The following is a 140419-nucleotide window of genomic DNA, read 5'->3' as shown; positions in this document are numbered from 1 at the left end:
ATCTCACGGGTGGACGGGCGGCGGAGGATAATAAAGACAAAACTTTCTAAGTGCCTTGGTGAATTAGAAAACAAAACGGACATAAATATTAGTTCATTTCACGTCTGAAAGTTAATGTAATAAATTAGACTTAATGTTTGGGGTACCAAGAACAGTCTAGACCGATTAACATACGTAAAGAGAGGAGATCCTTTCACTGATGTAACGCCATTAGAGACCGATTTTAAATACCCACAGTCTTTCCAGATGGCGCCAATAGTCGGAAACGTTGAAATTTTAAATTTTCCGTAAACCACTAAATTTAACTTTTGTATATGGTATAATACATATAAAACATGGTTTAAATACGAGTTCTGAAGTGGCATTTAAACAGTGGTAATTAACTTTATGGTATAAAATGGGGAAAATATATTGATAAATAATATTTTTCTATGAATTATTTACAGTATTTAAAACTTAAACCTACATTTAAGAAGATAAAAACCTTTAAGATTTAGAACAGACTTGTAGAGTTCATGAAAATAAAGTTAAAGATCTTCTAAAGCTGATTTATTCCGTTTTTTGGATGATTTTCTTGATTTTACATATTATCATACTATATAAACCATTATTTACCATTATTTAAAACTATTTATTACTATTTACCACTATTTACCACTATTTACCATTATTTACCATTATTTAAAACTATTTACTTCTATTTACCATTATTTAAAACTATTTACCACTATTTACCATTATTTACCACTATTAACCACTATTTACCATTATTTAAAACTATTTACCACTATTTACCATTATTTAAAACTATTTACCATTATTTACCACTATTTACTATTATTTAAAACTATTTACCACTATTTACCATTATTTACCACTATTTACCATTATCTACCACTATTAACCACTATTTACCATTATTTAAAACTATTTAAAACTATTTACCAATATTTACCATTATTTAACAATCATATGCATAATATTCGATAAAAGTGGTATCTTTTTAACAATGGCAGAAATAGCTTAAATTCTAATAAACCGGAAAGCAATTATTCCATTCCCGATAATAAATTCAAAATGGGCGCCATCTAGTATAAATAAAACCATTTAAATTTAACCTCTAATGGCTTCGCTATAAATAATGAGGACGATTTTTACTCAGTCTATGTTGCAGATGGCGCTACACAACACTAGGGGGCTTTCACACTTCTAATTAATAACGGAGAGCTCGCACGCTCGGTGTCACGTGTTAATTGTAACGTGTCGCCGAGCGTGCGTCGCGCGCCGATATGGGAAAGCCCCCTAGTGTTGGGTAGCGCCATCTGCAACATAGACGGAGTAAAAATCTTCCTCATTATTTATTTGAACCCCCACACTCCGGCACTTCTTGATTTTTTGAGGAGTTGACAGCGTGGACAGCTTGACGTCTCAGAATAGAGTGGTTAAGCCACCTCTCAAAAACGTGTACGGGAAACTGGTAGCACCTTCAAGTTCCCCCATTCTGATTTTTAAGGGGTGTATTAACCTGTATATTATTCTTGAGTAGAATATACAAATCAAACTTAGACGGAAGAGGTAACGTACAATAACCAGATTAGTCAAGCCACCCAACCTGTCAAAATATACAGGATAAGAGGGGTGTAAATTCACCTTCTCTTCGGCAATTTGTGAATTGAATGGTGGTCATATCGGATACATTGAACGGAATTCTTCCTAAATGGTGGTTAAATTTGAAGTAACAATGGAATCTGTTTTTCAGAATGACATATACGACTGGAGTCGTGACCACCGCGTTCACCACAAGTACTCGGAAACGGACGCCGACCCTTACAACGTCAACAGAGGATTTTTCTTCTCTCACGTCGGATGGTTGATGGTCAAAAAGCACCCGGAAGTAGTCAAGAGGGGCCAAGTCATCGACCTCACCGACTTGAAAGCCGATCCAGTCGTCATGTTTCAAAGAAGGTCCGTAAATAGAATAGTAGCAATTCGTACCCAAGCACGGGCGTCACTTACTTTTATATTTTCTTACCACAGATTCTATTATCCGTTAACCATATTAGTCGGTTTCATACTTCCAACCATGATACCGTACTACGCGTTTGGAGAACCTTTCTGGAATAGTTTCTTCGTCTGCAGCATGTTGAGGTACGCCTTCACGCTCAATATGACGTGGCTGGTCAACAGCGCCGCCCACATGTGGGGAAATAAACCCTACGACCAGTACTTAACGGCGAGACAAAACAGATTCGTGGCCTTGGGTGCTTTAGGAGAGGGATTCCACAATTACCACCATACATTCCCGTGGGATTACGCTACCAGCGAACTTGGTTGGACCTTGAACCCAACCACCATCTTCATAGACGCTATGGCTGCTATCGGCTGGGCCTACGACCGCAAAACCGTCTCCATGGAGCACATAAGACAACGTATGGAACGAACGGGTGACAAGACGGCAGACCATCACCATTCGCATTAGAATTACGAGACGCAAAAAGAAACTTTCCTAAAGCGAATATTGCAAAATTATCTGAGCAATTATAATACAAACAGTGACTGAGCTTATAACACCCGAGTTAATGGTTTCTGTACATAGTCTTTTAGCTTTGAACAATACTCTCTTTAACTAAAACAAAAGTGAAATCAGAAATTTCGATAATAGGTTACCCCAAAATTCAAAGCCACATTTATATAACGTGTTTATATTTCAAGCCAAAGCTCAAGAACTCTTTATTATTTCAATAAAAGCGTTTTTTTTATTATAGTTGTTAAATTTTAAAAATACGTATTGTTGTTTTTGATTGAATAGAATCAAAATTAGCGAGAAAGAGGCGAATACTTGAAACGTTCATTCCCCAGCCAAGGATTCATGTGTTTAAATTTATCGGTAGACGATAGTTAATTTTCAAACGGTAAAAAAAACGTTTGAAAATAGAGAATTATATAATTGAAATATTCGTTTGTAAGATAAAATTAATATGGGAGCTGTGATAGGCGAGTAAAAAATATCAATAACTAAAGAGGATTAACGCGTATTTATTTTTTTCGTCCTCGCGAAAGGTTTGATTATGATCTGTATCTGAATAAAAGTTTTCTATCGTATGTATGACAAACCAATGTATTTTCTGTAAATAAAATTCTTTTAAAAGAGAGCTGTGTCCTGATTATTGGAGGTTGTAAACCAAATACTTACAGGTAAACCAACTTTTAGAGTGAAGCCCCTAGAGGTTCCATTTTAATGCTTTTATTTATCCTAGATGGCGCCAATTTAAACTTTTTTCGAAATAAAACAAATTTTAATTATATTTTCGTGATGTTTTATGTAAGAACTATAAAACTAAAGTTCAACTCAGGAAACATTTGGCATAAAAAAACCAAGGAAGACATTAATATTTTTCGTTGTTCGTATCAGTGTTGGAAATAAGGCGGTGGCGTCGGTCAAAGACTAGTTTATTTTGGGCTATGACCAGTAAATTAAATGGAATCTGGGGGGTTCACTGGTCATAATGACCAGTTTATTTTTAATAAAAGTATAATTCTATCCCGATAAGAGAAAATGATAAAAGCATCGCGCTCTCAGCTTCTCACAGCCAATGAAATGGCGGATTTTGACTTATATGAAGTGGGGTGGCGGAGTGGTTAGCACTTTCGCCTCGCAGCAAGAGGAGCCGGGTTCGATCCCAGCTTGTGGCACTGGGTGAAAACTCGGAACAACTCCTTCCGCGTTGAGCTTGCAAGTTCTCTCCCCACTGGTTTAAGGGGTTTTCCCCCAAGTTCTTCGGTTTCCCCTTCCATAAAAACTTGTCTAGGTTAACGGTAATAGTTAGTGTAGGGAGCTGTTGGCTCGATTTCGTGGCATGCAGGGCTTGCCACCACCCTCCTACGCATTGTAACCCGGCCACCTGAATTAAGGGCTTCAAAAGTCGCATGATGACTTAGGCCTAAGGTGGTGCCTTGGGTATTAGCCTAGCTGATAAAAAAAAAATCTACTCCTAAATCGAACGTTTTTCCTGGCATCTGGCAGTAATGCAATTTGATGTTCTTCTGCTACAATCCGTCAGATTCGTCGAGCTAAATGCGAAACATCTAGATCAATCATTAAGAATATGATTAAGAAACATAAGCATAGAAGACATTGATGCCTATCCTGCAATTTCTTTATGGCTTTTAGAAACAGAAAACTATTTTTATTCGAAGGACTAGAAGATGATGTAAAACTGTAAATACGGATAAGTTTTTATTCGAAGAACAAGAAGATGATGAAATATTTTTTAAAGTTCCCTAAGAAATGTGATAAATATCAAAGCTCTTTGGTTTGTGATAAAAAATTATCATTATAGTTCCTAATCGCTATTAACAATTAACTTTCAAAAGTAAAATAAAAGAGGGAGGGAGATTAGTGGGGTAGAAAAGAGTGGTCATGACCAGTAAATTATTTTTTAAGTAGGGGGTATTGTGGTCATATTGACCAGTACTTATAAAAAGCTTATTTCCAACACTGGTTCGTATAAATTTTTTACGTTTCAGACTGTTGGCGCCATCTATCACAACGTCACGTATGTAAAAATCCGGCCTCTAATAGCGTTCCCCAAGAAAGGATCTTCTCCGAGGGGTCGGACACTTGCCATTATTTTGTACGGGATTTCGGGATTTCGTAGAGATTTTGGTGATTTTATCATTACTTTTTGAAGTGATTTTGGGATTTACCATAGAGAGAGTTAAAAGATTTTGCGATTTTAGACAAAGTGTACGGGATTTTGGTAAATGTCCGACCCCTCGATCTTCTCCCTCCACTTATGTTATCGATCTGTTAAGTCAAAGATGAAAAAAATTCTTTATTTATCAAGTATATTGCCTATTAGATACAATGTTTACAATAAATATTAAAAAATTAAGAATATTTAAACTATGTTTAAACATTCCCACAAATAGGTAACCATCTACAAAAGCCATAATGGTTCAAATTTGCCACGTCCATAGCCCTTTCGATGCCTAACGTTTTATTCCAATCATCCAATGATAATGCCATCGAAGAATTGCTCAAGAGTTGCAACATTGTTATTGTCAAAGATTTATTGGTGTTTTTCTCTTTCAGTACAAAAGGAATTCGTTTTTCAGGCCTAGAGATTTTATCTGCCCTTCTTAAAAGCTTTCAGGGTTTCCACTTTCTCTTTCTTTTGGGGTACGGCCGACTACAGCAACGCTGGTAAAGGCGGTGCTGTGTACTTCGTTGGGGCGTTCCTCATCCTTCATAAGCGATTGCAGGATCTCCTCCTTCATGACTTTCCTTTCTCGAAGAAAGGGTGTTATTTTGAGAGCCCTACCGGCATTCCTATGGCCATGTCCGGCGACCTGTTCGGTATAGTGGTATAAATAACCTTGAACTCTCCATTTTTACACACAATCCAGGGGATTTGTGTGTATTGGTTTCACGAACAGTGTAGTCGGTGCCACCGTGTCGTACATAACCCTTTTTTTCAGTTAGGGTGATAAATTTCAACAATATCTAGTTCGACCTCGTTATCCCAATATAATGTTTTTTAAATCTGAGCCCCCGATGTTAATCACGAGGCGCTGATCGATCCTGTAGCTTTGACTGTACTAAAGTGATTACGTAATCGATTACAGGCTTTGCACTACTCGCTGTAATCGGTGTACCGAATTTAAAAAAGTGGCTAGTCCCTCGGTTAATCATTTTTCCATTTAAGTGGTTTTTGTCAATTTCGCCTTAAAATCTACATAATTTTTTTTAATTAAGAGCGACTAGGTTGAATATTATAGTGCTGTTCATTTCTGAATTACGTTTTCGGTTGCATTAAGAAATTTTAATTTTAAGTGAGGGACCCCAAAACCCGTGTACGCACTATTTTCAATTTTTCATATTTGCATTTCGTTACTTTATTTCCCAAACCAGGTAACTCAAAAAATTCGTATTGTTTAAAAATTAATTTAAATTAAAGTGTTCACATTTCGCTACCACATTTCCAAAACCATGTTACTCGAAAAATTCCTTTCCCACTTTGTTTATTAAGTTAATGTACAAAATGATTGGACATTGTTTCAAATTAAAATTGAATATTTAAAATATATTTAGTACATCGGGGGTCCTTGAAGACTGGTAGTCTTGAGAGTTACGTTCCTCCGATTTCAACAGAGACCACGGATACGCAATTTGAACTACGCAACTTACAATTAGCGTCGCGACTGCGATATTTATCAACTTCATCTCTGAGTTTGGTCAAAAATAATGTCGGTATTGACATTGACAGTTGTAAGCCGTTTCAGGAGAGCGATTATGTCGCGCTACACATTGAAGATGTTGTCACCCAATAATGTCCACTTACCTCGCTTTAGGTCATTTGTTCTTTAATAACGGATAAAATTTAATATCGCAAAAGGTTTTTAAGCGGATAAAATTGCATGTCTACCATTTACTATTTTTATCTGTTTTAAAGCCGAAAAATTATTTTTATTATATTTAAATATTGAGTTGGCCATCATCGTTGTCAGACGTTTAGTTTAATAATCAGCTAGGCTAACACCCAAGGCACCACCTGAGACCTAAGTCCTCAAGCGACTTTTAATGCCATTAATTCCGTTGGCTCTTTATGCCACGCGAGCCAACAGCTCCCTACACTCACTATTACCTTTAACTTCAACAAGTTTTCATGAAAGGGGGAACTGAAGAGCTCGGGGTAAACCCCTTAAATCAGTGGGGAGATAACTCGCAAACTGAACGCCGAAGGAGTGGTTCCGAGTTTTCACCCAGTGCCACAAGCTTGGATCGAACCCGGCTCCTTTAGCTGCGATGCGAAAGTGCGAACCACTCCGCCACCCCACCTTGTTTCCAGAATATGATTGGTGCTTACAGGGAAACAAACGTTTTCTAGATGGCGCCAATTTAAACTTTTTACGAAATAAAATAAATTTTTATGTAAGAAATATAAAACAAAAGTTCAACTCACGAAATATTTGGCGGAAAAAAACCCAACGAAGAAATTAATATTTTCCGTGGTTCGTATAAAATTTTGACGATTCAGACTGTTGGCGCCATCTGTCTATTATAAGAGAGACTACTTCTTTCTTTCTCCAACCGGAGATCTCTCTCCATTTTTGGCGCAACAGCCTAGTTTTGTTCAAACTGTTTTTAATTGGGAATAGGTTGAACTTCAAACGATGGCTGGCGATTGGATCAATTCAAAGGTGAAAGATAGACTTGAAGAGGCGGAGCAGGCAGGGGCGTAGGAACCGGGAGCGGCAGGGGGGGGCAATGCCCCTCCCTAGAATTTTGCTGGGAGGGGCAACTAATGTTATTGCCCCCTCCAACCTTTGGTCAATTTAAATCTTCAAAAGACTCAAATTTTCATTTTAAAAGCATATACAGTTTATAGAACCTCAACTGTGTTTAAATTTCAATCTTTTCCCGCCAATTTACGTAGTAGTAACAAGTACACATGCATTCGGAGAAGCTACACTCCATTAAAAATTCAAAACCATTCTCCAGAGCCCTTTTCGTTTATCTTTGCCCCCTCCAACTTCTAGAACGTTCCTACGCCCCTGGGAGCAGGGTAGAGTTATTGGCTGTAGAATACTTGTAGAAGCGAAGCCGAAGAGATGAAAGTTGAAATACGGTAAGGAAACCAGGTAGTTGCCACATGTTCCCACGTGGTGACCATGCTTTGGCCCCAAGGCATTTTTAACGAAGTGATGAGATGAACGTCTTTTAATGGTCTTTGGCGCTTTCACACAAAAGGAATTGACGACCGAGGGGTATAGAGAAAGAGAATAGACCATTTCTTTGATTGAAGGCCAGTTCCTGGTCAGCTTCCCAAGCCCACCTGCTAACCCTATCCTTATGTAAAAGTCGACTCTGCCATTTTTGAAAAATTAGATATAATATTTCTATAATAGGACTACATTCCCAAAAATCTCCCAACTTGCTTTATATTTTTGGGGCGGGGGCGAGGGGTTAACCACTTCCTTAAAATATGTACACCGATTACAGCGAGTACAGCCTTTAGTAGTGCCCCTCCCCAGAATTTTGCTGGGAGGGACATCTAATGTTATTGCCCCTCCAAATTTTTGGTTAGTTGAAATCTTCAAAAGGCTCCAATTCACATTTTAAAAGCATATAAAGCTTATAGAACCTCAACTGTGTTAAAATTTCAGTCTTTTCTTGCCAATTTACATAGTAGTAAAATGTACACATGCATTCGAAGAAGCTACACTCCATTAAAAATTCAAAACCATTCTCCAGACCCCTTTTCATTTCTCTTTGCCCCCTCCAACTTCTAGAACGTTCCTACGCCCCTGTGAAGCCTTATCTCAAGAAAGAAGGATGAAATGGTTAAAATGCTTCAACGCACTCTCACCAGCTGAATTTTCTCACATAGGTAGCTTTTAATGGTTTTATGAAAAAGAGATGGCGATGGAGTCTATCGCGACGCAAGCTACGAGCTATTCCAATCTCACTTCAATCTTTATTGTGAAAGTCGAACCTTAGAGTAAAAGTATATGTGCGAAGGAATGAACTATATGCCCAAAAGAGTTAGAAATCAGTCACTAATAATTGCCGGAAACGAATAAGATGATACTCCCGAACCTTTTCTCCAGGGGCGTAGGAACGTTCTAGAAGTTGGAGGGGGCAAAGAGAAACGAAAAGGGGTATGGAGAATGGTTTTTAATTTTTAATGGAGTGTAGCTTCTCCGAATGCGTGTGTACTGTTTACTACTATGTAAATTGGCCGGAAAAGACTGAAATATAAACACACTTGAGGTTCTATAAACTGTTTATGCTTTTAAAACGATAATTTGAGCCTTTTGAAAATTTCAACTGACCAAAATGTTGGAGGGGGCAATAACATTAGTTGCCCCTCCCAGCAAAATTCTAGGGAGGGGCATTGCCCCCCCCCTGCCCCTCCCGGTTCTTACGCCCCTGCTTTTCTCAACCGATTTTTACACTTGAGAACCGAACACGACTTCATAGTTTAATTAATAATAAAATAAAACTTAAAAACTATTAAGCTTAACGAGCTTTCCAACAGAAAACCAGCCTAGAGTGAAAATTCGTCTACTAGGTTGCAACCAACAAGTACCCGGCAGTACTGTACGGGGAAGCGAATTGGGGATGAAATGCGGGATAAATGTGCCTACCCCTTTAGTGAAAACTATGTATATCTTCCTAAATATTCTAGTTGGGGTTTTAAAGAAAGGTTAATTAATGCGTTACAAGGAACACCACCAATAAATTGTTGAACGTTATTAATTTCCGCTATGGATTGGTGTCCTGACGGGGGGCGATTTTGATTATTTACTGGTAAGTACGACATTTCTCTGGTGGATAGGGTGAAAAGAGTTACCGGGTAGGCCCTATTTCGCAAACTTCTATTAAGCTGAGGGCATTCACTTTTAAAAATGCTGGGGGCTTCCACATTCCAAGCAACCATACTGAGGGGGAGCTGGAGTTCTGTACACGTTTCCGAAAACGTTACCCTTTTTGGGGGTATAATTGTCACGTGATAAAATACTTTTTTGACCACCCCCCTTCATTCCCACCCTTCCTTGATCTTTTTTAAAAATGCCTATTGTTATAGTGCTGAATCACGCCAGCATAGATTTGACTGCTTGTTGACTGGGCTCTTTTATCACCACGCGAAAAAGCGCCGCTATTTTCCCGCATTCTGCGGCCCTCCATGCAAAGTTATCTCCTACAAAAGAAGATTATAGCAGACACCGCTTGGGCAGAAAGTATTGTGCCTTCCGAAGCGGTAGGACTCCCCGTAGCTACGCCGCGCGAACATCCCACCAATCCAAGGCCACTCCCTTTAAAATATATGGGGACCAATTTCGAATAAAATATCGTCGGGACCAATCGCCTGGTCTTCGTGATAAAATCTTTTAGCGTTCCCGTATCAATGCCAGCGGAAATACCAGGGGAGTCTATTTAGGTAGCCATTCCTGGGGCATGATTATTGGGAAAGTTAGTGTTCAGTCTTTGAAGTTGGTTCACTAACGCCGCGATATGGTTAACTTCTTCGTTATCGATATTTAGATGGTTTTTCCCGTTAGCACAAGCGCCAGTGGGATTATATTTTCGTTAGGCATATAATGACTGTTAATTATGAATTTTAGATTCCTATTATTACCTTCGAGCAGAGGATGCCCCCCCTCACCCTCCAAATGAATACTTGAGCCAGTGGCGGCGTAGGGGGGGGCGCGAGGGGGGCGGTCCGCCCCGGGTACTAGGGTAGCCAGGGGTGCCATCGGAGAAGCTCGAGGGGGGGGTGTGTGCAAATCAGAACGATTAAACTTGAAGAATGTTTTGGGCTCGAGGGGGGGGTGCAAAACGAAGGACCCCTGCAAACTTCTGCACGGTCCTGGGGGGTGTCACAAAACATTGCCGCCCCGGGGACCCAGCCTTCTTATAACGCCACTGACTTTAGCATCCACAACCCGACCGACCCAATAAAAAAACGAATGCTCAACTACCAACTAATATCATATAACCAAGTTTTCAAGTCGAAATTCATTATCTAAAAATAGCGAGGGGCTGATCACTCCGCGTAATCAGAGCCGTTCCTTTGACTGTACTAATGGGATTACGCGTGATCTTTGAAGTCCCTGCCTTTGGCAGTGCTAATCTAAGCGTAATCCGGTGTACAGATTTTCTAAGAGTGGTTAGCCCCTCGAAAAATAGCAAAATAAAGCCAATTTCGGTATATTTACTAATTTCAGAAGTGGGAGTTAAAAAATACGATTTTTAGTATCAAGGCATTGGCGCCCCCCAAAAAATTAAGCGCCCCCGAGTTTTGGCGGTTGGCATGATAAGATTTTACGCAACTAGCATAACTATTCAATTTCCCTAAACTAGGGATGCACTAGCTACAGAACAGCGAGCTAGAGGACTCACCGTCAGAATCACCCATAAAGTGGAAAAAAAATGCAAGTTGGGGATAATAACGACTGCGACTATCGACAATGCATATTAAACAAGTTCGCTAAGGCGATAATATAATTTCGTTTACCTCTTGGTCTATTTTTATTAACTGGCAGTATAAACCCCTTGCTTAAACTAAATTTAGGATCAGCCATTTGGTGTACTCAGAGCATATATATACTTTGCTGTTATGGGGGATATCATTAACCATAGAGTTGTTAATTTTACGGAAAAATAAAATGCGGAAACTTTTCCGCAAATCGGAAAAATAAAAAATTGAAAAATAAATTACTTTTTAAGGGTTTTTAACTTTATATCGATATAAAATGTTTAATAACAGTAAACATACTACAAAACATTAAAATTGTTACATTGTTAATCAGTTTAAAGCTAGTCTAGAGGTTTAGTTTTACTTTTAGATTCGAAAAAATGAGGTGAAAATGCCGCTTTATTTAAATTGGCAAACAATGTAATAGACTAATCATGGAATTAATTTTTTTTTATTTTTTCGGAAAAATACGGAAAATTTTCCGGAAAAAGGCCTTGGTCATTTTCCGGAAAATTTTCTGAGCAGAAATGTTCCGACTTACAACACTAATTAACCAACGGCGCTGGACAAAAAAGGACCAATTCCGTTCGGGGTTATATTCCTTTTAAATGTTAAAGATTTACATTTGCCCGAGGGATCCGTCATTTGAAAATTTTACGTACGTGATTTTGAATCTCAAAGTTATTTCAGAAAGCAGAAAATTATTTTGAGATTTCAGGGCGCGATTTTCGTGTTGATTTCTGGTTTATAAGGCTGATTTGGAGATTTTGGAACTAACTTTCGCCTAGATTACAGGATTATGAAGTTGATTTCGAGATTACTAAAATCATTTTTCTCTAGAGTGTACGGGATTTGCATGACCCCTCAAATTTGCCCTGTAAAAGTATGCGTCAAAGAGTGTAAAATATTATAGCTAAACAAAAAGTGACCAACGCTGAAAAGAAAACGCGTACCAAACAAAGCCGCTAAGAGCGACAATATTACTTCATCCTGTTCCCCGGTTTTATTTGAACTCGGAAAACGTTTTCCCAAGAACGATATAAATGTTAATTCCCGAAATATATTTTAAGCTCAAAATTATCGCGTCAACCTCCAAGCAGCCAAATTACATAAATACTGGGAAAAATAGAAAATTTTTCCCAACGTTTTTCTGAGGCAACGGTGCCGAAAGAAGAGAGCTACTTGATAATAGAGACGTCATAAAACTTAATTTCTCAAAGTAAAAAAAACCCGCACTATTTGGGTAAGAGCGCTATGATTAGGGAAATACCACTATTACAATGAAATACGTAACATAAAAACATACCATGCACTTAAATAATCAAACTAAAGGAATACAAGTTGGCAAGCCAAAATATTGAGTTTTCCGGTGATATTTTTTATTTTAAACATAGCGACATGAAAGTCAATGGTTCAGCGGTAAAAAATCCACCTGTTTAAAATATGACCCGTGATCGATTCTTGGCCACAGCCGTATTTTATTTTCAAATAACTAATTAATTTAAATTTTAATTTATAAATATTATAGAATAAATTGACGTTAATACGTTTATAAAAGCGTAAAGGAAAACGGACTTTCGACCAAGCTGTTTTTCTAAATATCGTTACAGCGTAATATGTGTCGGTGATTCTTTGGAAAAACACTCGTCTGCCAAACAGGAGGGCTCGGGTTCATATCGCGGATTTGTTGTTATTCAATAGACAAACCGCAACATACCGCACCACACTACACGAACTCACAATACCCAATGGAAACAAGTCGGCCCAGGCCGTAATATTAGTTCCACATCAGTGTATTCGAATGGGCAAAGCCATACACCCTTAGTAGACACAGGTAGGCAAACTAATACAAAGCTTTTGAGGCTTTGTGATTTCTTATCGTTGGATATATAAATTGCCACCCTAAGTGAAAGGGTGGATGCCGCCCACCATCAGGAGACCCGGGTGGGCAAACTAATATAAAAACTGTTGAGCCCATGTGATTTCCTATAGTTAGATATACTATTTACCATCCTATGTTAAAGAGAGGCAACCGCCCACCCTCAGGATACACGGGTGGGCAAACCAATTCATAAGCTGTTGAGGTCATTTATTGACTTAACTTGCAAGGTAATTTGACAAAAAGCTATATTTTAAATTTCGATCTATTTGTGGTAGAGCTATAAACGGGTAGTCTTTACGTGAACTTGTAAGTTAATATACCTAAGTTTTGCGAATGGTATACGGCAAAGATTATCGAAATAAAAATTTACCTTCATAGATATAAAACTACATATGCCCGAATGCCCCTAGTTTTTGGATGAGTATGGGAGTCCAATAATTAATAATGGCGGTACGTAAGTGTGTGAAGGGAAATAGAGTCTTCAATGCTTTAACTTTTTAAGCGTACGCGTGTTCTTAATAATATTATATCTTCTCCCGATAGTGACTTCAATTTATAATTGTTTCTCTATGGTTCTATTGCTTTTATTACCCAAAAGGAAGTTCGTCAGTGTGGATTGAACTCGTAGTTTGTCTTGAACCTTTTGTTTGGTGTAACGAGTGATGAAGTTTTTTAATGTCTCTTGTTGATTTATTTAAATAAGAAAATAAGTATCTCATTGGGGGGCTTTTAGAGCATTTATAAGTACATATGGGCATTTAAAATTTTCGAGCTCGTTTATTCGAGTACTCACTTTCGAGCGAGGCATCTTAAGCGAGCGTGCCCACCTACCACTGCTCACCACCCGAACATTTAAAATTTTCGAGCTCGTTTATTCGAGTACTCACTTTCGAGCGAGGCATCTTAAGCGAGTGTGCCCACCTACCACTGCTCACCACCCGAACATTTAAAATTTTCGAGCTCGTTTATTCGAGTACTCACTTTCGAGCGAGGCATCTTAAGCGAGTGTGCCCACCACCCACCGCCCACCACCCACCACCCGACGCGAAGTTTGAGGTTCACTTGACCTTAAATTTCGGAAAATATACGTAAAATAAGGCGTAAAAACGGACGAGAATTTCGACAACTTAACTAGCCAGGTCCCCCCGCGCCGCTAAAACTAACGAGAATACAGTAGAAGTTCCGAACAGAATTTGGGAAGCTTCTAGTGGCCGAGAGCGTAAAGGCGTCATTGTTCGGAGTTTTTGACTATGAGTTCGAATCCCGGTTTCGCCAGTACTTCAAATTATTTTCGCAGCGCCATCTGCCGTGTCGTTGCTTTCCACACCAAACAAACAAACAAACACACAAACAAACACACAACACTTCCATAGCAATAGTCCCACTTCGATATATATATATCTCGATGTGGAACTAAAAAGAACGGTTTTGGGAAAACACCTTTTCCACAATTTCAAAAACTGCGAACGCGGTTTTTACCTCTCCGAGGGGACTATGTAACCTAGGAGGGGTATTACAATCACCGTGTCTGTGGGTGTGATTGTATGTGTGTCGCCGCGAACGCGTTTCCAGTACGGGGGGGGGCAAAGTGTAAGTACCGCGTTCGCAGTTTCTTCAATTTTGAAAAAAGGTCACTAGGGTAAAACCACCGTTACGGTGAGCATCAACGGATAAAGTCGGGGTGTTCTTATTGGTTAACGCTCACCGTAGCGACGGTTTTGACTTAGCACAAACCAGTCTTCTCAGAAATTTCGTTATTGTGCGTAAGACGGTTGTGTTTGTGTTTTGTATGTACGGGGTCTCTACTCTCCAACTTCAACGCTGAACGCACTTATTTTGGGACGAACCCAGTGCTGAGGGTTACGGTAAACGTCTCAACGTCCAAATGGCAGGGTTTCCACCAAATGTTCACGGTATTCGTCTTAGTATCAATTTGTGATCGCCTCGGGCGGGATTAGAACTCGAGTCCTCCTGTATGACAGGCGGACGTTCTTCCACAAAACCACCGACGCACGTTACGTTTCACTGAAAACGAGGAGAGGTATATTTCGGCTTTCTGTTGCTATATGCAACGCGTTTTGAAATTTTTAATGTTTAGGCTTAGTTTCTCTTTTAGATTTGACAGTCGCCAGCCAGATTTCCCGCACGGTACTGATGAGTTCCAAATAGAACGAAACCGGTCTACCGTTGGAATTTCTGGCAATTTTTTTTTTTAGTTTAGTTTAATACTCGAAGATCTATTTGATCCGAGTTATTATTAAGTTTTTTAATTTCTTCAAATTTGTTTAGGATTTTGCTATATTATCACTTTCAATTATGGACTAATCTACTTTTTCGCGTATTTTATCATATTTTGGCTTGCCAACTTGTTACACTTCGGCCCGATACTGCGAACGCATTTCCACAGTCAGACAGACACACACACAGACAGACAGACAGAGTTATCAGGAAATGAGATTACCTGGGCAAAGTGAAAATGAAAGTCGCGTCGGCCTCCCACGAAGCGCGAATGAAAGCCGGAAGACAGACACGCCAAACGAACTCAACCACCCTCTCCGCTTAACATCCCCGCCTCCAAAATGTCGCGTGCGCTCTCCCTCTGACGGCCTCTCGCTTCTAACGAAAGACAGACGTAGAACACGGCCCTATAGCCGCGAAGGATCTCGTTCGGTCAGACAGAAAGACAACGTCGCGGATAATAGCGAAAGTTCGCCCCTACGAGAAGCCCCCTCCGACCCTTACCCCGTTCTAAAACCGAGTCCTCGAAGCCCAAGCCCCCCCCCCCCACAACGTTGAATACCAGTGGGTTCCCCCGCCAAATACGGAAAGATATCTCCGGACCCTCTCGCTCGGGTTACACGCTTAACGTTTTCAATGCAATCTGTCAGCAAACCGATAGCTTATCTATTATTATCCAAGCTAGCGGCGCATGAGGTGGCGGCGGCAGAATGGCCCTATCCTAAAAATTTCCTTACCATAGAAACTACAAGAGGAATAGAAAGAGTCGATGAAAAGTGTTACGGGCTCGGTACGGGCAAAAGGTTCTCCATTCATTTCCGCTTGAGCCGTCATTTCCAAAGCTTTTTTGATTGGACCAGAGATAACCGGAAATGAAGGGATAACCTTTTGCCCGTGTCATCTTAGTAAAGCACGTACAAAGGCAGGGCCTTCTATTCCTGTGGTAGTTTCTATGCATAGGTAAACCAAGGATACTGTATTAAGTAATTATACAGTATCCTTGGGTAAACGAAATTAAAAAAGATATCAATATTTAAAAACAAAAATAATTTTTATCACGAGGCCCTATTAGTTTTGAGGAAACCATTTACTTAATAATCCCGGCTGAGCCCCCAGTTTACGACTTACTTATGTAAGCTTAAAATGTGTGGTAGGTTTCTCTAGCGGCAGCAAATAAAGAAGGATCCTCGTTACCAAAGAGGGGTTTATTACCTTTCATTCTAGGGTATGATTACTAATTAAATAAATGGCAAGTGTCGGGTGTCCAAGTAAAATATATTTCGAAAAACTTAAACATACAAAACGCTACTCATATATAAAATTAAATAATAAAAGATTAGCTTGCACAATTTCTAATCAACTAGCATGCACACTAAATAATAGCGATAATAATAATAATAATAAATTTGAAGGAGTTGTAGGGAGTGAGTTGAGAAGTAGGCCTGTTTTTTCCCTCATTTTCGTACGATGAGTTAAAAGAGAGCCAGAGAGCTTCAAAGTGTGACCTACTAGCCCCTCGAAGTAGGCTGCAACAAGCGCAAAACCAAGCAGCAGGGAAATGCGAACATTAATTTTTGGGTTCGTGTGATAGGTATAAAAGGACTTTGTAAACAAATCGAGGTAACCAGCGGAAAAAGGTTAACTTAAACAGTATTTAAAGTCCCTGCTGCTTGGTTTTGCGCTTGTTGCAGCCTACTTCCAGGGTCTAGTAGGCGCTAATGCCCCACTTTGAAGTTCTCTGCCGCTCTTAACTCACCGTAAGAAAATGAGGAGAAAACAGGCATACTTCTCTACGTAAAATATTATTTTACAAAAATTAATCAATTAAAATTTTGGAAAACAAATTGGATAAAATAAATTGATAAAATTGGGTAAAATCGATAAAAAGGGGTAAAATCAATAAAATTTCGGTCAAATCGTAAGGATTTACAATCCGTGATTGTGTCATGCTATTTTACGTAGAGGAAGTTTAAACTTGACTTGTGAAAAACATTTTTGGTTGTCATGGCAAAACGAATGGCCATTGAAAGTTTTCCCATTAGTTTCAAAGTATGGTCTACTTAACCCTCGAGTTTGAAAAAAATTTGGTCTAAACACCTCGGGATGTCTCCTTGTGAGTTAAATTTTAATAGATGTGAGAACGAACGTTCTGCAGAAAATTATGGTTTACGTATATGACCATACCTTAGAACTAGTAATATTATAATTTAATTTTAAAATTAAATACTTTGAATAAAAATTAAGCGTCACACTATCGAAGAATTGGTCAAGGGTTGCAAAATTTTGCAACATTGTTATTGTCGAATATTCGTTGGTGGCAGTACAAAAGGAATTCGTTTTTCAGGCCTAGATAATATCTGCCCTTCTTAAAAGCTTTCAGGGTTTCCACTTTCTCTTTCTTTTGGGGTTAAAGCAAAGAATATAAAGCTTTATATTCTTTGGTTAAAGGTCTGCATAGATGGGTACCCGACTAAAGCTGCGCTGGGTAGGACAGTCCGTTGGGGACGTAACCTTTCTGGCGTTCCTCATCCTTCATAAGCGACTCCAGTATCTTTATATTTTTTGAAGGAGTTATTTTGAGAGCCAGCAGGAAGAACTGATTTTTAAGCGGATAAAATTGCATGCCCACCATTTACTATTTTTAATTTTTTTAAACCGAAAATATTGAGTTGGCCATCATCGTTGTCAGACTTTAAGGGGCACAATTGTGATTGAATTTAACCAGTTTCTCAGGGTTGTTTTCAGAATATGATTGGTCGTATCTGCTACCACGTGGTAAATGCGGACCGAATTTTTTCAAACGCCGGTGTGGCCCTTTTAGACAATTATCTTTTAATATCATAAAATGTGTCATGCCGCGTGTAAAATTTTATTATGGAAAAAAATTCAAATTATATCTCTCTCAACCCGTCATGTAAACAACGGGCTGCCAACGCGAAAAGGTGGCGGATTTTTCGTTTGCCAAGTAGAAGATTTTCTATTACAATACAAAAACTTAATATCTTAATAATAATCAACAAGGCTAATACCTAATGCACCACCTTAGGCTTAAATCAGCTAGCGACGTTTAATGCCTTAGCAGACCAATATCCAGCAGATTGTGAACTTCTCACGTTAGCCGCTACGTGGCTCTGAAAAGTTCTTGGTGGATTTTAAAACAAAACGGACATAAATATTAGTGTATTTCACGTCTTAAAGTTTATGTAATAAACTAGATTTTTGAACACCTACAGTCTTTCCAGATGGCGCCAACAGTCGGAAACGTTGAAATTTTAAATTTTCCAAAAACCACTAAATTTAACTTTTGTATATGACATAATACATAAAACGTGGTTCTGAAGTGGCATTTAACCACTGGTAGATAATGGTAAATAACGTTATGGTATAAAATGGGAAAAGTGGTAAATAATATATTTCTATGAATTATTTACAGTATTTAAAACATAAACCTACCTTTAAGAAGATAAAAACCTTTAAGATTTAGAACAGACTTGTATAGAATTCATGAAAATAAAGCTGATTAATTCCGTTTATTAAATGTTTTTCTTGATTTTACATATTGTCATACTATATAAACCATTATTTACCACTATTTACCATTATTTAAAACTATTTACCACCATTTACCACTATTTACCATTATTTAAAACTATTTACCACAATTTACCATTATTTACCACTATTTACTATTATTTAAAACTAGTTACAACTATTTACCACTATTTACCATTATTTACCACTATTTACTATTATTTACAACTATTTAACACTATTTACCATTATTTAAAACTACTTACCACTATTTACCATTATTTACCATTATTTAAACATATTTACCACTATTTACCATTATTTACCAATGATATGCATAAAAGTGGTATTTTTTTAACAATGGCAGAAATAGCTCAAGTTCTAATAAACCGGAAAGGAATTATTCCATTCCCGATAATAAATTCAAAATGGGTGCCATCTAGTATAAATAAAAGCATTTAAATGGAACCTCTAATGGCTTCGCTATATATAATGAGGACGATTTTTACTCAGTCTATGTTGCAGATGGCGCTACCCAACACTAGGGGGCTTTCTCACTTCTATTTAATAACGGAGAGCGCGCACGCTCGGTGTCACTTGTTAATTGGAACGTGTCACCGAGCGTGCGTCGCCTGCCGTTACTGAGAACCGCGTTTGTGTATCAGATTTAAAGCCCGGTGTACCGCAAACAGAGTGCACACCACCGGAGGTCCTCAGCATAATGCCCTACGCCAGCGTCCACAGAACGGTCAGTTGACAGAACAGCCAAGGCAGCGAGATAACCCTACCGCTGACGGTCGCACCTTCGACGCAAGCCGCTCAACCCAGCAGAAGGTGCAACAATGGGACGACGAACCCCTCACTTCGCACACAGCAGTGGGAATAAGAGCGGATGCTATATAGCATCGGAAGCCGGCACCCTACCTACGTCGGTAAGGAGCCAAAGCCCGTTAGAAATGGCGCCTAAATGGGAACGACGGGCACACTGCGGCCCAGCGTAACCCGGCACAGGTGGCACTGGAGATACCGGTGGGCCCCACAAGGCCGGGAAACAGGACCACAGCGCCTCATACGGAGACTTGCCGTCCCACAGCAGGACACCAAATCCACCGAGGCGGCCAGTTTGCCCGGACCCTCTCCGTTAGCCTGAGCCGAAACTCAGTTTCCAGCCCATACCTGACCGAAGTCGGAGGTGGAGATAGGACCATTTGACCAGAGCTAACATCTCCCAGTGCTCCACCACCCTTATGGGTTACAAGAGAGCCAGACCCCTACTCCCCGGTAAAGCCACCACCCACCAGTTATTGCACACTGCGACCCTTGAAGGGCCCGTACTACGCGTTTGTAGAACCTTTCTGGAATAGTTCCTTCGTCCTCACGCTCAATATGACGTGGCTGGTCAACAGCGCCGCCCACATGCAGGGTTGGCAAAAAATCGGATTTTTTCGGAAAAAATCAAAAAATCCGATTTATACGATAATTATCGGATTTTTTGATAATTATCCGATCATTTGATAATAATCCGATTATTTGGATAATTATCGGATTATTTGGATAAATATCTGATTTTTTTGATAATTATGAATATTTGGAATTTAACGATGATTCCGATGAATTAACAACATTGCCTTTTCAAGTTTCAAAAAAATTTCAAATTTTAAAGTTTAAAATTTGATAAAATTCATTTTGGATAGTTGTAAACATTACATAAATGCGAGCATAAATGTCATAAATACTTAATACTGCTGTATATTGCTTTCAAAATTATTAAATTTAACTTTAAAAACTGTTTTCAGATATTTTAATTTAATTCGATAATTATCATGATTTTTTCATCGGATAAATATCGATAATTATCATGATAATTATCATTGATAATTATCCATCGATAATTATCGACCAACCCTGCCCACATGTGGGGAAATAAACCCTACGACCAGTACTTAACGGCGAGACAAAACAGATTCGTGGCCTTGGGTGCTTTAGGAGAAGGATTCCACAATTACCACCATACATTCCCGTGGGATTACGCTACCAGCGAACTTGGTTGGACCCTGAACCCAACCACCATCTTCTTAGACGTTATGGTTTTATTATTTCAATTCAACCGTTTTTCTTGTTCAATTTTAAAACTACGTTTTTTGTGGTTTTTGATTGAATAAAATAAAATTTAACGAGAAAGCGACGAATAAATAGAGATGGGCATTATTTGAATAACATTTTATTTAAATAAATTACTAAATAACAAAATATTCGATCATATTTATTCGTCGATTGACAGAGCCAAATATTTTAGATATATTTCTTTGCCAAATAATCAAATATTTTGTGGGGACGTTATTTAGTAAATACTTTTTTTTTAAATATTTCCGACTATTATCTGATAAATAATGGTTTACGAATATTTAATGTACATTCATTTGATAAATAGTTTTTAACAAAATATTTTCAGACGTTTATTTTGCCGAATAAAAAAATTCAAATAATTCAAATATTTTCTTTAATGCAAATAAGGAATAAACAGTTTTCTTCTTTTTGTTTGGTTAGTCCATAAGCAACGTAACAACAATAAGTATCACACTTCCTATTATTTAATACAAATTTCATAACGGAACCTTTTTTCGACACTGGCACTCTCGATCAACTTCGACTTGAGCTTGAACTGAACTCGGTTATATATTTTCATCCTTGGTTAATAATGTATTTTTGTTTGGGATCTCAATAGTCGCCATTTCACTTAATGCCATACTTATTGTTATTAAGTTACTTATGATTAGTCGAGTAAACTTTTGCGGGATTTTTTTTCTTTCTGTTCAAATAAAATTGTCGTCGTCAACCTTAAAAGTCTTTGACACTAGAATTAATCCCAGTTCACATTATTGAATTAATTGGGCCACTTAATTGTGTCCAACTAATTGTAAACAAGAAAATTGTATAATTGTATTATGTGAACTGTAACCATTGTTCCCACTTTTTCTATTCGCACTATACAATTTTCTCGCTCGCAATTAGTTCCATACAATTAAGTGGCGCAATAAAATCAATAGTGTGAACTGGGCTTACTTTCGGTATTTGAACAATTGATAAGATAATCTTGCCTAAGATAGAGAGCTCAAGTGGCGAACTTGAAGAATTATAGAGAAGAGGATTTTCTTAGTGACGGTAATGGTTTTTCATAGCGTTAAAGGAGTATAAACTAAATCAAAAACTCGTCTGCTAACAATCGCTACGACGTATTTTTAACACAACTAGCGACAATAATTCCTAGATTCGGTTAAACTTGGTGGTTGAAATGTGAAATTCATTGATGCACCATATGCGCGGCATTTTATACTCCCTTTAAGGCTTTTTAATCTAAATTTAAAAATTAATTTAAGCAGAAGTAAATAATGGAAGTGGCCCCTTGGTTGTGTTTGGAGAGGTGTCACCTTTGGGAGATTGAGAAGCGCTTGCGAATCACTTTCCTAGAAACAACAGACGTTTCTACAAAGGTTATGGATTTACAAAGGTTTTGGATTTTCGTTCAGTAAAACATCGGTATTTACAACGGTATCTTTGGACAAAGGTATTTATTTATTAAGGGATTTAATTATTAAAGTTTAGGCAGGTAAAGTTAGTTGTTAAGTTGTCAAGTTAGTTGTGAAATAGGCAGATAATTGTCAAGTTAGTTGTGAAATAGGCAGATAATTGTCAAGTTAGTTGTGAAATAGGCAGATAACTGTCAAGTTAGTTGTGAAATAGGCAGATAATTGTCAAGTTAGTTGTGAAATAGGCAGATAATTGTCAAGTTAGTTGTGAAATAGGCAGATAATTGTCAAGTTAGTTGTGAAATAGGCAGATAATTGTCAAGTTAGTTGTGAAATAGGCAGATAATTGTCAAGTTAGTGGTGAAATAGGCAGATAATTGTCAAGTTAGTTGTGAAATAGGCAGATAATTGTCAAGTTAGTTGTGAAATAGGCAGAAAGGAAACAACTGACGTATTTTAATTTCCGATGCTTACTGTATTACTGTTTAACATGAACATACGAAGTGCCTACACTCATTTCAGCCAAAGAGACAATTTCCATTATGCGGGTACAAATGGCTAGTATAGTTAATAAATTCAATTTAACAGCCATACTCTTCCTAAAATATTTGGAAAAAAAAGATATTACATGTATCATTTGGGGAGACGTAAACTACTAATTTTCACTCAAAATCTCTAGAAAATTGACTAAGTTTGCGTCGTTACGCGGAAAGTCGACCGACGTCCGACGGCGACGACGAAAGGCGCAAAAAACGGCCGAGGCCTATAAAACTTAGTATTTTTTCCGTGGTTTGAGTGAAAATGGATAGTTTACATGCCCCCAAATGATAATATTTTATTTTCCAAATTTTTCGAAACCGTAGAGCTATTATTTGAACCGAAAACTATGGATACGCCCTCTTTTGACAATCAAAGTCTTAAATAAAATATATTTTATCCCTTTGGAATTATTTGTTTTGCTATTATAATACAACACGGAACAGAATCGACTCCCAGATTTACGCAATTTCGATTATAGCAGACGCTACAAACACGAGAAATGGCGAGGGAACATCGGTGCCGCAGCGCCACCTAGAACAGTTTCTGTCGCGAATATTCAATTACCTTAAACTCGTTTTTAAATTTACACTAAGAAACCGTAACGCTATGAGAAACCATTACCGTCACTGAGAAAATACTCTTCTGTCAAACTTTCGAAATCTGCCAGTAGAGGTCTTAGGCAAGATTATCAAAAAGTCTCTCTATAAAGTAACGCGGCCTTCATGTTTGAATGTTGGTCTTACGTCACTGTCTTTAGCTTAAAAATATGGCAATACTTTCAGCGATTTTACTTGTGTCTAGCCCTCTCAAATAAAGTTATTTTCGACGATCTATTTGTTGATGACCAAATATTTAAGTCCTATTTTATTTTCAAAATATTTTTTTTGAAATGATTAGATAAAACTAGTGATGTGAACTTACCTGTAAAAATAAAAACGGTAAATTAACCGGTAAAATTACTGGTAAAATTACCGGTAAATTTACCATTAACTTTTTTATTTAATCAAAATAATGGTTTGATGTCACAATAATTATTAAAATAATATTTTAATTTTACCATAGCCTTAGGTTACATTAAACTTAGAGAAACCTCCTAGATATCCCCTTAGAAATACATTTAAATTTACGGAACGTAAAATCACAGTGTCTTTAACAGGAAAAGGATTTGGTTTTCTGGTCCAATGTAAAATGTAATTGTTTCTTCTTTTATTTGAAATTTAACAAAATATTTTTGGGTGTTTTTTGCTTTATGAAAGTAATTGGTAAATTTACCGGTAAAACCACTCGGTAAATTTACCGTAATTTTACCATTACCGGTAAATATACCGAGGTAAATTTAACGGCTCACATCTCTAGATAAAACAGATATTTTGAACTTTTTATTTATAAACTAACTGTTTTAAAAAATATTTTAGTATATTTATTTCAAATACTTTTATTCGATTAAATTATTTGCAACGTTATTTATAAACAACCACTAAAAAATATTCATTTTATTCGTTATTCAACAAATGATTTTTTGCCCATCTCTACGAATAATCTCCAGCCAAGGATTCGTATGTTTAAATTTATCGGTAGACAACAGTTAATTTTCAAACGGTAAAAAAACGTTTGAAAATAGAGAATTATATAATTGATATATTCGTTTGTAAGATAAAATTAATATGGGAGCTGTGATCGGCGAGTAAAAAATATCAGTAACTAAAGAGGATTAAAGCGTATTTATTTTTTTCGTCCTCGCGAAAAGTTTGATTATGATATGTATCTGAATAAAAGTTTTCTATCGTATGTATGAAAAACCAATGTCTTTTCTGTAAATAAAATTCTTTTAAAAGACATCTGTGTTCTGATTATTGGAGGTCGTAAACAAAATGCTTACGGGGAAACCAACTTTAGAGTGAAGCCCCTAGAGGTTCCATTTTAATGCTTTTATTTATCCTAGATGGCGCCAATTTAAACTTTTTTCGAAATAAAACAAATTTTAATTATATTACGAAAAAACTATCAAACAAAAGTGCAACTCAGGAAACATTTGGCATAAAAAAAACCAGGAAGAATTTAGTATTTTCGGTGGTTTTAAAGTCAATTAAATTTTTTACGTTTCAGACTATTGGCGCCATCTATCAAAACGTCACGTATTTAAAATTCCGGCCTCTAATGGCGTTTCCCAAGTAAGGATCTTCTCCCTTCACAAATATTATCGATATATTAAGTCAAAGATTAAAAAAAAATTACTTTATTTATCAAGTATATCGGCTATTAGATAAAACGTTTACAATAAATATTAAATAAAATTTTTAAACGATATTTAAACATTCCCACAAATAGGTAACCATCTACAAAAGCCATACTGGTTCCAATTTACAACCTGCATAGCCATTTCGATGCCTAACGTCCTATTCCGACCACCTGATGATAATGCCATCGAAGAATTGGTCAAGGGTTGCAACATTGTTATTGTCAAAGATTCGTTGGTGTTTTTCTCTGGCAGTACAGAAGGAATTCGTTTTCCAGGTCTAGAGATAATATCCGTCCTTCTTAAAAGCTTTTGGTGTTTCTTTTTTCTCTTTCTTTTGGGAATAATGGTCTGCATAGATGGGTAGCCGACTACAGCCACGCTGGGATAAAGCGGCGCTGGGTAGGACATTCCGTTGGGGACATAATCTTTCACGCGATCCTCATCCTTCATGAGCGACTCCAGTATCTCCTCCTTCATGACTTTCCTTTCGTACCTGAAGGCCGTGTAATCTTTCCACAGCTTGATCTTCCTCGAAAAGAGTGTTATTTTGAGAGCCAGCACCGCGAGAATCAAGAAGAACTGACTCAGTGGAAGCGCGAGCCACACCGGTATTCCGATGGCCATGTCCGGCGACATGTTCGGTATAAATAACCTTGAATTCTCCGTTTTCGTCCTTGAAGACTGGTAGTCTTGAGAGTTACCTTCCTCCGATTTGAACAGAGACCACGGATACGCAATTTGAATTGCGCAACTTACAATTAGCGTCGCGACTGCGATATTTATCAACTTCATCTCTGAGTTTGGTCAAAAATAATATCGGTATTGACATTGACTGTTGTAAGCCGTTTCAGGAGAGCGATTATGTCGCGCTACACATTGAAGATGTTGTCACCCAATAATGATCACTTACCTCGCTTTAGGTCATTTGTTCTTTAATAACGGATAAAATTTAATATCGCAAAAGGTTTTTAAGCGGATAAAATTGCATGTCTACCATTTACTATTTTTATCTTTTTAAAAGCAGAAAAATGGGATTTTTTTGTAAAATAAAAAAAATAAATATTGAGTTGACCCTCATCGTTGTCAGACTTAAAGGGACACAATGGCGTTTGAATTTAAGCAGTTTCTCGGGCTGGTTTTCAGAATCTGATTAGTCGGATTTTTTCAAACGCCGGTGTGGCCCTACACGTCGTTAAATTTGGAGCTTACGTTAATTTCAACGGCGTACTATTAGCGACAGAAACGATTCTAGGTGGCGTAACGGCGCCTAGCTTCTCTGAGGTAGTGCCTATGATCTAGCGTCTGCTACACATAAATTAAAAATCATAAAACTTTTTTCTAAATAATATTATCGAAAGTAAACGATGCAAAAATTATATTGAGATGCAAGTATCATTATTTATTATGTCAAATTTACAAATAACGATGAGGAAAAACTAATGGCCGTTACCAATCTAGGTTTCAGTGGCGAACCAAAGGGGGCGTAGCGATAGTTTTCGGTCGCGAATATCAAACGCTATTTTCCTTACTTCAACAATAAAAATTTTAAATTTTACCGGAAAACAGTAAAATCTGTAGCTTTTAATATTATTTTAGTTCAGATCTTAGGCGATAATTGAAATTTTGTGTTCTCATAAATATAACTTTGACCAAATATTCCAACAAAATTTTAATTTACCGCCAATTTTTAAAGGCATTTTTAAATATAAAATATATATATTTATATATTTATATATTATTTAACTATTGTGTATACTGTAACTTTTTATATATATCTTTTGCCTTTTCTCATCTTGTATATCTATATATTATATTATGTAGCTGCCATTTAATACCATTATCTTGTAATATAACTTGGTATATTCTTATGGGCAATCATAGTTGTTGTTTGCCTTAAAATTGTGTGAGATTGCTATATGTATTGTTGCCACATGTTAGGGTTGAATAGATCGATTTAAAATATTTAAGGGGCAAAGACGACTTTAAAGGGGTAATATTCATCCGAGGTAACGTGGTGATGGCGTTATTTGTTAGTAGATGGCGCTCTGATGGCAGCATGACGTCATAATTTTGATTTTCAACGATTGGTTGAAAGTTTTCAGTTTTTAGTGGAGAACGGTTTTGTCGATATTTAAAATACAAAATTATCTTCCCTGATTGGATAGTTTAAAATCGTATTATAGTGCCATCTATGGCGGAATGTTAACTTCGGTTAAAATTAATTGTAAATTTAAATTACAAAAATTATATATTTTTAATAAGAATTTAAAGTACTATAATTTAGTAATTAATTAATAACTTTTCAAAAAAGTTTATTTTTCATAAACTTTATAGTGTCGCCATCTACCTCAAACATTATAAAATAGGAAGGTACCTCGGGTGGATTTCGCCCCTTTTTGCATATTTCCCTGTAGGCAATATGTGAATGCGTCTATAGAGTAGTGTCAGTGCTACATCACGCAACGTCACCCATGCTTTTTCCTATAGAGAAAAAAAACGCGCCTAAAATGGCGGCCATGGCCAAAGCTAAGAGGTGATACTACTCTATACAAACTGATTGAAGTTTAACAATCCGTTTAACGAGCAAATAAATAAAAACTTACAAATCGTTGATTGACAGCGCAAGGCTAAAGGAAACGCGATTTTGTACTTGAAAATAAAAAAGATAAAATAACGGGTGACATCCATAGCCCAAACTTTCCATAAGACCAACTGCACAAAAAACCAACTACTCATAACTACAACTGCCATTAACACCAACTATTCACTGCCATTAACACCAACTACTCGGAACTACAACTGCCATTAACACCAACTACTCACACTTCTGTGTTACTTTGGGTCATATTAGAACGGCCTCCAATAAGTGTCACACTTATTTGTTACTTCAGGTCATACGTTGTAAGCATAGCGTATTTCTCCGATAAGTGTCACAGTCATTTGTTACTTCAGGTCATATTAGAACGGCCTTGGAAAATGCCAGAGAGGAATTCGCGTAAAGTCTCTATAACCACGCGTATTTCCAATGTTGGAAGTTGAGGGGGTACGTATACGCTGTCCAAAAAACCCTACTTAGAATTAAAAGTAAGCAACGTAATTGCAATTCTAGGTTATATGGAAACCACAGCTATTCAAAAATATAACTTTCATGAAAATCGGACTTAAATTAAGAAATGTTATGTCGACTTTCAGCTGGATATATAAAACCACGAACATTGGGGTCCCTTAAATTACCCCGAAATCATTACTTAAGATTAATATTTACTGATATAACAAAAGGGATAGTTCCGCTGAATCCTAACCTATCCAATAATTTTTTTTTTTAAGTTACCGGACTTAATTTTTAAGAAAATATCTAGGGCTTCGATTTAAAAAATTTATGAAAGGCTATCAATGGCGAGATATGTACACTCGAACGAGATATCATTGACTCTTCTAGCCCTAACCGTTGAAGAGATATGCGCGACATGGCGGCATCGGCATCGGCTACACTGTACGTGAGACTCACACAAATGGTTGTATACTATTAGACCGAATCCCGTTTGACCGAATCCCAATGAACCGAAAAGTATTTTCGTTTATAGCCCAACATGGCGGGATTCAGTTGAATGGGAAATTTAAATCTGGTTCGTTTTCACTTCGGGTAGGTTAGTTCAGGTTGGGTTAGCTTAGGTTAGGTTAGTTCAGGTTGGGTTAGGTTAGGTTAGGTTAGGTTAGGTTAGGTTAGGTTGGGTTGGGTTGGGTTAGGTTAGTTTAGGTTAGTTCAGGTTGGGTTGGGTTGGGTTGGGTTGGGTTAGGTATGATAGGCAACTATTTTACGTCGGGTCTTATCAAGGTTATTTTCCAAAATTAAACCCGGAAAATATCAAATTTCAAGGGAAAAAGGTCTAAAAATACACGTCGGTACGAAATAATAAATATTTAAGACATAGTTTAGTCCAAATTAGATATACTATCGTCACGTAACCTACGATATATAAATATGTATCACTAACGGTATATTGAATGAAAACCGCGCAAAACGCGGTTTTCGGTTGAATGGTACATTCGGACGAATGGGATTTCGGTCCAATGGTCTACAATCACACAAATCCTTAGGATTGTGTGTAAAAACAAACGTTTGCTGGATTTGGAGGCAAAAATTAAAAAATGCATTTTTGAGTGGATTTTGAAGTAAACCCCCCAAATTTTATCATTTCCGCAAATCGTCTACGCCTCTATACTCACAGAAATACGATGGTGCAATTAAAAATTGACTTATTATTTTACGGGTTTTGTTATGAATATTTGAATATTTTGCGGGGTCCGATACTAGGGTCCATAACATAATGTAGTCCAAAATTTAAAAATTATTTTTTGAGTGTTTTAGAATCCCCACATACAAATCTGTCATACGATAAACGTTTTGTTTCTGGTTGATTTAAATGGCATAAAAAAAGAAATTGCAATTTTTCGCCAAAAAATAGTTATATATTAAAAAGGGTATTTTATCAAAAGTCAAAATTTCAGCCAGAGATTCCAACAGTAGACCGGTTTCACCCTTTTGGGACTCATCAGTACTGTGTAGGAACTCTGGCTTTACTCGGAAATCGGCCGATATCAGTAAAACTAATATACATTATATAGGACACTCTGAATATAAATGAAGGGTATTTTAGTTATTTTATTGATATGAGTAGAAATGACCAACATCGTATTTTTACTACAGAGCTGTCTTTTTATTTAGTATACTTGATAAGAATTTTGATTGAAATCTTAATAGGTGTATTTAGAAAAATAATGAAAATGCTTTTTTATTGCTAGTTCATCCTACTTATTTAATTTATATTTGCCGCTTTCGCTCAATTTGGAGCACATTCACTATTTTAGCTTAAAAATTAATTTTTTAATATTTTTGCCTCCAAATCCAGCACACGTTGTTTGTAACATACAAAGAAGTGTGTAAAATTTCATAAAGATCGGCCAACCCATGGTAGCATGCCTCGGTGAATCCCCGCGCAGGCTCCTGAGGAAAAAAGTGGGTACACATTATTATATTCTGCCACTAGATGGCGTTCTGGTTTAAAATAGGGGATCCCCAATGAGCCGGAATGCTCGCCACGGTGCCATCATAGACTGGGATATATACTGTCTATGGTGCCATGGTTACAATGGCTCTTATTTAGTGTAAAGAAAGGAGTGGTATGATGGAGAGAAACGGGGCCCTGGACAGTCACAAACATTACTGGTCACTATAAAAAAAACTACGTACAAGCAACAAATAGGTGTAGAAGGGGGATCATTTCACACGGATATATAGCGGTTATTAGTATAGAATTCGTAAACCCAGGTGCGGGTGTAAACAGTTCAAACAAGGAACATTTTCCAACCCTTCGAAGAAATATCGAGAAGAAATCGGCTGACCTCTCTTACAGAGGCGGCTCTTACTGCAAAATTAAATGAAACAAATAATAGCTGAAAACTATTCGTGAGTTCTGAACCGTTCAACCAGTCCCCATGCGCACTATTCGGCAAAAAAAAATTCTAGAACTACCCAAATGCAAACTATTCGCAGAAAAGAACCTCTTGTTGAACCGTTCGGAACCGTTCTAAATGGTACCTGCTCAAGAGCAAGTACTGGCCGGAACTCAAGGTTGAAATCTCTAAAATTCGTCTGCACATCGGGCTGCGTACGTCAAATCGTACGAATCACAACTATTCGTCCAAAAGTTCTGAACTATCCAGAACTTTTGCGTGACGTCACAGCTTAGTCCTAAGCCGTTCTCTTAACGGTTCAGAACTCGTGAATAGTTTTCATCTATTGTGTGTCCCTCAGAACATTATTTTGTTTTTGTTTTGAAGTTCATTATTTATCAGAGCCGAACAATTGATAAAGTCCGTGCTTTGTTTTAAAGCGGGTAAAATGACTTATTTTCTTTACGAGAAATCAAAATCGAATATTATTATGAAATACATATTTCGTACAATTATGAGAGGAAGGAATTAAATTTCAGCTCTCATATCTTTACTAGGTTGATAATTTTAGTTTCAATAGTTTGGTAACTTTCGTTTTTCTCTTACTGTAGTTTATCTAAACGCGACTAAAATACTGTACTTCAGACTATGCAATAATAATGTATATAAATTAGTTTATATACTAGGAATCTCACTTTCTCTTTTGGGATTCCCATGTTTCTCTCCTTTGTTTGAGAAGTGTAGAACGGGTAGGGGGGGGGGGCGCAAAATTAAAATGAACGTTGCGCGTGCAGATTTAACTAAAGTTCCCCATATAGTAAAACTTTTATTCTCAAAGATATGGAAGTCGAAATTTAACTGTCATGACAGTTCCGAGTAAATAGAACCAAATTCGATATTTAATCTGCTTCTAAACAAATCACGCATTAAATCAATTATTTGGTTCTGATAAATAACAAACTTCAAAAACCAAAATAATAAAAAGTAATATGTAAAATATTTCTTTAATTTTAATGCGATTTTATTTCTATTGTGAAAGTGTGGAACAATATTCTAGTTTCAATTATTTACACCTGGTATTACGAATTCTATACTTATACTATTGGTACCTTGTTTGTAGCCCCATATCAACCAGATATATATCATTAGGAGGTGCCAGTTTATAATGCCTACCACTTGATAACGGGTGTGTGTTCGTAGCGCAAAAGGCCTAGACCTTTGCTTATGGGGAACTTATGATAGGCTTATGATAGTATGATAAATATATAATATAATATAATAAATATAATTCTAGATAAATATATAATATAATATAATAAATATAATTCTAGATAAATATATAATATAATATAATAAATATAATTCTAGATAAATATATAATATAATATAATAAATATAATTCTAGATAAATATATAATATAATATAATAAATATAATTCTAGATAAATATATAATATAATATAATAAATATATAATATAATATAATATAATATAATAAATATAATTCTAGATAAATATATAATATAATATAATATAATAAATATAATTCTAGATAAATATATAATATAATATAATAAATATAATTCTAGATAAATATATAATATAATAAATATAATTCTAGATAAATATATAATATAATAAATATAATTCTAGATAAATATATAATATAATAAATATAATTCTAGATAAATATATAATATAATAAATATAATTCTAGATAAATATATAATATAATAAATATAATTCTAGATAAATATATAATATAATAAATATAATTCTCGATAAATAAACAATATAATAAATATAATTCTAGATAAATAAACAATATAATAATTATAATTCTAGATAAATAAATAATAATATAATAAATATAATAAGAACATTCTAGAATACCCTTACTTGGTCCATGATAAGAAGTTGGGTATTGAAAACAGGAAGCGGGTCTCAACTCCTAGCGACGCCGAGATTGACACGATAATCTGTTTGGCAATGCCCCTTTTCAAAAGAGCCCAACTAGCTCCGTGCAGCTTGACCCCCACAGTCTCGAAATTCCCTTTCTGAGCGGGAAAGAAGCCTTTTCTCCGATTCGGGAGCACCATCTACCCCTAGCGGTTTTTTCTTCAAACTAGGACTCTGAGTTACTTCAATGGGAAAAATAGAAGGTTGTATTTCAACTTACAAATCTTTAGAACTAAATAAGCGTAATTTTCGAGTATTTCCTCGCTGTATGTCGTTCTATGATTGGAAATATTTCTCATGGTAATTAGAAAAAAAATTACAGGCAAATAAACTCACCTGAAATTTTTCCCGAAAACCAAATTTTAACTTTAAACATCATTTTTTTAAAAGTAATAAAGATATCCGAATCAAATTAATCTCAAATCATACATTGAATTGTTTTGAGCAAAATGCCATATTTCAAAACCCGATCGGTTTCATAGTTTTACAAATTTGTAAGTTGAAATAGAATCATGTGAGGTAAAAACTTAATTAACTTTGGATAATTATAAAGAATGATCCTATGTCCGAGATGGACGAATCTATCAGCAATATATAGAGTGCACATTTTTCTATCATATTTGTAAGGCCGGCATTTAATAAATAAGGAAATACATTGGAATAACCATGGAAGAAGTAGAGAAGGAACGGCGGCCAGAATAGGAAAGCCTGTACCGAAAATCTTGTTGTCTTCCCTCATTTCAACCCCCTTTTGGTCAGGGCACTCCGTCCTTAATGCGCTTATTCGACGCGCACTACGTCACGAGGCGGAGTCTAGTCAGCTGTAAACATTACAATATATCTTCCGCGTGTTTGTGTTGAGCTTCACAAGGCGCAAAGGCCTAATTTATTTACATTTTTTTAAATAGTTTTAAGTTTAGCTTATGAATAATTATATATATATATATATGTATATAATTAAGAGTTAAATCAGCAATTTAATTTGCCCTAACCTACCTAAGCCTTACACATGAAAAAAATATCCGTTAAAATTTTAAAAACAGTTACAGTAGATGACCAAACAAATAAGTTGTACTAAAGAGCATTGAATACGGACATTCAGACCAATAACATAAGGTAGGATGCGCGTGAGGGTTGCGCATACGAAACTTGATGCCGGGTAAAAGTATGGGGGGAATGAACAAACGGGGGAATTTCTAAAGCTTTTTGCGACAGGTTTTTTAACATGACGCCGCCGTTCCTTCTCTACTTCTTTCATGGAATTATTAAAATGAATAAATTCATGGTGATATCTAGGTCTTGCATCAGATATATCAATTTGGGCCATTGGGATCCTTCAAATTTGGGTATTAGCTGTACATCGATCCCTTATTGCGATCAATGTAAATGATGCATTAATCAATAAGTAACCTCGAGACCTCGATTGGGACCCTTTAAATTTGGGTATTAGCGGTGCATCGATCCCTTATTACGATCAATGTAAATGATGCATCAATCAATAAGTAACCTCGAGACCTCGATTGGGACCCTTTAAATTTGGGTATTAGCGGTGCATCGATCCCTTATTACGATCAATGTAAATGATGCATCAATCAATAAGTAACCTCGAGACCTCGATTGGGACCCTTTAAATTTGGGTATTAGCTGTGCATCGATCCGCTATCGCTATCAATGTAAATGATGCATTAATCAATAAGTAACCTCGAAACCTTGATTGGGACCCTTTAAATTTGGATATTAGCGGTGCATCGATCCGCTATCGCTATCAATGTAAATGATGCATTAATCAATAAGTAACCTCGAGACCTCGATTGGGACCCTTTAAATTTGGGTATTAGCTGTGCATCGATCCCTTATTGCGATCAATGTAAATGATGCATCAATCAATAAGTAACCTCGAGACCTCGATTGGTACCCTTTAAATTTGGGTATTAGCGGTGCATCGATCCCTTATTACGATCAATGTAAATGATGCATCAATCAATAAGTAACCTCGAGACCTCGATTGGGACCCTTTAAATTTGGGTATCAGCTGTGCATCGATCCCTTATTGCGATCAATGTAAATGATGCATCAATCAATAAGTAACCTCGAGACCTCGATTGGGACCCTTTAAATTTGGGTATTAGCTGTGCATCGATCCGCTATCGCTATCAATGTAAATGATGCATTAATCAATAAGTAACCTCGAGACCTCGATTGGGACCCTTTAAATTTGGGTATTAGCGGTGCATCGATCCCTTATTACGATCAATGTAAATGATGCATCAATCAATAAGTAACCTCGAGACCTCGATTGGGACCCTTTAAATTTGGGTATTAGCTGTGCATCGATCCCTTATTACGATCAATGTAAATGATGCATCAATCAATAAGTCACCCCGAGACCTCGATTGAGACCTTTTAAATTTGGGTATTAGCTGTGCATCGATCCCTTATTGCGATCAATGTAAATGATGCATCAATCAATAAGTAACCTCGAGACCTCGATTGGTACCCTTTAAATTTGGGTATTAGCTGTGCATCGATCCCTTATTACGATCAATGTAAATGATGCATCAATCAATAAGTAACCTCGAGACCTCGATTGGGACCCTTTAAATTTGGGTATCAGCTGTGCATCGATCCCTTATTGCGATCAATGTAAATGATGCATCAATCAATAAGTAACCTCGAGACCTCGATTGGGACCCTTTAAATTTGGGTATTAGCTGTGCATCGATCCCTTATTGCGATCAATGTAAATGATGCATCAATCAATAAGTAACCTCGAGAACTCGATTGGGACCCTTTAAATTTGGGTATTAGCTGTGCATCGATCCCTTATTACGATCAATGTAAATGATGCATCAATCAATAAGTAACCTCGAGAACTCGATTGGGACCCTTTAAATTTGGGTATTAGCTGTGCATCGATCCCTTATTACGATCAATGTAAATGATGCATCAATCAATAAGTAACCTCGAGAACTCGATTGGGACCCTTTAAATTTGGGTATTAGCTGTGCATCGATCCCTTATTGCGATCAATGTAAATGATGCATCAATCAATAAGTAACCTCGAGACCTCAATTGGGACCCTTTAAATTTGGGTATTAGCTGTGCATCGATCCCTTATTACGATCAATGTAAATGATGCATCAATCAATAAGTAACCTCGAAACCTTGATTGGGACCCTTTAAATTTGGGTATCAGCTGTGCATCGATCCCTTATTGCGATCAATGTAAATGATGCATCAATCAATAAGTAACCTCGAGACCTCGATTGGGACCCTTTAAATTTGGGTATTAGCTGTGCATCGATCCCTTATTGCGATCAATGTAAATGATGCATCAATCAATAAGTAACCTCGAGAACTCGATTGGGACCCTTTAAATTTGGGTATTAGCGGTGCATCGATCCCTTATTACGATCAATGTAAATGATGCATCAATCAATAAGTAACCTCGAGACCTCGATTGGGACCCTTTAAATTTGGGTATCAGCTGTGCATCGATCCCTTATTGCGATCAATGTAAATGATGCATCAATCAATAAGTAACCTCGAGACCTCGATTGGGACCCTTTAAATTTGGGTATTAGCTGTGCATCGATCCGCTATCGCTATCAATGTAAATGATGCATTAATCAATAAGTAACCTCGAGACCATGACGCACCTGTAATCGAGCAGGACGCACTGATAATCGAGCAGGAGGCATCGATAATCGACTCATTTGAGCAGAAGGCACCGATAAACGAGCAGGAGGCACTGATCACCGAGCAGGACGCACTGATAATCGAGCAGGACGCACTGATAATCCAGCAGGATGCACCGATAATCGAGCAGGACGCACTGATAATCCAGCAGGATGCACCGATAATCGAGCAGGACACACCGATAATCGAGCAGGACGCACCGATAATCGAGCAGGAGGCATCGATAATCGAGCAGGACGCACCGATAATCGAGCAGGAGGCATCGATAATCGACTCAATCGAGCAGGACGCACCGATAATCGACTCAATCGAGCAGAAGGCACTGATAATCGAGCAGGAGGCACCGATAATCGAGCAGGACGCACCGATAATCGAGCAGGAGGCATCGATAATGGACTCAATCGAGCAGAAGGCACCGATAAACGAGCAGGACGCACTGATAATCAAGCAGGAGGCCCCGATAATCGAGCAGGACGCATCGGTAATCGATCATGAAATGGAGGTGAGAAATTTCATTTTATCTAAATTGTTCAGAATATATAAAGCTAGTTTAGTTTTTATAGGATGACGGTAATAATTTCTTTAATAATTAGCTAGGCTAATAACCAAGGCACCACCTTATGCCTTACATTGCGTAGGAGGGTGGTGGCGAGCCCTTCATACCACGCGAGTCAACTACTCGCTGCAGGTACTATTACCGCTAACCTCAACAAGTTTTTACGCGTAACAAACCTCGCAATTATTATAGTAATCCCTGCGGGCATGCCGTTTGAGACACATGCTTAGGTAGGCCGGAGCAAAAATAGATGCCAAATCTACTAAATACTTAAGAGAGTATTTGTATCTTCATGCGCAACACTGTTTCAATTTTTTAATTAAAACATGATTTTTTTGGTAACTTTGTGCCTCATTTCACGTAAAAAGAAATACAAAATTAGGCTTCTTTGTTGAACATAACCAAAATACATTATTTTAAGAAATACCTAATAAAATAAGTCCAAAAAAGTAATCGTTTTGATTAGATTTAGATTTTAAATATTTTCAATGCAAATTATTTCACCGTAAAAAATTTGGTATTAGGAAAGCCTGAGTTGTCGTATGGGAAGTTGGGTAATTAGATCGTTTCTTTACTACATTCTTTGATTACCCAGGTAATTAGAGAGGTTAAGCCATCGCCAAAATTTGCCATGAAAACTTGTAGCTAAGGTGAAGACTGTGCACGCAAAACGGTACGACTACACTCTTACAAGTTCCCCCTGCAATTTTTTTAAGCGGTGGCTTAACCCATGGGCCAATAAAAGATTTCATGAAATCTTTTATTGGCCCATGCTTAACCTCTCTATTGTTGTATATCGGAATTGATTTTATTTATCATTATTTTAGCACTTTCACCTCGCAGCAAGAGGAGCTGGGTTCGATCCCAGTTTGTGGCAGTGGGTGAAAACTCGGAACCACTCCTTCCGCGTTGAGTTTGCAAGTTCTCTCCCCACTGGTTTAAGGGGTTTTCCCCAAGCTCTTCGGTTTCCCCTTTCATAAAAACTTGTCGAGGTTAACGGTAATAGTTAGTGTAGGGAGCTGTTGGCTCGCGTGGCACGAAGGGCTTGTCACCATCCTCCTACGCATTGTAACCCGGTCACCTGAATTAATGGCTTTAAAAGTCGCTTGCTGACTTAGGCCTAAGGTTGGTGCCTTGGGTATTAGCCTAGCCGATTATTATTATTATTATTATTATTATTATTATTATTATTATTATTATTATTATTATTATTATTATTATTATTATTATTATTATTATTATTATTATTATTATTATTATTATTATTAAATAGTTATCCCTACATGGTTCAGTTTTAACTCTTAGGAATTAATATGTTTTAGCAGTTGGAATTATGAGTAAACCATAACGCCAACTGCCCCTGTATCTCGGATTTGAGTTGGGGTTATGAGCATTCTAGAATACCCTTACTTGATTATATTTATTATATTATTTATTAATATTATATTATTATATGTATTTATTTATTATTGGTTTACTTATTTATATATATTTAGGTTACGTTTTTAAAATTGTATTAAATCTGCATGAGTTTTTACAATTGATTTATAAAGGAAGTATCACATATTTAATATGATATAAAAGATTTATTTGCTTTTAAAATATGTTAATTTTCGTAATTCCAAATAATACAATGCCCCCCTATAGTACTCCCACTACTCTGTGTCCCATCCTTACGATAATATTTTTTTGGTTTTAATTTTTAATCAAAATAAAATTCTAATAAATATCTGGTTGAAATGGGGCTGCAAATAAGCTACCAATAGTATAAGTATGTAATTCGTAATACCAGGTGTAAATAATTGAAACAAGAACATTGTTCCACACTTTTCACAAAAGAAATAAAATTGCATTGAAATTAAAGAAATATTTTACATCTGTGAAAATATTAATTTTTATTATTTTGGTTTTTGAAGTTTGTTATTTATCAGAACCAAATAATTGATTTAATGCGTGATTTGTTTTGAAGCAGATTAAATATCGAATTTGGTTCTTTTTACTCGGAACTGTCATGACAGTTAAATTTCGAGTTCCATATCTTGGAGAATACTACAATAGGGAACTACTATATTGGGAACTTTAGTTAAATCTGTGCGCGCAACGTTCATTTTAATTGTAACTTTTTTCTACACTTCTCAAACAAATTAAGGAGAGAAACGTGGGAATCCCAAAAGAGGAAGTGTGATTCCTAAATTACGAAATGTTTCGGAAAAACATCTGACGAGCCACAATCGACCCATTGTTATTGTGGAGTATATTTTCATTTTATTTTATTAATTTATATACATCATTATTACATAGTCTGAAGTACAGTATTTTAGTCGCGTTTAGATAAACTACAGTAAGAGAAAAACGGAAGTTACCGAACTATTGAAACTACCTAGTAAAGATATGAGAGCCGAAATTTAATTCCTTCCTCCAGAATTCCTCTCATAATTGTACGAAAGTATGTATTTCATAATAATATTCGATTTTGATTTATCGTAAAGAAAATAAGTCATTTTACCCGCTTTAAAACAAAGCACGGACTTTATCAATTGTTCGGCTCTGATAAATAATGAACTTAAAAACAAATACAAAATAATGTTCTGAGGGACACACAATATTTGTTTATTTAATTTTGCTGTAAGAGAGGTCAGCCGATTTCTTCTCGATATTTCTTCGAAGGGTTGGAAAATGTTCCTTGTTTGAACTGTTTACACCCGCACCTGGGTTTACGAATTCTATACTAATAACCGCTATATATCCGTGTGAAATGACCCCCCTTCTACGCCTATTTGTAGCATCGTACGCAGTTCTTTTTAGCATGACCAGTGATGTTTGTGACTGCCCAAAGCCCCGAGAGAGGAGATTCCACTCCTTTCTTTACACTGCATAAGAGCCTTTGTAACCCGACCCGACTCTCGCGTATTTTAATGGGGGATCCAGTTCAGTTCAAACCAGAATGCCATCTAGTGGCAGAAATATTTAACTTTTGGTGGAAGACGGAGGAAGACGAGCCGACCATGAATATAATAATGTGTACCCAGTGGCGTAGCTAGCATGGGTGACACCCGGGGCGGATATAAATAATCATAATCATAATAATCAGCTAGGCTAATACCCAAGGCACCACCTTAGGCCTAAGTCGTCAAGCGACTTTTGAAGCCTTTAATTCAGGTGGCCGGGTTACAATGCGTAGGAGGGTGGTGGCAAGCCCTGCATGCCACGCGAGCCAACAGCTCCCTACACTAACTATTACCGTTAACCTCAACAAGTTTTTATGGAAGGGGAAACCGAAGAACTCGAGGGAAAACCCCTTAACCCAGTGGGGAGAGAACTTGCAAACTCAACGCAGAAGGAGTTGTTCCGAGTTTTCACCCAGTGCCACAAGCTGGGATCGAACCCGGCTCCTCTTGCTGCGAGGCGAAAGTGCTAACCACTCTGCCACCCCACTTCATCATGGAGTGCTATTTACTAGTCTCTAGTTTGTGTAAGTTTTTATTTTTTTCACGGTCGGTTGTCACCCCCAAATCACGCCCAAACGGGTGGTAACATGGGCGGACCGCCCCCACCGCTACGTCACTGCGCGTACCCACTTTTATCCTCCTTGGTTTTACCCATATATATAAGAAATGTATATAAAGGTCTAGATAAATTTCGGGGCGTCTAAGCCTAACATAAAATACGGAATTGACACCTAGCAGACGCCGAGGAAGGCACGTGACCAAGAGCGCGAGCTCTCTTTGCATTTTAGTACTAAGTGCTTGACCTTTCCGCAGGCCGTAGTCTTTAGACACCATCTGTTGGTGACTTTTAGTATAATTTTAAAGCAGGAGACAATGGCTCTCGCGACGATAGCACGAGCTTTCTTACCGATAGATAGCGCCTTATAAGGATAGCCTGCAGAAATTACGCGTTTCTGCTAGCTGTCACCTTCGTATTGACTCCCTTTGAAATATTTTATCTCAACCTTTATATACGTTTCATATATCTATGGTTTTACCTCTGCCACGGAGACGTTTTAGCAGTTGGCACTGTATCTCAGAATTGAGTTGGGTTTATGAGCATCCCACAACACCAACTGCCGCTGTAACTGGGAATTGAGTTGGGATTATGAGCATCGCACAACGCCAACTGCTCATTACAGCAACAGTTACCGTTATGGAAAGTTGGTGTTTTGTGCAGTATCCTTTTTTTAGTTTTCATTTATTCCAGTAGATGGCGGTATTGTAATGAAAAAAGTACAAAATTGCGTTTCCGTGAACGTGATTTAGGACCTTTTTCTTAAGCACAGTACCGCCATCTATTAGTGTAGATAACAATGAAATGATAAAATACCAGATTCTGTACGAGACTATGCAAATCGCTCTGGGTAATATTTCAGCCTACGGAGTCACATGCGGCCTCAACTTCCAGCCACTCAAATGTCAGTACATGGCCATCTCCAAAGTGAAACAGATCAGACTAGGTCTCACTCTCAACCTAGGAATCACCCTCCTGACACGCGTACCTTCCTACAGGTACATAGAAGTAGTAATTGATGAGTGCTTTTCCTGGAAACCACATATCGAGTCCTTCATTTCATCTTCGGTGAAGCGTTTAAACCTCTTGCGTGTTGTTCTACGGCTTCTATACACCCACCTAACCCGCTCTCGATTGGACTATTCCAGCCCTCTCTATGCGTCAGCGTCGGCAGCCCTGCTCGCCAAGTTGGATAACGTCCAAAATGCGGCTCTTCAAGTGATTTTAGGAGTTCCGCCATCTACGCCTATCAGGTTGATGGAAGCCGAGGCAGCTCTTCAACCGCTGAGTTCTAGGAGAGACCTCTTAGACTTACTCACTTTGGCTCCATGCGGAGCAGTTGATACTCCTGATTTCTATCCAGCTCTCATAAGGAAGACACTTGCTCCCCTGGAGATCTTCGAGCACCACTTTCCTCTGGGCAGGCTCCTCTTTCTTCTCCGGGCGTGGCGATTGGCTCCGGTTCACAATCTAACCTGGCTATTCCACTCTACCAGGCGGCACATTCCCCTCAAGTCAACCCCGCCATGGGAACCTCCAACAGCGACGATTGTGCCACCGTGGCTCACAGCTCCCAAAGAGGATCATAGTTCGAACGCACTCCGCCAGCTTTTCTTCCCGACTCTCGAACCTTACGCCAAGAACGCGACGGTGATATACACTGACGGCTCACTCGTGCCAGACTAGGGAGTGGCAGGTGCGGCTTTCGCGATTCCAGCTCTGAAAGTCGGTGCGAAATCGTTCTTGGATTCCGGGCACCCCGTCAATAGGATTGAGTTGTTTGCTATCCAAATGGCTCTTTCCATCGTATTATCTCCACGGGCCGCTACTAATCTGCTCGGATTCAAAAAGCGCCCTTAAGCAACTTTTTTCGCGCTCTCCTGATCCAGTGGTTCAACTAATTAATGCCCTCTGTGACGAGTACTCTAGTCGCGTAACTATGTTGTGGTGTCCGGCACATGTGCGAATACCGGGAAACGAATTGGCGGACAGTCTTGCAGGGATTATTACATCGTTTTCGGCTGAGCCCCCCCCCCCCCGACTCCTGTATTTGGTGTGGCGCGCGTGAGGATGCCTCCCATATCCTTTTTGACTGCCCTTCCAATGCAGCTGCTCGGAACCTACTCAGGTTTACCTTACGTCAGAAGGGTCTTCCCGAAACATTGGTTGCCGTACTAACGGGGATCCACGCTGGGTCCCATGTTGTGATTGAGGCCACTTGTGCCATTCGTCCATAACTCTAACCCTGTGTGAGAACCTTTGTCGATTGACTTTTATGTTGTACAGTTTTTTTTTTTGACATTTCTTGGATATTGTTTAACACGTAAAATTTGGCGCACATGGTGTGAAGGCTTTCAGCTATATACACCAAATTCCCTTCTACATTATTCCGACCCCACCCCCGAAATATATTCCTAGACTGGTTCTTGAGACACATTCTATATCATGCTCCAGTTAATTCTTCAAAATAAATTTCAGGAGAAGAAATGGTTCGTGCAGAAATAAGTCCTTAGTGTGCTGCATAAGGGAAAAAAGAGTTTTTAAATAACTAAGTGGAGGCTATTTTTATAATTTTTATGATTTCACATCATAATAATGATAATAACTATAGGCTTCGTGCGTAGTTTAAATTTTGGTCATAAGTATCGCCGCCTACCGACCGCGTTGAAAATTGAATATATGAAAGCTGCCTGCAGGTTCAAAATTATCTCTGCACAACAGCAGCTGAAAGTTGAACCTAGATTCAACCGAAAAACATAGAAATTCATAAGTTGTTTGCTATTTGACGGATATTAAGGCAGATGGCGCTATATTTCCTAAGCTCAAAGCTTATACGTGCTTTAAATTTTGAGCGCTATATGATTCCATATACCAATGGGCGTTATTCCAATTTTCCTCAAGCGGCGGTTTTAGGAACCAAAGGGAGCATCGGGATAGTTTTCGTTCCGGAATGGTTTTCTTTCGAAAACAGTCATATATGTCTTTATTTAAAAACTGAAATCTTTGGATGAGAAGCGCTAAGTTGTGACACTCATCCACTTTTTCTCTAAACATAAAAGTATTCGCATAACACAAAAATATTAAATTAAGCATAAAAAATTTATTAAAGCAACGATATGTAATTATAAGAACAATATTATATTGCCACTTTTGTATAAATGTACGCCAGAAAAACAATTTTGTAAAAATTAAATATTGGGGCGAAGAAACAACCAGCCTAAAAATTAAAACCAACAATATAGTTAAAAACTATTCTTTGGAGGGGAGTAACAGTCTTTTGCAATAAAATTATTACAAGAATAAAACGGTGAAACTCTTTTTCTTCCTTGAAAATCTAACTTCTACCTTGCATATATGTAATGAACTTTTAATAGTAACAAATTGAGAGAGCGTCTCTTTCAAACATTCATTTTTGGGATTTATTACTTCATTTTGAGATTCCGAGGCACAGTTTCAGACCTCATCGGGAGGAGGTAACTGTTCTTGAGTTAGTTTTTTGCTATTATCGTTGGATTTCTCGTGAGGAATTATAGATATAATATCCGATGGAGTGTGAAGAGGTGGTTTTATTGTATTGAACGTGGTATTGTAAGTTACATTGTTTAAGGCACAGAGTTGAGGCAATACCTAATAGAAACGGAACTGGATTTAGCTACTTTTACATTAATATTAGCTTAAAATACTCACCATATTCATACCGTTAGCTCTACATTCCTCGTAAAGCTCACCTAGATCTAATTCGTGCATTAATTCTCCTAGTTTGCGGGCTTTACGAGCTTCATTTTGTTCTATAATTGTGCAAAGATGCTCGGTCAGTCTTTCTTTCCTTTCCATTTTTTGAAACAACAACAATTTTGACTCAACAAACTCTTTCTCTGCTTTGTCATATCTTTTTCTGTAAAAGTTTCACGTTCTCTTTAAACCTTATTACGAAAGTAAGTAACGCATCAACCCTGGCTTACTGAGCTTCAAAGAAGTCTAAACTAGCCATTTCTATCTCTTTTCGAAGGATTCCAACGTCGTTACTAAGCATACTATCTAATTTTCCAAGATCAGCTTGCACTTTGCAGATTTTTTTTCCCTCCTCTTCCGTCCTCTTTTTCCTTTTAGCAACTCTCAATCAGTACAACATTTAAGAGATTCAAAGAGTCTACAACACTACCTGTCATCAATAGCTTGTAACAGTAGCTCCCGTCTCTTAGCATTAGCCGCTTCCAAATGCTTTTGCCTTTGTTCAAATGAATTTAAATCACTGAAAATAGGAAAATTTTAGATAAAAATTGTGAAATAAATGAGTGGAAATCTACCTAATTGTCGTAGTTGTAGAGTTGATTTCATTTATAGTACTTCTATCAACAACTGGAGCAGTAACACCATTTTCATTTTGGACGTTGTTCATTGAATCATTGTTGCATATGGACGTTTTTTTATCTTGCAAAGGCATTATTTCGTAAGTCAATGTTTCAGAATCTACTCTAAGGACAGCATTTCCCGCTGAATTGCTACGTTCTAAGCTTGCCGATTGATTTTGGGTAGAAAATTTTGATAAACATTCGTCTTCAGGGGCTTGAACTTCTAAGTTAATTAATGAAGATTCCATCTTCCTTAAAGAATTTGCTTTTCGGAGCTCATTTCTAGCTGCATTTCTCTTTCTCCCTAAATGGTCAAGTGTTGTTAGAGGTGCAATATGAAGGTTTTATACTTGAAATGTATAACAACGCTTACCAGTTTTGTCAAAGCTTTTTATAACTTTTATCTCACTTTTTTGCTTTTCTTCATTATTTTCAGTTTTGCTTGGTGTATTTTTCAGATTTATAGCCCCATTATCTACGCCTAAGTCGTTTTTAAGTAGTTTGAGTTCTTCTTCCGAAAACCCTGCCCACGTACGCGTAGCCATGGAGTTCAGAAGCTAAAGTTTCAAACCTAAGTACTTCATGATTTAAACAACTTTTACGCGATAACTTAAAGTTCAACAAAAACTTTAGGATGTAAAGCTCGAAAACATAATTAATAAACATATATTTCTATTCAAAGTAAGAATTCAAAACACTAAAAATACGTATTTCTGGACTCATTTGGCAACAATAGGCATAGCATGGATTAAACACCCATGGGCATAGGCAATGGTCAAATAAATGGGCGTTCCAAACGAAATATTAAAAATCACACCACCGTCGCCATCTATTAACACAAAATCTAAAATAATTGTTTTACTTAATATAAATAGATGGCAATAGCGGTGACTTCGTTCAAACAAAGAATCAAGAACCATGGACCAAGAATCTAAAGGGACTCACTGTTTAGACTTTAAAAAGCACGCGTTAATACTGGGAATAGGAAAATCATGGGTAATTTTAGTTAAATGTGGACAAACTCGGCGTCGCTGAAGTCGATTTCCGGCGTAGTTTCACAGAGAAGCTCGAGCGTTCACGTTCAAATAAGATTTAAGTTTTAAGCATAGAAATCCCATATGAGATTTCTATGGTTTTAAGATTTATTTGTTGACAACCCTTGTGGAACAGGGCGGCTCACTCACAAACGAGGAGCACTGTCAGCACAGTTGAAAAAAATAAAAAAATACATACACAAAACCAGCATCGAATAAAATCCAGGAAATACCAAAAACACAATCCAGAATTTTACAGCAGAAATAAAGCACGCCAAAAACCCAATTCAAAATAAGCATGTAAGCATAATATATATATATATATATATATATATATATATATATATATATATATATATCCGCCATTCCGAAACTCCCGGATGGTTCTCTAAAGCTGGACAAGTCAAAAGGATGTGACTTAGGTCTTCGACGGTTCGACCTCATGGTTACAGAGTTTGCATGCTGGCAAGTCACCAAAAAGTTGGGCCTGTCCATGGAGAGTAGACTCTCCTTGGAAAAATCCTTAATTTTTAGGTCGATTTTTTAGTGGATAAATCCGGGTGTTTTTAACCGGATTGGATAGTTCTCTGCTAACCCTGTCTATGGTAATATGCTTCGTGCATAGTTTAAATTTGGTTCATAAGTATCGCCGCCTTCCGACCGGGTTTTAAATTAAATATATGAAAGTTGTCTGCTCGTTCAAAATTATCTCTGTTCAACCGAAAAACATAGAAATTCAAAAGTCGTCCGCTATTTCTTCACATATTTATTTGACCGATATTAAGGCAGATGGCACTATATTTCCTAAGCTCGAAGCCTGGTCAAAGCTGGCCACACGGCGTATTTACTTCGATCTGCTTCAAGTAGATCGTTCAAACTTTTATTTTTTTCTTCCGGTCAGCAGTTAAATATCTTGTCGGTATCACCAGAGAGTGATAAAGGGACGTTTTTCTTTCAAAAAGCCGTATTTATTTTTTTTGGCGGGAAAATGTCCATAGTATCCCGATAAGAGATGGCGCCACCGGTATCGCCAGCTAGTAGCGCGCTTTAACATGGGGTGGAGGACGACGCAAAAACTAACTTTTTTGCATTTGATCATAGACAATATCATAAGCTTATCATAAGGTCCCCATAAGAGGTAGGTATTCAAAATCTGCACCTCCTAAAGGCTACGTCCTCAACTGTGCATTTCTGATATAAATTTAGCGAAATGCATTATGAATGCGCACAAACCCGTGCGCGAACCTTTTTTATTTCGTGACCCACTATATGAGGGGGGGGGGGCAAGAAATTTTGCGTTTACTCAATAGTGGAACAAATAGATTGTTAGCTATTAGTGCCCGTAAAGGCGGGAGAGAAACGTTCAACATTGTAGAGAGGTCTACGGGTAACCTCTCTGGAAGAGAAGTGGCGGAGAAAACTGTAAATCAGTCACCTCGTAGCGGTTGCAAAGGCGCACTTACTGCTCCAAATTCCGAAGAGCAATATCGGTTAACCTATAAAAAAGTTCTGCGGAGAAAACGGAGAAAGATAATAAGGGTAGCTGATAGTGCTCGTAATGACTCGAGGAAGGTGAATTTTCTGTTTGAAATTCTAGAGAGTCCGACGAAGTAACCTCTAAATGAAAGGTGCGGAGAAGAAGAAAAGGGGAAACAGTTACCTAGTAGTGGTGACAAAGTCGCACTTCCAGGCTCAAATCACGCAGAGCAGTATCGGTTAACTTGAATTTGACGGCACGGAACGAGAGAGAAGAGAGAGCTTTAGCGCCTGCTGCCGTCGGAAGGGGAAAATTCGAAAATTGTCTTTCCCCTTCCCGTCAAACGTTCAGAGTAAAGGTTCGTCCAATGAAATGTGTACACTATTCCTCCATGGTGTACACAACACAGACTGCGATAGTATGGCCTTGGAGTAGAGAAGTCAACTTTTCTACTCCAAGGTATGGCGTGTTTAAAGGCCTGGTATGGCACTTTCTTATCGAAGCCGTGTATAGCCAGAAGTAATAAATAAGTGTGGCACTTTCTTATCGAAGCCGTGTATGGTCAGAAGTCAAAATAAGTGGGCACTTTCTTATCGAATCCGTGTATGGCCAGAAGTAATAAATAAGTGTGGAACTTATTTATCGAATCCGTGTATGGCCAGAAGTAATAAATAAGTGTGGAACTTACTTATCGAAGCCGTGTATGTCCAGAAGTAATAAATAAATGTGGCACTTTCTTATCGAAGTCGTGTATGTCCAGAAGTAATAAATAAGTGTGGCACTTAGTTATCGAAGCCGTGTATGTCCAGAAGTAATACATAAGTGCGGCACTTATTTATCAAAGCCGTGTATGGCCAGAAGTAATAAATAAGTGCAGCACTTATTTATCGAAGTCGTGTATGTCCAGAAGTAATAAATAAGTGCGGCACTTATTTATCGAAGCCGTGTATGTCCAGAAGTAATACATAAGTGCGGCACTTAGTTATCGTAGCCGTGTATGTCCAGAAGTAATAAATAAGTGCGGCACTTTCTTATCGAAGTTGTGTATGTCCAGAAGTAATATTTCACTCAAATTTAAGGTTTTCTGCTACCTGCTTAAATGGAATACAGGCACGAAATAATATTATCGCCTTCTTCGAGGCGAACTTGTTTAACTTAGAACCACGCGAGAGAAATCTCCGACGCGAGCCCTTAGCACCGTAGCCAATGCTTATTCACAATTTTATCGCTTTTAAACTTAAAATTAACACTTATCTTTGCAAAATGATTCATCAGAACTTTAAACTGGCTATTAGAAATAAGAGTTGTCTTTCTGCAGGTATTTACTTTTCAAATTTGACATTCAGACGCGTTTTGTGTGGCATTTATCAACCCGAGCGTCTAACTTAACGAAAGGGGGGATTTTAAAAATAACAAGTTGGCAAGCCAAAATATACCTCTCCTCGGAAGAATTGTCCCTAGTGGTATTAATTTCGCGAGATGACCCTCAAAGATATCTCCGCAATTCAGAGTTATTTACTAAAAACGTAATCCCGGTTCAATCCCGCCCGGTATATTATTTTAATTTTAATTAAAATAATTGAGACGAAACAACAGAGTTTAATTTATTCAGAATAATATAAATTAAGTAGTTACAACAGCGAGTTAGACGTTTAATGAAAGAAATATCTACAGAGGGTATTTGTATTTTTCTCGCTTACGACATACTTGCCGCATCTTTAACGCTCGCCCTTGATGAAGATACCGTAGAATAGCTATATTCGACATCTTGTAGTGGACGACTCGTAGACTTCCTGTTGACGTTGTGACACATACCGCATGAAAAAGACCAATACCGTCCAATTTCCAATATCATATAATGACTCGCACACCCAGGAAATCAATGACTGCATTAGGAATCGTAGATGTCCAAATATCCACACCAAATTCCGAAGAGCAATATCGGTTAACCTATAAAAAAGTTCTGCGGAGAAAACGGAGAAAGATAATAAGGGTAGCTGATAGTGCTCGTAATGACTCGAGGAAGGTGAATTTTCTGTTTGAAATTCTAGAGAGTCCGACGAAGTAACCTCTAAATGAAAGGTGCGGAGAAGAAGAAAAGGGGAAACAGTTACCTAGTAGTGGTGACAAAGTCGCACTTCCAGGCTCAAATCACGCAGAGCAGTATCGGTTAACTTGAATTTGACGGCACGGAACGAGAGAGAAGAGAGAGCTTTAGCGCCTGCTGCCGTCGGAAGGGGAAAATTCGAAAATTGTCTTTCCCCTTCCCGTCAAACGTTCAGAGTAAAGGTTCGTCCAATGAAATGTGTACACTATTCCTCCATGGTGTACACAACACAGACTGCGATAGTATGGCCTTGGAGTAGAGAAGTCAACTTTTCTACTCCAAGGTATGGCGTGTTTAAAGGCCTGGTATGGCACTTTCTTATCGAAGCCGTGTATAGCCAGAAGTAATAAATAAGTGTGGCACTTTCTTATCGAAGCCGTGTATGGTCAGAAGTCAAAATAAGTGGGCACTTTCTTATCGAATCCGTGTATGGCCAGAAGTAATAAATAAGTGTGGAACTTATTTATCGAATCCGTGTATGGCCAGAAGTAATAAATAAGTGTGGAACTTACTTATCGAAGCCGTGTATGTCCAGAAGTAATAAATAAATGTGGCACTTTCTTATCGAAGTCGTGTATGTCCAGAAGTAATAAATAAGTGTGGCACTTAGTTATCGAAGCCGTGTATGTCCAGAAGTAATACATAAGTGCGGCACTTATTTATCAAAGCCGTGTATGGCCAGAAGTAATAAATAAGTGCAGCACTTATTTATCGAAGTCGTGTATGTCCAGAAGTAATAAATAAGTGCGGCACTTATTTATCGAAGCCGTGTATGTCCAGAAGTAATACATAAGTGCGGCACTTAGTTATCGTAGCCGTGTATGTCCAGAAGTAATAAATAAGTGCGGCACTTTCTTATCGAAGTTGTGTATGTCCAGAAGTAATATTTCACTCAAATTTAAGGTTTTCTGCTACCTGCTTAAATGGAATACAGGCACGAAATAATATTATCGCCTTCTTCGAGGCGAACTTGTTTAACTTAGAACCACGCGAGAGAAATCTCCGACGCGAGCCCTTAGCACCGTAGCCAATGCTTATTCACAATTTTATCGCTTTTAAACTTAAAATTAACACTTATCTTTGCAAAATGATTCATCAGAACTTTAAACTGGCTATTAGAAATAAGAGTTGTCTTTCTGCAGGTATTTACTTTTCAAATTTGACATTCAGACGCGTTTTGTGTGGCATTTATCAACCCGAGCGTCTAACTTAACGAAAGGGGGGATTTTAAAAATAACAAGTTGGCAAGCCAAAATATACCTCTCCTCGGAAGAATTGTCCCTAGTGGTATTAATTTCGCGAGATGACCCTCAAAGATATCTCCGCAATTCAGAGTTATTTACTAAAAACGTAATCCCGGTTCAATCCCGCCCGGTATATTATTTTAATTTTAATTAAAATAATTGAGACGAAACAACAGAGTTTAATTTATTCAGAATAATATAAATTAAGTAGTTACAACAGCGAGTTAGACGTTTAATGAAAGAAATATCTACAGAGGGTATTTGTATTTTTCTCGCTTACGACATACTTGCCGCATCTTTAACGCTCGCCCTTGATGAAGATACCGTAGAATAGCTATATTCGACATCTTGTAGTGGACGACTCGTAGACTTCCTGTTGACGTTGTGACACATACCGCATGAAAAAGACCAATACCGTCCAATTTCCAATATCATATAATGACTCGCACACCCAGGAAATCAATGACTGCATTAGGAATCGTAGATGTCCAAATATCCACACCAAATTCCGAAGAGCAATATCGGTTAACCTATAAAAAAGTTCTGCGGAGAAAACGGAGAAAGATAATAAGGGTAGCTGATAGTGCTCGTAATGACTCGAGGAAGGTGAATTTTCTGTTTGAAATTCTAGAGAGTCCGACGAAGTAACCTCTAAATGAAAGGTGCGGAGAAGAAGAAAAGGGGAAACAGTTACCTAGTAGTGGTGACAAAGTCGCACTTCCAGGCTCAAATCACGCAGAGCAGTATCGGTTAACTTGAATTTGACGGCACGGAACGAGAGAGAAGAGAGAGCTTTAGCGCCTGCTGCCGTCGGAAGGGGAAAATTCGAAAATTGTCTTTCCCCTTCCCGTCAAACGTTCAGAGTAAAGGTTCGTCCAATGAAATGTGTACACTATTCCTCCATGGTGTACACAACACAGACTGCGATAGTATGGCCTTGGAGTAGAGAAGTCAACTTTTCTACTCCAAGGTATGGCGTGTTTAAAGGCCTGGTATGGCACTTTCTTATCGAAGCCGTGTATAGCCAGAAGTAATAAATAAGTGTGGCACTTTCTTATCGAAGCCGTGTATGGTCAGAAGTCAAAATAAGTGGGCACTTTCTTATCGAATCCGTGTATGGCCAGAAGTAATAAATAAGTGTGGAACTTATTTATCGAATCCGTGTATGGCCAGAAGTAATAAATAAGTGTGGAACTTACTTATCGAAGCCGTGTATGTCCAGAAGTAATAAATAAATGTGGCACTTTCTTATCGAAGTCGTGTATGTCCAGAAGTAATAAATAAGTGTGGCACTTAGTTATCGAAGCCGTGTATGTCCAGAAGTAATACATAAGTGCGGCACTTATTTATCAAAGCCGTGTATGGCCAGAAGTAATAAATAAGTGCAGCACTTATTTATCGAAGTCGTGTATGTCCAGAAGTAATAAATAAGTGCGGCACTTATTTATCGAAGCCGTGTATGTCCAGAAGTAATACATAAGTGCGGCACTTAGTTATCGTAGCCGTGTATGTCCAGAAGTAATAAATAAGTGCGGCACTTTCTTATCGAAGTTGTGTATGTCCAGAAGTAATATTTCACTCAAATTTAAGGTTTTCTGCTACCTGCTTAAATGGAATACAGGCACGAAATAATATTATCGCCTTCTTCGAGGCGAACTTGTTTAACTTAGAACCACGCGAGAGAAATCTCCGACGCGAGCCCTTAGCACCGTAGCCAATGCTTATTCACAATTTTATCGCTTTTAAACTTAAAATTAACACTTATCTTTGCAAAATGATTCATCAGAACTTTAAACTGGCTATTAGAAATAAGAGTTGTCTTTCTGCAGGTATTTACTTTTCAAATTTGACATTCAGACGCGTTTTGTGTGGCATTTATCAACCCGAGCGTCTAACTTAACGAAAGGGGGGATTTTAAAAATAACAAGTTGGCAAGCCAAAATATACCTCTCCTCGGAAGAATTGTCCCTAGTGGTATTAATTTCGCGAGATGACCCTCAAAGATATCTCCGCAATTCAGAGTTATTTACTAAAAACGTAATCCCGGTTCAATCCCGCCCGGTATATTATTTTAATTTTAATTAAAATAATTGAGACGAAACAACAGAGTTTAATTTATTCAGAATAATATAAATTAAGTAGTTACAACAGCGAGTTAGACGTTTAATGAAAGAAATATCTACAGAGGGTATTTGTATTTTTCTCGCTTACGACATACTTGCCGCATCTTTAACGCTCGCCCTTGATGAAGATACCGTAGAATAGCTATATTCGACATCTTGTAGTGGACGACTCGTAGACTTCCTGTTGACGTTGTGACACATACCGCATGAAAAAGACCAATACCGTCCAATTTCCAATATCATATAATGACTCGCACACCCAGGAAATCAATGACTGCATTAGGAATCGTAGATGTCCAAATATCCACACCAAATTCCGAAGAGCAATATCGGTTAACCTATAAAAAAGTTCTGCGGAGAAAACGGAGAAAGATAATAAGGGTAGCTGATAGTGCTCGTAATGACTCGAGGAAGGTGAATTTTCTGTTTGAAATTCTAGAGAGTCCGACGAAGTAACCTCTAAATGAAAGGTGCGGAGAAGAAGAAAAGGGGAAACAGTTACCTAGTAGTGGTGACAAAGTCGCACTTCCAGGCTCAAATCACGCAGAGCAGTATCGGTTAACTTGAATTTGACGGCACGGAACGAGAGAGAAGAGAGAGCTTTAGCGCCTGCTGCCGTCGGAAGGGGAAAATTCGAAAATTGTCTTTCCCCTTCCCGTCAAACGTTCAGAGTAAAGGTTCGTCCAATGAAATGTGTACACTATTCCTCCATGGTGTACACAACACAGACTGCGATAGTATGGCCTTGGAGTAGAGAAGTCAACTTTTCTACTCCAAGGTATGGCGTGTTTAAAGGCCTGGTATGGCACTTTCTTATCGAAGCCGTGTATAGCCAGAAGTAATAAATAAGTGTGGCACTTTCTTATCGAAGCCGTGTATGGTCAGAAGTCAAAATAAGTGGGCACTTTCTTATCGAATCCGTGTATGGCCAGAAGTAATAAATAAGTGTGGAACTTATTTATCGAATCCGTGTATGGCCAGAAGTAATAAATAAGTGTGGAACTTACTTATCGAAGCCGTGTATGTCCAGAAGTAATAAATAAATGTGGCACTTTCTTATCGAAGTCGTGTATGTCCAGAAGTAATAAATAAGTGTGGCACTTAGTTATCGAAGCCGTGTATGTCCAGAAGTAATACATAAGTGCGGCACTTATTTATCAAAGCCGTGTATGGCCAGAAGTAATAAATAAGTGCAGCACTTATTTATCGAAGTCGTGTATGTCCAGAAGTAATAAATAAGTGCGGCACTTATTTATCGAAGCCGTGTATGTCCAGAAGTAATACATAAGTGCGGCACTTAGTTATCGTAGCCGTGTATGTCCAGAAGTAATAAATAAGTGCGGCACTTTCTTATCGAAGTTGTGTATGTCCAGAAGTAATATTTCACTCAAATTTAAGGTTTTCTGCTACCTGCTTAAATGGAATACAGGCACGAAATAATATTATCGCCTTCTTCGAGGCGAACTTGTTTAACTTAGAACCACGCGAGAGAAATCTCCGACGCGAGCCCTTAGCACCGTAGCCAATGCTTATTCACAATTTTATCGCTTTTAAACTTAAAATTAACACTTATCTTTGCAAAATGATTCATCAGAACTTTAAACTGGCTATTAGAAATAAGAGTTGTCTTTCTGCAGGTATTTACTTTTCAAATTTGACATTCAGACGCGTTTTGTGTGGCATTTATCAACCCGAGCGTCTAACTTAACGAAAGGGGGGATTTTAAAAATAACAAGTTGGCAAGCCAAAATATACCTCTCCTCGGAAGAATTGTCCCTAGTGGTATTAATTTCGCGAGATGACCCTCAAAGATATCTCCGCAATTCAGAGTTATTTACTAAAAACGTAATCCCGGTTCAATCCCGCCCGGTATATTATTTTAATTTTAATTAAAATAATTGAGACGAAACAACAGAGTTTAATTTATTCAGAATAATATAAATTAAGTAGTTACAACAGCGAGTTAGACGTTTAATGAAAGAAATATCTACAGAGGGTATTTGTATTTTTCTCGCTTACGACATACTTGCCGCATCTTTAACGCTCGCCCTTGATGAAGATACCGTAGAATAGCTATATTCGACATCTTGTAGTGGACGACTCGTAGACTTCCTGTTGACGTTGTGACACATACCGCATGAAAAAGACCAATACCGTCCAATTTCCAATATCATATAATGACTCGCACACCCAGGAAATCAATGACTGCATTAGGAATCGTAGATGTCCAAATATCCACACCAATAAAAAATGAATTAACAAGAAGCGAAAAACTTACCATTCACAAAGCACAGAAAGCCCCTTGACTAAACGACAGCTCGTATATCAATAAATGACCGTAGACGGAATAGTTAGGGCTCTTTATAAATAAAACAAACGAACCCAATTGATGAACCTCATTAAACATCTTAATCAGTCGAGAAAACGTTTAAAATAAATTACGAAGTAATGACGACCCAGTTAAAAAGCCTGACCACTATGTAAACAACTCGATATTTTCTTCATAACTGAACTATTACCCTTAAAAACTAATACGCTAAACACACAATAGATAAAAAATATACTGAAAAAACGAAATAAATTACAAAAAACTAACGGGTTCTACCCTTTAACCATTTTCGACTTTAACAAGTTCACAAAAATTAAAAAACAAAGCTCAATAAACAATATATACAGATATTGTATTCATCCGTTTAGTAAAAAAACCCGCCTTATCATAATGGTTCCTTTAGTTTAATATGTTCCCTAAGGAAGTCAATGGCTCGGCGGTGAACTATACGCATGGTAACAATGCGACCCGAGTTCAATTCCTGATCACGATCAAATTTTACATTAAAATACTAAAATATTTAATTAAATATAAGATTAATATAATTTATAAATATTTAATTAAATAAAAGATAAATATAATTTATAAATATTTAAATAAATATAAGATTAATATAATTTATAAATATTTAAATAAATATAAGATTAATATAATTTATAAATATTTAAATAAATATAAGATTAATATAATTTATAAATATTTAAATAAATATAAGATTAATATAATTTATAAATATTTAAATAAATATAAGATTAATATAATTTATAAATATTTAAATAAAAATAAGATTAATATAATTTATAAATATTTAAATAAAAATAAGATTAATATAATTTATAAATATTTAAATAAAAATAAGATTAATATAATTTATAAATATTTAAATAAAAATAAGATTAATATAATTTATAAATATTTAAAATGATGTAGAATTAATTATAGTACCTAACGTTATAACTTCGTAAAGGACATTCGCCAAAGCGGTTTTCGAAAAACACCGTAGCTTACCCAACGTCGGTGGCTCAGTAGTTAGAGTAAATCTCTTGCAAGCAGCTGACCCGGGTTCGATTCCCGGCCGGCGCCAATAAATCGCCAATTGATACAAAGACGAATACCGTGATCAATTGGTGGAAACCCTGCCATTGGACGTTGAGAGGTTGCATAACACTCAGCACTCGGTCCGTCCCGAAAGTCAATAAGAAGAAGTTGAAGAGAAAACGCCCGTACAAACACAACCCACACAAACACAATATACTCAACTAACACAAACACCACAGACTCAGCACCCACAACCGTCATAACACAAACTCGACAATCGCACCCTACACATAAACATTACAATAACGAAATATCCAATCAAACTGAGTTAAAACTGTCGCGGCGGTGAGCGTTAACGGAAAAACACCATCCAAACCAAACTAACCGCAAATTAATCCGTTAACGCTCACCGTCGCACGGTGGCCACCGTGCGACGCTGTTTTGCCAACCCTTCGACAGTCCTAGCAACTGCGAACGCAGAGATTTCGAGAAACTGCGTACGCAATGATTAACCTTTGCACGGAAAATGTGAAAGCGTTCGCAGGACAGACACACAGAGAGACAAACACACAGACACACAGACAGACACGGTGGCAGCTAATATTCTAATCAGTTTGATGCTGAAAAAAATGAACATTATGAAATTTTTTGTGGACGGAAATGAATTTCAGAGAAAATCAAATGTTAAGTTAATTTATAATGAAATAATTCCCTTTAAATTATAAATAAAATGTTTTCTTCCTTCATATATTGTCGTGAAATCGAGTAAATGTAAAAATAATATTTATTGTCAAAGGCTTAGATTACAACGTTCGTGGCATTTTCGTAAGCCACCATTTTTTAGAAGAATGTTTTTACTTTTGAAGCTTTTTAGCGCGTTTTCACGGGGAGAAAAATTCTCACGAAGAACTCTTCTCAAAAGAAGAATTCCTTCTTAGAATTTTGACGCGCCCCTGCTCTACCAAGTAAGATAATTTTTTTTTCAAAAATAAGAAAGACTTTATGGGTGTATATGGCAGCGGAGGCCTTCACACCATGTGCATTAGAATTAGACAACAAATTTAAAGTATATACAAACAGTGATAGGAACAGAAATAAACAAACCAAAAACAAAACTATTGGACTCAGTAAAGTTTTCGAATGCCAAAGGCGCGGAGCAGAGTACACACGTCCGAAATAATCGGTAGTACACCTCGAGAAAAAGCCATACGGAGACCCGATACAGAATAGAGAAAGTCACCTGCAGTAAGCGACGCCAAAAACGAATGGCGGGGACCTCAAGCAGCCCGACATTCAAAAAGAATGTGGTGAAGCGTCTCTATCGCCGCGCACTGTCCGGATCGACACACTGAAGACGTTCCCAAGCGAAAACGGAAAAGCACCGCAGCAGTTGGAAGCCATTCACAGTTAACACGTGCTACTAACGAGTCTTGCCAACGTGGCAACCGAAGACCCGCAATACAGTCCCGTGACGGATCAGTCTTGTACCACCCGACGCCCCGAGCCAAAACAAAGTGGTTCCATGAAACCTGCCAAGAGTCCGTAACGAGAACCGAAACCCGTGTTTTAAGGTAACTTTTGGTGCGAGGCAAAAAACCATCGGCCGCGCAGGATGGGCGATAGCCGCTACTGTGGCCCATTTGTCCACCATCTCGTTCCTTGGGATACCGGCATGAGCCGGACACCACAATAGTTTAACATGCCCGGGGTAACCGTGACAGAGGCTCCGGAAACGTAGCACTTGAGGGTCAGGGCCGTCCCCCAAAGTCATAGCCAAGGCCGATTGTGAGTCGGAGCATACGACAATGTTCCCGAAACCTTCACTGCGAGTGAAGGCCATCACCTGATTAATGGCAAAGATCTCCACCGTGTTAATCGGGTGGCCCGGATCCACAACGAACGGACGAGCGACATCGCGATCAGGAATGCAGAAGCTGGTGCCGGCACAGCTGGAGCCGTCGGTATATATGACCACGGAATCGCCGGCCATTGCATGGAGTTCGAAAAAGAAGAGCAGACGCAACTCGACATCGGAGAACTCGGACTTTGAGGAGCTCAGCCAGCGACAGTTGACATCCGCCTGGACAGGGGTCCAAGAAGGAGGGGGAATCAGGCTGGGAGAAGGAACCAAATCATGAAGCCAGTCAAGATTAAGAGTGTCAAGTTGACGCCAGTATTTGAGGATCGTTGGAGTATTATGTAACGTCCAGATGTGTTCAAAGTGACTGAGAGTGGCCACTGAGCCAGTTATGTAGTGCCTGTAGTAGTCGGGAGCATCGGTGGCGGCGGCGGCGGCCAGGTTGACAAACTGCATACCCAGCAGATCTCTACGGTGGGAAAGCGGAATGATCGCCGCTTCAGCTTCCATTAACTGAATACTCGTCGACTTGGGAACACCCAAGATGACACGAAGCGCAGCATTTTGGAGACGGTCCCAGTGCCGTAAGTGGGTGACAGCCGCGGAGTTATAGACGATGCTAGAATAATTGATCCGGGAGCGAATAAACTGCAAATACAACACCTTGAGGGCGCGGCGAGAGGTTCCCCAGTATGTACCAGAAACCGCGCGCAACAAATTTAGCCGTTGCATGGACGATCGATATAAGGCGCCAATGTGGGCGCGCCAGGTCAGTTTATGATCGAGGGTAACACCGAGGTAGACAAATTGTTCCACCCTCGCCAAAGGAGAGGTTCCGAGTGAAAAGTAGATATCATCGTAAAAGGCCGCGCTTCGTTTGCGGGAGAAGACCATGTATTTGCACTTAGATGGTTGAAAAGTTAGGCCCCATTCGCTACAATACTCCGCCATATTGTCAAGTGCAATTTGTAAGTGCTCCTGCAGAGTGACGGCATGAAGACCAGTGACCCAGAGCGCCAGATCATCGGCAAATAGCAAAACAGTCATAGTAGCTAACACTATTAGAATCTAAATCTTGGGCCTTAGGTAGTTTATGGCACTGAAACTGATATCGAATGTTGTTCGGTTGTACCCATCGTAATTTTGTATAGTACATGTACCTATATTCGTTTTCAAATGTTTATATAGCGCACGCGCGCGTGAAAGTGAGTTTTTGGTTGCTGTTAAAAAAGGTGTTATTTTGCGCGTGTAAAAATAAATTAACGGCCAGTTCTGTTTTGAAATAAGAGGAAAAAGGTTTACCGGTTTTTATGTCGGAAAAGTTCGCGTCTTTTATTTCGCTGTTCACGACATTTTTTGGTCCGTCGAGCCGGATACATTCGTCAACTTGATTATGTTCCTCAACTAATCATCGAATCGGCTATCTTTCCGTGAGAGACAGTGAAAATTAGCATGGATTCTCCGTTGGAAACCGTTTAAACCATCGATCATATCCCGATCGTAAACGAATCAACATAAGTCATCATGGATGTTCTGGTGAGAAGAAGAGCAGCTATCAAGGGACAGATCACCAGGATTGAAAATGCGGTGGGTCAAACAGCAACGAATCTATCTGACGTCGCCTTGAAGCTGTATGTAGACAAGGTGGAAAAACTATCGAAAGACTTGGATGAGGTTCACGATGCCGTAGTTGCAAATATCGATCCCGACGACGACGACTTCGCGGATCACGAAGATGAATACAACCCTCTAGTCACTCGACTCGAAGATCTGACAATCCTACTCGTCACTGAATCAAATGAAAGAGCAGCAAACATTCCAGTGAGACAAGTCAGACCAGCTAGTGATGTACGTTTACCTAAGCTGGAACTTCCATCATTCAGCGGTGGTTACGTCGATTGGCTTCCATTTCATGATCTCTTCACGGCCACCGTACACAACAACGAATCGCTCACCGGAGCTCAGAAGTTTCAGTATTTGAAGTCATCATTACGAAACGAATCAGCGCTCCTAGTTCAATCTATTCCGGTAACTGACGCTAATTATCTGGAAGCTTGGGATATCTTAAACAATCGGTTCAACAATACCCGGGAAATCATCGATGCACACGTAAAACGTCTCTTCAGTCAAACTAACGTCATCCAAGAATCTTCATCCGCTTTACGAACGCTCATCGATACCACCGCCGAATGCATAAGGGCGCTCAAGGTTCTCAAAGAACCAGTACAACATTGGGACTCCATACTACTTCATCTTGTAAAGGAAAAACTGGATTCAGAATCTCGCCGACAATGGGAACTTTCCCTGAGGGAGACCGAAAGACCAACTTTCGAGGATCTCGTTACATTTCTTGAACAACGGGCCAGAGCCTTAGCAGCAGCTCCGCCTACAACTACTGCAATCAAGTCGAAGCCTCCATTACATCAGAGACCGAGTACAAAGGCTCATCATGGTGCTCTGAGCGAGACGTGTCACTTTTGCAACGAAACACACTCTGTATACAAATGTACCAATTTTCTGAATGCATCTTCGGACGAGCGTTGGAACATGGTCAAGAGGAGTGCCATGTGTTTCAATTGCTTACGAACCGGTCATCAAAGCAATGACTGCAAATCTGGTCATTGTAGGAAATGCAACGCACGACATAACACACTTCTACATCAAGAGAAGGAATTAACGAAGACGAAGGCAACCTCCGGTGTAGTTTCATGCCCATCTCGTGAAATAATTGGATCAACCCAAGTTATCTTGGCAACCGCAATGGTCCAAGTCAAGGGACTTGACGAGCAACTTTATCCAGCCCGAGCGCTTCTGGACTCGGGTTCTCAAGCCAGTTTCATCACGGAACAATTCACGAGGAAACTAAGATTGAAGCGAACACGTTTCAACGTCTCAGTTGACGGAATGAACACCTCTCAAGGCAGTGTCATGGTGAATATTCAGTCAAATATCATTAACACGTCGGAGGTCATCGTCGAGGCAATCGTCCTGAAAAAGGTCACGGATTATTTACCTAACAGTCCGTTCGATCCTGGAAATTGTCTACACTTGAAAGGCTTAACACTTGCTGATCCAACTTTTCATAGCCCTGGACAAGTGGATATTTTACTAGGTGCTGACGTGTATCTAGAGCTCTTACAAGATGGCATTTGCAAGGGGAAAGAAGGTCTTCCAGGTGCCTTTAATACTGTTTTCGGATGGGCAGTTTCCGGTCCATTGCTGATGGCCGGAAGAAGTTCGAAAATAAAGGTCCACCATTGTACATTGGAAGCAGATTTGAAACATCTTTGGGAGCTAGAAGACATCCAGCCTCGAAGAATACTATCTCCAACAGAAATTCAATGTGAAAAGAACTTTGAAGAATCACATACACGTGGCTCTACAGGAAGATTCACTGTACGATTACCAAAGATAAACGATGCACCAAAACTTGGAGATTCTAAACAAATGGCAATCCGTCGATTCTCTCACTTAGAACGACGTCTACGTGTTAACCCGAATCTCTATGAGGAGTACCGCAAGTTCATGGGGGAATACATTGCCCTTGGACATATGGAACTCATTCCCTCGAATGAAATAAAAATCGAAACCAATCCATCTTACTACGTGCCTCATCATGCGGTATTCAAAGAAGACAGTACCACCACGAGAGTTCGTGTGGTGTTCGACGCCTCTGCCAAATCTACAACTGGAGTTTCCCTAAACGATCATCTGCTAGTGGGGCCAAAACTTCAAGATGATTTGGTCAATCTCCTTATTCGCTTTCGTCAACATCGCATTGTAATGAAAGCAGACCTTGCCAAAATGTTTCGTCAAATTAGAGTACATCCAGACGACTCCGATCTTCAAAGAATTGTTTGGCGAAACAACTCACACGAACCCTTGCTCGAATACCGTTTGCTAACGGTTACATATGGAACCGCATCAGCGCCATACCTAGCAACTAAAGTCTTGAAGCAACTCGGCCATGACATGAAAGAGACACTTCCGTTGGCATCTTCGGCTTTACAAAATGACTTCTACATGGACGATCTAATGACAGGCGACGAAACGATTGAGAACGTTTTAAGACTTCAGTCAGAAATCATTCAAGCTACATCTCAAGCAGGATTTGAAATAAGGAAATGGGCGTCGAATGAAGCTGCATTATTGGATACACTACCAGCCAACATGAAGGATTTACAAAAGCCACTATGCATCGAGAACGACGAATCAGTCAAGACTCTCGGCCTATATTGGACTCCTTCGGCTGATAATTTCTCGTTTATGGTTACTTCTCCAGCGTCAAGAAGTTCAATCACTAAACGTACGATTCTTTCGGATACAGCAAGGATATTCGATCCTCTGGGACTGTTGGCACCAGTAACCGTTCGAGCGAAACTGATGTTACAGGAAATGTGGCAGCTAAAATTGAATTGGGATGAGCAACTTCCCCAACCACTTGAAGCTAAATGGAGGTCGTTTCGAACCGATTTACCAGAAATTGAAAACATTACGGTTCAACGGCACATTTCGCAAGCTAATGCTACAGACATTAGCCTGCATGGATTTTGTGACGCATCGGAGAAAGCGTACGCAGCTGCCGTATACCTGAAGACGGTGAATAACAACGGACAAATCAAAATACAACTGATCGCTGCGAAAACAAGAGTCGCTCCGCTCAAACAAATCACACTTCCGAGACTGGAATTATCTGGTGCATTACTTTTGGCTTCTCTGATTCAACTGATCAGGGAGTCATTGAGATTGGATATAGCTGATGTTCATTGCTGGTCGGACTCAACAATCGTCCTAGCTTGGTTGAAAGCTCCACCGCAACGTTGGAAAACGTTCGTAGCCAATCGAGTGACAGAAATCCACGAGAAACTACCGAGAGCGCAATGGCATCACATTGCAGGAGACAACAACCCTGCAGATTGCGCTTCTCGAGGAATATCCGCTAGCGAACTGGGAAATCATGGTCTCTGGTGGCATGGACCGCAGTGCCTTATTTTCGCCGCAACAACGCAAGAACTACATGAACTCTCAGAGCCAAATGAATGTTTATCCGAGGAAAGACGAATTATTTCGTTAGTAACACATCATCAAATGGATTTCACGCTCCTTTCCAAATTTTCAGCGCTTAAAAAACTCATTCATATCACCGCCTACATTCTACGTTTTGTCTTCAATTCGCGAAATGCGACAGAATTGAGGATTACTGGACCTTTATCGAAGGAAGAGAACGAAAAGGCGATATCCCATTGGATTCGGGTCGTCCAAAGCAACAGTTTTAACGAAGAGATAGCTTGCCTTAAACAAAACAAGGAATTACCACGGAAAAGTAAAATCCTTTCGATGCGTCCGTACATCGATCAAGATGGGATTCTTAGAGTTGGTGGCAGACTTTGCCACTCCAACTTACCATACGAACAAAGGCATCCGGCACTGTTACCGAGACAGAGCAAATTAACAGAACTTCTAATACAACACGAGCACGAAAAACATTTTCACGGAGGTGCTCAACTACTAACTTCTGTCTTACAGAAACGTTATTGGATCGTCGGTCTTCGTGATGCCATACGTTTCCATATCAGAAGATGTGTTTCATGTGTACGACAGCAGGCAGTCACTGTAAAGCAACTTATGGGCGATTTACCACCAGCGAGAGTAAATCCTGCTCGGCCATTTTTGAAGTGTGGAGTCGACTACGCAGGACCATTTACCCTTAAACTAATGAAGGGACGAAGTCACCTCAGGTTTAAGGGATACATTGCCGTCTTCGCTTGCTTTACCACAAGATCAATTCATCTTGAACTTGTCAGTGACATGACCACCGAAGCATTTCTGGCAGCATTGAAACGCTTTGTTGCTCGACGAGGAAAATGCGCCGACATTTACAGCGACTGTGGAACCAACTTTACAGGAGCCGATCGAGAGATGAAAACATTCATCAAATTCATAGTCTCTTTAAACAACAACGATCAAGTATCACGATGGCTCGCAGACGAAGGAATTAATTGGCACTTCAACCCGCCTGCAGCCCCACATTTTGGAGGCCTCTGGGAAGCCGGGGTGAAGTCCGTCAAGTATCATCTGAAACGAGTTCTTGGCACCATGGTTCTAAACTTTGAAGAAATGCAAACGCTTCTTTGCCAAATCGAAGCTTGCTTAAATTCACGTCCTTTAACGGCGTTAAGCTCGGATCCAAACGACTTCAATGCGTTGACACCTGGACATTTCCTAATCGGAGATGCACTCACCGCAATACCCGAACCCGATCTCACTTCTGAAAACGTCAACCGCCTGTCACGTTGGCAATTGGGCCAACAAGTACTGCAGCACTTTTGGAACCGTTGGCGAAATGAATTCCTCTCTCGCCTTCTACAACGTCCAAAGTGGACTACACCAAAACCGAATCTACGAGTCGGCGACTTGGTCTTGCTCAAAGATGAAGATTTACCTCCAACCAAGTGGAGAATGGCAAGAATCACTGAACTTCATCCAGGACAAGACAATCAAGTTCGCGTCGTAACTGTCAGAACCTCTGACAAATCACTGAAAAGACCCGTAGTTAAATTATGCCAGTTACCACTAGACTGATTTTAATTGTATTCAAACTGTTTACTAAGGGTTATTTATGTATGCAAATGTAACTTTTCGGACTTTTACTATCTCATTTGAAATTCGTTATTTCAAGGCGGGCGGAATGTTCGGTTGTACCCATCGTAATTTTGTATAGTACATGTACCTATATTCGTTTTCAAATGTTTATATAGCGCACGCGCGCGTGAAAGTGAGTTTTTGGTTGCTGTTAAAAAAGGTGTTATTTTGCGCGTGTAAAAATAAATTAACGGCCAGTTCTGTTTTGAAATAAGAGGAAAAAGGTTTACCGGTTTTTATGTCGGAAAAGTTCGCGTCTTTTATTTCGCTGTTCACGACAAATGTAAAGGGTTGAAGGAGGTTTAAAATATAAAAAAAACTAATCCGATAGTCACTTGGATCAAAAATTACACGCTGCGTAAAAATTCGCAACAGACGCGAGAGGGGTCGGATTAAAGGGGCCACCAAATCTCCGCTAACTAATTTTAACCCGTGGAACTTGGTTTCTCAGGTAGCGGTAACCCTATTAAGTGTTCCTGAAAAAATACGGCGTTGATGTCTAAGTCGTTGCTTTTTTTTTAGAAAAATGCCCAAAATCGGGAAAGGTGGTACAGTTGGGCCCCTTAGTAGTTTACGGCACTGAAACTGATAGAATTTGCTCTATTCATTTCACCGATGAATGTTTTACGAATCTTAAAACCAAAAATAGGCTAACAACATCAGCTGTGCCAACAATTTTTCACGTTATTGAAGGTGAAGAAAACACTTCCACGAGCAATTAAAATGGCTTCTTAATATTTACTGGCAATTAATAAATACAAAGGCTAAACAAGCACCAGAAGAAACTGTGTCAGTGTCAGTTATAGACTCATTGGAAGATATTTCAAAGGAAAGAGCATCAAAAGCACTAGACCTTCACAACTATACTTTACCTAATTTGTTAAACAGTATTCCATTCGCCTTAACAGAAAATGGTAATTTTTATTGATAAAATATTACAGTGCCTATAGTTAATCCCAATGGGAAAAGAACCTTAGATTTAAACCCCGAGTCGTTATTGTAAGCTAAACATATTCGAACTGAACACAGTTATTGCAATCCGAGCAAAAACTATAGATCAAATCAAAAAATGCTCCGCTTGTGGAAAGACCTGGAAGAAAAGTTTGGATTTAACTTTTTATTAACAGGAAGAATAAGCCAAGATTTTGTTGAAAATTACTTTAGTTCTATAAAAAGGAGGAAACAGGGACCACCCAAATCCTCACCAATTTCTGGCTGCATACAGAGCTGCATATGTAAATAACCTTTTGATTTGTCTAATTTGGAAAGTTGCGTGGTTTTGCGACGCGAAGGTCGATGCGCTGATGAAGACTTTGAAATTTGCAACTCCCTTGAAAGCTCAAACCTGCTTAAACAAAATGCCCTAAGTTATATATCCACAAGTGCTTTTTAAATCATAAATGTTCTTGTCTTCGTCAAATCAAAAAGGATAACCCAATTATTGACCCTACAAACGTGCTCAACTACTTTAAAGCTCAAAAAATAGCAAAAAACTCTTCTTTTGGTAATATCATTGTACCAACTGACTCACATGCTGTCTCACATGACAAATGTTAAAGACGGTTGCAACGATTCCTCACACGGCGAATTGATAATAACTGGTTTCAGTCTTCCGACTATTCAGAATGTGCAACATCACAGTCTTTGAAAACATGATAATTTTTTTTTTTACTATTGAGTGCCAAAAAAAAAACAAAATCTGGACCATGAATAGCTAAAATCACAGAAACGATTAGACAGAAAACTATTAAAAATTCGACTCTAAATGAATATTCAAGAAAAAACAATTTATTTTAAACTTTTTACCTAATATTTATACATTTGATATTTAGATCGCATAAGTTATTATAATCCAAAATGAAAATAAATTTTACCTTCTCTACCTCTTACTACTAGCGACATCGCGTATAGGGATCCTGAACAATACAAAACAATATGCACTTTTCAAAAAAGTTTCCATCGTTTTGTATTCAGCAAAATTGTTGCTTGAAATTGGCGGTAAACTGCTCGTTGGGACAGACAGAAGTATTCGCTTACAGATGGCGCGATTCACGGTTGATCCTCGGCTTGTAGTCGGTGAATCCATTGAGTTGGGAATATTAATCTAGAGATCCAATCAAATCTGAAAAATACGAATGTGCCGTCTGCTCTAAAATGACGAGCAAATGTTATCATATGACCCGTGGCGCCATCCATTATTTTGAAGAAAAAAAATCTTTTTGCTTGAAAACGCGTCTTATTTGAACGAATCATTGAGAGATAGACGGCGCCACGGGTAGAATGATAAAGTTTTCTCGTCATTTGGGACGCCGATGGGAGCAGACGACAGTATTCTTATTTTTAAAAACTTGTTTCGCGAAATACTGAAATCCGACGTTTCGATTGGACCTCTAGATTAATATTCCCAATTCAATGGGTGAATCCGTGGGTGGTGAATCCACCACCACTTGAATCCACGGCGTTCCACGCTGCTCTCTACTCTTTAAAAAATGGCCAGAGAACTGAGGTAACGTTAAATTTCTTCTCTGATTATTTTTTTGATTAAAAAATTAACTAAAAATTAATATCATAAGAAATGGGTTGTTGTTTGGAATGGGAAATCCTTTATTGGACATCACAGCAAGCACTGATGAAACATTCTTAGAAAAGTAAAGTAATTTGTCTTTTATCTGAAAATGTGTACATGTGTTGTTGAATTATGACTGATCTTTGATTGATAACTAGGTATGGATTGATAGCAAATAATGCTATATTGGCCGAAGAAAAGCACATCCCAATGTATTTATAACCCAAAGCTTACCTAAAAATATTTACCTACATTTATAAATATATAAATGTTAAAATAAGGTACGATGAAATGGTTGAGAAATATGACGTAGAATACACAGCTGGGGGATCAGTGCAAAACACAATGAGAGCTGCCCAGGTAATTACTTTGCTATTTAAAATAAAACGTGACATTATATTCATTTTAATATAACTTTTCCACAGTGGATTCTGAATAAACCAGGAGTGTCTGTCTTTATGGGTGCTGTAGGGAAAGACCATTATGGTAAAGTACTTGGTGAAAAGGCAACTGAAGCTGGTGTTGATGTCCGCTACCAAGTTCATGAAAAAGAACCAACGGGAACATGTGCTGTAGTAATTACTAATCAGGGAACAAATAGGTCTTTATGCGCTAATTTAGGAGCAGCGAACCATTTTTCAAAGGACCATTTAGAGAAACCAGAGAATTATTCTTATATTGAAAATGCAGAAATTTACTACATTTCGGTAAACTTAAATTGTGAAATAATAAAAATATCTGTCTATTTTACTAAAAATAATTTGTTTTAGGGTTTTTTCCTTACTGTCAGTCCGGAATCCCAAATGTTAGTTGCGAAGTACGCTGCCGATCATAATAGACTATTTTGCATGAACCTGAGTGCGCCTTTTATCAGCCAATTTTTCAAGGACCCATTAATGAACGCAATGCCTTATGTTGATATGTTATTTGGGAATGAAACAGTGCGTTTAAACCACCAATTTATTTTTAATTTTTTTTTAAAATCTTAATACTTTTGTTAAACAGGAAGCCGATACATTTGCAAAGGAACAAAATTTAGGTGTAACATGTCGTAAAGAAATAGCTTTAAAAATTTGTAATCTTCCTAAAATAAACAGTCAAAGATCACGAATAGTGATTATCACACAGGGGAAAGATCCAGTTATTGTGGCTAAAGGTATGGTGGAAACTAGGGCTATGCGATTTGTGGTTTTAGGCAATCGAGTCGGTTATCAAGCATCAATTTTTTTTTCAAGTATTCGAGTTGAGTAATATTGAAGTCGAGTATAAAGTAACTTTCAATGCTGAAAAATATTCCTTTAATTTTGATGAACCACAGTTTCCACAACTTTGTAGGTACCGTTTATTGCCCCCCCCCCCCCCCAAAAAAGTTGTAAAAACCCCTCTTTGAAGTTTGAATTTAGCAGCAACAAGGATTATAAGAAAAAAATACTCGACGAGTTTAGAGAGCTGCTTATTCGAGTAAGCCGGTACCCGAATATGTAATTTTTTGGTACTCTTACTTATTCAAGTACTTGAATTAAAAAAAGAGGCCTAGTACTCTTATGATGTTAGAGTTCTCGCACAGCCCTAGTGGAAACTCTAAATTATGAACCCGGCCACCTGAATTAAAGGCTTCAAAAGTCGCTTGACGACTTAGGCCTAAGGTGGTGCCTTGGGTATTAGCCTAGCTGATTTTTAAATAAATAAATAATAAATAACTTTTTATTTACAGACAATCAAGTTTCTGAGTTTGAAGCGATTCAGTTGGACAGCAAGGCAGTTATAGATACAAATGGTGCTGGAGATGCTTTTGTTGGTGGTAAGAACAGTGTTTATGGCCTTAAAAATAACTCTTTTAAATGGAAAGGATAAAATGTTGATCTTAAATTTTTAAACACAAAATAACCAAATATTAAATTTAATTTAAGGCTTCCTAGCTCAACTGGCCCAGAATCTACCAATTGAAACTTGCATAAAATGTGGAATATATGCAGCTACGGAAGTTATTCAACGCTCTGGGTGCACTTTTCCTAGCACACATTCCTTTAAAGCATAAGATATATTTTACTTGCAATAGAAAATGAATTAGCTAGCTTTCTAATACTTTTTACAAAAGCAGCTTGTTAAAGAACCAAATACTGGAGGGAAAATATACCCTGATTTTGAGCCAATTATTTCTTTAAATCAAAAAATATTATATAAAGAATAAATGATATGAAATTTAATATTCAAGAAACTAACATTGTTTTCTGCAGTAATATTATCAAAACTAACGTAATTCACTTAAGTATGATACTTCCGATTCTCTCAACAATACTTCTTTTAATGATAGTCTGTGTTCCCAATGACTGCATAAATCTTTAGGTGGTTAAGGGCTGACAACTGTTCGCTATTAGACAGACTATCATTAATGAAAATCTTTTCAGTGTCATACTTATTTACTTATATGTTACTTCTGATATTGTTTATCTCAAAAGGTTGAAGTTTTAATTTTTTTTGGTGGGGTAGTCAAATGTAGTAAAGGATCGATTATTAGCTTTCACACAAGTGTCAGCTGACTGACACGTTTCTTACTCTATCTTTATGTTATTTCTTTTTGTCTTTCTCTGGTATGTCAAGATGGAGAATTCTGGAAGCTCAAGAGGACTTAAAATATTCAATTTCCTACTGATTCAGGTCACAGTTTTCCATGTAGGGTGGATATTGAATTTTCGCCAGGGATTTGGTTATTAAGGGGTAATTTCATCCCACTCAGAATAAATCAAATCAATGCATTAAATTATACATAAAACGATATGTCACTGAAATCTCCCCGTGTGACTCAGAGGATTACTATTTTTTCCATGTTGGGGTTGTTGAACAAAAAAAAAGATCTACTTTTGCCATGAATTTTAAAAGTAACTCCATTATCTACATCATAATTTCCTGTACCTCTGGAGAAACTGGATTCCTACCCATTTTTGTTTCAGCAAATAATAACTCACCAAGAAATAAATTTTAGCCTGTTGACCTTCAACACTTATTTTTAGGGTGCTTTACGTAATTTCTGTCAATGGAATTGATAATTTCATTTTATATAATAAATTGTCTTGCTACAAAACCTTACACCCTTGCCGAGTTATTGATAAAGTTTTGGAAAAAATCATAACTATGAACTGGTTTTGTTGTGTTTGAAATCCTGTTTTATGATTCATGCAGTATTTATTTTCCCCCTTTTATACGCCCTCGCTTTTTATTTTATACCTGTCCCCCACTCCCCCCCCCCCCTTACATCTAGCGAAAGAGGCCGCGGCGGTGAAATTGACTTCTACAATAAGTTCAAAATAAATACCGGAGGGGGGATTAGTACTTAACTCCCTTTTGCGTCTATTTAGAATGTGTCTAGTGTCTACTGTTACAGCAATGACTATTTCTGAAAACATAGCTAATCCTGTCGTCTACTTATCCCCTTGAATTGTTTATCGAGCCCGCATTGAGAAGGAAAAAGACTATTTTTATCCTTTTTCGGACTTTTAAAATGTACACATCCTTCAAAAGGATGCTGCAAAGAAAACTTGTAGTTAGATACTCCCCCTTGAAGAGTCGTCTTCTATCAGGAAGTTATTTATAAGCTTCTGCTAACAGACGGGGTGATGTTTATTTTTAGACATCTTTAATTGACATAGTAGTAATGGGAAAATTTTGCCATTTATCTCCTCCCTTGTCTGCCACTCTGTGTTAGTTAGAGATGTGTCAGATAATAGCTTTGCAGTTCGCAAGTGTCAGGAATGGTTTTACAGAAGTTATAAGATTGCCTATTTTTCATATTTTATCTATTCAGCAGTTTAAAAAATATATATACTGCAGAACCCCCACCCTCATGGTAAAAACAGGAAACGTCTAAAAACAAGAAAACCGCCAAAATAATCTGGACGCCGCTTACACACCTGCGTAGCCTGGAGGCATAGCATATGCTTGAACAAAATATATCGCTTTTTGTGTATTTGCTTAATAAAAAGCCATCTATATAGAAAGGGCGCGTTTAAGCGAGGCCCCGTTTTGGTAGTCTTTTCTTTCTCCTTTTTTTTGACATCGGTACATGGCCTTCGGTTTTGAAGTTATCCCCGTCCCGGGACAGCAAATTTCGAAACTTTTGATTGCCCCCGCTCTTTTTGGCGAGCTCTCGGGTGCCCCCCCCCCCCCTCCCTCCATCCCTCTTTCCGTTCTTCGAATAATATCGGAACGCAGCTGTCCGAAGATTTCAACGACCGACGCGTTTCTGGTTAAGAAGGGGGATATTATTATAATGGGTCCCTTTCTTCTTGGATAGTTGATAAAAACAATATTGTAGAGCCTAGTTCATTTTCATCCATCCGTGACCGGAAACCAAATTAAGGGGGGCCTGTAAATTTAAGTTTATTAAACATAATATATCTTGAATTTTCGAAAAAAAATTTAATATATCTTAATATTAAATTTAAATTACCGCAAAGTTTCATTTATTAAGGTTGTTAAACGCGTATATGACTTGAGATTTTGAAGAAATTCCGCGAAAATGTATGTCGTAACAGACAATTTGACCAATGATTTTTGACCTATGGCACAAAGGGCCAATCAAATCATTGGCCTGAACTCCGTATCTTCTCTCTGGTAAAAGTTAGGATAATTTCATGTTTTGAATAAATATTACTTGTTGAATAATTTTAGACAATTCGAAGTTAGTGAAACAATTTCGAGTTTGTTAACAATTTAAAGAGACACATTAAGCAAATAATTTAATAAAGAAAAATATTTTCATACACAAAACTGTTTTGAAAATTCTCCCAGAGTTCCCCAGTGCAGTCCGCCATTACATGTGTGAGCAGTCTTTTTGTAGTGCTGCCGTCAAATATTTGAGGTATTTACGAGTTAATTGCCCTAATTGACGAATATTTACATATTATATTGCCGAGAATATGTTCCAATTGTGCTGTGAAAGTTTGAGTATCGGTATATCCAATTGAAATGATGGTTTCGGAGCGATTTTAATCGGAAAATGTCTATTGAAAACGTAAATCTTCCTTCGAATCTTGTGTAGCCAAGGCTTGGTGGTATTATCAAAGCCTTGGTCTTAAGGGGAATAGGCGCGCCAATGTTATTGTATTCGTTTATTCAACTTTAACAACAAATCGAAGTCATTAATTGTAAGTATGGAATTGGATTTAAGGTTCTTGTTATGTTACACAAGTAATGTATGAGTCTATAACGAAAGAACTATCAAAATTAAGCCTGTCCCTGATGCGAACAGATGCAACATTTTAAGCCTTGGTTAAACTCTGTAACCTGAAATAGATTGAATAGTGACATTTTGACATGTATGGTATTTCTTGAATTTGTTGTAATTCTAGTATGACGTAAACATTACAATGTCTAAAAATATAGATTTTTCTTACTTTGAACTGGAACTTAAGTAAAACTTTCATTATAGGTATCATTGGGCACTTTCTTTTGTACTATTTCATGTTAAGATGTTCTAAAAGTAGTGTATCAGTGAGATATTCTGTGCTGCAGAGGAGTTGTGAAGTTTTTAAGATGGTGCTGTGGTTCTTCAAACTGTCTTTGGTTTATCTTGAGGGTAGTTAAAAGAACCCTCTAAGCAAAGCGCTAGAGAGATGAGGGAAACGGATAATCGCCATCCTGTTGGTCTAGTTAGTGGAGGTAAACATTCAAATCCAACATATGTTAAGTGGCTTTTAGAAGCTATCAACAAAGTTAAAAACCAGAAGCAAAGACCATCTGTAGAGAGAATTTGCAACGCTGTTAGGCAGTATCATAAAGTCAACAGTGAGTTTCTTCAAGAGCAATTGGAAAATGCTGTCAATGAAGGAGTTATTTTGAAGGTAAATACATTATTACCCCTGTTCGACTACTCTTTTATCTTGGCAGTGCTTTGAATTTAAAGTATTTTGATTTTCTAGGTGTATAACAAAGGTCAGTGCTCTTATAAAGATCCTCGTTCTGGCTGTACTCCATCAAGTACGAAGAGGAAAGTTTCAAAAGTAACAAAAAGTGTGGATTTAGTGCGACTATTTTACAAGGGTGTCTGTGAATTGTCTGGAAGTGGTGGTGCTTCTTTGCATACAGTGGAAAAATATTTAAAACAAACTAATCAAGTTAGTATAGCAACCACTGGACTAGACGTAAGTCAACAGCTTCGGTATGCGTCTAAACAGGCGATAGCTCAGGGTTTAGTGAAACAAAATGGTCGTTTATTTGTGCGAGCCAAAGTTCAAGAAACTCTTGAAGACTCGAGTGTTGATGAGGAGGATAGTGACAATGAAGAAAATGAGAATGAAGATAGTGATAGTGTAAATGAAGAAGCCGATTCTTCTTCGGATAGTGATGAGGATGATGATGACGACGACGAAGAAGATGCAGCTAATCCGGAGGATGATGAAGAAGAGGATGACGAAGAAGAGTCCAGCTCCGACTATAGTCATGACGATGGCTCTAAACTTTTAAGAACACCAAATGGTCCAGGGTTCTTAGGTGCTAACAGATTGCTTCAGAAGGTATGCGTGTCTTTTTCTTGAAATAAGTTTTCAAAGTCTAGACAGATATTTTCACTGCCTAAAGAGGGATTATCATCAATTTTACACCTTTTTCATAGAATTTATGATGAAAATATTTGGATTCCTTCCCAAATTTTATACATTAATTTTTAAAATGCGTGTCACTTCACACATAATTTAATGTGATATCCTTTTTTGTAAGATTACCCCTGAAATATGCAAGATTTGCCATGGAACATCGGAGTCTAATCGAAGTAGGATGAAAGAAGATTTACTGTGCTGCGCAGACTGTGGAATCTACTGTATGTGTAGCAAGATTTTTTAATTTTTTTATTGTTTTTCCGCTACCCACGGAGATTCTTGCTGGTCCTCATTCTTTTTCTTTCATTATTTTAATTCCAACTCTGGCATGAGTTTTTGTAACCCTTTGGCTTGACTTTCTAAGCTATTTCTTTTTTTACAAAGAAATAGGGAACCTTGCCAATTATCTTTCTATAATAGTACCTCTGTCAGCGAGACTCTTGGGATGCAAATAGCTATTTTGCGTTTTGTCAGACAGGCGCTAAGGCGCATTAAAATTTGCATGTTTGAAGATTTTTCTGTATTAATGTTTCATGCTTAGTTAAATATTTTTGTCAAAATGGTTAGGCCAAAGGTTATCTGGCGTAAGTTGATATATTAATTGTCCAATAAACTTTAATCAGTCTTTGGAATGATGCAAAACATGAATTTTCTTTTTTTGCTCTCTTATCTTTTGTGGTTTTTTTTTTCTCATTCCTCCCAATTCCTGATTTTTAACTAATATTTATGTGTAATTTCTACTAATTTGTATTATTTTTAGGTCATCCTTCTTGTTTAAACTATTCTTTGAAGCTGGCGTTAGAAATTACAAAAAGGCAGCATTGGGAATGTAAAGAATGTCGAAAATGTTCACTTTGTGGCTCTAAAACTCAAAATGTAAAAAAATATGTGATGAAGTCATTGGAAATTGACTTCAATACTTAAGAGATTACCCAGAGGCAGAAAAATGGTTGACTCCAGGGCTGTTAGACGTACCATAATTATGTTACAAATCAATAATTTTAGGTAGAAATTTGGGTTGTACCATAAATTTAGCTATGTGCCATATGGTACGCTTATTTACAATAATTTTGATAGACTGTACTATAATTTCAATATTTTTTTTATATAGTATCATATTCTCAAAAAATGTCGATTTCAATAACAAAGTCATTGCACGCTTTTACTTTCTGGTGTTCTGAACACCGTGTTCAGCCCCGCTTTCTCGTAACGGCTGCGGTAGCACTGCGCCAGGCAGGTTTGCAACTTAGTCCTCTCTTGAATCTTCTCTTTCAACCTACGGCAGTCTCAGACTTGGTCGTAGAATAAAACACTGATCTGGCAGCCAGCACAGAGGAGCGCTAGTTCAAGCCAATTATATGAACCTTGCGTAGTTTCGCGTGGTCTGTCACTGTTGCCAGCAGTTATTTATAAAAGTTATTTACTTTGGTCTCATGACAGGTCAAGTATTTCAAGAACATGTAAATCTTTGAGGAAAACACTTAAAACGACTACAGCATTACTTTTAGATTTGAAATTCCCGCCAAACTAGCTAAAACTGTCATAAATAGGAGATGCAATAATTTTTCGAAGAATTCAATAATTTTTTATCGTAGATACCATAATTTCCGTTTTAAAATCTGACAGCGCTGGTTGACTCTCTCAGCCTTGGTGCACTGTATCTGATTGCTCTCAATTTCTCCCTCTCTCTCATTTACTTTTTGCTTTACTGATTTACTTTTGAACTTTAGGGCGAGCTTTTGTTCTGCCACACCTGTGATAGAGGATTCCATCCGGAATGCCTAAACCCCCCACTTGAGAAGATCCCAAAAGGACCATGGTCATGTAATAGTTGCATTCGGAAAGCTGATGGCAAGAATTCAGCATTATCAACACCCAGTAGTTGGAAATCTACCCCAAATAAGGACAGTAGCAGCAGTAGAAGAAGGAAACATCATGAAAGATTAAAGTAATACGTCTGACTGTATTTGAAACAATAGATTCAATTTAAAAGAAAATAAAAATTTACAGGGAAAGTAGTATAAGGAAGAGACACATGATAGAAAATTATTCTTCGTCTCGGAAACGTCACTGTTCAACAACCTCCCCCTCTAAAGATTATTTGTCAAGTAACTTGTTTAAGGACATTATATAATTTTTTAAAGCTGCTCTAATTTTTTTAATTTACAGCGTGTAACATCAAACCTCCCCTTCCCCCTGGTGTTACGGACAAAGATGTGGCATTTTTTCAAAGAGCTCAGGAAACTGCTCTTCAGGTTTAAAGTTTTATTTGATTTTTCTTTCCATATAAAGTTGTTGGTGTATCAAAAAAAATTATATTGTTTTTAAGTTTTTGAAAATGAGTCGGGCTAAAATAGAAAAAACAATCGCTATTTGCCGTTTTATAGTTTCAACATCAGAAAGACCCTTCTTTTGAAAATTGTGGTCCTAAATCTCCTGAAGTTGATGTCGATGATGAATCGGATAATGTAATTCAATTTTGGTTTTTTTTTTCTGTCACTGAGTCAGTCTTTGCAAAACAATTTTAATTGGTGAAACCTTGATATAACTGGGGTCTGTGAAGGGCCTTTTTGAATACTTTATGTATATTTATTTGCTTTGCTTGTTAGAAATGTTATAAAAAGGTTATGCTAAGGGTGTTGTTTATAAAATGAAATTTTATTCCTAATAAATGGTAATTAAGGTTAATTTTTTAATTCAGGTTATAAGCAACTGCAATGCTGGCATTGATCCTCAGGGCCGATGTCCGTCAGCTATTGAATTTGGACAGTATGATATTCAAACGTGGTACTCATCGCCTTACCCTCAAGAATATGCAAGGTTTGTTGATTTTGTGTTTCTTGGAGACCAGTGATGGGCACAAACTGATGTAATTGGTTACTGATATCAAGATTTTGTTGAAATGGTTAATAACCTTAATCTTTCGCCAACATTGGCTCCTATTTGAGGTTTTTTAATTGATATAACATTCTCAGGAGAAAATTAATATCATTGTTGGTTTTCTTAATAAAAAAAACAGTCTCTAAATTGGATAAATTTATGATATTGGACAACGCTTTTTATTAATTTTTTCGTTGTTAGGTTGCCCAAACTTTTTCTGTGTGAATTTTGTTTGAAATATATGAAGAGCAAACATATTCTTCTGAGGCATCTTGTAAGTGTAATGTGAACGTTGTTATTCTTTTATATATTTTATCAAATATATGTTATTAATTTTTAGCATAAATGTACCTGGACTCATCCCCCTGCAACGGAAATTTATCGCAAAGACAATTTGTCTGTCTTTGAAGTGGATGGGAATGTAAATAAAATATATTGTCAGAATCTGTGTTTGCTAGCCAAACTCTTCCTAGATCACAAAACCCTCTATTACGATGTGGAGCCATTTCTATTCTATGTTTTAACGAAGAATGATACGAAAGGCTGTCATCTTGTGGGATATTTTTCTAAGGTAAACTTTTATCTATTCAAATTTTGTTCAATGTTTCATAGATTTGATATTTCCAGGAAAAACATTGTCAACAACGTTATAACGTGTCGTGTATAATGACAATGCCCCAGTATCAAAGACAGGGTTTTGGAAGATTTCTTATAGATTTCAGTAGGGTTTTCTATTGAAAATTGCAGTTTCTGGAATTTCCCTCTTATAAATCCCATTTTATAGGTTATTTACTTTCAAGAAAAGAAGGCCTACCAGGAACTCCAGAAAAGCCTCTATCAGATTTAGGCCGTATCAGTTACTTTTCATATTGGAAGAGCGTAATTTTGGATTACATTTCCAAAAATGATGATAAGAATATCTGTCTTAAAAGTAAGCTCTTTATTAGGGCTGTGCGAGTCCTCTTTTTTGGATTTCGAGTCGAGTCCGAGTCCCAAAAAATTGGACTCACCAATTTGCGAGTCCCACTTTCGAGTACTCATTCGAGTCTTCGAGTCCCTAAGAATTAGCCACGAGCAATATTCGAGTCTTAAATTTCCGAACGAGTCCAGTATGAGCATTAAATTTATTCCGAATCCAATTCGAGTCTTAAATTTATTCGCGAGTCCAATTCGAGTCATAAATTAATTCAGAGTCCCCAATTTGCAGTTGAGCCCTATCTAAGCCTTATATTGCTAAAAAGTCAGTATCATCCTAAAAATTAAATCAGTAATTAATATTTAAAATACTTAATTTACTTATCTACATTTTTTATAATAAGAAGTAATTTTACTAATTTAAGTAATTAAAATTTTCTTAAAAAATGTTTTAATATCTGGAATCTGGATTTTTTTGGTTACTAAAACTTACTACAAGAACTATTCACCATGCGAGTCATGTGACCTCTGACTAAACAAACTGCGTTAACGCTACCGCAGCGCCAATACGGGACTTTTACCAAAAAAAATAAACAAATAAAAATGACGGACTCGGTGGAAAATAACGGACTCGTCTTATAAAAATTGGACTTGGGAGTAATTTTTAGGACTCGGTGAACGGCTCGCAAGTCCATTCGAGTAATAAAAATTAAAATATTCGAGTCCGAGTACTCGACTCGGACTCAAGACCGAGTACTCGCAGTTTTCGAGTACTCGCACAGCCCTACTCTTTATTCCTTTTTCAATTAGCATGATGTAAATTAATGGTTATTGGTGTTTTGTTCTTAGCAATGACCAAAGTAACTGGTATGAATCCTCACGATATAGCTGGGACGTTACGGAATTTAAACTTCTTTAGCTTTGATGAGAGCGGAAAGTAAAAATAAGATTTTCCTTATTGATTTTTTACCATTTATATGCTAATTTGAAGTAATTTCAATGTATTATTCTGTATAGGTTGGCGTTACAAGTAAATGCAAAGGTGGTAGAGAAACACTTATCTAAACTGAACAGTGGTAAAGACACTAGAATTGAGCTTGATCCAGAGTCTCTTAGGTGGACACCTTTACTCTCTAACGCATTTTATAAGGACTCTGATGAGGATAATAATGAGGTATGAATAATTTTTACCAAATGGGTGTTGAGTGTTCTATATTAAACATAAATTTAAATTGTTAGAAGACTGTCGAAAATGATAAGAAACATACCCAACAAAAGGACACCCGTCAGTTGAGGCTAGAGAAAAGAGAAAGCATGAAACAGGAGAAGTCTGAGGTCAATAACAAACATGAAGGCAAAAGAGGTTTGAAGCGGAAAAAGGAAGAAATGCCTAGTGATGAATTGGCTGTTCGGGGCAAAAGAGAAATACCGAGAAAAAGGTTTATGGAAGAAAGTGAATCGCCAATTCTTCCAAAAAGAACCAGACTCTTAAAAAAGAGAGAGGATGATGATGTACAGGAGACTCGAGAAATTGAACGGCCACAAAGACGCCAACATATTGAGAAAGAGAAACACGTGTCCATTGGTTCTAAAGTTGAGATTAAACCAGATAAAATTGTCAAAAGGACAAAACATTCTTCTGGTGGTAAGGAAAGCCATAGGGGACGCAAGAGCAGGAAAGGAAGAAAGGGGAAAAGGAAAAGACGACATGGAAAACATTCGTCTCAAGAAACCACTCCCAACGCGTCGTTTGATGAAACTATTCATGTTGAAGGTGTTGGAGATGAACCCATGGTACCAGCAGAGGGATCTTTGCAGTTGTCTTGCGAAAATAGCAAAGATAGTTTTGTTTCTGACTCGAACCATGCTGACAATGAAACAAATGAAGAACCTCTGATGCCTGGAACTATTAAGCCTCCTTCCCCTTCTGAGAATGATGAACAAAATTCTTCACTTGGTGGTTTAGTAAAAAGTTTCAATGATGATGATTTAAGCCCTAAAGCAGGCAGTGATTGGTCATTGGATGTACCACATGTTGATCCACGTGACAATAGCGTAAGTATATTTATAACAATGTAGGTTTGACCATACAGTTTAAAGAAAACTAATTTTGCCTTCCTTTTATTTTATTTTCAAGGATGATGAAAACCCAAATAGTGTTTCATTTTCCTTGAATGATGATAAAGTGCTATCTTCATCAGACATTTATCAAAATGATAGTCTTTCTGTCGAGAACAAAGAAAATAACCAGTCAGAGGGAAACCAAGCTACATGTGTAAATGACAATGGAAATACTGAGCATTTAGAACAAAATAATGAAGAACGTATTGATCATAACGAAAATAGTAATGATAATCGCGATGAAACTGATGAAATGGAGGTCAAGGAAGTTATTGAGGCTATAACCATGGAGGATCGGGAAATGGAATCCTGTACTATTGAGGAAAGAGGTAGTTCTCCACAGAATTACGAACAAACCCAAAATAATGAACTTTTGGATAAAAATGCCACTTCTGACAAAGAGGTATTAGAAGAAGCCAATATTTCTGAATGCGCTGGTGACTCTGACGGAGGAAGACCTGCGAGTCTGGAGGCTGATGATAGTGACCATTCAAAGTCCAGTAGTGAAGATGACGGGGATGATAATGTCGAAGAACTCACCCCACAAGATACGATTGACAGTCATATGACTAATATGGGCCATGTTGAAGAACCCCAACCCAGAAATGGAAAGGGTGATAGCCGCTTAACTTCTCCTCCAACTTACAATCATTCTCCTGATAGTGATACTTTGAAAATGAAACAAAGCCATCATGAAAGCGACAGTAATCACCATCAACGGCACAATGGTGGAAAACTTGATCATCAACAAGTCCAACATCAGTCTACTCAACTAAGATTGACTGAGCAGTACACTAATGTTGGGGATTTGCAAGTGCCTCTCCACATGCCCTTAACTCCAATCACGCCACAAACACCGGGCTCCAATCCACCTCTCAGTGTTCAAAGCGTTGGTGGTGGGGGAAATCATCATAGAAGTGACTCTTGTCATGACGAAGATCATGGCACGGACGATTCTGTTTTGGAAATACCCCATAATGAAGTTGATATTGATAGAACTAGTAACTGCCTTTCCACTTCCAAACACCCCATCAAAATAGCTGGCATGAACAAAACTAGCTATGAAAGCTACGAGGAACCAACTATGGTTAGTGTTAGACACGCAACAATGGAAATAAGGAGGAGGAATTACACTCCGGATGATGTTATCTTAATGGACAGTCCTTTAGAGAGCTCTAAAGTACACCGTCATTCTAATCATTCTGTGTCTACACCACCGACACCGAATCCAGTTGCAAAAGCCAGTTCAACACCCACTTCACAGGATATTCCTAGCATGGGAGTTTATACCCCAGATTCTTCTACCAACAGTGTAATATCAAACAATGGATTTAATTCAGTGGATATTGACGTTGCTCAGTTGAATATGGAATCTCCCACCTCTATTGGCAGTAGTGAAATGGCCCAAAATTCTGTGGAAAACCCTCAAACACCGCATACACCACAGCCTTATACAGATTGTGTTCAAATGCAAAACTCTTACTGCAATCCAGCATGTCCTTCTCAACCGAATCGTCCGCCATCGCATAGTTCCCATAATTCCACTTCCGCTGCTGCTGCGGCTGCGGCTCAAGCTGCCTTGGCTCAAGCTCATGCCCAGGCTGTTCATCCGCCTCCAAATCAACAAACCCAACCCCCTCAAACTGCTGTGGCAAGCTGCATTAATACGATAAATCATTCAAATCATTCTACCCACGCAAATCACCATTCGCCTTCAGTCTCTATACCTCATAGCTTAAGTCACATGCCTCCTGTATCTTCGAATATGGTGCAAATGAGTATGGGTGGTGGACCAGTGAACACAGTGTTTGTTGGACCTGGCATGACATCGGGTGGTAGCTATAATATGAATATGATATCATGTAATATTCCTTCTGTTACTTCCGGGATGCCTGGATCGTACGTTGTCGGAGTTCCTGGAATGACAATGATCCCTCATCATCAGCCACCTCCATCCTCTTCAGTAGCGTCTGGTCATCATGCCCATCATCATAATCACAGACTTCATCATCATCATCAGCTTCAGCCAAGCTCTCAGCAAATTGCTTCAATGGCTGCCCATTCGGGTTCAGTTTCTGGAGCCATGCAGAGACTAACTCACAGTGTAACCTTACCAGGCTCAATGTCAGGTTCTTCTGCTGGATCATGCGCAGTGTCATCAGTTCCAGCTGGCTTTCATATCCAACCACCTAGCTATTCTTACACACCGACTTCAACCCCAACTCCAAACATGACAAATCCTTCTGGTAGCACAAGTTGCAGCTTGGCTAAACTGCAACAATTAACTAATGGAATAATGGACATAGTTCCAAATGCAGCTGCCTGTAACACAATGACACCACCTCCTAACTTAACGCCTCCATCTTCTCAAGTTAACGTGACTCCTCCGCCTCAAATACAACGCAGTCTTACTCCGGCCATCAGTAATCTTCAGCAACAGGTTTCTTTAGCGCCTCATGGTTACGGAAAATACAATCGTTACACCGGGCGAGATCGACAAATTCAACGCAATCCAAATGTGACAATTAACCCAAACCTAGTAGCGGCGGCTAATTATCAAACAACGTTAAACGGAATGAGTTACAGAGTTCAGCAGGCCCAGTCTGCCATGTTTAACAGTGCTGGTTATATAACTAATCCCGGGTTTATCAATCAAGCCCAGTTGCCGACCAGCGCTGTTCAAATGGGTATGGTGAATATGAATATGCATACACAATCTCAATACCAGGAAAATCTTCAAAATGCAAGGACTCAAAATACAATGTATACAACATACAGTTACCACATCAATGGGGGTTTGCCCCCGCAGGCTCTCAATTCAGTCATGAGAAGATAATCACCTGGATTGATTTTGTATAATAATTTGCTTAAAAAAATTATCATTATATTGTTTATAAACTCTTGAATTAAATAAATTTTAGTTTCTTATTACTCGGCAACAGCATAGAGTGATAAAACTGTCTGTGGAATTAACTCAATGTATAGCTGGTATTTTTTTACATTTGTTTTATTGTGCCATTTTTTTACATTGCAAAGTTTTTGATTAGACTAGCACAGTGTAATTGTTGCATTGGTAGTTTCAAAAACAGTTACACCACTTTTTTAATTAATTTTACCAGCATTACATTGTAGTTTTTGGAATGTAAATTTTTGCGCATTGGTTCTTTTATCAAAGTTGACCATTTAAAAAAAATGTAAATATTTAAAGTTATTCTGCAGGCCAAATTCATAGCTGTGGGGGAGGTTTCGCTCTTCAGCTTAATCTGGATTAGGGTTGAGTTACAAAGTGTAATTAACATTATAATATGTAAATATATTGATACTTGTAGGTAACTGTTTAATAAAAAAAATGCTTAATATTAGTCAGATGGGCTGTTGTCTTTTTCAAGCACTTTGTAAATATCATTATTTTCTGACAACAAATAATGTGAGAAGTATGCGTGGAGATTAATATTAAAAGAAAACCATTTTTGGTTTAAATAAGAGTTCTAAGAGTGTTGGACAGGTATTGTTTTTCTCTTTTTTTACACCCTGAATTAAAGCTATAATTTCTATACTTTAAATTATGTTACTTCATTAAGCAAATGAACCTCTATAAAACTTTGTAATGTGTATTTTTTAACCTTTCATTACCAGAGTGATTATAATTATCAGTACGCATGTAGCTAATAGCAAAAAAAAAAAATTGTTCTATTACGATGGAACTCTATAAATCATGTTAAAAATTGTTAGCCGTTTTTCAAAATGGAAATGTTGAAAAAGCAATAGTTTTTATTATGTATAAAGTAGATTTTTGTGCACAATCTTGGTTTAATCCCATGCCTTGGTGCATGCGTTGTCATATTATTGAGTTGTTATAAAAACTCAGATCCTCCATAGATAATCTCCTTTGACTGCTGTAAATACAGCCGTTTATGAGATTAAATGTGACTTTTGCATTTAAATAACATCGATGTTTTCACATAATATATCACATTAAGTATACTATTCGATAACTTTCGGTTTTCTAAGTCATAAAATTTATACCCACAGATGGCCCACCCCGCCTCTCTATGTGTATGTTTGTTTTCTTTTCTATACCCAAGGAGTATTTTATCTCTCAAGTTGACCCGGTACTGCGATAAGATACATCATCCTAGATTCAAATTTTAACGCTAAAATCATGGCGCCGTTATTGTCAAGGCTGTTTAGCAATCGTAAATACTCAAATAGACCCTGCGTTACTCAAAATTTATTGCAGGAATCGCAAAAGTAAGATTATCTTGGTTTCCTATCAACTTCTTCGTAATCTAATGGTCTTTGGTTCTCTCTCCTTTGTATGAATGCAAAAATCATGTTAACATATCCTAAGCCTCGGCTTTAATTTTTTTTAAATCTTTTAAAGAGTCTCAGGTTAATTAGTTTACTTTTCAAACATAATAATAATATTAAACACGTTTAATACTTAAGCTTATTTCATCATCATAGAAGTATCTGTAATAGTTAATTTTTATATAAAGTACCAATTTATTCCAGTCCAGTCCCAATACTCAGTTGATTTGTATGTGTCAATGTCATCACTCAGCAGTCCGCCACCCCATGTACCTATTTTTAAAATTATTAGAGAAGTATATATTTATGTATTAAGTATTTATGTAAGATGTTACTTTAAGCTTTGTTTAATTTAGATCTTACACAATCATTATTATCAATAACCGGATAGCTTAAATAGTTCTTAGGTTAACATTTCTTCTAACCAATGGATAAAGTCGCTAAAAATAGTTGGGTGTAACACCTTAATTAAGACAACTAACCAAAAAACACAAATTTTATATAGATCAAAGGTTTGATTGATGTGAGAAAGTAACATTTTATTTGGTATGGCCTGTTTTAGGTAAAATTTATTTAACATCAGTTGGTGTAACTAAAGTCCTTAATCCTTATAGCCTGGCCGAGAAACTCATTTTGAGGTCCTTCGTGATCATTGTTTTAATTTTTTTTGGAATCTCTCAGGGGCCCATAGGCGTTATGGGGCTGCTTTGCATGGATAAATATTTAAAAAGTGGTAGTGAAATATATTAACAGGTACAAGGAGAGATGGGGAGAGTGAGCGACTTGGGGACCAGAATTTGTACCCCACTCCCTAGTTGATCAAAAAAAGCCTTTTAAAAATAGTTATTTTAAGTAATAAAGGATCTCTTTGGTCCCAAATTATTTTAGTATATTAATATGAGGATTTTGACTGTTAGGTCTAATAAAATGCTGAATTGTCATTTTTATTGCAAACTATTCGCCAAGGGTTGGTAAATTATTATGAGATGACCTTGGAGGGTGCATGATTTGACACCAATACCCCTATAATCAAAAATCTTTGCTAATACATACGTTGATTACGCATTTGTAAGCAAATTATCACGAGGGATACTTTTAGATTTTACAATAGTCATAAGTTCCCGTATTAGGTCATCTTAGTTTTTTTCACGTCAATGTAAACACTACGGTGCGTGTGGGGTGGAAGTAAAAGGGGAATAAACTTTACGGGGAATCGGCAAACACGTGACAAACCGGAGGTCTGCAACCGCGGGGCTTACGTCTTTGGTCTTTACGTTCGTTACTCTACTTCTATGTGGCACGCGGCGGGCGGGTCTCTTTGATCATTTGATGGAACATATACGCAATACTTGGTGCGCGTGTTATTACTATTTTTCTCCATTCACAAAAACCAAATGAACACGACAGTATTTGCAAACCAAGTTATCAAGTGTAGTTAATTTTTGCGGGGAAAAATGATTTCACACGTTTTTAATTGGTGGAAAAACATTTTGTATGTTTCTTCAAGAGCAATTTCTCGCGTTATAAATGATATCACTATAAACCGAAATGGGTGAGTTTTTTCCCCCCTTTGGGCTGATATTTTCGTTTTCATGATATCAACAAAATTTGCAATAGAAGCCAAAGTAGTTCTTTGTGATTGTTATTATAAAGTATATGTATATAAATATTTATTGTATGATATTGATTGTTATCATTTTCGTAATGAAATATTAAAACTTTTATGTAATGTTTATAGAAAAGATTTGTTCCCACAATGAATGTAGTATGTCCATAAACATTTTAGCTAAAAATAACAAGGCAGTTGAGATTTTTTATAAATAGTACATATTAGTTTTTGTATATGCTTTTTTATAATGTGAATTTTGCTTATAATTTAGCTGGAAAACGCCAGTCTTCAGCTCCCATCATCAAATTAGAGTACTTTTATTCCGTGAATGCGATTGGAGAGGCCGTAAATTACTTTTTGATTCTAAAACTGTCAAGAAGAAAGATTTTCCCAATAAATCCTGTCAAAAGACTAACGAATTGCCTAGTAATTCATCTTCATATCAGAAAAGTACAACAAATGTGAATGAAAGAATAGACTTGAAGAAGAAATATTCTTCCTCAAAAAATAATTCGCCTTATGAGGTACTTCTACCATTTTTAAAGTATTAGATGTAACTATTTATAATTTTATCTATATTTCAATGATATAGTACTTGAAACCTAGTCCTGATGTAAAAATGCTGGGTGAAATGCTTTTTGGATCTGTAGCAATGTCATTTTGGGGCTCAACCATGAAAATTCATACAATTAGGTAAGTTTATTTAAATTATTTATACATTTTATGACCTTAAACTGCGGTAAAGAATTTTTTAAATAGTAGATAAGAGCTCAGTGTCAAGTTTATTTATCTTAATTCTTATCATATGTAATGTAAGAGTTTTTATAGCTGTGGTTTCCAACCTTTATTTTTCGCTGAACCCTTTCCTCTCAGAAACCAAATCAGGAACCCCTACAAAACAAAAATGACTCAGATTTCAAATACAGTGGCGATTAATTATTTATAACAACAATTTATTTATAATAAAATAAATTATTTATATCAAAAAATTTATTTATAATAAAATAAATTCTTTATAATAACAATTTATTTATAAACAAAACTGCAGAATTATCAATTTATTAATCAAAACAACACAAAGTAGAATAGGCTAGGTTATAAATTTGTTATTTGGTTTTTTAACCTTTTTATATATTTTTGAAATGTTTCCGCAAACCTTGCACACAGGGTGAAAACCACTTATATATAGTAGGTTTTTTTTAAATATAAATGACATATAGCAGCGCGAATTTTTGTGTTGCTAAACGTAGCAGTGTAAATTGTTAGGTGTGTATTGAAAAATTTCTCATGACATTCAAATTAATTTTCGTTTATATTTCATTAGATCTCCACCTCAATTGATGATAAGCTTTGTTTTCCCCACTCCCATGCCTTCCAATCAAAGATTAAGGTGAGCTATCCTTATTTTATCATGGGGGCAACCTATCTATTTTATGACATTGTTAGCCTTTTACTGTTAAGTTCCTTGTTGTTGTAGGTTCAAGATAATTTATCATGGGCTTATACATTTATCTCTTGTTTTATCAGTATCCCTTTTTGAGAAATTGGGTGTGTTTTTAATTACTTTAAGAAAGAATGAAAGACACATTTTTCAATTATTTTTCACATGGCATTTACAAGTTAATGCCTAGTCTAACTCTAATTATAGAATTTTAATATTTTATCTATTATATAGAAATTTATACTGTCTGCCAATGCTTGTAATGAATCATTGTTGTCAATTTACCATGTGCAAAATGTAAAAATATTTATAAACATTTTCCACATGTTATAGAATTGAACTATTATGGAGTACCGCTATCTATTTTAGAAAAGCACGGGTTTCCTGTGAGCAAATAACATGTAGGGAGGATGGGTACAGTTCTCATAAGAGATATTGTGTGTACTTCTCTGGGAATATCTATTATATGTGCATAATTTAAATTGCTGGGAATATCTATTATATGTGCATAATTTAAATTGCAAAATAATTTTTACTTAGTATCTATATAATTTTTGGTATTTTATAATTGTCAAAAAGTTTGCTCCAAACAATGGTCCAAAATTAAATTTAATATTTTGCATATTTGTTTTGTAGGGATTTTGATAACTCTGGTAGTTTACAAAACTCAATTAGTGAACATTTCATACCCAACTGTTCAACTAAATTAGACTATTCCATGTCCTCCTCAATGGCTCATAGTGTTCCTGTAGATGTTCCTGGTAGATTTAATGTCCCCTCACGAGATTTGAGCCTTTACTCTGGTAAAAAATGCTTCTTTTATATTTAAATTTATTTCCTTTACATTATTAGTACTTAAACTCGACAAATATTTCAGATTCACTTAACTCGACTCCTCCTAGTAATAGTAGTGGTACAACGTCTGTCATATTCTCACCCGATAGTCAAAATTCTAGTTTGACTAGATCAAGCAGCTACAATAGCTTCCAAAGACGTTGGCTACGAAATTTGAACACAAATTTGGAATACGGATTTAGAAGGCGATCAGACGAATTGTCATCTCTAGATGAAGTAGATTTATATAACAATTGTAATCTGCAAATTGAACATTGATTATATTTCTCCAATTAGCCCAAAATAAGTGGACAAAGAAGAGTTAAATTGGGTCTTTCTGTTATTTTCAACCTTGGGGATAACCCAAAAGATGAAAAGTTAGTTGCAATAATAGAAATTTTCCCAAACTCCTCTTGGAAACGAACCAAATACCTTCTAAAATCTTCTAGCGCTTTCAGAGATTTTTTTTTCTCTCACATACCGTTAATTGAAGTTCATGTTTCAAAGTTAGTGGAAACCGTTTCCAAGGCCTACCTTCATAAAGAGAACTTTGTACATTCAGTTTATGAGGTATTCTTTTAAATTTCCATTTTTATCGCTGTTTTTTCATGGTTTTCAATCTATTTACAGGGAACAAATATATTAAGAAACTCTATACAAGATTTGTACATGACACCGAGATTATCGAATCCAATGTGGCTTACAATGATATCACCTTCTTCCAATCATCACCAACAGTGCCGTAAATTTATAGGAGATTTTTTGTCTCTCATCAGGCATTATGACACAAAGCAAACGCACTTGTAATTGTTTTACAGCTTCAAATCAACTTAATTTTTTTTAAATCATATCTCTGTTTCAGTTTTGTCAGCACTTTGTTAACTACTGTATTAACTCATCATTTAGCTTGGGTTTCTACTGTTAGACCAACTGAAAATAATCCTATACACAATTTTCAAAGGAAGGAAACTGCCTTCTGGGTTAGTTACCTCTCATTTAAATACAGTGATTTTAATGAAGTTTATGAGTGTTAATTTTATCTCTAGCTGGACCAGTTGGCAAAATCACATCCGTACAACCCATTATGGATGCAATTGGGGTAAAAATTGTGCATTATTTTCCTGTTATAAGTCTTGTTTTGTAACAATGTATGTGTTTCAGTGATCTTTATGGAGCAGTTGGTTTTCCTTGCAAAGTCTCTCAAACTGTTGTGTTTGGAAAGAAAGGCGAGACGATTCTGAGATTCTTACAAGTATTAAGCTACTTTGTCCGTTGTTGTGATGTTTACGAGAGTGTCAATGAAGGAGAAGTCAGCCCAGATGCCCTTAAGGAGCCTCTTCCTCTTGTAAAGCCGGATTCAACTGATTCTAGTCCATTTATTTCCGGATCTGTTGCTCATTCAGCTTCATTAAGTGCGAGTTATGAAAACAAACTGAGGAATGAACAAAATTGTTTGTGTTTTGGATTGAACAGTGTTAGAAATCCTTGTTGTGGTCCAAACTCATCGAAAACAAAACCATCTGTGATGTTTTTAATGGGAGAGTGTCCTCTAAATTCAAATTTGAGTCAGTTGTGTAGTGTAGACAGGCTGGACAGCTCATTGAATGAAGAAGATTGTAAGAGAAATTACAAAGAAGAGTCAGGCAGTTGCAGTGGAGGTGGAGCTGACAGCTTAGGTTATGGCAGTTTTGGAAATACTTTAGATGCGGTTGACATTAAAGAGACTCAAACAACAATACAAGAAGACAGTGGTTGGTGTACAAATCATGATAGGATAAATATGGCCGAGTTTGTTTTGGAGACTGTCCCTGAAGTTAAATCTGAAAGCTTAGATGAACATTCCTCAGTTGCGAATACACCAACGTTTAAAATAGTTTCTAGCTTAGTTCCTGAAATTTCCAGTACGGAAATAACCACAGACATTTTGGATGATAGTAGTAAATTTACTAATCCGGATGAACTGAATAGAGCCAAACTTTACATGCGAGAGTATCGCAACCTAAGGTTTAATTCCGATAGTAATTCGAGGGAGAGTACGCCAGTATTCTCAGCATCTATGAATGAAAGTATTGTTAAGGAGGGGGATGATGAAGAACCTGCAAAAGTTAACAAATTAGATGAAAGCGAGGTACCTGAAGAAGGTTATCTCAGTATGGATGATGCTCAAGCCAGTGGTGGCAAAGGACTTGGAGAATTGATTGAGAATTTGTTTACAAAAATTCCTCCATCCACTAAAGAGTTCCCTTTGCCTCGGTACAAACATTTAATTTTAATTTCACTAAATCTCTTTTTGTTTATTTTTTCCACTTTCCTTTTAAATTAGGCTTTTGACCAAAGATAATTCAGATGCTCCTAGTATTTGTAGTGGTTTTGGATGGTCACTAATTGCCAGTCTTACGGATCATTATATATCGGATTTTTGTCTTCAAGGGGTTCTAGGAAATATTTCAGAAGAAACCATTTATAATGAGCTCTCAGCCTCTGTTAAAGTATAATTTTTGTAAAATTTATAGTATATTTCGCAGTAATACTAATTTTTTTTGGTATCAACCAGGCCTCTGTACTTGGAGAACCAATATCTTCAGCTCTCTGCGTATTAGCAGATACTGACACTTGGTAAATTAACTTGATAAATGTTTTCTCTGAGACTTTTATGATTAATGGTGTTTACTATTAATTTTAGGACCGTAAAAATTTGTTCAAGTTCGGGTTCCTTGTTTGGCAATAGGAAAGTTTCTGCTTGCATGTCTCCATTGGTTGCAGGAATATGTGATTCTTTGCTGCAAATGTCACAACTTAATATGTCTGCGGAATTAGTAAGTTAAAGTGAAAACCTAAAAACTCAAGGAAGTTGATATTTGGAAAGGCTTGACGCTTCTCTTTATGTTCCCAAAAATGTGGCCATAATTTAAAATTTTATTTTAGTGTCTTATGCATCTTGAAGACCGCCTCCAGGAACTTTTCTTCCGCAGCCAGTCTCTTTCGGCTATTTTAAATGAGGAATATGACTCTCTTCCACAAACAGCCTTGGAAAAAGCTACTTCCCTGTTATCAATCGATCCAAATGATCTTCCACTTCTTATATCCATCGCTTCAACTCACTCTCCACAACTAGCTTCATTCAACAGATGATAACTGAAAAAGTATCCCGTTCCTTTTGAGTTGTGCCTTAAACAAAACTTCTGTCTTTAAAAAGTCTGTGATAAAAATGACACAGGTAATTTTAGTATATTGTACAACTTCAGTCATTATCTTCTCTGTGTAGAAATACCTTACCTTTCCAAGTGGATTCTGAATGTTAACTATGGTTTAAAGTTTTGAAACGTTTTCTTTTAACTAATTATATGCGTTCTGTTTAGTTGAAAAATTATTGTTCTTAACTTTATATATTTTTTAAGTTTATAGTCTGGTTTATCTGCAAAATTTTGATTTTTGCCTACTGTGACTAAATATTTTTACAATTTTTTTTGTTTTCAAGATATTAACCAAAACTGTTCCATGGTTATCAGTAAAATTCCACTTAAAGAAAAATGTAAAATCAAAAGTTTGTATCGTTTGACACAAAAGGAAGGTCAAAAATATCTTTTGAAACAATGCAATGGAGATATATTTGTACTAAAAAAATTTCCGCCTTGTTGAAATTAATTTATTTTCAATGTTTAAAAAAGTATAAACATTTTCCATTGATGTAAAAACATGTCCAAATACTATCTGATTCTTGTGCCAAAAAATTTGAGGGCTCATTTTATGGAGATTACAAAGGTTTGAAAAATTGATTTGTAAAGAAAATGATTGAAGTAGAAGCAAACTGTTGCTGAAATTTTTGGTTCAAACCAAAATATAAAATTGTTTGTCTTTAAAAAAGTTATAAATTTTTCTCTTTCATTTAAATTCTAATTTAAACTATTATTTTAAAGTAGATTTTTTTGGGTATCCAAAGAAAACTTATTCTTTCTTCTTAAACTAACTAGTAAGGTTTTTCTTTCTACAATTTCCTTAACCTAATCGTTTTTTTGTTAATTTATTTGTTAATACAGTATTCAATATTGAAATGTGCAATTATATTAACCAATCGTACGGGTCTTCCATTTCTGCAGCAGTAGAATCAGAACATTACTTTATTTTGTTGTAAAATGTTTTTGTGTGGTGATGAGAACTAGAATTTTTCTCTGGGGTTTACACCCAATTTCATAAATTTTAAAAGAAAAGGCCTTATAAAATCATCTTGCTTTACTTGTACATAAAATGTATATATACAAATAAATGTACAGCTTTTATTCGTGATCACCCATATATACGTATCAAAATAAAAATAGGATGAAAATTTTTAAATCATAAATTAAACTACTTTGTATCTTCCTCGGTTGATTGGCTGGTATGAGTGTTGCTAAAACCAAAGAAATAATTAGGCAAATTGTCTCCTCCTTCCACTATGTATAAACTTGCACTTACCATTTTGATAAGTTCTTCTTTAATGAGACGTATAATTTCAGCCTTTGCTTTTGAAACTGCTAATTCGTTCGTGCTTTCAATAGCTAAGTAAAGTTTTCTCTCCCCATCCTTAGCATCCTTTCCAGGAGGGTAGTAAGTTCCTCTGACTGTTATGCCAGCCTCCGAGTATTCGGATATCTGAGCCAGGGCTTCCTAAAACCGCCAGTATAATATTTAATACAGTGTATTTTTGTAACTAACTGTGCCAAAAACGACTTGCTTTTGATGTAACTTTCCACCGCGCTTGTTGAGGGAAATCATTAATTTCCAGTTCTTCTTCATATTTGTGAAATGTTTCAGATTCTAGCTGTTCTTCATCCTTTTCATCCTCATCCAGTTTAGGTTGATAGTTCAATTTAGCGTGCAGTTTCTCAGCTCGTTGCTCGGCCAAATTTTTTGCCTTTTTTAATTATATAAATTTTTTTTAATCTAACAAACATTATAAAGCATCAATGTATACTTACGCTAACAGAAATCATTGGAGTAGAGGTAATTTGCCCTTTGAGAATAGCTTCCGCAGCTTGTTGGTTTGTACCCTTGCCTTCGATAGTAAAATTCTTTTGCATATTAATCTTTGAAGCCAATCTTTTAGCCAATTCCAGTTTTTCAACGCTGCATAACGTTGCAGCGCTTCCATTTGCATTAGTTAGGCCAGCAGCCGCTTGGGCTCCAGGACCTTGCGCCGCAGTGATGGCAGCGGCATTCATTTGAGCTAAAGTGATTTCTTTCACTCTTTTTTTGGGAGCTAGCATGCTCTCAATTTCTTGATCAATCTGCTCAAATATAAATTACATTAGTATTAGAAGTTCAAAGAGATTAAAAAAACTCTTACATCAGCTTCTACATCTTCATCATCAGAATCTTGAAGGCCTAAGACTGCCTTTTGGAACTTTTTCTTTTCATTGGCTAATTGAGCTTCCGCTTCATCAAACTTAAAGCCTTTACCCGAAAAACCACTGCCACTTTTCACTTTCTTTCCAATCTGTAAAACATTGTTTTGAGATATTAATTTAATTATACAAATTCGTTCAAATAAAATTTTCCCTTACAGCTTCCTGTTCGCCCTTGTACTGGTCAAAAAGCTTCTGAAGTTCAGGTGGTGGAGTGTTCCCGGATAATTCTAAAGCTTTTATGATGTCTGTACAATACTTGCCCTGTTCATTGTTAATGAACGTGTATGCGTAACCTTTATTGCCCGCCCTACCAGTTCTCCTATTAAATGAATTATTGATTAGTTGCTCCATCAGACTTAAGTATTTAATTTGATCATACCCGCATCTATGTACATAGTCTTCGTAATGATTCGGACAATCATAGTTAATCACTAATATTAAATGCTTCACGTCGAGTCCTCTAGCAGCAACCGATGTAGCAATCTTAACAAATAGTAAGAGAAATGAGACATTTGATTAGGGTAATTTGCCGCTTAATGATTCCTACCAAGACGTTAATTTTTCCTGCTTTGAAATCGCAGATGGTCGAGTCCCGATCAAATTGGTCAATGCCTCCGTGTAAAGCCATGCAATTGTAAGAAGCTTTGATGAGATCCTTCAGTAAGGCATCTGCGTGTTCTTGTTTATCCACAAAAACAATGGCGCTGCCTTGTTCTTGATAGTAACCAAGAAGCTCCAGAAGTTTGAGGAATTTCTCATCTTCGTCTATTACAATCTAACAGAATTACAAGTGATTAAATTTGGAGGTTGAAACCTAACTGAAAGGTTTCTTACAACATGCTGTTCCACTTCTTTACAGACAACGCTACGTCCACCAACTTGAATTTCAATTGGTTTTATCAATATTCTTCTAGCTAACGCTTCCATTTGTCTTGGAAACGTAGCGGAGAACATTACCGTTTGTCTGTCTGGTCTGATAGTGTCTACGATCCTCATTACTTGAGGTTCAAAACCCATGTCAAACATTCTATCTGCCTCATCCAAGACGACGTAAGTGCACCGTTTTAAATTTGTCACTCGGCCTAGGGAGAGTTAATATTGTATTATGAAACGTTTTTATTATGAGTGCTGTATTTCCCCCGTAATAATCACCATTATTAGCTGCTAACATGTCTATCATCCGTCCTGGAGTGCAAACAATGATTTCGGCCCCTCTTTTTAATTCTGCAATCTGTTCAGAAATGCCTGTACCTCCGTAAACACACACTACTCTAGTGTTCAAAGCTTTGGAGAATTTTCTGCATTCTTTGGTTATTTGCATGGCCAATTCTCTCGTTGGTGTCATGATTATACCTAATATTACAAGGAAAAATGTTTAACCTGCGATAAAAACTCTTTTATTTTTAATCTTAAGACAATACCTATTGGCCCATCGTCAGGCTCTAAAGGAGGTTGATCAAGAATGTGTCTAAACATTGGGATTAAAAATGCCAGGGTCTTCCCAGAACCAGTTTTAGCAATACCAATTATATCTCTTCCACACATTACAGTCGGGATTGCCTGCATTTGGATTGGTGTAGGTTTCTCGTAATTATGTCTGTAAAAATGAACCAATTTAATCTTGAATACTTCGAAATAGTTATGATACAATTACTTCTTTAGGACATCCATTAGTTTTTTACTGACTCCACACTGGGCCCAATTTTTAATGGGTTTGGGGCAATTTCTGCCTTTAATTTTAATGCCCTCCATTTCGTCTCTTAAAGCATCAACCTCTGTTTATAAAAATAATAATTAATGATATCGAAAGATAGAAAATTAAGGGGTTTCTTACCAGCTTGAGTCATTTTGCCCAGCTCTGGAACTTCAACGTAAAAATTTTTATTGAACGGACTGTACATGATGTCGTCTTTACTGACAGTCATTACTTTCTTCATTTTTGTACCCTGCAGATTTGACATGGCTGATTGCAAATCTTCCCCCTCTTCTTCAGACGAATACTCCAATCCATCCTGGTCCTGTTCCATTAATTCCCCTTTCTTTTTTCCCTCAGATTTTTTAGCCATTCCCAATACAACAGTCACTTTACTGTCCCCCTTGTCTTCCTTCTTAACACCTCTATTTCGTAAAGACCACACTTCATCTTGTATTCCCTTTACATAAAATTTTTACTATTAGAAATGATATTTTTTCCATTTTAGATCCGGGTCAATACCTGCATGAAGGCGTCTAAAGGGTCTACCTCATCCTCTTCCACTTTAGGTGCTTCGGCTGGTTCTTTTTTAACTGTTTCTGCCGCAGTTGTGTCCATTTCTTCAACTTTCACAATTTCTTCAGAAGGTTTCGGTTCTTTTTCAGATTTTTCATCATTGGGTCCTGGAAGTTCGTCATCTTCGTCATCCTGAAATATGTTACCATTTTAAATATTAAAATCTTGCGGTGTCTAAAAGGAAGTTAGTTATTGTACCTCCAAGTTCCATTTCTTTGTGGGTGGTAAAATAACTAGAGGGGCTGTTGTATTTCCTTCATCGATTGCTTTTTTCTTTCTTTCTGCCCGCCATTTTTCTATCCTCTCCCTGCGTTTCTGCATTTCTTGGTCGAGTTTACTTTGTCTAAGATCCTATTTTCAATATTAAAATGTTGAAAGTTATAACAACAGCTTAAACTAGTTTCCATACTTTATCCATCATTTCAAAGTCATCATTATCTTCTTTATTTTCCACTTGCTGAGCAGCACTCCCATCTGAGCCTTTCTTATCCTTGTCATACGGAGACCCCCTATCTCTAGATCTACTTTTGGACTTTCTATCCCTTGATCTTGAATGTCTTCTTGGGGAACGTGATCTGTGATGTCTCCTGTTTTTACATTTATAAAATTACACTATGTAAATGGGCATTTATTTAAAGTTGGGGAATGTTTTAATTATATACCTATGCCTTTCTCTTGATCTTGATCTTCTGCGGGAATGACGGTCTGGACTACGAGACCTTCTAGTATAATGATCCAATCTTTCGCGACTCTTAGATCTACTATAACGTCGCCTCCTCTCTGGGCTAGGAGAATTACTTCTTGAACGTGATCTACGTCTTCTGTACCTTTAAATAATTGAACTCTTTAACATGTACTTAAGTATCAAGCCCTTAAACGTCAAAGAATGGCCTTGTAGTGAATAATTTTATTTTACAAATATTAGAAATTGATGTAATTGAAATTAAAATTAACGTACCTTTCGCGATCACGATCCCTAGCCATAACGTTTTTATTATTTACAAAACAATAAGCTTTAAGAATTTAATTAACTAAATAATTTACGTATCACGATGTCGACCGTAAAACAAATTAGTAAAGTATTTATATCATATCATAAATGATAGATGGCGACTGTAGCCTCTGTCTGGACACGTGAAATTACCAAAACGAGAACGAAGGGGAGGTAAAGTTTGAATTTTGATAATCACGTTCCATAGTCACAGTCACGTGCTAGTTTTTGAGGTTATTTTTTAAAATCTCGAATATTTTTACATAAACTGCGGTAATAAACTATCTAAATTTGGCACCGTTAGTATTTACGAATATTTTTGAAATAATTTATAAAAAATTATACTTGATTATAAGCTGTTTCTAACAATTATCCTCTTTTGTACTTAGTTCCAGCTAATATTGATGAGTTAAAATTAAACACCGGTGAAATCTTAAAAAGCTTTCTTTATGAAAGTTGTATAATTTTACTCAAACGAGTTGGAGAGGTGAAAGTAATTTGCATGTTTAACTAAGGACCTGATATTCAAATAAAACGTGAAATGTCAATAATTCGTATTATTTATTTGAGGGGAAATTGGGGTTATATAGTTGCCAAATTGCATTCAGTGGGAAAGAAAAATACGCCTTAAAAGACTCGGGAGATTGCGAAACCAAAAACTGGTCACTAGCATCCTCCCTGCTAGCATTTTGAGGTGCAGACAATGAAGGGCTCGTAATAAGTCAGATTACGTTGTGGTCATCGAGTACAAAGATGAAACATTTTTATTTATCCATCTCAAGACACGCGACTATTTGGAGTCCCATTGTAGCCTAAAAAACTCGTGAAAAACGCAGTTATTACTTAAACGTTGGAAATAAAACAGTTTAACGTGGAAATCGCCGCTAAACCGGCTTCGCTGGCATTTATGGAAAATTCTTTTGTATCTGATGTGTGTGTGTGTGCTGTGTGGTACATTGACAAACTATTACCTTAAAAAAAGAGCCGGTTTTAATACGAAATAATAAGCTGAAAAGAAAGTTGAATCTTTTGTTATATAATCTGAATAATCCTTTCAAAAAATCCCCCGTTCGAAATATCTCGAGGAGACGCGCCTGTTTGCAATTCAATTCGAGGAAGTGAACTCTATCGGCCTAAAAAAGACTCTGATTGCCCCAAAACACTCGTTTTTCCATTAACTAAAATCACGTTAAAACTAAAAGTGATCGTAGCGGTTTCTAAGAGATCTAACACCCAAAGAAATTAATCATTTTCTTTCATAAATACCGGTCATATTTTTAGATTTTTTTTTATTTGAAATTCGACTTAAGTTGGCTTTATACGTACAAATCTTTCTTATCCGGACTATTAGTCTATTATCATTGTAAAATTTCAGTTTGCTGTAGATAATTATTGAAAGGTCGTGATTCTAGATAAAGGAAGTTTTATTGAATTTTGTTATAATGAAAATCCGTGCTTGCGTAGTTTCCCTAAACAATCGGAACAAATTAGGAGCCCCTGCGGATACACTTTCCCTACGTCTACAATAAAAGCCATCCCGCAGCCAACTACAAGGGGTAAACGCGTCTTCCACAATAACGTCGAAATAATAGGGGTTAGTCAAACTTTAGTAGCGTTGTTAAGTGAGCGTGGTAAATGGTAGTAGACCTATTTAGCGACGGCGCCAGTGCCAACAAGTGGCTGGATTGTCGGAACCGAACGGGTGGGGGTTATAATTAACGAAAAAGTGAAAAAACAGGTGATGTTTTTTTGCGTAATTGTCTGTGTATAGCCCCGAAAGGTCGAAAGATGAGTCGAGATCGTGAGCGGGAAAATTTCGCGTTCTCAATTTTCTCCCCGATCAGACCCTCTAGGCAGCAGCATTAATGGTTTTTATTTCATTTATCAAATGTGAAGATTCGGAACATTTTTGGTGAAAGTTTAACAATAATTGGGTCAGGAGCACCAACAATAAAAAGCCTTCCCCAAATCACAAAGGTAGTTTAGTTATTGAAAGGGAGATTCGAATTTTATTGGCGATGGTTGGGGTTGAGGGTTAAATAGCATGGACAAAGATACCACTAGGCACTTCTATTATGGTAGTAGGGCAAAGGTTTTCAGGCACATAACCATTGCATTGTTGAAAACCCCACCCTCAAATGCTCAGAACAGACACAACAAACAAATAAGGTATTCAAAATTTTGGACGGATAAAGGCTAGTCTTTATTAGATACAAAAAATTAGTCCTAAGGCTGATTTTCAATAGAATAAAAACGCCGTGACGGTGAACGTCGACGCAAAAATATTGTATTAGGCCTAACGGGGATTTTTTCCGTCCCAGGCCCGTAGCCAGCGAGGAGGCCTGAGGGGGCCGGGCCACCTCAAAAATAATTTGTGCCCCACAAAAATTCTGACAGCGCCCCATCGTGCCCCCTCAAAAAGTATCTGTGCCCTCTTAAAAATACCATTGTGCCCCTAGAAAAATATCAAAGTAAACAAAATCAATAAAAAATATCCTATTCACATATTATATTAAGTTACGTCCAACTGTCCAAACTATTGTATTTACTTTCGTGTACCTTGCTACCTTGCTTTATTATATTAGTATCACTTCCACCATTTGAAGATGAAAGTTTTAGCTGTAGCAGAAACAGTAATATGGCACGTAATCAAGTACAAATATTGATTGGACTATGCTAACTAAGGTTAATTTTCCGTAGTACTGTAGTCTATATTCTATTGTACGTTGTCGTCGTTTTTTCAGTTTTACCGAAGTACTAACTGCGGCTTATTTCACTTGATTCCCTCCGTGTAGTGACGTTCTATGGTTCACAATAATAGAACGTTCTCAATTAATTTGTTCTCAGTTCACGCCATTTTAGTTTCGATATCGGCTCGCATGAGATTAATCAAGTCTTTGTAAGTCCAAGTATGGATAAATTTGTGGTAAAAGCACAAAGAAATTAAGACCAAACTTATCTGATTGGAAATTCAACTTCAATTTACCTTTTATATAAATTTAATTTATATCTATTTAAACCACATATTCCCATGCCAAACGACAGTGTGGCCCGTGTGGACCTATAAGCTCATAGGCCTTAGGAAATAAATTGATTTTTAAGGGTGCCCCCTTTGCCCTTGCCTTTGAATTTGTTGGGCTCCCTCAACTGAAAAATCCTGGCTACCGCAGCCTGTTCCATCGACGCTCGCCATCATTGCGTTTAACGGCGTGAAAACTGGCTTTTCGTCTTCTTGAAATGTCTCGGCGATAAAATTCAATGATAAATGTTAAGAGTGGATAAATGTTAAATACACTTTACCCTCTTAACCACAGAAACTTTCCCCCGGCACCCTAACTCGACGAAAGTCAATTATAGGTTTTTAAGGCAGACAAAAACCGTTTCCTATATTATTTTATCGTATAAGTTACGCGACAGAAGGGTTAAACCTTCCTAAGCTGGTATACGTAGAATTCGGCTGAATGGCAAAGAGTGAAGGATTAACGGTGTGCTGGTGGTCGAAAAGAATGAAAAGCAAAAATGAAAAATAGTGAAAGGATAAGTCCCGGCGACGATGGGAGGAAAGTGGGCGACTACCGAGATGATGTTGACTAAAATAAAATAAAAAGATGGGGAGATGAGATTCCCAGTCAATTGTAGGTCTGCAGACGTTTTATTTATTTCCTGGTTTTCTGCAGGAGAGAGAGAGTTCATGATATATTTGCCCTACCAGGAAACGGGGTAAAAAAACAACATTTGCGGGCTAGAAATCGAAACTAGTTATGTTAATTCATAAATATATATTTTTGCATTTTTTAATTTACTAACTTTTTGGCATATTTTATTGCAAATAACCATTTATGCGACAACAAATTATCGTTTCGCTTCCCACGTCATGGTTTTCCGACAATTTACGAGCGTATACTCTATATTTGGACGTTTGTCAATGTGTGATATGAGGGTGGCTCCTTAATTCTTAATGACTGGTTAGAAAGTGGGCTGTTTGTCTCATCGTAGTGCAATGTTTAGATCTTAATTTTGTCGATTGCGTGCCTGAAAGAAATATTTGGGCACGTGACGAGTTCCTTTCAGTTTCCAACCGGTCCCCGAGTCCAATTAAGGTTATAGGCTAGGCGTATTTATTTCATCTTTTTTAAATATAAGGTTTCTCAATCTCTTATTGTCCCTTTTATACGATTGGGATTAAATAAACATTTATTCGCAATATTCGAGCGAAAATATTGCCAAATATTTAGTTGGATTTTCAAGTTCTTGATTTTAAGGTCAGCTAAACCTTCAATGTGTGATTTACCAGATGGTGCGAGGGATTCACTTTCATCTTATAGGTGATACCATATGTAACATAATCACTCATAAGTATGCCATAAAAGCATTTTCGTTAATGAAACCTTGTTCACGGGATATGACGTAAATTACGTCACTTACAACTCCGTGACGAAATTCGCGTCATCAACTTTTCTGATGGGAAACGGAAGTTAGTGAAAATTCCTAGCGCGTTTCTGGCTTTGCCCATGTCAAGTTTAGCTCGTGCCTCGCGATCACATGATTTCATTTCCATGGTAACCTTTTCAATAGTGCAAGGATTTTAAGCATTTTTGCATTTTGGGTCCGCTTAATGTATGTTTCGCGTGAAACAAGGTCTCATTGAATTTTTTTCAATGGAAATGTTATACAGAGGCATACTTATGAGTAATTATGTTACATATGGTGATACGCGATAAAGAAAGTATAAGGTGATGCAATCTAATGAATTCATAAAAGCATGGAGCCTAACAATGAAATACTCGTCTACCTACAAGTGTAACGGTCCATATTTCTTGTGGATCACCTAATTTATCATTTCTGCCACAAAGATGACGTTAAAAACAAGTCACAGTGCGGGTTTAGCAGACGGTTCTCCATTTTATAAAATAATTCCTTTAGGGTTTATACCGCAGTTTTCCAATCAAATCCGATAGAATGAATGTGAAATCTCAAAATCCCAATATATGATTTTCAACGTATAACCAAAGAATCAAAATATTCAACGTTAATTTATTCAATAAAACATTCGCTTCAAATAGTTTTTGAAAATTAAAAATTTACGAGATGCTATGGTATAAAGGCCTATAGGACGAGTCTTCCAACATTTTATAAACAATTCCTCCCTCTAAATTACTGGTTAAACGCAACGATCTGATCCTCGTAGTCGCTCTAGCGGTTAATTTGAATATCAAGATATATGGGAATTTATATTCCGGAATAAACGTTATTAGAAAATTCGAAGAAGGTGGGTGCGTGCATCATTTTCAGTCTCCGATAAGTCGCCGAGGAAACAGGACAGACTAGTTTCGAGATATTTTCGCCGGCGCGAAGAAGACACTGAAGAGGGAATTCGGGGGGTGGCGGTTGCGACTAAGACGGAGAGAATAGATAATGAAAGAAAGGTTGCCATAAGTCGGTGAAGGACGTCAACTAGAGGATGCGCGTCTTGTATTATAACTTCCAAAATAACCGACAGTAGAACAAGAGGATGAGCCAGTAATTGGGGCGGGCCAAAATGTTATTACGCTTAATTTGAGACGATACGCTCTCCTGATATAGAAGGTTGTTTTTTTATTTCGGTTAAGGCTGGTTTTCATTAGGGCAAAAACGCCACGACGGTGAACGTCAACGCGAAAAATTCCCGTTAGGCCTAATGCAATATTTTTGCGTCGACTCTCACCGTTGTGGCGTTTTTGCCCGAGTGAAAACCAGCCTTAAGGCTTATAGACCCGGCTCCTTTTTTGATGTAGTCTGAGATCTTTTCCTACTGGTAATTATTAACTAACGTTTTTCCCCGCTTTTAGTTGACAGATTTGTTAGAAGAAATAGGGAGATGACTTCACTGACTTTACCCCTTGACTGAACTGCCAATTTAACCCTTGTCCAATATCTGTTGTTTAACGTGTTTTCTAATCGGTGCCCATCACTGACCGTCAAATCTGGTTTACGACCGGGGTTTCGCGGCTGTAATTATATCTTGTTTCTTTCACGTTTTGGTATGCCTCTACCCCCTTCCCTTTCTGCGCGAATTTTTATCGCTCGCCATATGATAATTTTTTGTTTACAGAGGCACTAACACCGTAATTAGTGTAATATCTTAAATGGCGCTTTCTTTGACCTTTCGCGTTTTTATATATTTGCTCACTGATATCGCGACCTCCAATTTGATGATAAATATTTGGCAAGGTTAACGAAAGAAATAACTTTTTGTTGACGAAATTTTTAAAAACGGTTTTTACACCAGAGGCTTTGGAATTTTTTCGAGAAATGTAATTAAAAAAATTCAGTGGAGTAGCGTCATATCATATTACTTTTAATACGTTTAATGGCAAACCTAATTTTTGAGAACTTCACTTACAAGGAAACTACCCGAGGTTTTTATCTCCGATTTGGTTCAAAGTCGGGGGGTTAGTAGATCGTCATGTAACTTAACACTCGCTGAAGGGAGAAGTTAAATGAGCTTTCGTTTTTCCAAGGCAACAGAAAGTGTTTTTCACAATTAAGAATAATATTTATTTTTCCAATTTAAAACAGCGTGGGAATTTTTTGTGAAAAATCTAAACTTCAAATTTATAAATATTTCAGTAAATATAAGCAATTTCGGAAATGTCTGATAAGTGTTAATAAATAAAAATGAAGCTTAATGAGGAATATTGATATAATTTGGATACATATTGGATAAAATTAGGTAAAACAGATGAAATTGGGTAAATTGGATGAAATTTGGAAAAGTTAACGATTTCGGGTTTTTCATATTCATTTAAATTAGTTTGTTTAATTTTTTTGCATAACCCAAATTTCAAAAGTTTGTCTAATTTCATCCATTTTTCATAAATTTATTGGATTTCACCTAAATTTCTTTAATTTTACCTAATAAGCTTGGAAATTCCCAAATTTATCCTAATTTAACTAATTTCCGGGTGCTAACAAAATAGGGGCGCCGAAGTAATCTTGTAATATCCATATCAAATCACTAAATCTCAGGATGACACATTTCGCACCTTGTGTTCCGACTTATTTTAAAACGTAAATAGCGCCAATCACCCCTAGTGGCAGAAATGAGAAATTCGATAATCGACCAGAAATATGGAAGTTTATACTGCTTTTAGTGGGAACTACTTCTTCTAACGGAAAGCTTTAAATATTTTTTTTCTTTATTTTTTTATTTTTTATATTGAATTTAAAATTGTAAATCTATAATTATTATAATTATATAATGTGTTTTGTTTCCGTTTTGGTGAATTGTTATCCCTTTCATATTCCTTTCATTTTATATTAAATGCCGGTATATCCTTTGCATTTTTACTCACGCCTTAAGCGAGTCTACTCACGCGATTACTAAATTGTACGTTTACTTTTAATTTTAAGAGTTTTATTCACCCCGAAGATACTTTTCTAAATAAAAAATATTATTTGTGTTTACTTCTTTTAAACTTGTTTATTATTAGCTAACTTAATATCGTAAATTTTCTAAATCCGCATTCGGTGGACAGATCTTTAAAAAAACCGAACATTCTGGACAAGGACTACATGTATAAGCTACGTTCACATGTAAGCGGTAGAAAACGAGTTAGCCTGGCTCACACAACTGATTCGAAACAATTGGAATCGATATCAAGGGTCCAAACCCCTCCCTTGGGCGTATCTTTGACACCCCCTTGAAGAGTTTCTCACTTTGCCACTGGACTAAGGTCAAACAATAAGCTTGGACTAAGGTAATAATAATAATAATCAGCTAGGCTAATACCCAAGGCACCACCTTAGGCCTAAAGCCTCATTTTCATGTTCGCTGGTAGCGGATAAAATCGTCAAAATCCGCTTCAGCTACATACTTTTTCACTTTCCGCGTCGATCTGTTTCAAACAGATATTTTAGCTTTATTTTCACGCTTGCGAGTGGCGGAAGCGAATTTTGACGATTTTTATCCGCTACCAGCGAGCATGAAAATGGGGCTTAAGTCATCAAGCGACTTTTGAAGCAATTAATTCAGGAGGCCGGGTTACAATGCGTAGGAGGCATGCCACACGAGCCAACAGCTCCCTACACTAACTATTACCGTTAACCTCAGGTGAAAGGACCTAATCCTATACTCTTTACTTGTATATGTGCTGACTGCAATGTCCTGGTCATTTGCGATTTCTAACACTTAAAGATTTTTATTTTGGGGTTGCAGGACACACGTGAACGTATTTTAGGGTTGCCCCGACTTTCAGTTACCAGGCATAACTTCCACATATGTTTCGGAAGTTAAGTTTACCTATGATATATTCTTTTCCATCTCTCGAAAAACAGTTCCTTACCTCTTCGAGCACGAAGAAATCTCGAGCTTCAAGGCTATCAATTTTTCTTTTTCCAAATTTAGTGAAACATCCCTTTTTACTTAAAAAGGGATTTAAACTAGCCAACTTGAACCTTGAACACATATACTACTGAACCCAAATCTAGAGACTAGACTGCCGTCTTGGTTCTTTCACAGCAACACCGCTTATAGCGAAACGACGTCCGATATTGGAAAGATTTCCACCCAAATAGTAAATGCGTGCGCAGGCCCGTAGCCAGAAATATTTCGTTAAGGGGGCAGTAGCTAATTGTGAGGGGCACATTTTTTTCTGTTACCTAATTTCGAAAATTACCATAAGTGGCGGCGTGAAATGTTTTTGGTCTTCAACAAAAAAACCCCTTGCTTTCTGAAGCAGACCGTACTACAACTTGTATTTTATTAAGAAATAGTTGCCTATAAATAACGATCTAAGCCTTAGACAAAGACAAGTGGTCGAAAAGGAAAATTTCTACGAATAGAAGTTTAAAAAACTAATAAAGATGAAGGGTTAGAGAATATTCTTTGAGGGGGAATGGATTAAATTAGATTCATTTGATGGGGCAACATTTATTTTTGAGGGGGCATTGCCCCAGAATGCCCCCCCCCCCCGTGGCTACGGGCAGTGTAATATCTAACGTTTCTATATATTTGTATTTGGGTAGAAACGTGCCCCGATTCTCTTACAACTTCCAAGATTGAGCTCTGTACTAGTAATTTTCTCAAACTTGATAGTTCACTAAATCTATGGAAAATCTATAATAATAGGAAATCCATAATGTTAGAAGTATATAATTTTCTATTACGATAAAAGTATCCATCTTTGCCAGATGAAGTTTTCAATGGGCGCAAACTTTTTGCCAAAACACGGAAGCATACAACGTAACATGGCTCCAAATATAAGAGTGATTAGCCCAGGTGATTATTATTAGCAACTACATGGAGGCCATGTTCTAGGAGATCTTTGGATAATAGAAGGGTGTAGTTCAAGTCCTCCTCTATATTATGAGGCGACTGATGATCTGTGCACTGCTCAAATTGCCCTTCCAAAAATTTCATAAATAACATTTTGGTCTATAAATTTCTAAAACTCAGAAAAATTATACTATACATAATATAATAATATATTAATATAATTATATAAATTAAGAAAGTGATTTAATTAAATACTGAATAAGACTTACTATTTGCAAAACACTAGCCTATTGTTGTGAAAATAATTAGAAAATATGCCATGCAAATTAAAAAAAAGGTAGTCCTATTAATCAAGATAAAAAATTTAATAATGATTTCATAATTTTTTCTTTATACAGTCAAGTAGTGATTTAATCATACGAGGGTGTCCTAATGATCACGGGAGTGATCTACTCCACGGATTAATATATTTATAGTGTCAGCCAACAAGAAAGAACTCTAGTCATCCCCAGAACTTTGAATTTTTTTTGTCAATCTCTGCTTCGAGATCTTCCTTGCTCAAAGAAATTGCACATCACCTCTATCTTCTTCCCTTGATGCTTGTTTGAGATGTGAATCAAATAATGCAGGTCCGGTCTTGTTGGTAAATTAAAAATTTCGGTTATCCTTGAATCTAATTGATCCTGAACTATACTTTTATACTCTTCAAAGAACTTTTGATCTCTTCTAAATCTAATAATTAAATTTTTTATGCTATAGAATAATTACATATATTATTCATGAAAATTTAACCTCAGGCGAATTTCTTAAAATAAGTGCAGGCAAGGGTCCCTTAAAATAGATTTTCCGGTTATTACTATGGACTTTCTAGACAATTCTGACAATAATATTGACCTCCGGAACGATTATAGCAAGAATCTTTTCGTTCGGGACGATCCTAGCAAGAATAGTTCCGTTCACGAAGATCCTAACAAGAATTTTTCCGTTCAGGACGATCCTAGCCAGAATAGTTCCGTTCAGGAAGATCCTAGCAAGAATCGTTCTGTACTGGACGATCCTAGCCAGAATAGTTCCGTTCAGGAAGATCGTAGCAAGAATCGTTCTGTACTGGACGATCCTAGCCAGAATAGTTCCGTTCAGGAAGATCCTAGCAAGAATCGTTCTGTACTGGACGATCCTTGAAATAATATTTCCGTTTGGGACGATCCTAGAAAGAATCATTCCCTTCAGGACGATCCTATCAAGAATCATTCCCTTCAGGACGATCCTATCAAGAATCGTTCCCTTCAGGACGATCCTATCAAGAATCGTTCCCTTCAGAACGATCTTAGGAATAATCGTTCTGTCCGGGATGATCCTAGCAAGAATCGGTCTGTCCGGGACGATTCTAGCAAGAATCGTTCTGTCCGGGACGATCCTAGTAAGAATCTTAAGATCTTTTCACACGAGCCAACTTTTCAAATCAAAATGCTGAGTCAGCAAAAATGGATCAGTGATCCATTTTTTTCTGGCGTACTTTTTTGGTGGATCAACTCATCGAACTTTTATTCACACGAACCAACTAGTTTACTCAACTCAAAGTTGACTCATCTAGTTGGATCAAAAAGTTGGCTCGTGTGAAAAGGCCTTTACTGTCCGGGATGATCCTAGCAAGAATCGTTCTGTCCGGGACGATCTTAAAAATAATCTTACTGTCGAGGATGATCCTAGAAAGAATCCTTCCGTTCAGGACGATCCTAGCAAGAATCGTTCCGTTCAGGACGATCCTAGCAAGAATCGTTCTGTCCGGGACGACCCTAGAAGCAATCTTACTGTCCGGGACGATCCTAGTAAGAATCTTACTGTCCGGGATGATCCTAGAAACAATCTTACTGTCCAGGACGATCCTAGAAAGAATCCTTCATTCAGGACGATCCTAGGAAGAATCCTTTCGTTCAGGACGATCCTAGCAAGAATCTTTCTGTCCGGGACGATCTTAGAATTAATCTGACTGTCCAGGACGACCCTAGAAAGAAACGTTCTGTCCGGGACGATCCTAGCAAAAATCTTACTGTCCGGGATGATCCTAGCAAAAATCGTTCTGTCCGGGACGATCCTAGAAGCAATCTTACGGTCCGGGACGATCCTAGTAAGAATCTTACGGTCCGGGATGATCCTAGCAAGAATCGTTCTGTCCGGGACGATCCTAGAAACAATCTTACTGTCCGGGATGATCCTAGAAAGAATCCTTCATTCAGGACGATCCTAGGAAGAATCCTTTCGTTCAGGACGATCCTAGCAAGAATCTTTCTGTCCGGGACGATCTTAGAATTAATCTGACTGTCCAGGACGACCCTAGAAAGAAACGTTCTGTCCGGGACGATCCTAGCAAAAATCTTACTGTCCGGGATGATCCTAGCAAAAATCGTTCTGTCCGGGACGATCCTAGAAGCAATCTTACGGTCCGGGACGATCCTAGTAAGAATCTTACGGTCCGGGATGATCCTAGCAAGAATCGTTCTGTCCGGGACGATCCTAGAAACAATCTTACTGTCCGGGATGATCCTAGCAAGAATCTTTCTGTCCGGGATGATCCTAACAAGAATCTTTCTGTCCGGGACGATCCTAGAAATAATCTTACTGTCCAGGACGATCCTAGAAAGAATCATTCCCTTCACTACGATCTTAGGAATAATCGTTCTGTCCGGGATGATCCTAGCAAGAATCGGTCTGTCCGGGACGATTCTAGCAAGAATCGTTCTGTCCGGGACGATCCTAGTAAGAATCTTACTGCCCGGGATGATCCTAGCAAGAATCGTTCTGTCCGAGACGATCCATAAAATAATCTTACTGTCCAGGACGATCCTAGAAAGAATCGTTCTGTCCGGGACCATTCTAGCAGGAATCGTTCTGTCCGGGACCATTCTAGCAAGAACCGTTCTGTCCGGGACGATCCTAGCAAGAATCTTTCTGTCCGGGACGATCCTAGAAATAATCTTACTGTCCAGGACGATCCTAGAAAGAGTCATTCCATTCGGGACGATCCTAGCAAGAATCGTTCCGTTCAGGATGATCTTAGGAATAATCGTTCTGTCCGGGACGATCCTAGTAAGAATCTTACTGTCCGGGATGATCCTAGCAAGAATCATTCTGTCCGGGACGATCCTAGTAAGAATCTTACTGTCCGGAACGATCCTATCAAGAATCGTTCTGTCCTGGACTATCCTAAAAAGAATCTTACTGTCCAGGACGATCCTAGAAATAATCTTACTGTCCAGGACGATCCTAGAAAGAATCATTCCATTCAGGACGATCCTAGCAAGAATCGTTCCGTTCAGGATGATCTTAGGAATAATCGTTCTGTCCGGGACGATCCTAGTAAGAATCTTACTGTCCGGGATGATCCTAGCAAGAATCATTCTGTCCGGGACGATCCTAGTAAGAATCTTACTCTCCGGGACGATCCTAGCAAGAATCGTTCTGTCCGGGACGTTCCTAAAATGAATCTTACTGTCCAGGACGATCCTAGAAAGAATCCTTCCGTTCAGGATGATCCTAGCAAGAATCGTTCTGTCCGGGACCATTCTAGCAAGAACAGTTCTGTCCGGGACGATCCTAGCAAGAATCTTTCTGTCCGGGACGATCCTAGAAATAATCTTACTGTCCAGGACGATCCTAGAAGTAATCATTCCATTCAGGACGATCCTAGCAAGATTCGTTCCATTCAGGACGATCTTAGGAATAATCGTTCTGTCCGGGACGATCCTAGTAAGAATCTTACTTGCCGGGACGATCCTAGCAAGAATCATTCTGTCCGGGACGATCCTAGTAAGAATCTTACTATCCGGGATGATCCTAGAAAGGATCTTACTGTCAAGGTCGATCCTAGAAAGAATCTTTCCGTTCAGGACGATCCTGGCAAGAATCGTTCTGTCCGGGATGATCCTAGAAAGAATATTTCCGTTTGGGAAGATTCTAGTAATAATTTCTCCGTTTGGGACGATCCTAGCAAGAATCGTTCCATTCGGGATGGATGCGTTCATGATTAGACGGAAACCAGAAATAGTGACTGTTCTTAAAGGAAATTAAAAATTAGTATTTTGATCACCAATATTTTCTACTCTCTATTATATCTTTTGACATTTTCGGCGCTTAGTGTAGATTAAAAGGTTGAAGTCTTCCTTAAAAAAATGTGTTTGAGGCAATATTTCCATTAAAAGGATATTTCTACTTTCCAGGAACTTTCAGCGGTCGTTGGGTGTGATACGCCACTGTATAATAGACGGTAATTGTGTTCGAAACAGCAATTGGGTCCACTGTAAGACTCGTAGCTCATCGAAATTAACAAATTACCTCTATTAAAATTGCGCCTGACAGGCTGTCATCTGATAATTCAGACTAAGACTGGGTAAATGGTACAGTCTTCGCGTTTCAGCCGTTGAATTATATAAGAGAGACTTTACAGTGTCGAACGTGGACCCACTTTTGAATAATTCTAGGAATAAGAATAATAACAGCAAAACCAAGCTGGCCCTACCTGACGAAGGAACGAATCTTCTCCCCTCTAAAAGGAACAAAAGACGTCCGCAAAAAAAGCCCAATTTGAATTATGAAGGGTCGTCCCTTTCTTCGGTGTGACCCACATCCTTCAGCCAGCTTCCGGAAGTGGTAGCGATGTCTGTCCGTCACGCCCCTCCCTTTTCTCACTTAGACGAAAAATTACGACAATTTTAAGCGGTTTTTGAAGTAGAAAATGTAATTGCCCCTTTACTTGGTTAAGTTAGTTTTTCCAATAAATAATATATTTTTTATCCCAAAGTGGGACGTTTTGATAATCCTATTGTGTAAGTATTTTTGAACACGCGTCGAGATCTATTATTCTCGCATTTTATATATTAATGATTTATAGAGTAGATTCTTCAGTGGGGAAGAGGAGGAGAGACTCTGTATTATTCACACAATGAAAGTCTTAGTTGAAAGTAAACCGGTTACTGTTTTAATAGGTTTTTCTACATATTATGCTTATTGTTTTTTGGGGTACGCTTTAGAGAAATCACGTTGCATTTTGGGTGTGGTGCCACTTTGGGCGGAAGATGACTGATCAAGTCGTCTCGAACATCGATTTTTTTTTTCAGCTCTTAATCGATCTAATAACAACTTGATAAAAATAATATTAAAATGTAAAAGCCAATAAATATTTATATAATTTATTATATAACTATTATGTATTCAAAATCTTGACTGGAATGATGTATCCACCCTCGCCAACCTTAAAAATCTAAATCCATCGAATCGAACTATAGAGTTGTTAATTTCTCGAAAAAATTTTAATGCAGAAGAATTTCCGGAAATTTTTCCGCAAATCGGAAAAATAAAATATTTAAACATATATTACTTTTTAAGGGTTTTTATTCCAGAGTAGTCTAGAGGTTTAGTTTTAATTTTGGATCCGAAAAAATGAGCCAAAAATGCAGCGAAATTTAAATTGGCAAACAATGTCAAGCTAATCATGGAATTAAAACCCTTTTTTTTCTTTTTTTCGGAAAAATACGGAAAATTTTCCGGAAAAAAGGAGTCGGTAATTTTCTGACTTACAACTCTATATCGAACTATTGAAATTAAACTCAACTTTTAAAGAATTTTATTTAATAGCCCGAAGAGACAATTAAATTACCCACGACTGTATCAATCCCGACCTTCAATAGCAATTATCGTAATTATTACTCTCAATACAGTTATTATCGTACTTTAATAATCGGTGATCATTGCTTATATATAAAAAAAATCAATTAATACTCTTCTTTGTCAATGTTAGTTATAGGTGGGTGAGAGCATTAATTAGCCTTGAATTTCAGCATTTGAATCGACTGATATACACCGATAATGGCTCGGATAATGGTTCCAGTTTTAGACCGTACAAAACAATTACTAAAGAAATAAAATTGGCGATCGTAACACACCGGTGGGTGAATATTAATTATTGAATAATTATTAATTAAAAAACCAAATTGAAGAAATTCTTGCTAAAGAATCGATTTTTATTTTAAATGTCGAAATTCCGATACAATACTTGACCTGCTATGTCGAGTTTTTACAATTTAATAGAAAAAGTAGTAAAATGTAGAAATATAACCCGAATAATTTAAAAATCACGAATTGCTAGTTACAACAGGGCTTCGATTTAATACGAAAGAAAATATATTCAAATCGACTCCTTAATTAAGGCAATTTAATTTTTTTACGCTATTCACGATGGTGCTTCTGCTGAATAAGAAAAACGTTCTTATATATATAAGCATTTTTTTTGTCGTAAAAAACGAAAGTGTATAAAAAAAGGGCGCAAAGGGGATTATTTCTACATTATTTGGCCATCCTAAATTCCCCAAAAAAGACCGGCTTTCTATTGACCTAAGCGTGACCAAAGAGTGCTCACAGCGGGACGTGTATGCAGCCGGATGGCGTAGGGAGGGGGGGGGGGTGACCAAATGATGGCTTCTGCGTTTAGTAAGGGGGGGAGGCGAATCGAGAATGTTTGAGCTCGAACGGTCCGTAAGATGAGCGAGAGATGGGATATGTTGTGGGAGTAATTCTAATTCGTCGCCCCCCCCCCCCCATCAATTCTTCTTCAGCCTCAGGCTAACTCTTCCCGATGTTTTCTATACTTGTTTCAAAGATTTTGGGTCAAGCTTACCGTTTTCTTGTACATTTTCATATACTTGATATAAGCTTCATTGTATGTCAATCCTATTAGATTTAAAGAAGTTTTTCTTAAATGGAAATTTCGGTGTAATTTAATCCGAAAGTTGAGTTAGTAAACAATTTATTTCAGAATGATCACCTCAATAATGCTTGTATTATGTTTAACGTCATTTCTACCGGATTGTAGTAGAGATAGCGGTAGTAGGATATATCCTGTAAATTAACTTTCTCCGGAATGATCGTGCGCTGTGTGTGTGGAACGCTTCTACAGGCGCTCTATTGTATACAGTTGTTGTTGGTTAAAATTGCTATTTGTCGATAAATATAGCCCTAAAGACACAAACAAATTATGAATTTTAAATTTATTTTTATCATATAGCCCTAAATTTATCATATAACCCTAAATTGATATCAAAATACAAATTTACGGAAACAAATATTGAATTTTAAATTTATTTTTATCATACCACAATCTAAGGCTAAAAGAAACAAAATTATGAATTTTAAATTTATTTTTATCATATTGGCCTAAAATATTATCAAAATCTAAGGCTAAAAGAAACAAAATGATAAATTTAAAATTTATTTTTCTCATATTGGCCTAAAATGTTATCAAAATCTAAGGCTAAAAGAAACAAAATTATAAATTTCAAATTTATTTTCCTTGTGCATATACGCCTGATTTTGTTGGAGTTTCCTATTTTGGGAAATCTTGATGTGTAATCGCGACAGCTACTGAGTAAATAAAGAATTAGCTCTAAATTATTTGCCTGAGACGGAATTAGCAAAGTAAATTCAATTTTCTACCGTTGCTGGCCAAAAATAAACGAATATTATCGAAAGTTACCCAGGTTAAGTCAATAACGGAAAAGACCAAATACAAACTTATCTCCGTGTGGATATCCCGACTCTACGATGAAATCCTGAAAAAAAGTGATAATAAATTCAGATCTATTTTCGCCGTTGACACTTACAGTTACGTCGTATGAGCGATGACAGAAGCCGTTAAAATAAGAACGAACTTTTTTTAGTTCACTAAAACAAAAGACCGACAAAAGTGGGTCCAAAAATTTCAACAACCGAAAATAAAGAGTTTAACAAGTTCGTAAAGTTTGAAAGAGTGATAAAAAAAATTGACGTGGCGCGGTGGGTGTATAATCATGTTTTTGTTCCATATTTATTGAATTCTTTATAAGTAATAAATGCTCTAACCGGTCATTTGAAAGATTTTGGCATTCCACTTATTGCCGCGGCGTGTATTGAAAAATGTGTGGAAAGAAGAACCAGTTGGATGGGAGTGACATAGTTCCTTTCTTCCGTCGCGAGTTTAGCCCGGAGCTTCTTCGACGACCTTCGGCTTGACCTTTAACACCCCTCGGCGAGCACCCCCACCGCCACCTCCAGCCGCGTCGGCATCATCCTCGCCCGACCCGTAACGGGAACTCGCGGGTGGGGGAGGCCTCCCGCTCCCTTCCAATACCTGAAAATCATCCGCAACCCGTCACGCTAAATGCGAGCGCGTGATTGGTCGAAAGGATCCGGCTGATTGGCGGCAACGGCGTGCTCATCTCTGGGACCCCAAAAAGTGAAAGCGTATAAAAGGATGCCGCGCGAATGAAGAACAGTCAATTCAGTTTCCATCACTGTTTGGAATACAGTCACCAGCAACTTGTGATTTTTTAACCACTCTTTAGGTAAGCTCGTATAGCTTTATAGGATGAAAAACCTTTGCAGTCGGAAAATGCGCGTTTCTTAAAGTGGGGCTTCCCCGTAAAGTTTCCGTGCGCTAGGTGAAGTCGCGATACGGGGATTTTCGCTTCCGCTAATTTTAATAATATATTACCCCACGTAAAAAGATAAATATTTGAAATACGGCATCTAAACTGTTTAAATACGGTATAAAGATCAAAATTTACGTCGTAGATTTTACTATCTATCGAATCCGTTTAAATTTCGCAGTATGCCTTTCCTAAATCACTAATCCCTAAAAATCAAGCGATTGTACAACTCCGTTAGACGACCCGGTTGGTCCGTGTTAAAGGGCTTTTATTTTCGGATGGTAGTTGACCTATTTTCCGGCTACCTCCGTCTTTATCTAGGTTCCATAAATTGAAATTCTAATTTATAATTCCCCAGCTGTATATCTAATTTAATAATAAACCCCGAAAAAGAAAGGTTTTAGGAAACGGCATTATTGTCCTCAAAAGATATAAATAGCCTTCTTGACCCTCCTTATCTGTCGCCACCCACGGTTTTTCAACCAGAAATTTCGAGGACCCATCACGTCCCCTCGCACCTTTTTAACACCTCTCTTTTGAGAGACACGGCTAATAATAGAGAAAGAGAATGATACGAAAACCCGTTTCCTATTTTTTTCCATATTATTAGGGTATTCTTCTAGCGTATACTTCGCCGTGTCTTTTGTGTGTACAATTCGTCATTATTAAGAAAGCTTTTGTAATTTAAACCCGAGTAGGGCCCCCTTTTAACCAAACTTAATAAGAATGAGCTTTTTTTATATACGAGATGAGAATAAACACCGCGAAAAAAATTATGGAACGGTTGGTTTTGAGTCCAGATTTATTTGAAAGTTTGACATTTTCTGGTCAGGTCTCTCCGTTACCGCCGTCTACCGCTTAGTCATGTCTTATAAAATCGCCGTTGTTCTTTGTAAGTGCTCTTTATAGATTGATCCTCTTAAATTATTAATTATTTTTAATATTAATGACGCGGTTAATATTAATATTACAGCTATCGTCGCCACAGTCGTTTTATCCAACTCTATTCAGAGGGTAAATACATTTAAATTTGCTGTAGTAGTAGTTACTAAAATACTTAACGTTTTAACTTAGAACAAGAGGCAAGTCGGTGGTGCCTACAATCTTCCAGATGGCGCTGAATTGCTCTTAGGGTCCATCAAGACCACATTCAGTTGTCCGCCGCAAGATGGGTACTTCGCCGACGTAGACAATAACTGCCAGATCTTCCACGTCTGTCACACCGACACTCACGCCGACGGAAACGTTGAGACCAGGTTGTTCAGTTTCTTGTGCGGAAACCAAACCGTCTTCAACCAGTTCTCTCTGACTTGCGCGACCGAGGAAGAATCCATCCCTTGCGCGGCGTCCCAAGACTTCTTCGGTCTGAACGCCAGGATCGGAGACGAGAAGGCTTTCCTTCACGATGTAAGATTTTTCACTGGGGTAGACTAGCCAAGTGGGGCCAGGAACCAACTTGGCTTCCGCTTGGACAGTCTCCGTATTAATGGGAATGCTGCTTTAACGATCGAGTAGTTTCGGGGACGTGATTTCCTTTTTTACAAATTTCATTTTCAACCCATCATATAGGATAACGACGTTGCGAAGTCCAGTCAATTAATAGCAGCCAGACGATCTGGAAAATAGATATACCTTTCCCACCACAATCCCGGCCATTGAAATTACATAAAGGACTCGAACAATTATAGTATATTTTATCATAAAATCTATTGCTCAGAAATGCGAAATCGCGTGTGTAAAAGGTACATGGACATCTTCATCTTCACACGGTTTGGTGTATGCCCCTCTCCCTTCCCCCCGGTAGATAGTTCTTAAAATTTTAACGTAATTATTGTTTAAATTTCACGTGTTTAGGTGGTATGTTTTTGTATATACGGTTGATTTGTTCAAATGAGGGACTCTGTTTTTAATTTAATTTAAAACTTTCCCACGCTGCCAAATGTACGTTATATGTATTCCGAGTTATGGTTACGGTCTACTTGTTCAAGGGGCTCTCTCTAAAAAAACAGCTTCGCGAATAACTTGGATACCATAAATAAAATATAAAAATAAATAAATGTACATAAACGTTTATATAAAATATATAAAAAGAAGCTAAATAGGTCAATAGGTGTTATTATTATACTTATTATTGTTGTAATAAAAGTTTCGAATATGATGATGATATTTTAGTATTTATTTACCTCTCTCACAACCCTCTCCCTATTGTTTCTGAAAAATAGGCCAAAAATAGACGAGATTTTAGAGGATGGAAAGATGTTGGTAAGGGTGATTCGTCTTCCTTAGAATCACGCAGAGCGCGTGCGCAATTTGTATGACGAAATTTTCCGTTCTCTTGAAAAGTAAAATTTAAAATGGCGGACGGCCCTCAATCTCAAAAATCTCATGATATGAAAAGTGATTTAAGTAAAAATACTGGAGAACTAGTAGTACAAGACCCGAAAAACTTACAAGATTTAACACAATACGTAAGTATGTTCTCGGATGTATTTAAAATAGCGGGCCGTAAAAAGAAAAATCGTAAAGATATAGTCAAATGTTTATTTAAATAATAAGCCTTGGTCATTTGCCCTTTGTTTTTAAGGTTCAAAACCTTTTGCAACAAATGCAGGACAAGTTTCAAGTTATGTCGGATCAAATATTGGCTAGAAATATCCTTTAAATGCTTGCCTACTTTATTCAATTTAAAATCTTGTACAAGTCAAGTTTACCATAGATAGGGAGTAAGAATTAATTTAATAATTGGAACTTTTCCCTTAACGTTTTATTTACTCGATGATATGGGGCATAGAATTGATGATTTGGAAAAAAATATTGGTGAACTTATGACGCAGGCAGGTATTGAAGAAGGAGAAAAATGACCCTTTGAATTGGTGTATATATGATGGCTGAAAAAAATCACATCTGTAGTAAACAAAAAAAGTTTTTAATTGTGGTTAATGCTGGGATAGCATTTTATGTAAATAATCGCAACATTACACTATCCTCCAAGCATGAATCCAGTCATTTTTAAACATTGCCATAAAATCGCGTCTCGTAAGCTTTGTAAAACTGTATTTGTGAATAATGTTTGTATTTCCTTTGGTCTTAGACCCAAAAAAATTGTTTCAATATTTCGAGTTAACAAAAATAAAATTTAAACTTTTCAATTAAATTTTAATGTATTGTATTCAAATTTAAATTGTTTATAAACTAAATCAAAACTTTAAAAATAGGCCTAAAATATTAAAACAAAATCCTGATTCTACAAAAAATTTGTGATCCATGTAGGAAAATAAATTTTTCAAGTTTCAAACTGGTCTCTTTGACAGTTATAATTTTATTTTAAATACTCCTTTTATTCTGTAGGGCCATAGTAATATATATGAGTATCATGTACCCTTTTAAAGTACTGGTATCTCATAAATATGTTTAATTGGTTATCGAAATGAAATCCTTATCTCCCCATATAAATTCTTCATGTAGATTGAGGGACCCTAATTTCTGTATTTATAAACATCTCATTATTAGCCTTTATAAATTGTCCTCTTGTATCTGTGTGGTTTCTCATGTTTTATAATTTGATAAGTGCTTTTTACCAAGGGTTAAATATAAGTCCCCTATAGTATTATGTAATCTTATCTATAGATTTCCTTGGATAAATTTTAATTTTACTGGGATTTTATGACTGGGTGGAAATATTGTATTCCGTATTTTGAAAGAGCACATTTAGGTCATCTTTTTTAACTTTTAACATTGTAGGTAGTGCTATTTCTTTAGATGGCTTCGGAATATAAGAAAAATGAATTTGAAAAAGCTGTTAATGATAAATTAGAAACTGAAAAGGAAAATTTGGCCCTTTTAAGTTCAAAAATATGGAATAAGCCAGAATTGAAGTTTGAAGAATATTTTGCCCATGATCTACTCACCGAATTTTTAGAATTGCGGGGTTTTATAGTCGAAAGAAAATACATATTACCTACAGCTTTTAGAGCCGAGTACGAGAGGAGAAAGAATGGTAATCATACTTTTTCAAAAGTTTGTTTTATTTTTTCTGCAAATAAATTATTTTTTCTTTATAGGGTCTGAAAAGGTTATAACAGCGGCGATTTTTTGCGAGTATGATGCTCTTCCTCAGATAGGGCACGCTTGCGGACACAATTTGATTGCAGAAGTTGGTGTTGCTTGCAGTCTGGCTGTGAAACATGCTATGGAGACCTATAACATCTTTGGAAAAGTTTGCAGTAATAATATTCAAAGTGTTTGTTTTATAATAAAATGTTTTTCTTCTAGATTGTTGTTTTTGGGACTCCAGCTGAAGAAGGCGGTGGAGGTAAAGTGTACTTAATAAAAGGAGGAGCCTTTGACAATATGGATTTTGCTATGATGGCTCATCCATCTGCAGCAAATACTTCAGGGGTTGGACTCAGCTCAGCTTTAGAGGTAAATAGTGTAACATTATAGTTTATCTACAGAGTTTGTGTAGAGAAAATCAATGTTTTCAGATGTGTGCTTATTTTGAAGGAAAAGAAGCTCATGCTGGCTCATCTCCTTGGGATGGATTAAATGCTTTAGACGCTGCTGTTGCGTGTTACAACAATATAAGTCTGTTAAGACAACAAATCAAGACTGATGCCAGAATAAATAGTAGGTTTTCTAAGAAATAACAGTAAAAGGTTTTGTTAATTATAATTCTTCCACTTATTTTGCAGTTGCGATCCGAGATTGTGGTCATGCTGTTAATGTAATTCCCAATAGTTCTAAAGTTGAATTGCTTTTAAGAACAGCAATGACCTCTGATATGGAAAAACTTAAAAACCGAGTTGTAAACTGTATAGAAAGTGCGGCTAAAGCATGCGGATGCCAAGTTAAAATTCAACATGATGATTATAGTTTTTATAAGCACGCTATTCAAAATGAAGTAATTGAAAGTATTTATGTTTTCCATGGAAACAATAATGGTAGGTTTTACTTTTGCATTGGCTATGATTTTTACTGATTGTTAATTTGTTACATTTTTGTCATAGGTATATTATTCACTCCAAATGAAAAACGAGGTCCTTCTAGTGATTTTGGCAACGTATCGCATTGTTTACCATCCCTGCACCCCGTTTTTAGTGTAGGAGTTGAAAATAAACCTCATACAATTGAATTTGCTGCAGCAGCAAACTCTCCCATTGCTCAACCTTATGCTTTAAGAACTGCGAAAATTTTAGCGCTGACAGTTTTAGATTTATTAACAAACCCAAAATTGGTAGGCCTTGCCTTAGAAAAATTTAACATTACAGATAGACAACCATAATGTATAATAATTTTTGTTTTCGAGAATCGAGAATTCCATGGAGAATTCATATTTTTTATAGCTGTACGGCCAACTTTGATCATGCGCTATAGAACAGTTGGCTCTGCTTATGAGGTTTTTCGTCTGCCATTTTCTGTAGGAGTGGCTTAGGTCGGTCCGAAAATAAGTTTATTTCCTAAAACTTTTACCTGTTTGTTAAAGTTGCTGTAAAATAGATATAGTTATTTTGTTTTGAATAAATATTTTTAAAATAATTTCTTCATTCTTGGAAATATGGTAATTTTTAATATTTACAGTTAAGCCTTTGCTTTTATTTTGCTGCTTTATAATATTAATCTTGGATTATTAACATAAGGTTAGCCATAAGCACATTATTTATTAATCCAAGCTTCTTGAGTTCGGTTTTTGCTCAAGAAAGGGTTAAAAACCCATCACGTCGAGACAGGGAAGTATTACTCGTACAGATCCATGAACGTGGAAAGCGCCTTCCAGAATTGCACGCGACTTGGCAATTTTGCGAAGATGCTTTTTATTATTATTTTTCAATGTATTAATTTAGCACGGTAGACTGAAAGTTAAGACCACTGCTGAACAACAGGAAGAAAAGCGAAAAGAACGAGAGAAAAAACTACAATTATTTCAAGCTGGATATAGGAAAGCCACTGAAAAGGCAAATATTTCCCTGAAAAACACATTGTTTTTTACTTAAGCATGAAGCCATTTTAGCGTGAAAACCAAGAATATGACGATGAAGCTTTATCTGTTGTGTCTGGTCTATTACAAGCTAATCCAGATTTGTACACCTTGTGGAATTTTAGGAAAGAAATTCTTTTATACCTACAAGAGTCAAGGTACTTGAATTTTTAATTTTAACAGTAAACTTTAGGGTAGACATTAAGGAAAGTTAAATTAAAGGTCCAAAGATGATTTTCAAGCTCAATGCCAAGAAGAAATGATTTTAACTGAAGCTTGTTTGAGAAAGAATCCAAAATCGTATGGTGCGTGGCACCACCGGGGTTGGATTCTGGCTCTTACTCCAGAGCCTAATTGGACCAGAGAAATAGGACTATGTAACAAATTCTTAGAAATTGATGAGCGAAATTGTAAGACCTTGTGTTATAAACCAAATGTATAATAATTTAATAGTTTCCTTCCTCTTGAATAGTTCACTGCTGGGACCATAGGAGACTAGTTTGTCAGCTGGCTGAGGTTATAGCCATTGAGGAGCTAAATTTCACTATGAAAAAAATTGAAGCCAACTTTTCAAATTATTCAGCTTGGCATTATAGAAGTTCCTTATTACCATTAGTTCATCCAGGCCCCAAAGAAGAATATAGATCCATCTTGGAAGATTTAATATTGAAAGGTAAATAAAATTCATTAAGCGTAACTGTAAGTACAATTGTAACTTTCAAAGCTATTCAACAGAATATGAACTTGTTCAAAATGCTGCCTTTACTGATCCGGCTGACCAAAGTGCTTGGTTTTATCATAGGTGGCTTTTAGGGAGAGGTAAATTATATAGTTACTTAGTTAAAAACATATTTAAAATTCTAAATTGTATTATTTCAGCCGAGAAAAATTTAGATATTCTGTATGTCCATAGCTGTCCTTCTAAAAATTTTGTAACAGTTGTTTTAACTAAGCCAGTTTTGGTGCGTTTTAAAAAAGTGATATTTTGACAACCGAACGTTTAATGTAAATTTACAATTTTTAGCTGAATGAAAATTGTTCATTGAGCTTTATGGTAAATGAAAATGTGATAAATACTCATTGGAAAAATTTGAATGCACCATATGCCTCAACCCTTTATGTAAGTTATACAAGTTATTACTTAGAGAGCATAGTGTGATACTTTTTCTTTTGATGTCCAGATATCCACAGACTCCAATATTGACCTAAACTCGTCTTTACATGTAGTGTTAAATGTGCATGGAAACGCTAGCTCTATTAAAATTCTACCTAAGGATGAAATTGTACAGTGGAAATGTAACACTAAGAAAGAACTCTATATGTAATTTATTCCATTTTTGTGTGTTTTAAGGGTTAATATAAAAAGTGTTCTTTAGCTCCGAATTGAGTGCTGCTGCTGGGAAGGTCTTGCAACAAGAATTAGAGTCCTGTCAACAACTTATGGAGCTTGAACCGGAAAATAAATGTAAATTTTTATTTTTATTTTAAATGACAAATTTTTTACTTAGTATATTTTGTTTTAGGGACTATCTTAACAAATGTTTTGCTAATGCAAGCCTTAGACAATAAAAAGTATCAACCTCAAGTCTTGGAACATTTAGAGAAATTAACTATAGTAGATTCCTCAAGAAAAAGCTATTACAATGATCTTCGTGAGTTATTAATTTTAAGTGTAGTTTGTAATCTGTAATTAATGAAATATGTTTAACAGGGAGTAAATATATTGTCGAAAACAAAATTGAAAGTTTAGGCGAAGCGGATTTTGAATTTAGCCTAGTTAATCAGAGTCTGCGTTACATTCCTCATTTGGACCACTTGGCTTTCTTAAGAGTCATTAATTTATCAAGAAACAAAATAGTTTCTTTGAAAAATTTTGGTCAGCTGGTTAACGTTGAGATACTAAACCTTGGAGATAATCAAATCAAATCCTGCACTGGTTTAGGAAAATTGACCTACTTAATGGAGCTAAATTTACAAAACAATTGTATCCTTTTTTTATTGCATTATAATTAATAGGAATTAAATGAATTAATAGGAACAGGTAATAATTTATCCTTAATAATAGAACATAGTGATTGAAGAAGAATGTGATATAGAAGACTTGAAGCTTTGTAAAAGTATAAAAGAAGTGAATTTAGCGCATAATCCTGTTACTTTAAACAAGGATTTGATCATGATTTTGTCTAGTGCCCTTTCAAAGGTGGTTTTAGGTTGAATGTTTATTATTTGGGGTTAAATCTAGCAACAAAGAGATAAGAAATTGTTAAATATTTATTTTTGCAGACCTTTATTCGCTAATCTGTTAAGCATCTGCTTTAATTCGTTATTATAAATAAATTTTGTGCAAATGAACCCAACCTATGGTTTTTGCGATTTTCATTATTTTCTGACACGTGTGTTGCCATTTTGGTTTTCCCACTTTTCTTGAGATTGCATTTCATTGGACAATTTTTCAGTGACTACCCGTGGTACAATTTGTGTCAAAAATGGCAGGTGAAAAACGAAAATCTAATAAATATTCAATATTATTGCCCACTTACAATGAAAAAGATAACTTGCCAATAATTATATGGCTCATCGTTAAATTCATGACTGAAAGGTAATTATATTTTACTGTAATGTAAAAATAATCAAGATAAACATCTAATTTGCAGTTGCATGACAAAGGCTTAATGGACAACAATTGTATCTGCATTAAGGATTGCTCATTAAAATTTTATGCTAGAAATTTAGAAATTTGCGTCTATTTTTAGTGGATTTGACTTTGAAATAATAGTTATTGACGATGGAAGCCCTGATGGTACTCTCGAAGTTGCCCAACAATTGGAAAAAATCTATGGAGAAGATAAAATTGTAAATTTTTTGTATTACTTATTCTATTTGATCCTTGACTTTAAGCAATGTAGGTTCTTCGACCTCGAGGAAAGAAACTAGGTCTTGGTACTGCATATATGCATGGAATCAAACACGCAACTGGGAATTTTGTGATCATAATGGATGCTGACTTATCTCATCATGTAAAAAAAAACGTTTTACTTTTTTATTATAATTTAATTTATTATTTCGTGTTCTTTCAGCCCAAGTTTATTCCAGAATTTATTCAAATTCAGGAAGATGGTGACTTTGACATTGTAACTGGTACAAGATATGACAAACATGGAGGTGTATATGGTTGGGATTTGAAAAGAAAAGTTATTAGTCGTGGGGCCAATATCTTAACCCAAATACTCTTGCGCCCTGGTGTTTCTGATCTCACTGGAAGTTTTAGGTATGATAATAATGGGGATTATTATTTTTTGTACTTTTATAGACTACTAAGCTTAGTAAAGCTTTTATATAAGCATTCTGATCATAACTTTAGAAAAGCAAAATCAATAAAACAAAAAAAATGAGTGACAAAACTGTAATTCTAGTAGATAGAATTAACAGTAATTTGGAAATTAATTATGATGATAATGAAAACAAAACTAGGAGTGTAGCAGGCCAAATGATTCAATATCATAATAGTAGTGCTTATAAAATTAAGGCAATACAGCCTAAACCAAAATTAAGGGATGAACAAAATATTATTAAAACCAAAGAAACATTAGTTAGTTTAAAAACAAACCATGAAGGTTTTAAAGCCATAATAAATGGCCTAATGCTATATCTTTGTTTATAAGATTATATAGGAAAGAAGTACTTCAACGTCTCATTGACTCATGTCAGTCCAAAGGATATGTCTTTCAAATGGAAATGGTTGTCAGAGCTCGTCAATACGGGTATTCAATTGCAGAGGTAATATTTCGTTTTTCTATGTATGCTGGGTTTTTGAGTTAATTCTCTTAAATTTATTTTAGGTGCCTATAACATTTGTGGATAGGTTTTATGGAGAGTCTAAATTAGGGGGTAATGAAGTGGTTCAATTTGTCAAGGGTTTGTTATACTTGTTCCTAACTACATAAAAATGCGATTATGTATGGTAATTCCTTTTATTTTTTTACAAGTGTATTTATAATGGAAATTACATTGTTGAATAACCAATTGTATTCTTCAAAAATAAAAGCATACAATAAAAACTACATTCCTAACAGAAACAATTGTTTCAATATTTTTATTTTCTTTGTCACTTTTTTACAGCATTTTAAATTAAATTTTTCCTACCAAATTTTAAACAATTGTAACTTAACCAACTATAACTGTATCATCATTCACGAACTCGTATTCTGGTACCTCTAAATTCAAAGGAGCAGGCCCTTTTCTTATTCTACCAGAACCATCGTAGTGGGACCCGTGGCATGGACAGTAATAGCCTCCATAATCTCCAGCATCCGCAATGGGTACGCATCCCAAGTGAGTGCAAACTCCAATGATAATCAGCCAATCTGGATTTATTGCTCTTTCGCTATCATGTTGAGGATCCCTTAAAGATGATATATCAACTGCTTTTTCTCTTTCAATATCTTCAGCTGTTCTGTGACGAATGAAGAGCGGTTTTCCTCTCCACTTCAAAGTTGCATTTTTACCCTCTGGGATATCACTCAGCTTCACTTCGATCTTTGCCAAAGCCAAGACATCAGCAGATGGTGCCATAGATCCAATGAATTTGTGAACCAAGGTTTTTGCTGAGTAAGTGACTCCTAATCCACCAACTGTAATGTTAAAGAAGTTAGTTAAACAGGGATAAGACTTTCCAAGCCCCCAAATTTATATTACCAGCTACTGTTAGGTAACTAGCCACTTTCCTGGATTCCGCAGAGTTCTTAGAACTTTTATTAGGGTCTTTAACTGAATCTAATCGGTAAGTGGAAAAATCTGGAACCTTTATATCCGTATGGGCGCATCGAATTTGACCGGGTCCTGAAATATCTCATATTTAAGTTACCTTAGTACTTAATCGTAAAGCTTTGGGCTAACCTCCATATGACCCGATTCCACCTGATTTAGCAATCACTCTTCCAGTAGGAAGGGACTTGGCTATCGCACTAAATGTTTTATGATTTTCCGGTGGCGGCTGAACGACCACATTTTCGCTTAATACAGAAGGGTTGGATATTATCTTTAGCTGCGAAGAAACGGTTTGGGATGTAGCTTTTAAATAAGGGTAAACATTGGTTGACTTCTTCAAGATATTCATTTTGACCTTTGCAAAGAGAGTTAAAGCACCCTAGCCCTGGCTGGAACTCGATTCGCTTTGCAGTAGAACTTTAGATAACAACGCTACCAAAAGTTTCGGCGTTCACCTTGTAAAGAAAAATCGCCCAAATATGCAAACATTTCAGGACTATTTTAAAGTGTATTTAATTAAAAAATCCTTGAACTTTCTGTTTAGTAAGTTTAGAATCATTATGTATACATTTATTATTTAACAGATTATTTTATCGACATTTTTAGGTTCGGTACCTATTTTTCTAATCTAAATAATAAACTACATTAAAAAAGTCGCCAAAACCTACAGAAAATCGATGCATATGGCAAACCTGCCGACCTCCCAAACGTAAGTTCCATTCTCAACCACTAGGAGGGAGAAACATTTAATTTTACCCTAATATCAGAGAGTATCTCTGCTAATATTTAAATAACCTTGAAACCTCGTAGTAGGGGACGTCTCCAACCCCTTCAAGATTATTGTCTTTTTAATTATTCTATAGGTCTGTTACAGAAGGAAGTGTCCTCTTTTTACCAGTTTTACAGAATGGCACTTAAATATTATTATGATTTGATGTCACAACCATGCAGAGCCCTTTATATTTTTCTAAAATTAAACCAAATACCTTATGAATCTTGTGCTGTGGCCTTACGTAAAGGTATATATCATTATGATAAATTGGTTGGACAATTGCTTTTGTGACCTTTTGGTTATAGGGGAGCATTTTACTGAAGAGTTCGAAAAGGTAAATCCTCTGAAGAAGGTTCCAGTTATAATTCATAATGATTTTAGATTAACAGAGAGGTAGGAGATTTGTTATATTTATTGTAAAATTATTTAAATACTAAGTTAATTATTTATGGTTTAGTGTTGGTATTCTACGATACTTATCCAGAGAATTTAAAGTTGCTGATCATTGGTATCCGAAGGACAGTCAAGCTCAGGCGCAGGTGGATGAATTTTTGGAATGGCAACATTTAAATTTACGAGCACATGCTTCATTGGTGTTCATGCACAAAGTCAGTTTACTTACAATAAAATTTATAATTTTCAATTTGGTTCTTTGACCGTGCTTTTATTTTAAAGGTTTTATTTCCATTGATGAGACAAAGAGATCCAGATGAAAAGAAAATCGCTCATTATCGAGAAGAACTCGATAAAACTCTGACAAACATGGAGAAAATGTTTTTGGCTAAAACCTCGTTCTTGAATAGACCAGAGATAAGCATTGCTGATCTTTTAGCAGTCTGTGAGATGGAGCAACCTATTGCCTCTGGCTTTGATGTCGTTAGTGATCACCCAATCACTAAAGCATGGATGGAAAGAGTGAAAGAGCAAACTCAGCCCTATTATAAGGAAGCCCATGTTTTCATTGAGAAGCTCAGACAAAATATGACTGCCAAATCGAGTTTGTAATAACATACTCATAGTCTTTTTTTTTGATAATCTAAAATCTCCTGGTAATATTATGCCTTGATTTCATAATCAAAAATTATTATACAATAATTATTATGGGTATATGCAATAAAATTAAACCGGGGTGCTACATTTGTTAAAATTTTACATATCTTTTATTTTTATACAACAAAATAAATATTTTTTTAAAACTTGCGAAAACGCTCTTTTGATATTCGCGCCAAAAGTTATTTTTGCCTCTTTCCACTCATCTCTCTTCCCTCCGCCTCCCCCTACTATGGCAGCTCGAAAACTATTCAGCGTTGCCAGATGTACAATCCGGATTGTATTTGTAGGATCCAAGTTGCACTGAACAAGTTAGCGCGTTCTTAAAATTTGTCTCGCTCAAAAGTACCATCTTTTAGGATTTTAAGAAAGAGGAAGGACGTATTTTTGTATTTCGCCTCTGCTTTATTTATTTATTCAACAATAAGCTGTTAAATGAAGCCCTGAGGACATGTACATTACCATCGTAATTAAATGAAAATAGCACTCACACATAAAATAAAAGAGAAAAAAGATATAAGTAAATAATATTATAACGTTGAGTTAAGATAATCCGAAACCTTTATCCCCTTACCAGGACCCCTTTATTGTTATCTTATGACCAAGGTCATTTTCTTTCCTAGAAATCGGATAAATAACTAAAACGATTCTTAGAATATTTCGTTGCGGGCTGAATGAACCGGGCCTTTAGCCTATGCTTTCGTTGGCTGGCGTACGACAATAACGCCATCTCTACGGCGTCTAATTAAAAACTATTTCTCAAAAAAAAAAAAAAAATGGTGTTCTCAAGCTCGTCGCTGGAGTCGGCTGGACTCGTTTTTGAAACCCGAGAACGCGGCTTTTTAGATATTTTGAAACGCGGTTTTCTTATTAACAAGTCGGCCCAGGCCGTAATATTAGTTCCACATCGGTATATTCGGATGGGCAAACCCAACCCATACACCCTTAGTAGACACAGGTAGGCAAACTAATACAAAAGCTGTGAATGAGAGTGAATAAAATTAAACATCTTCACTCTCACTCTAAAATGAGAGTGAATAAAATTAAACATCTTCACTGCATAGGGAAAAAAATTAAACATTGAAATTTAAATTACTTTTTTCCATTTATCAGTAGTTTTTTGTGGACCCGTGCCATCGCTATTCAGTCTCCCACACAAGTCTTTCCACATCTTTTCATAATCGTTAATAGTGAAATTAGCAGTAAGTTTCTTGGTTTTAAATCTTTCATTGCTTCTCAAGAATTCAACGATGGTTTCTTGTTGCGAAACCGATACCCGGCTTGTCTGAAATCTTCGGCCATAATTTTAATAACTTGATGTTCTCGAGCTATTCTACACTTTGGCCGAAAGTTTGATTACTTTGTTCTTAGGGAAGAGAAAATACAATTCACGAAACGTGGAGTTGTTATGTCGTCTGCTTATGTTTTATATAAATTTTTATTGGTCGGAATATATCGCGCATGTGCGATGGCAAACGGAACTACATCATCTGTTCGATTTCGATTAACTAGTCGATAATCGACATCTTCCTTATCGATTTCGATATGGGCCTGTTATAGAATAGCATTTATCGAAAACTAATTTATCGATCGATACCATCGAGATCGACTTCGAGACGAGATCGAGAGTGAGATCGAGAGGAGTTATAGAATAGCCTCCCAGGAGCGAAATCATCCTAACACTCTCGTGGGGGTTCTTAAAGCGGTACATGAAGGTCATATGGATATCATTATCGCCACTTGTGCTATTCTACGACGTGCGGTGCATTGACATTCTGATCGGTTTATTTATTTGGTTTTACTTTGTGTTTGGTGTAATTCTACCATTTGTACAGTATTCTTCGGGTTTTTTTATTTTGTTTTATGTTCATTTTCAAATTGCGCGCCTGGTGTGAAGGCCCCCGCTATATACACCAAAAACTTGTAAACCTTTATTTCGACCCCCGACGCCGACGACACTTAACGACATTCCGTCCATAGCAATAGTGTCACTTCGAATATATATATTCGATGTGAAACTAAAAAGCAGACAAAGGTTTGTTGTGGTATCGCTGATGCAATTATCCCGTGTACGCCTCATTCTCGTTGACTCACGAATATGGCACGCCATCCAGGACAAAGTGAAACCAAATTATATACCTAACTTTTAAAATATAAGGCTACTTATTCAGAAATATAAGGCTAACTTTTAAAATTTAGGGTTACTTTTTCAAAAATATAGGGCTACCTTTTAAAAAATATAGGGCTACCTTTTTAAAAATATAGGGCTACCTTTTCAAAAATATAGGGCTACCTTTCAGAAATATAGGGCTACCTTTTTAAAAATATAGGGCTACTTTTTTTAAAAATATAGGGCTACCTTTTCAAAAATATAGGGCTACCTTTCAGAAATATAGGGCTACCTTTTCAAAAATATAGGGCTACCTTTTCAAAAATACAGGGCTACCTTTTCAGAAATATAAGCCTACCCTTTAAAAATATAAGGCTACCGTTTCAGAAATATAGGGCTACCTTTTTAAAAATATAGGACTACCTTTTCAGAAATGAAGGTCTAATTCTTCGAAAATATTAGCCTACGATTTAAAAATATAAGACTACGCTTTAAAAATATAAGGCTACCGTTTCAGAAATATAGGGCTACCTTTTTTAAAATATAGGGCTACCTTTTTAAAAATATATGGCTACCTTTCCAGAAATATAGGGCTACCTTTTTTAAAATATAGGGCTACCTTTTTAAAAATATAGGGCTACCTTTCCAGAAATATAGGGCTACCTTTTTAAAAATATAGGGCTACCTTTTCAAAAATAAAGGGCTACCTTTCAGAAATATAGGGCTACCTTTTCAAAAATATAGGGCTGCCTTTCATAAATGTAGGGCTACCTTTTCAAAAATATAGGGCTACCTTTCATAAATATAGGGCTACCTTTTTAAAAATATAGGACTACTTTTTTAAAAATATAGGGCTACCTTTTCAGAAATATAAGCCTACCCTTTAAAAATATAAGGCTACCGTTTCAGAAATATAGGGCTACCTTTTTAAAAATATAGGGCTACCTTTTCAGAAATGAAGGTCTAATTCTTCGAAAATATTAGCCTACGATTTAAAAATATAAGACTACGCTTTAAAAATATAAGGCTACCGTTTCAGAAATATAGGGCTACCGTTTCAGAAATATAGGGCTACCTTTTTTAAAATATAGGGCTACCTTTTTAAAAATATAGGGCTACCTTTCCAGAAATATAGGGCTACCTTTTTAAAAATATAGGGCTACCTTTTTAAAAATATAAGGCTACCTTTTTAAAAATATAGGGCTACCTTTCCAGAAATATAGGGCTACCTTTTTAAAAATATAGGACTACCTTTTCAAAAATAAAGGGCTACCTTTTCAAAAATAAAGGGCTACCTTTCAGAAATATAGGGCTACCTTTTTAAAAATTTAGGGCTACTATTTTAAGAATATAGGGCTACCTTTTTTTAAATATAGGGCTACCTTTTTAAAAATATAGGGATACCTTTTCAGAAATATAGGGCTACCTTTTCAGAAATATAAGCCTACCCTTTAAACATATAAGCCTACCTTTTTTAAAATATAGGGCTACCTTTTTAAAAATATAAGGCTACCGTTTCAGAAATATAGGGCTACCTTTTCAGAAATGAAGGTCTAATTCTTCGAAAATATAAGCCTACGCTTTAAAAGTATAAGGCTACCGTTTCAGAAATATAGGGCTACCGTTTAAGAAATATAGAGCTACCTTTTCAGAAATATAGGTCTAATTTTGCGAAAGTATAACCCTACGCTTTAAAAATACAAGGCTACCGTTTCAGAAATATAGGGCTACCGTTTAAGAAATATAGAGCTACCTTTTCAGAAATATAGAGCTACCTTTTCAGAAATATAGGTCTAATTTTGCGAAAGTATAAGTATACGATTTAAAAATATAAATTAAAAAAAATTTGGGCCATAATATAAAAAAATATATGTTTAACTTTACGGAAATATACGACTAACAAGTGTTTCGAAAATATAGGTCTATACTTACAAGGAGACTCCTAGGGCTGTGCGATTAGTGGATTTAGGCAATCGAGTCGGTTATCGAGTATAATTTTTTTTTCATCGAGAATTCGAGTCGAGTAATATTGAAGTTGAGTCGAGTAAGTAATCGAGTACTTGATTAAGGTAAAACTTTCTCTTATTTAAGTCGAGTAATCGAGTTCTTGATTAAGGTAAAACTTTCTCTTATTCGAGTCGAGTAATCGAGTAATTGATTAAGGTAAAACTTTCTTTTATTCGAGTCGAGTAATCGAGTACTTGATTAAGGTAAAACTTTCTCTTATTCAAGTCGAGTAATATTGAAGTCGAGTCGAGTAATCGAGTACTTGATTAAGGTAAAATTTTCTGTTATTCGAGTCGAGTATCTAAAAGGAAAACCTCGAATAATATTTTTAACGAGTTGGGTTATCGAGTACTTGATTAAGGGCTGGTTTTATTCAAGAAATTATGAAATTAAATTTAAAAGGAGTATAAAGTAACCTTCAATGCTGAAAAATATTCCTTTAATTTAATGAACCACAGTTTCCACAACTTGGTAAGTTGGTAAGTACCGTTTATTGCCCCCCAAAAAGTTGTAAAAATCCCTCTTTGAAGCAACGAGTATAGAAATAATAAATACTCGACTAGTTTAGAGAGCAGCTCATTCGAGTAATCGGGTACCCGATTATTAAATTTTTAGGTACTCGGTAATCGACGAGTATTCTCTAATTACTTATTCGAGATCGAGATCGAATTCAAGTAGTCGACCTCAAAAAAGGCCGAGTACTCAATGATATTCGAGTACTCGCACAGCCCTACCACAGCCTCCTTAACACTTACTCTCAAATGTTTTAGAAGATTTGACATTGCATTCGTTTGAGCCGATAGAGTAGTACTGGAACAAAACATGCATTTAAAAGTTTTGGAAAATAATCATTTTCTGACTCTGGGGGAGATGTATCCATTTTAACATGTTAGATTAAACTGCTGAAATGACAAACAAAGAACGTTATCTTTTAAAAGCAAGGGCTATAAACAGGCGCGGAATCGGTAGAGAACCAACCGGAATTACGCTCTTGCTCTCGCGCTGCTGCGTATTTAAAATCATTTGAGATTCGCAATCACAATATTAGTCCAGTAACTTTAGGAAAACAATCGACCAAACTTCGGAAAAAATGAGCTGAGTAATAATTGCTCTCATAGTTTGAAAGAAGGAAGGGAGGAATGATGAATCGAGCAGAGAGTTTGTGAGGAAGAAGCTCCGAAGAGCTGCAAATTGTCTAAGCCATGGATTTCTACTCATTTGAAGTTGATCATTCATTAAAAGAAAACAGGACTGCGGATTCGGAAACACTCGAAGGGAAATTTAAGAAATCCGTCCAAGAAATGAATTTAAATAGAAAAAATGGGATGGTTTCGGAGTTTAACGAATGAAAGGCTATTGCTGCATACCATTAGTTAAAAAATAATCGCATTTTGATTCGGTTAATAGTTAAGCCAGATTACACTTATTTTCAGGGCTGTGCAGAGGGGGACAAGGGGGGGGGGAAATCCCCGGGGCCCGGAAGTTGGGTTGCCACGGTTCGGTTGGGTTCCGATTCTTGAATGAACCGGAACCGAACCGAGAACCGACTAAGTGGAACCGAACCGATCAAGACAAATTGGAACCGGAACCAAACCGAAAAATAGTAGGAACCGAACCAAACCGAGAACCGAAACAAAAATTGGGGAGAAAACTGTAAATAACTGTATTTTATTTCAGTTAATGCTTAAATATGATTAACAGTCATCATCCAATTGTTTTGCGTAACTTGATCTATAAATAAGTAAATGTTAAATATTCATTTATAGTGCCGCTCTTATCAATAACTTATTCAAATTGTACTCAACATGCAACAGAAAATTACAAAATTCTTAAACATTATCACGTTTCTGCAGTGTTTGGGCGCATATTTCAACTGTCTAGAGTCATAATCATAGCAATCATATACCGATGATTTTCGTTTCTTCGTTGGACTTGGAACCAAATCTTAATCGACTATAATTTCTTCAAAGTAATTGTCATTTGCACTTCTTCCTTCTGTTGTTCCTGAACCAGTACTTGATACATTATAGGAACTCATTTTTGGACCCTGTCCGAGCAGAATGTCGAAAACTAAAAGTAAAATTAGCTCGCAATCGGATAAGCTATTTTCGCTTATTTCCACATATTTGGAAGTAACATAGAACAAGCGGCGCAATAAAAACCAATAGTTTGGGCAAAACGAAATTAAGTGATTTCTAAATACCACAGTATTTCCTTCCAATTGAGACAATAGACATAATAGTCCTTGTGACTTGTCACTGATGTCAGTGGTTTATTTATTCTTTTTCGCGGCGTTTTCAAAAGTAATAGTATTAGAAAAGTATTCTGTTGTATCCGGTTCGGTTCTCCTTTACATGGAACCGGAACCGAACCGAACCGCGAATTTAGTTTCGATTCCGGTTCTAAACGGCAACACTACCCGGAAGCATGGCTTTTAGTAGCCCATTGGTTTGCCCTTCACCTGCCTCCCCCCGCCCATAGAAAATATCAATTAGAAGGGTCCGTGACAACATAATTCACTTCGGTGCCCGAATTGTCTCTGCACGGCCCTGCTTATTTTTTAAACATTTTTAATCAAAATGTGGCAAATCATAAATTGATAATATTACCTGACAAAATGACAAATAACATATCATTACTATCAGCTTTAGTGTTTTAGATTATTGAAACAAATGAAATGTTTGAAAGGGTACTCGTGGGGAAGAAGTAGTTCAGTTCGGAGGAGAAAGAGAGAGGGGCTTCTTAAGAATAAATAATTACGCGTTCTAGAAATTTTTGTAAATGAAATAATTAAATTGATTAGAATAAAAATTGTATTTGTTTTGATTTAAAATTTAAGTGTATTAACTATTGTAATAATATAGTTTTGTATATAATATTTCATTTGTTGTAAATAAGCCTAAAATTTAAAAAATATAACGTTTACTTCAGAGATAATATCCTCTCTGAAGGTCGTTCTTTATTGTCTGCCGTGTTTATAAATTTCTTGCATCGTGTGTACGAAAAGTGTGGAAAAAACCCAAAAGTATGGCTTAACGTATACCAATGTGCGTAATTATCTCCAGCGTTTGAAGATTGACAAATCCCCGGGACTGGATGGTCTTCATCCCCGGCTGTTACGTGAAGGCTCGTCAATCCTTGCTGCACCCCTTCTCGCTATCTTTAAGCGCTCCTTGAACACCGGTCGTCTGCCGGTCATCTGGAAGCGAGCCAATGTTACGGCGATTCGCAAATCACCCAACTCCAACGCGTATGATGCCTTCCGCGGGATAAGCCTATCCTGCCTCCCCCGTAAGGAGCTCGTAACTAACGTTGGTGATACGGTGGTTTCCTTCCTTACTACGCGCTCATTCTTCTCCAATGACCAACATGGCTTTCTATTAAAACGGTCTCGCTTCACGAACCTCCTGGCCACTTTGGAAGATGTTACTCAATGGCTTGACAGTGGGGACTCAGTTGACCTCGTTTATCTCGACCTCAGAAAAGCCTTTGACACTGTCCCTCATTCACTGCTTATCCGCAAATTGGAAATTCTCGAAGTACCACATATGATAGTCAACTGGATTGCCGACTTTCTGAGCGGTCGACTCCAACGGGTAGTACTGGGGGGAGTCTACTCCGCCTGGTCTGAGGTTACTAGTGGCGTCCCTCAGGGCTCTGTTCTTGGCCCCACTCTATTCGTCATTTTCATCAATGACCTCCCCCGGGCTGCCCAGGAGTCTCTCTTGAAACCTTTCGCGGATGATAATAAGGTTGGGCACAGAATCGCTTCCCTTCCTGATGCACAAGTCCTCCAGAGATAAATTACTGCATTGGATTCCTGGGTTTCCTCCAATGGCATGAGCTTCAACTCCACTAAATCGATGGTACTCCACTGTGGTGCCAAGTACCCCAACTTTCAGTATCAGTTGGGTGGCAGGGCAATTAAGGCTCATGTGGTGGTTCGTGACCTCGGGGTCATGCTCTCGGGCCAGTTTCTTGGGGCGGCTCATAACAAGGTGGCTTCAGATCGCGGCATACGTGCACTATACATGCTACGACGTTCATTCTCTCACTTCAGTGAAAATTCGTTCAAAATGTTATACCGTACGTACGTTAGGCCTCACCTAGACTATTGCTCTAGTATTTGGTCACCCCATATGGGGAAAGATATTGAGAACTTGGAACGTGTGCAGCGTAAGGGCACAAAACTCGTTGCTTGGCTGCGTAACGTCCCTTACCCTGATCGCCTCAAGAGCCTTCACCTCCTGACTCTTCAAAATAGGCGTCTTCAAAATTATTTTTTCCCACTATGATGTACCTGCTGGGCAATTTTTTGATATTAAATGGACCGGGCGCAAAGCCCCCACCATTGTTAAACGGCGTTGCCTTACTACGGTTCGGCGTACCTTCTTTACCCAACGGGTGATTAACGACTAGAATGGTCTTCCCTTTGCCGTGAAAATAAATTCTTCCGTGTCTGCCTTTAAGGCCCGTTTGGACAAGTGTCGTGGTTGGTGCTAACACGGTCACATAGAGAAAGAAAAAAAAAACAATTTATAACAGTGCTCATTTCTATTCGATTGTATTCGCGTGGTCAGGGCTCAATAAGTGTATAGCTTTCTTTACCTGATGAATAAAACTATTATTATTATTATTATAATTTCGCAATCCCTCCTAGAGGTCGTGGGGATTAGAGATACGTACGTGGTCGACCTGTCGCCTTTCTTCTTCCAAAAAATTCCAGGATTCGCCGGGCCACGTATTCACTGATTTCACTCTCCAGGTTGAAAGGCGGGGTTTGTCTGAAGGGCAAATAGGCCCTGTTAGAACTAAAATTGAGGTAGTCAGAAAAAGCTTTCGGAGCATGCAGTTGTAACTCTGCCAAAGCAGGAATAGTCGGTCGTTTCCAAAAGAAACAGTGGTAATCATCAAATAATAAAGTTGTTATTGTAACTAGAGTAATTCTCAGAAAATTAACTTCGTCCAGCAAGGTTTCAGTCCAATAGGAATCTTTTTAATGAGCTCTCCCTTGAGCCAAAAACGGCTAACATTGCCTGATAATTTCTTCAGGGCTGTTTATCGCGGAGTACTGGCACCCAGCATGATGAGGAATGTACAAGACTGACAAATAACATTTGCGTAGGCTACAACTCTCACCTAAGATGGTACACTTAACTGTACATATCACGAAGAGAGAAAACCAAGAGGCTGAAGTATAAAAATCACTATAAAGAAGAACTTTTAGATATGTTAATAGAATCAAAAGGGAATGAGAGAAATATCTAAAAAACTAGAAAAAAAAAGGAGAATATGTAAAAGGAGAGAACACCAGAAATTCTGTCGAACTGTATGTCACGGCGAATGTCAAGTAAGTAACTTTATCTGACATTGTGAGTGGTTTTTCTTTTTATATTTTTTATTACACCATTCATTTTTCATGATATTAATTATACACAAAGTATTAGGTAATCTTAGTTTAATTATTATATTATTATTATATTATATTATTAATATCGGTAAAACCATATGCAACAATCAATCAGTGGTCATAAGTTTCTTTGGGTAAATTGCAAGAGCTTAAAATAACTTTAGTTATTTAATTTACTTTAAACCTTCTACAAAACTAATGAAGGTGCTTCGTAGTTTTTGAATTATTAATAAACAGATAAGTTCAGTTACCGTTTGGTAAAGTACTTTGTTGTTAACACTTGACTTTTTGACATTCTAGAAACTCAACCTAATTAAAAAATTAATATAGCAATTCTTTTATTCTCTTAAAAATATTTTCATGTAATTTTGAATTTGACATATGAACTGATTGGTTTCTTTTCTTAGATACCATGGCCGCGTCAAAATTCTGAGAAGGAATTCTTCTCTTGAGAAGAGTTCTTCGTGAGAATTTTTCTCCCCGTGAGAACTCGCTAAAATGCGTCAAATGTAAAAAGATTAAGATTAAGATTAAGATTTGTTTATTGGCCCGTATTAGACTATTCTAAAGATGGCTGCTTACGAAGTTACGATAATCCCACGAACGTAGTAAACTAAGCCTTTGACAATAAATATTATTTTTACACGATTTCACGATAATATATCAAGGAAGGAAAGATTTTATTTATAATTTAAAAGGAAAGGTTTCATAGGAAACTAACTAGCCATTCTGTATTCTCTAAAATTCATTTTCGTCCACAAAAATATCATAATGTTTATTTTCTTCAGAATCAAGTAAAGTTATTAGAATATTAGCTGCCATTTTTATTTGTAATTAGCCCATCTCCACAATGTCAACAACCTCCCATCCCCTCACCATGCTGCTATGGGACAGTGTCCTCTGATCCTACATCCCCATTGGGTGCGAGTGAGAAAAACAGACGAGCAAGACTAAGAAAGAGAGGAAAAAGGAAAAGTCAGAAGTGTAAATTAAGAAAGTTTATTAATTTCGGTTTTGCTAATGTCCAAGGTGCCAGGACCCAAATGAAATGGGAAGAAATGGGGAAGATAGTTTCCGAGGAGACGCTGCATTTTTATGGGGTGGTAGAGTCCCATCTGAGAGATGGTGAGACACCTGAAGTCCCGGATGGTTGTTGCTGGATTGGGGTGAATAGAAAGGGTAAAGAGAAGAAGTGAGGTGGCATTGGAGTACTGTATCCCAATAACATAAGCATAATACAAACAAAATCTTGTAAAGACCATTTGTGGTTCACTTTGATTGGAGAAGAAAACATAAGTTTTTGTATAGTATACTGTGCATCAGGAGACTCTAAGAAAGCCAAAGATTTGAATGAGGAAATCTATACATGTCTTGAGAAGGATGTTATAGAGGAAAGAGTACTGGGTAAATCTATTTGTATAATGGGGGACTTTAATGGCCATATATCAGAACTTGGAGTGGAAAATTACAACGAAGATACCTTAAAGATTTCTCTATTCGTACTAATCTCCTCATAGGAAATTTATTGCCTGAATGTGAAGGAAAGTATACCTGGAAAGGGTGGAAATCAGTAACAACAACTGACTATGTCCTGTGTGATGACAGTTTAATAGACAATATTACCAGAATATATTTAGACGAGTCTGGTGTACGCAGCGTTGACAGTGATCATGCGAGTATCTTTGTGAAAATCAACAGACAATCCTTAGCTGAAAATATAAAAGATAATAAAGACGATGATCCCCCTGTAGCTGAGAGAGTTGTGTGGATCTTGAATGATGAGGCAACCATAAAAACTTTTACAATGGCGATGGAAGGACGATCAGGAGACACTCAACCCTGTTATGATAAATTTGTTAAAGATGTTCAAGAGTCAATGGCACAGTGTCTCCAGAAAAAGAAAGTTGGTACAAACCTAAAAAATGGCTATAGACCTAAACCCTGGTGGGACAAAGAAATAGCAGATAGAATAATAGAAAGGAAAAAATCGAATCGAGATCACAGGGACGCCATTAGAAAGGGTGAATGCATAGAATTAGTCAAAGAAAAATGGGCAAAATATCACAACATAAAGAAAATGGTAAAAATTTTGGTTGCAAAAAAGACTAAGGAATACAATTTAACAGTGGAATTTAATATCGAGAAGAACGGGAAAGAAAAAGGGAAAAAATTCTGGAAGTACCTAAAAAAACTGAGAAAACAAGATAAATCAATGAAGAAATCATTTAAAGGTGTAAAATCTCGAGAAGGCTCAATTTTGTTTCGGAGGAAAGAAATTACTCTACGAATCTCTCAGTACATACAAGACTTAGTACATGACTTTCTGGGAGCTCATGACGAGGGGCTAACCACTCTTAGAAAGTCTGTACACCGGATTACGCTAAGATTACCACTGCCAAAGGCAGGGACTTCAAAGATTACGCGTAATCCCATTAGTACAGTCAAAGGTACGGCTCTGTACATCGATTACGCGGAGTGATCAGCCCCTCGGCTCATGATAAGACGCAGATCTCTGATGACCCACTCCCACCTACTAACACAAATGTCTTACGGCAAACTGGTACTACAAAAAGTGCCTGGTTGGCCGTAGCTGAAGACTTTACTGTAAAGGATCTTGAAAAAAATCTGAAACTCCTGAAAACTGGCAAAGCTGCGGGCTTGGATAATATATACTCAGAATGCATCAAAGCCCTAGGATCAAAGGCAAAAGCGGATTTATGTTTTATCTTTAATAAAATAAGAAAACGCAATGAAACTCCACAGTCATGGATGCAAACTAGAGTGACACTAGTGTTTAAAAAGCAAGGAAAAGATCCAATGGATCTGGAATCATATCGACCGATCGCAGTTACGTCTGTAATGTACAAGCTATATGCAATGATGATTAAGGAAAGACTCTCACACTACATTGAAACTGCAGGAATACTCAATGAGCAGCAAGGGGGCTTCCGTCCACGACGGAGAATAGCAGATCACATTTTTACTCTAACACAGCTGATTGAATTGACCATGGCAAAGGGACTGCACCTATTAGCATCCTTCCTAGACATAAAAAAAGCTTATGACAGTGTGAATAGACAAAAGTTGTGGAAGACAATGAAAGATAAACAAATACCAATGGACATAATTCAAAGTGTTACTGCTTTATATACTAAATGTGAATACTCTTACAATTTAGAGTCCTTTACAACAGACTTTATCCCAACTACAATTGGCCTGAGGCAGGGCTGCCCTCTGTCTCCTACGCTTTTCATTATATATATTGACGACTTGGCAGAGGAGTTGGAAGCCTCGGGATTTGGAGCCACACTCAAGGGAAATCACTCGGAAGAAATTAGGATAGCGTGCTTATTATATGCGGACGATGTAGTTGTCCTAGCCAACACTGACGGACATATGCCATCACTTCTAGATATATGTTCCAGTTTTGCTGGAAGAAGTGACCTCAACTTCAGTGTACCTAAGTGCCAGCAGATGGCCTTTCCAGCCAGTACAGAGGACGATTTCTACCTTCAAGGGTTGAAACTACAACGGGTTTCAAAATGTAAATACTTGGGAGTGACGTTCACATCAAATAGGGCATACTTAAAGGACACGGAGACAATGGTGATATCTAGATGCAACAAGCTGAGATGGGCCGTTCGTAGTCTGGCCTCAGGTTCCTATAATAAATACTCAGTTGGAAGGCTTCTATGGAAAGTTGTGGCAGTACCAGCGGTTACGTACTTAAATGAAGTATTAGTCCTATCTAAAAAGGTGATCGATGCCACTGAGAGTATCCAAAGGAACGTTGGGATAACAATGCTGAATGCAGGCCCTTTCGCTGCCAGTTGTGCCGTACAAGGGGAAATGGGTTGGTCACAAATGAAAACGCGAGAAGCACGAAGTAAAATCTGTTTCTTGGGAAGATTGAAATTCCTACCACCAACCAGGTTGGCAAAGAAAGTATACGACTATATAAGAATGGAAGGTATGTCAACGGAATGGACCAGACGTATTTCTCAATTGGATCGTGCCTATAGTATTGGAACAAAAAGAGGAGAAGTCACAAATGAAAAAGACTGGGAAACAGTAGTTAAACAGGACATTAATCAATCCGCTCTACATCTGTGGAGGGCGTCTATGAACAATAAATGTAGTCTGCAGATCTATAAAACCAAAGCAAAACCGGAAAAGGAACCCTTTTATGGCGGATCCTGGGCAAAAGGCCTTTTGTTTCAAGCCCGAAGCGGATCAGTACTAACAGGGGTTAGACAGAACCAGATTATGAATATAAACCCTAGATGTCTTCTCTGTGGAGAAGCGGTGGAGGACCTCCATCACCTCCTGATGGTGTGCCCGGGAACAGCAGCAGAGGACACAGCGACTTGGAGAGAGGAAAACCA

General features: G+C 37.0%; 14 protein-coding genes and 1 long non-coding RNA gene across 18 annotated transcripts in view; 10 read left to right on the top strand and 5 right to left on the bottom strand.

Moving 5' to 3' along the window:
* The window catches only part of LOC149926485 (acyl-CoA desaturase-like), an 11082-nt gene extending 7930 nt beyond the window's left edge, over positions 1–3152 (top strand). The window contains exons 4-5 of the mRNA XM_090158414.1: positions 1760–1965; positions 2038–3152. Of these exons, the coding sequence (XP_090014540.1) occupies positions 1760–1965; positions 2038–2479 (648 nt within the window). The 3' untranslated portion in view covers positions 2480–3152. The remainder of the gene's footprint in view (positions 1–1759; positions 1966–2037) is intronic.
* Positions 3153–4849: 1697 nt separating this feature from the next.
* Positions 4850–32310, bottom strand: LOC149926484 (uncharacterized). Its single transcript, XR_016474092.1, has 2 exons — positions 32296–32310; positions 4850–5352 (listed from the first exon to the last, which is right to left on the bottom strand). It is a non-coding gene; the product is annotated as an uncharacterized LOC149926484 (long non-coding RNA).
* Positions 32311–43196: 10886 nt separating this feature from the next.
* Gorab (Golgin, RAB6 interacting) lies at positions 43197–45216 on the bottom strand. The gene is made up of 6 exons (XM_090158319.1): positions 44840–45216; positions 44422–44770; positions 44277–44366; positions 44077–44217; positions 43802–44009; positions 43197–43741 (listed from the first exon to the last, which is right to left on the bottom strand). The coding sequence occupies exons 1-6, from the start codon at positions 45009–45011 to the stop codon at positions 43568–43570; spliced, it is 1134 nt and encodes a 377-aa protein (XP_090014445.1). The 5' UTR covers positions 45012–45216; the 3' UTR covers positions 43197–43567.
* Positions 45217–57238: 12022 nt separating this feature from the next.
* LOC149926482 (uncharacterized) lies at positions 57239–58723 on the bottom strand. The gene has a single exon (XM_090157702.1). It carries the CDS (start codon positions 58721–58723, stop codon positions 57239–57241), a length of 1485 nt encoding a protein of 494 aa, XP_090013828.1.
* An 8001-nt stretch (positions 58724–66724) lies between these two features.
* LOC149926481 (adenosine kinase-like) lies at positions 66725–69102 on the top strand. The gene is made up of 9 exons (XM_090158772.1): positions 66725–66824; positions 66892–66966; positions 67043–67096; positions 67166–67244; positions 67310–67591; positions 67655–67825; positions 67890–68040; positions 68599–68685; positions 68795–69102. Exons 1-9 carry the CDS (start codon positions 66808–66810, stop codon positions 68920–68922), a joined length of 1044 nt encoding a protein of 347 aa, XP_090014898.1. The 5' UTR covers positions 66725–66807; the 3' UTR covers positions 68923–69102.
* A 2573-nt stretch (positions 69103–71675) lies between these two features.
* LOC149926480 (uncharacterized) lies at positions 71676–83082 on the top strand. 2 transcript variants are annotated; one of them, XM_090159532.1, is made up of 18 exons: positions 71676–72028; positions 72313–72724; positions 72803–73396; positions 73599–73698; positions 74238–74353; positions 75208–75425; positions 75488–75585; positions 75647–75732; positions 75865–75945; positions 76179–76297; positions 76559–76631; positions 76698–76928; positions 76985–77078; positions 77142–77288; positions 78122–78209; positions 78290–78446; positions 78512–79327; positions 79410–83082. In XM_090159532.1, the coding sequence occupies exons 2-18, from the start codon at positions 72497–72499 to the stop codon at positions 82227–82229; spliced, it is 6066 nt and encodes a 2021-aa protein (XP_090015658.1). In that variant the 5' UTR covers positions 71676–72028; positions 72313–72496; the 3' UTR covers positions 82230–83082. The 2 variants fall into 2 exon arrangements, with proteins under 2 accessions (XP_090015658.1, XP_090015659.1); XM_090159533.1 differs by lacking the exon at positions 75865–75945.
* Positions 83083–83507: 425 nt separating this feature from the next.
* Positions 83508–91491, top strand: LOC149926479 (folliculin-interacting protein 2). 2 transcript variants are annotated; one of them, XM_090159537.1, is made up of 16 exons: positions 83508–83644; positions 85585–85837; positions 85906–86006; positions 86638–86703; positions 87391–87557; positions 87632–87825; positions 87886–87965; positions 88038–88158; positions 88219–88391; positions 88451–88568; positions 88635–88687; positions 88750–89841; positions 89912–90077; positions 90143–90204; positions 90272–90404; positions 90514–91490. In XM_090159537.1, exons 1-16 carry the CDS (start codon positions 83556–83558, stop codon positions 90718–90720), a joined length of 3075 nt encoding a protein of 1024 aa, XP_090015663.1. In that variant the 5' UTR covers positions 83508–83555; the 3' UTR covers positions 90721–91490. The 2 variants fall into 2 exon arrangements, with proteins under 2 accessions (XP_090015663.1, XP_090015662.1); XM_090159536.1 differs by lacking the exon at positions 83508–83644 and adding an exon at positions 84951–85256 and having other exon boundaries at positions 90514–91491.
* A 306-nt stretch (positions 91492–91797) lies between these two features.
* Prp5 (pre-mRNA processing factor 5) lies at positions 91798–96344 on the bottom strand. Of its 2 annotated transcripts, none has more exons than XM_090159534.1 (18): positions 96200–96344; positions 95904–96068; positions 95651–95828; positions 95440–95592; positions 95188–95373; positions 94807–95125; positions 94627–94747; positions 94394–94569; positions 94125–94325; positions 93807–94054; positions 93520–93747; positions 93352–93455; positions 93129–93291; positions 92912–93061; positions 92544–92852; positions 92296–92479; positions 92041–92228; positions 91798–91975 (listed from the first exon to the last, which is right to left on the bottom strand). In XM_090159534.1, exons 1-18 carry the CDS (start codon positions 96223–96225, stop codon positions 91928–91930), a joined length of 3147 nt encoding a protein of 1048 aa, XP_090015660.1. In that variant the 5' UTR covers positions 96226–96344; the 3' UTR covers positions 91798–91927. The 2 variants fall into 2 exon arrangements, with proteins under 2 accessions (XP_090015660.1, XP_090015661.1); XM_090159535.1 differs by having other exon boundaries at positions 95904–96062; positions 96200–96328.
* Positions 96345–113811: 17467 nt separating this feature from the next.
* LOC149926477 (uncharacterized) lies at positions 113812–116032 on the top strand. The gene is made up of 5 exons (XM_090158371.1): positions 113812–113860; positions 114777–114836; positions 114918–114958; positions 115019–115351; positions 115514–116032. Exons 2-5 carry the CDS (start codon positions 114809–114811, stop codon positions 115568–115570), a joined length of 459 nt encoding a protein of 152 aa, XP_090014497.1. The 5' UTR covers positions 113812–113860; positions 114777–114808; the 3' UTR covers positions 115571–116032.
* Positions 116033–116262: 230 nt separating this feature from the next.
* LOC149926476 (uncharacterized) lies at positions 116263–117098 on the top strand. The gene is made up of 3 exons (XM_090158655.1): positions 116263–116412; positions 116529–116595; positions 116717–117098. Exons 1-3 carry the CDS (start codon positions 116299–116301, stop codon positions 116803–116805), a joined length of 270 nt encoding a protein of 89 aa, XP_090014781.1. The 5' UTR covers positions 116263–116298; the 3' UTR covers positions 116806–117098.
* A 559-nt stretch (positions 117099–117657) lies between these two features.
* LOC149926475 (peptidase M20 domain-containing protein 2-like) lies at positions 117658–119229 on the top strand. Its single transcript, XM_090158813.1, has 6 exons — positions 117658–117941; positions 118006–118160; positions 118217–118366; positions 118429–118570; positions 118636–118884; positions 118951–119229. Exons 1-6 carry the CDS (start codon positions 117704–117706, stop codon positions 119223–119225), a joined length of 1209 nt encoding a protein of 402 aa, XP_090014939.1. The 5' UTR covers positions 117658–117703; the 3' UTR covers positions 119226–119229.
* A 146-nt stretch (positions 119230–119375) lies between these two features.
* On the top strand, positions 119376–122257 carry RabGGTa (Rab geranylgeranyltransferase subunit alpha). Its single transcript, XM_090158812.1, has 13 exons — positions 119376–119501; positions 119785–119895; positions 119952–120076; positions 120141–120328; positions 120391–120591; positions 120654–120737; positions 120798–120880; positions 120943–121038; positions 121100–121239; positions 121295–121383; positions 121442–121570; positions 121630–121902; positions 121991–122257. The coding sequence occupies exons 1-13, from the start codon at positions 119499–119501 to the stop codon at positions 122131–122133; spliced, it is 1665 nt and encodes a 554-aa protein (XP_090014938.1). The 5' UTR covers positions 119376–119498; the 3' UTR covers positions 122134–122257.
* Positions 122258–122365: 108 nt separating this feature from the next.
* On the top strand, positions 122366–123977 carry Dpm1 (Dolichyl-phosphate mannosyltransferase subunit 1). Its single transcript, XM_090158508.1, has 6 exons — positions 122366–122517; positions 122672–122771; positions 122825–122935; positions 122996–123186; positions 123581–123695; positions 123758–123977. Exons 1-6 carry the CDS (start codon positions 122405–122407, stop codon positions 123860–123862), a joined length of 735 nt encoding a protein of 244 aa, XP_090014634.1. The 5' UTR covers positions 122366–122404; the 3' UTR covers positions 123863–123977.
* An 8-nt stretch (positions 123978–123985) lies between these two features.
* Positions 123986–125111, bottom strand: RFeSP (Rieske iron-sulfur protein). Its single transcript, XM_090158507.1, has 3 exons — positions 124815–125111; positions 124614–124757; positions 123986–124549 (listed from the first exon to the last, which is right to left on the bottom strand). The coding sequence occupies exons 1-3, from the start codon at positions 125032–125034 to the stop codon at positions 124083–124085; spliced, it is 831 nt and encodes a 276-aa protein (XP_090014633.1). The 5' UTR covers positions 125035–125111; the 3' UTR covers positions 123986–124082.
* Positions 125112–125470: 359 nt separating this feature from the next.
* Positions 125471–126663, top strand: LOC149926471 (glutathione S-transferase theta-1-like). The gene is made up of 4 exons (XM_090158412.1): positions 125471–125704; positions 125763–125850; positions 125915–126065; positions 126133–126663. Exons 1-4 carry the CDS (start codon positions 125593–125595, stop codon positions 126460–126462), a joined length of 681 nt encoding a protein of 226 aa, XP_090014538.1. The 5' UTR covers positions 125471–125592; the 3' UTR covers positions 126463–126663.
* Positions 126664–140419: the final 13756 nt, after the last annotated feature.

Source organism: Leiobunum rupestre, chromosome 9, assembly GCF_980474605.1.
Source record: "Leiobunum rupestre chromosome 9, qqLeiRupe1.1.hap1, whole genome shotgun sequence".
NCBI lineage: Eukaryota > Metazoa > Arthropoda > Arachnida > Opiliones > Sclerosomatidae > Leiobunum > Leiobunum rupestre.
Note: the sequence above shows the minus strand (reverse complement) of the source record. Positions and strands in the feature narration are given on the sequence as shown.

What these genes read in the sequence shown, in the direction of transcription:
- LOC149926482 (XM_090157702.1), bottom strand. Translation starts at nt 58,723, where the DNA reads ATGACTGTTTTGCTATTTGCCGATGATCTGGCGCTCTGGGTCACTGGT.
- LOC149926481 (XM_090158772.1), top strand. An exon ending in ACACAATGAGAGCTGCCCAG is followed by an intron (nt 67,245 to 67,309) that starts GTAATTACTTTG and finishes ACTTTTCCACAG; the next exon opens with TGGATTCTGAATAAACCAGG. An exon ending in TGTTATTTGGGAATGAAACA is followed by an intron (nt 67,826 to 67,889) that starts GTGCGTTTAAAC and finishes TTTGTTAAACAG; the next exon opens with GAAGCCGATACATTTGCAAA.
- LOC149926479 (XM_090159536.1), top strand. Translation starts at nt 85,159, where the DNA reads ATGATTTCACACGTTTTTAATTGGTGGAAAAACATTTTGTATGTTTCT. An exon ending in CCATTATGGATGCAATTGGG is followed by an intron (nt 88,688 to 88,749) that starts GTAAAAATTGTG and finishes TATGTGTTTCAG; the next exon opens with TGATCTTTATGGAGCAGTTG. An exon ending in AAAGAGTTCCCTTTGCCTCG is followed by an intron (nt 89,842 to 89,911) that starts GTACAAACATTT and finishes CTTTTAAATTAG; the next exon opens with GCTTTTGACCAAAGATAATT.
- LOC149926471 (XM_090158412.1), top strand. Translation starts at nt 125,593, where the DNA reads ATGGCACTTAAATATTATTATGATTTGATGTCACAACCATGCAGAGCC. An exon ending in TGCTGTGGCCTTACGTAAAG is followed by an intron (nt 125,705 to 125,762) that starts GTATATATCATT and finishes TTTTGGTTATAG; the next exon opens with GGGAGCATTTTACTGAAGAG. An exon ending in CATTGGTGTTCATGCACAAA is followed by an intron (nt 126,066 to 126,132) that starts GTCAGTTTACTT and finishes TTTATTTTAAAG; the next exon opens with GTTTTATTTCCATTGATGAG.
- LOC149926476 (XM_090158655.1), top strand. Translation starts at nt 116,299, where the DNA reads ATGGCGGACGGCCCTCAATCTCAAAAATCTCATGATATGAAAAGTGAT. An exon ending in TACAAGATTTAACACAATAC is followed by an intron (nt 116,413 to 116,528) that starts GTAAGTATGTTC and finishes TTTGTTTTTAAG; the next exon opens with GTTCAAAACCTTTTGCAACA. An exon ending in GGATCAAATATTGGCTAGAA is followed by an intron (nt 116,596 to 116,716) that starts ATATCCTTTAAA and finishes CGTTTTATTTAC; the next exon opens with TCGATGATATGGGGCATAGA.
- RFeSP (XM_090158507.1), bottom strand. Translation starts at nt 125,034, where the DNA reads ATGAATATCTTGAAGAAGTCAACCAATGTTTACCCTTATTTAAAAGCT. An exon ending in TGGAATCGGGTCATATGGAG is followed by an intron (nt 124,758 to 124,814) that starts GTTAGCCCAAAG and finishes GAGATATTTCAG; the next exon opens with GACCCGGTCAAATTCGATGC. An exon ending in TAGTTACCTAACAGTAGCTG is followed by an intron (nt 124,550 to 124,613) that starts GTAATATAAATT and finishes TTAACATTACAG; the next exon opens with TTGGTGGATTAGGAGTCACT.
- Dpm1 (XM_090158508.1), top strand. Translation starts at nt 122,405, where the DNA reads ATGGCAGGTGAAAAACGAAAATCTAATAAATATTCAATATTATTGCCC. An exon ending in TCTATGGAGAAGATAAAATT is followed by an intron (nt 122,772 to 122,824) that starts GTAAATTTTTTG and finishes TAAGCAATGTAG; the next exon opens with GTTCTTCGACCTCGAGGAAA. An exon ending in ATGCTGACTTATCTCATCAT is followed by an intron (nt 122,936 to 122,995) that starts GTAAAAAAAAAC and finishes GTGTTCTTTCAG; the next exon opens with CCCAAGTTTATTCCAGAATT.
- LOC149926480 (XM_090159532.1), top strand. Translation starts at nt 72,497, where the DNA reads ATGAGGGAAACGGATAATCGCCATCCTGTTGGTCTAGTTAGTGGAGGT. An exon ending in ATGAAGGAGTTATTTTGAAG is followed by an intron (nt 72,725 to 72,802) that starts GTAAATACATTA and finishes TTGATTTTCTAG; the next exon opens with GTGTATAACAAAGGTCAGTG. An exon ending in CTCAGGAAACTGCTCTTCAG is followed by an intron (nt 75,733 to 75,864) that starts GTTTAAAGTTTT and finishes GCCGTTTTATAG; the next exon opens with TTTCAACATCAGAAAGACCC.
- LOC149926477 (XM_090158371.1), top strand. Translation starts at nt 114,809, where the DNA reads ATGTCTTATAAAATCGCCGTTGTTCTTT. An exon ending in TAAAATCGCCGTTGTTCTTT is followed by an intron (nt 114,837 to 114,917) that starts GTAAGTGCTCTT and finishes TTAATATTACAG; the next exon opens with CTATCGTCGCCACAGTCGTT. An exon ending in AGAAGGCTTTCCTTCACGAT is followed by an intron (nt 115,352 to 115,513) that starts GTAAGATTTTTC and finishes CCCATCATATAG; the next exon opens with GATAACGACGTTGCGAAGTC.
- Gorab (XM_090158319.1), bottom strand. Translation starts at nt 45,011, where the DNA reads ATGGCTACGCGTACGTGGGCAGGGTTTTCGGAAGAAGAACTCAAACTA. An exon ending in AAAAAGCTTTGACAAAACTG is followed by an intron (nt 44,771 to 44,839) that starts GTAAGCGTTGTT and finishes TTGACCATTTAG; the next exon opens with GGAGAAAGAGAAATGCAGCT. An exon ending in TTACAAGCTATTGATGACAG is followed by an intron (nt 44,218 to 44,276) that starts GTAGTGTTGTAG and finishes AGTTGCTAAAAG; the next exon opens with GAAAAAGAGGACGGAAGAGG.
- LOC149926475 (XM_090158813.1), top strand. Translation starts at nt 117,704, where the DNA reads ATGGCTTCGGAATATAAGAAAAATGAATTTGAAAAAGCTGTTAATGAT. An exon ending in CCTATAACATCTTTGGAAAA is followed by an intron (nt 118,161 to 118,216) that starts GTTTGCAGTAAT and finishes TTTTTCTTCTAG; the next exon opens with ATTGTTGTTTTTGGGACTCC. An exon ending in GACTCAGCTCAGCTTTAGAG is followed by an intron (nt 118,367 to 118,428) that starts GTAAATAGTGTA and finishes CAATGTTTTCAG; the next exon opens with ATGTGTGCTTATTTTGAAGG.
- Prp5 (XM_090159534.1), bottom strand. Translation starts at nt 96,225, where the DNA reads ATGGCTAGGGATCGTGATCGCGAAAG. An exon ending in CAAAGAAATGGAACTTGGAG is followed by an intron (nt 95,374 to 95,439) that starts GTACAATAACTA and finishes AACATATTTCAG; the next exon opens with GATGACGAAGATGACGAACT. An exon ending in CATGTTAGCAGCTAATAATG is followed by an intron (nt 94,055 to 94,124) that starts GTGATTATTACG and finishes AACTCTCCCTAG; the next exon opens with GCCGAGTGACAAATTTAAAA.
- RabGGTa (XM_090158812.1), top strand. An exon ending in TAGGTGGCTTTTAGGGAGAG is followed by an intron (nt 120,738 to 120,797) that starts GTAAATTATATA and finishes GTATTATTTCAG; the next exon opens with CCGAGAAAAATTTAGATATT. An exon ending in TTTTAACTAAGCCAGTTTTG is followed by an intron (nt 120,881 to 120,942) that starts GTGCGTTTTAAA and finishes TACAATTTTTAG; the next exon opens with CTGAATGAAAATTGTTCATT.